This window comes from Cricetulus griseus, chromosome 6 (genome assembly GCF_003668045.3).
Source record: "Cricetulus griseus strain 17A/GY chromosome 6, alternate assembly CriGri-PICRH-1.0, whole genome shotgun sequence".
NCBI lineage: Eukaryota > Metazoa > Chordata > Mammalia > Rodentia > Cricetidae > Cricetulus > Cricetulus griseus.
The window spans coordinates 34,996,676-35,140,854 of NC_048599.1; the positions used below are offsets into that span (position 1 = coordinate 34,996,676).

Sequence of the window (144,179 nt, forward strand, 5' to 3'; positions counted from 1 at the left end):
ATTTGTGGGTGGGTCATTCTAGAAAATGCCAGCTCACTGCCACGTGTGCTGCTCACAGTGACAGCCACCAACTGTCTTAAGTGACTTGGGCAGAGCAGGAAGGTGCTTCCCCTCCTCCAGTGACCACCCAGTACATTTCCAGAACACTCTTTGTCTTTGCCTGTTCCCTCCTTTTCTGAATGTCTAGGTTCCTAGAGGCTCTGCCCTCAGGCTCCTGCTTTTCCAACTGCAAGACAGTTTGGGTCAATTCCCTAGGCCTTGACTGATGCAACCAGGTATGTTGCAGAACATTTACACAGTAGCTAGTTTTTAAAAACACTTTGTATTTAGACACTGAGTCTTCATAAAAAGAAAATAGTGTAGAAGGAAAAGATTAAAACACTGCACGAGACAGTTGGATCTCATGTGTTTTTCTTTGTGTACATGTGTATATATAGTCATGTGTGTATACCTGTTTACTTATGTACAAGTATACACCTCTCTCTCTCTCTCCCTCTCTCTCTCTCTCTCTCTCTCTCTCTCTCTCTCTCTCTCACACACACACACACACACACACACACACACACGTGTGAAGGTCAGAATCAGAGCCACCTTTTTTTTTTGCTGTTGTTGTCATTATTTTTTTCTTATTTTTTTTATTAGTTCAAATTAGGAACAAGCTTGCTTCAAATGTCAATCCCTTCTCCCTCTCCTTCCCTTCCCCACCCTCCCTGTCCTACCCCAGACCCCATTTACCCCCCACTCCCCAGACAGGGTAGGGCCCTCAGGGGGCTCTCCAAAGTCCACCACATCATCCTGGGCTGGGTCTAGGCCCTCCCCCATGTGTCCAGGCCTAGAGTGCATCCCTTCACCAGAGATGGGCTCTCAAAGTCCCTTCTTACACCAGGGAAAAATACTAATCCACAACCAGGGGCTCCCTAGATTGTGGAGGCCTCCTAATTGACATCCATGTTCAGGGGTCTGGATCAGTCCTGTGCTGGCCTCCCAGACAGCAGTCTGAGGTCCATGTGCTCCCCCTTGTTCAGGCCAGCTGTTTCTGTGGGTTTCACCAGCCTGGTACCGACCCCTTTGATCTTCATTCCTCCCTCTCTGCAATTAGGTTCCAGAGTTCAGTCCAGTGTATATCTGTGGGTGTCTGCCTCTGTTTCCATCAGCCACTGGATGAGGGCTTTAGGATGGGAGCCACCATTTTTTGAGGCAGGTTCTCTCTATAGGACCTGGGGCTTCAAGTTAGTCTGGGATAAATGGCCAGCAAGCTCCAGGACCCCTCCTGTCTCTCCCTGCCTTTGGGATTGTACGTATGTGCCTCCATGTCCAGCTTTTTCCTTTGGTGCTGAGGATCGAACTCATGTCCTTATGCTTGCCAGGGAAGAACTTTACTCCTTAAGCCACCTTTCCAGCTCCACTTTGTATTTTCTTTGGTAGGTTCTCCTGTACTGTACTGTCTGCATTCACCCATATGAATTCTATATTATACGAATTGCAACAAAACCAGGGCTAGCGAGACGGCTCAGTGCGTAAGAGAGCTTGCTGCATAAGCACGAGGACCTGAATTTCAACACCAGCCCTCATGTAAAAAGTCAGACATGGCTTTGCATTCTTGTAACCCTAGCACTATGCAGGGTGGAGACAGGAGGCTTACTGGCCATCAGTCTAGTGCTAGGCTTGGTGAGAGATGCTATCTCAAAGGAGTAAAGTGGAGAGTGATAATCAGGATGCCTGCCATCTTCCTCTAGCCCTCACACACTTGTCCAGGTACAGTATCACGTCCATACACTTGGGTTCAGGTACAGCGTCATACCCACACAAGTGTGTCCAGGTGCATCATCACAGCCATACTCACATATGCACAAAGATGAAATAAAAGCCCCAACTTACAGAAAAAAATTTCCATTTGGACAGCACTTTCCTACTTGAAAGGACTTCCCGGATGTGTTTTTAGAGAACCCAGATATCACAGGAGTGTTTGTGATGGTCAAAAGTCATTGCAGACTATATTCAGAGTCACCTTGGACTGAGGCACACTTCTGGGCATGTCTGTGAGGTTGTTTCAGAGATAATTGACTGAGAGGGAAAACCCATCTGGAATGTGGGTGGCACTATCCCAAGGCCTGGGGGCTCAGGTGGGAAAAATAAAAAGGAGAAAGTAAGTTGAATGGCCGCCAGCCTTCTCTCTTCCCTGTTTCCATCCACAGCTGAGATGTGAGCAGGCAGCCTCAAGCTCTACAACCACATCGTGGGTCGCTTGCTGCCACCATGCCTTCTGATCCTCCTTCCTCAGCTTCTTCAGTACTAGAATCACAGGCATGCACCACGACTGGCTTTAACATTGTCCTGAAAAGGGTAATTTAAAGACCCAAGTCTCCCAACCCCCGTGTCAACCTTCACTCACTGTAGGAGTCAATGGGCAAAAAAATTGTGAAAGGTATCGCATAAAAAGTCACTGACACTTTAGTATAAATGAGTCTGTCACCTTCTCCCCTTCACTTATCACATCCATACAAAATATACACATCCACAGATGCCACCACCAACCCCCTAGCTCCAGGGGAGTCAGTGGACACATAAGGAAACGACACAAGAAGGAGGAGTGGGATCTGCCTACGTGAAAGCCCCTTCACCAAGTTCTGTCCAGACCTGGAGTCCTCTGATGAGGGTGGCCATCATCAATATAAAAAAGAGGGCTGCTTGCACTGCAGGCTAAGCTCTCTTCCTTTGTAATCCGACTTCTCCAATTGCAATTGAAATGGGTTGTGGGGAGCGTTATGCTCGCTGGGATGGCACTGTTGTACCAGCTGGTAGTAGGGCCTTTCAGCCTGAGACACAGATGGAGCTCTGTTGCCCTGCTGGGCCCTTTTAGAATTTATTTTACTTTTTTTTCCTTTCTTTTTTTTTTTTTTTTTTTTTTTTTTTTTTTTTTTTTTTTTTTTGTTCCTTGCTCCTGGCTTAAGGATCATCTTCAAAACTCTCACCAATGATTAAAAAATAAAGAATGAGAAAGCTGATTAGCACAGTTTCAGGAGAGTCACGCAGTGATGAAGTGGGGGTGGGGTGGGGAGAGGGGTTGAGGAGCTACAGTTTTTAAGCCTGGAACGATGAACCTGGAAGACAAGATGGAATAATAAGGTTTAAGTGCCAGGCACTTATTAATCAACCACTACCCACATCATGATCCCCTAGCAGAGGCTCAGCATTGAGCAGGGGGCCTTGGCTCTGCCATAAAGCCACAAAGAACAAGACTGGAAAAAATAAGCACACACTGACAGAGTGGTCTAAGATAGACATAAGAAAGGACTTCCTGGATCTTAAAGTGGTTTATGAAATCATAGGGAATTTAGGAGGAAAAAGAACAAATCCAGCCCTTTAAGTATGAAGTATGACAATTGCTGAACTGTGGCTTCCTGGACACAGGGTCTCCTGGTATACTCTGTGTGACAGCCTTTGAGGTGATCTGGGCCAAGGGGGGAATGTTTAGCAGTGTTGTGGAAAAAAGGGTTTCATGGGCTTCTTAAGAATAGAGCACAACCCTTGGGGCTGGAGAGATGGCTCGGAGGTTAAGAGCACTGACTGGTCTTCCAGAGGTCCTGAGTTCAATTCCCAGCAACCACATGATGGCTCATAACCATTTGTAATGGGATCTGATGCCCTCTTCTGACATGCAATCCAACATGCAGACAGAACACTGTATACATAATAAATAAAATAATTTTTATAAAAGAATTAAAAAGAAGGTAGACACAGGTGGATTCAACTGCCTTTGCCTTAAAAAAAAAAAAAAAAAGAATAGAGCACAACCCAATTCAAATAAATATTTCACCCCATGACAAGAGGATGTTTGGAAAACTCAGACCCAGTAACACAATAAATGACCAAAGGCAGGGTTTGAAGGGTGAGATGGGGGGGGGTGGCCTTGGCGGGGGTGGGGTGAGGTGGCAGGGCTGTCCGAGATCCTAGGTGTGCACAGGTGGGAGAATGTGGAGCCTGATGGATGGAGGTAGGTCTACAAAAATCAGGCAAGAAACTGGCCATGTTGAGGACAATTTTAAGCTTCTGCAGGTAAGGCTAAACAGCTGGAAGTAGAGGCTTTATGGGTCAAGTTTGCAGAAAAATAGGCTGGAGAGAGGAAAGGGACTGGGAACCAGCTCTGGTCTTCATGGTTCCTGCACATCTTTTGCCTTCTGGAGGGTATCCCACAGTTGAAATTTAGTCTATTACATAAACCAATTGCCTGCCACCACCTGCCACTAAGACTGAGCATGCTGAGGACTGAGGGCCTATTTGTCTCACTCTCTGGTGAAGTCTTAGCAACTGGTAGAGACTAGTGTACTCAGGGCTCCCTACATGTTTTTTGAGTGAAGAAATAAGTAAATGAGCAATGAGGGATGGAAGTCTGAACTAAAGCTCTTAACCTCTGGCAATCCTTTTGTTTGTTTATTTGCTTATTTATTTATTGGTGCAGGGATTGACTCAGGATACTTGTGCATGCTAAGTTCTTTACCACTGAGCCAAATCCCTTCTTCTGGCAATATTAAAGGACAGGTAAGATTCTGCCTATCTAGGCTGCTTAAGGATGCTATCTGCCTGGGGATAGAATAATGATGACCCATTGTACCTTCCAAACCAATGGCCCTTGGGCTTTGTCTATGATGTCCAGTGTGTGGCATCTAGCCAAGCCAGGCTGACATCAGGACCATTGTTTCTCTGGATTGATACTTTCCCTTGTTTGAGAATGCTGGGTACGAGTCTGCGGATCCAAGAATGTCATGGCTAAACAGCACAACTAGACAGGGTCTTTGATTCAGTTAAAAAAAAATTGAGACATGATCTCATTATGTTATGTAGCCTAGACTGGTCTCAAACTTGGGGTCCTTTCACCTCATGTTCCTAGATTCTGGAATTATAGGCATGTGCCACCACACTCACTCAGCTTCAACCAAAACACCATTGACAGCTTACCTCCTTCTCATTAGTATCCAAAGAATAGTCTGGGGCCAGAAAGAGACGGCAGAAATGAGAAAGGTTTTATTAGCTAACAAAGGGTCTGTTGTACCTGCTCTTTTCTCCTTTGGTGAATCCATGGGGATGGGGTGGGGAGATGTACCTTGGAAACATGCTTGTTTGGGAGTCTTCAAAGCTTACTTTGTCATTTTGTAGGTGGGAAGGCCCAGACAAGCTATTGTACTTCCCTGAAACTGAGCTTCTAACTGAAGAGAACAGTTAGGACATTTTCCTGTCAGGACTAGTGAAGGATCACTTGCAAAGCATTTCAGAAACCACCAACTACATGATGTGGTTCTTCTTTTCTTGTTTTCTTCTTTTTTTCCTGTTTGCTTTGGGAACTTAGAGTCAGCCTTTGGACCAAGTATTGCCATTTTCAAAAGTCCTCTTAGCTCCCTTCCAATCCTACCCCCACAAGAAACCAAATATTCTGACCTAAGTTACCTTTCAATACCACTAACAACTACACATGTTGGTAAATTTGTTGGACCTATGGTTTACTTTATGTTGTCTTATCTTTAGACACTATTGATGGGGGAAGTACTTCTGTGTATGTTTATCTTATTGATTGTTTAATAAAGTTCTGCTTAGCCAATGAAATGGCAAGTTAGGCAGGACTAGGAGTCAAAGAGGATTCTTGGAAATGTAGTAGAGAAGTGCTGATCCAGGCAGGAAGTGACATAGCAAGGAGACTCATATTTAAAGAAGGAGAAACAGGAAGGGCCCTCTTTTCCCCTCTGCTCCTGCTCCAGCGGCATGATGTGATCCACAGCAAGGAGGGACGCCAATAAGGCTTCCGATAGGATAAGTCTTATAACATATTTAGATTTATGATAGTTAAGACTGAGCTAGCAGATGAGAATCCTAGTCATTGGCCAAGCAGCTTTGAACCTAATACAAGTTTCTGTGTATTCATTTGGGCCCTAACCCGGGCAAACGGCTGGCATAAAGCATACACATGGCGGTGGGGCTCAGCGGCTTTTGGCGGAAATATTTATCGTAACACACTATAGTCTAGAGATTTTTGCCTTCTGTGTATATTACTACTCTGGTTTTGAGGAGGACAGCTGCAGAATTTAAATGACCTAAGATCACACAAGATCTCTGCTCTAGATCTTGCAAGAATACAGGAGGCATGTGCTAACTGGGGAATAGAAGGATACTCTTTATGTTTTGAAGCTCTTAAATTCTAAATCGAGGCAAGAAAGACCCTGTATCCATTCGTTTATTTGTTAATTCATTCAAGAACTGTTTGTGAGTTATGAAGCAGACAGTGTTAGTGTCCTGCCCACAGCCCCTCTGTCATTCCTGGGCCCATGACTACAAACATACACTACCTTCTTCCATGACTTTAAGAAAGATGATAAACACAAGCATGCAATTGCAAAGGCTACAAAAGCTACTGTGAAAATGGCCCCTGTCCATTCCCTTTCCCCCACCCCCAGAAACTGAGTAAGTGCTTTCTGTGGTATGTGGGCTAGAAATACTAGTGAGTTAATGCTGACTGGTCTAGTTTTCAACCAGGGATGCACAGACATTGGAGACTAAGGGCTTCCCTTCTGGATTGGTGAGAGGGCTCAGCAAGTAAAGATGCTTGGTGCCAAGCCTGAGGAATTGAAATCAACCCCAGGACCCACATGGTGGAGGAAGTAACCAAATCTCAGAATGTCCTTTGACTTACACACATGTGCATCTCGGGTTCCTCAGTGGGACTTTGCCTTAGTGGTCCACAACAGTTTCTCCGGTGCACTCTGTACTGGTTCCCCCACCCCACCCTGTCTCATGTCCCTGATCCTCCCTGGACATTCCTGTTATATACTTCTTCTTGTATTATGTCTTTCTCTAGGGTTTCTTTCTGGGGAAGTCTGATCTGTGGTGGTTTCTCACCAGAATCAAGGCATTGCCTGGGTCTGTTGCAATGGTGTGTTGCAGAGAGACACACTGACCTCAGAGGTCCGAATCTGGGCAATGATGCATTGCAGAGATACACACTGACCTTAGAGGGTCTGGAAATGTTAACCCACACATGCATGATATTTCATTTTTTCTGTTTTCTATACAGATTTTTTTTGTGTGTGATAGGGTTTCATTCTACAGCCCCATGATATCACGGACTTCATCATATATTCCAGGCTGGCTTTAAATTTACAGCAATCACCCTGCCTCAGCCTCCTGACTACTGGAATTACAGGCATAAACAATATGACTTGCTTTATTATTTTTCTCTATATACTTTCTGGTGAGGATTGAGGTAGTCTCAATATGTCACCTAGATGATTACAAAGTCATGATCCTCATACCTAAGCCTCCTGATGCTGAGCTTGTAGGTGTATGCTACCACACATGATTTAGTATTTCATTGTTTCTAATATTTTAAAATCCTGCCCCATTCATCACACACACACACACACACACACACACACACACACACACACACACACACAGTTTCACAACACATTCACATACATTCATCCACACACATATACTCAAACACACACAAACACACACATACACACACTCACACACACACACTCACACACTCAGACACATGCACATTTACACTTACACCCTGCTCTTCCTCTGGTCTGGATGACTACTATACTTGTTCAGTGATGTAATGGAACTAGTTCACTTATAGAGCTAACTGCTACGTTTAGAAGTTTTGGGGTTTTTGTTTGGTTTGGTTTGGTTTGGTTTGGTTTGGTTTTTGGTGGTTTTTTGTTTGTTTGTTTGTTAGTTGGTTTTTTGTTTTTTGTTTTTGTTTTTTCGAAACAGGGTCTCTGTAGCTTTGGAGCCTGTTCTAGAACTTGCTCTGTAGACCAGGTTGGCCTAGAACTCACAGAGATCCACCTGTCTCTGCCTCCTGAGTGCTGGGATGAAAGGCATGCGTCACCACTGCCTGGCTGGAAGAATTTTTTGAGGCATTTATTAAACATAAACATCATTAAAAAATGAATCATCTAAAAATTGCCATGAGGTAGATTTTAAAAACAAAGATACTAAATATCGTTGTTTTGCTCATGTCTACACAGTAGAGTTGGTTTACAGAGGCATATGACTATAGAATTCTCCCTATCTTTGACTTGAACACAATCGGATCTGAAGCAAGTATTTACACCATAGGAATGGGCAAACTCAATAAGCAAGGGAGGCCTCACCTATACAAGGCAGTGGTTAAATATTTACCAACACACCATCAAAAGTACCTTGCCTGGAATCTTGCCCCAGCTCCCTGTGTTTCCTATTCTCTGTTACACCATACAATCTGTTCTGTATATTGCAGCATTTATAATGTGACCATTTATAATGCTGATCAGATTGCCTTCCCCTGTGTAAGGCTCCTTTGGATCTTTTATCCTGTCATATCTCTAGGCATCTCCTCCATACCTATCTGCCCTGCCTTTCCTTCTCCCCTAAGCCCTAGCCAAGTGGCTAGCCTTTCTTCTGTTCCCTGAACCACTGGTTGAGCTTCCCTCTGCCCCAGTATCTTTGTGCTCCCTCTTCATTCTGAGACAATTCTGTGTCTTATGGAATCTCAGCTACACCCCTTGCCCCTCCACAGAGTCTTTCTCTGATCACCTTTACATCCATAGCCCTCCTATTTCTAAATCTTCACCCTTCTCTGTCCCTTGAGCTTATTGTCTTTCCTTGTAGCTCATTGTTCCACTTGGATCCCTCTTGCTTGTTCATGGTTTGCCTTCTTCTCTGTGCTCCCTCTCCCAATGTACTGTGACTATGATCATGGAAGATAACCCTTTATCTTACTCAAGGCTGTGTCCCCAGAACCCAGAGAGGGATGGGTACACAGTGGTACTCATGAGATACATCTGTGAGATGAAGGGATGCTCATGGCTTCTCTGTTTACTCTTTAGCCCTTTTTGATCTGGAGTCTGCTTCATCAGCCAGTCTCTTCACTGGAACAGTTTCCCCAAGTCATCTGAGACTGCTGAGTTGCTACATTTACTGCCTATTTCTCTCCTGTTGGGCTTCCATGTTATATTGAACACTGATCATTCCTCTCCACCCCTTGAAACCGCCAGCTCCATAAGCCCACTCTCTCCAGATTTACAGTTTCCCCATACTGTTGTGGAATATTTGTTTACACCGTGAAGATGTGTCTTTGCCAAGGTGCCTTCTGATTGGTTTAATAAAGAACCGAATGGCCAACAGTTAAACAGGAAGAGGTTAGGTGGGACTTCCGAGGACAGAGAGGACTCTGAGAAGAGGAAAAGGCAGAGTCGCTAGACAGAGTTGAAGGAAGCAGGATGGGCAGTACGAGCCCCGTGGTAGAACATAGATTTAAAAATATGAGTTAATTTAAGTTTAAAGAACTAGTTAGGAACAAACCTAAGCTAAGGGTGACCTTTTATAATTAGTAATAAGTCTCTGTGTTGTTATTTGTGAGTTGGTGGTCTAAAGAAAAGTCTGACTACATCCTACTCCTTCTTGGACTCAGCTGTGCATCATGTCTGTGGTGCCAGTCATTCATCTCTGCCAATACCTGGATTCCACTTGGATCCAGAATTACTTATGTGACATGTTTTGGCCAAATGAGGCAACAGAGTTCTGAGCCTCACCTGTAGGACACCTAGTGTACTTCTGCTTGTCTTCTTTTGCTTCCATCATTAACACAATGACACTGTTTCCTTGGCCTCACTGATCCTTGGAAGAGGGAGTAAGCCAAGAGCTTCAGAGTAAGCCCCTAGTACACTCTAGTCAAGCTCAGGCTAGAGAGAGCATGTCCAGACCACTCTGAGACTTGTCAGCAAGCCAACCAACCTCAGCCAGGCCTTAGCTAACCCACAGAATCCTAAACTATATAATGTAAAATCAGACTTGTTTTAAGCCTTTGGCTTTCAGAGTGTTTCATTATGTGGCAAGAGCTGACTAATACACTCTTTTGTGGAATTTATATTCTTTGTTTGGGACTTCAACACTGGCTTTTTCCTGTCCCCAAGTACCCACAGCTCTGTACTCTGTTCATTGCCGTCCTTCTCATGGTCACTGACTCTCCACTTGCACATTTAGGCTTCCAAACTCTGTTATGGACCCTAAACTTCAGCTCCATAGAAACAATAGTTCAGTGACAGACATTGGTACTACAATATGGTCCTGTAAGATTGTATGTCCTAATGGATTAGCTGTGTAAGTTTGGGTAGTATATTTTAAGCTGTTTGTGGGATAACAGCACCTAATGTTATATGTCCCAGAATGTGTGTTGGAGAGTAAGTGAGATACTGCCTGCTGTATCTCCCTCAGGACTTCCTTCAGGTGCATTTCCCTCAGTTCCCTTCTCTAACTAAGTATTCTGTCCCAGAAATGCCATCACCATGTTCCTATCACTCAGGCTAGAAACCCCAGCTCACAGGTGACTCCTGTCCCTCCCCAATTCTAGTTCACGAAGCTCACTTGCATCACCTTCTAAACACACTCTCACCACCCCATCCTGCCCCTTTCAAACTCTCATGCTGCTTCTTAGTTGAATTATTGTGAGGGGCCATCTCCCAACCCAGTGGGTTCCCAACCTACCTGGGTCTCAGTCACTCTAAGAACATGTTGAGGGAATGATCATGGATGTCATGGTCAGAAACCCTGTGTTGAGTGGTTACCACCGGAAGGTTAGCTCCAACCACCTCCGTTCTTCCCAAAGACACCCTCCAATGTGTATGGGCTCTGTAGCCAGTCAGTCCTCCTCTGACTAGCCTTGGGACAGTGGGCAGGTTACCCACCCTGTCAGAGCCTTTGTTTCCTCAACTTCAAAATGGAGGTAGTTACAGAACCTCCCTTATGGGGCCATTATGAAAGTTAGATAACTTTACACCTTTGCAGGGTGTTTAAAACAATGCCTGGCTCATTAAAGCCCTAAAATACTGTATATTTTCCCCTGACTTTTCTTGAATTGAAAAAAAGGTTTATTTATTTTATTTTCTGTGTATGAGTGTTTTGTCCAGTGTGTATGCTTGTGCACAACGGGCATTCCTGGTCCCTGCAGAGGTCAGGAGAGTGTACTGGGTCTTTTGGGACTGGAATTACAGATGGTTGTGAGCTACCAGTGGGTGCTGAGAACCTAACTCAGGTTTTCTGCTCTGAACAAGTGCTCTTAACCTCTGAGCCATCTCTCCAGTACTCTGTGTGTGTGTGTGTGTGTGTGTGTGTGTGTGTGTGTGTGTGTGTAATTTCATTTCATTTGTCATCCTTCTATAGTTGTTGACAAAGCAAAACTACCTTTAAAACCATACTATGTCTTTATTTTTCTGCCTACTCTTGTAAAATAATACCTACAATTTAGTGATGGAAATCAAGGTTTTGTCATGAATTAATAGACCATGCTTGGTAATTAATCTTACATGTTTAATTTTTCCTAATAAGAATGCTTCATTTACTTTAAATATGCAACTAAAACCTAAAGTGTCCCTTTTTTTTTTTTTTTGGAGCCTGCTTGACTTAAGTATATTTGCTTACAAACCAAGTCTTAGCTTTTTGAAGACTGTACCATTTGATGTATTTTGCTATACCCATGTAACTATCACTCTCTCAAGGGATGGAACATGTATGTTACTCCCGTTCTCCAGTTTTGGAGACAGTCTCTCCCTCTCTTTACTCTCTGGTCACTCTTGCCAGATGTCTGCCCTGGGTATCCCAGTCTCTCACCACCTAGCCTTTGACCACGTTGTTCTTTGCCAGCTGCATATCTTTTGGCCTGGGTCCTTGCACACTTCCTTCAAGCTTCCGCTCACCTCTTCTCTCTGTCTGGGTTAACTTCCTGCCTGGAGTCTGTAGACAACCCCAGGCCTCTCTGATGATACTGCCCACTTTGCATGGAAATCTCCTATGGACACCCGGATGCTACATTGTAGACTGTCATCTGTGCATGGCAGGGACCTGTTCCATAGGCTTCAGCTTGGAGTCTGCCACTGAGCAGATGGCACCCAGAGACTGGACTGTGACATGGGATCATCCTCATCAGGCTGGGGAATGTGTGATTTAGCTGGCTTCGGCCCATGTTGGACGTCCTTAGCCTCGGAGTGCCTCTCACTCCCCTCAGAGGCACCTTCTATTCATTGATTCTGAAGGCAACTGTTTCTTCAGCTACTCCTTGGGAGATCTGAAGAGGCCAAGCCTGGTGAAGGGGAGCCAGGGACAGGAGTCTGCATAGCACAGCTAGAGGGTGACAGAGGATGAAGGTGCAGGGGAAGAAGGAAGGCAGAGTTCACGCCATGCTACATTATCCTACCCTGAATTGAATACTGTGAGAGACCGAATCAAATATTGAACTAGGGGAAGGAACAGAGAGGGAGAGCCCTTTTTGTAAACACTCCTCACTCCTGGGGACTCTGTGATCCTATTGCCCAATGGATAATATTTACAGAACCTATATTTGCCATTTCCTCCACCGTGCGTGCTCTGCGCCAGGTGTAGTTCCCATGTAAAAGGTACAATAGTGGCTCCTGCCACACCCTCTGCCACTCACAGGTTCTGCTAAGGGCTTCTTGCTTCTAGGCTTTTTCTATTGATGGATGTGTGGGATGAGTTAAATTCTCCCCCTGCCGAAGAACCTTCTAGACAACAAGTACTAAGAATAGGTAATGAATAACCATGTCTCTTTCCCTCTTGAGGAGGGCTTTTCTGCATCTCCAGTGGCACAGCCTTGGCTGTTCCCACACCACAGCATCTGCTTGCTTGATGCCACGCTTTCTCTGTTGGTTCCTTCCCTCCCCAGTTCTCCAGCACTGTTTCCCAGATCCTCTCCCAAATGAATTTCCATCAGCCCTTCAACCCACAGCTCTATATCCACAGATTTAACTAACAAACCAAAAATATTTGGAAAACACTTGTCTGTATTGAGCACGTGCAGATTTTTTTCTCCCTTGTCATGACTCTCTAAACATTACAGTATCACAAACTATTTACATAGCATCTCGTGGCAGTCAGCGTATGCTGCCCAGAGAGGATTTAAAGCATATGGGAAGATGTGCAGAGGCTCTATGCAAATCATTTTAGATGAGACTCGCCCATCTCCAGACGCTGCAACCTGGTAAAGGGGGTCCTGGAACTAATCTCCGTCAGATGTTGAAGGACAACTACATGTGAACCAATTCCTCCTGCTGGGATCTGCTTCTGGGAAAGTTTGAAGACAAACAGTGAAGAAGATAAAAGGCAACACTGCTATGGTCAAGTCTGTGGGCCCTTGGTGGATCTGTGTATCCTCTGGTCTGCACGCTCAGCCTTTGTTTTCCCCAAGCACTAACAAACACTAGTGAATGGATGCATGAATGAATGTGCTTACTTACCCCCAGAAGAGAGAGCAACTGTCCATTTATGCTCAGCGAGGTAAATGCTTTGCCTATCATCCGGCCAGACTAGTTGGTAGCAACTGCTGGCCAGAAGCTGGAATCCTTGAATTTTATTTCAAGTGAGTCTCTGTGCTGGAAAATGACTGAGTGTGGAAAGGTAATCCATGTTAATTCCTGCTGATTAATCATTAATTCGATAAGGAACTGCTGAGATTAAAACTAGAAATTAAGGGTTTAGTTTCAACCTAACCCCTGTGTATTTTCTCCCCGAAGCTTAACTTTCTCCTAACAGCTTGTGCAGTAGCAATGACTAATTGCAGTGCTCGTGGAGGAACTGAGGCAGGGATTCCTCGGCCCCAGAGGCTGGGACAGTCATAGTCCTTTTGGTTTCTTAGAAAACTACATTTTAGGTTGGGCGGTGGTGGCATACGTCTTTAACCCAGCACTTGGGAGACAGAGGCAAGCAGATCTCTGTGAATTTGAGGCTAAGACAAGCTCCAAAGCTACACAGAGAAACCCTGTCTGGAAAAACAAACAAACAAAAGAAAAATAAAAGAAACTACATTTTAGAGGCTGGGGAGATGGCTCAATGGGTAAAGTGCTTGCTATGAAAGCATGAAGGCCTTGAGTTCATTTCCCAGCATGAATGAGAAAAATCCAGGCACTACCTGTAATCCAAGCATTATAAAGATGGAGACATCGAGCTCAGGGGCAGACACAGACCCTATCTCAAAGAATGAGGCCCAGGGCAATAGAGGAAGAGACCTGAAATCAAACCATGAAACTCTGGCCTCTGCGCTTACACAAACAGACACACACACACACACACACACACACACACACACAGACACACACACACACACACGTGCACACACATGAAACACATGCACACACATATGAACATGTGCACACACAGAGATAGAGACAGAGAGACAGAGAAAGAACTTCATTTCAAAGAGGCTGGCCTTGACTCAAGCTCAAAGGGATAATTTTAAGAGATATGGTTAAAATGGTTATAACCCAACATTAAGCTGGTGGTTCATGCCTTAATCCCAGCACTTAGGAGGCAGAAGCAGGCAGCTCTCTGTGAGTTCAAGGACAGCCTGTTATACACAACAAGTTATAGGACAGCCACATAAGGAGACTCTGACAAACAAAAGCACCAAAACTTAAAACTATTTCAATTAAAGTTGGTTTTGAAGAGCAGGTATTGGGCTGGTGAGACAGCTCAGGGTAAGAGTGCTTGTTATGCAACCCTGACTACCTGAGTTTGATTCCTGGGATCCACCGAGAAAGGAGAGAACCAACTCTTCTGAGTTGGTACATGGTGGTATATGCATCCCTCCTTGAAATAAGGTTTTTTTTTTTTTGAGACAATGTGTTGGAGCTAATATTTGGAATACCACTGGACCAATTTCTTGGATTGCCAGCAGATTTTCTTGGGTCAGAACCTCATGGTCTCCATCACTTGGAATCAAATGTTACAGGATGGATGTAACAACTCTGCTATGTGATTGGTACAAAGACAGTATCTCATACTGTTTAGGGAGTGTGGCCTTCCCTAACAAGATGTCATGCAGTCCACCTCAATTTCCTTTGTTCTTCCTGGATCTTCCAACTCAGTTCTTTCATTTATTCAAGAAAATTCCATGTAAAGAAGAATGTTTGCAGATAAAGCCCTAGCCTCTTTGCTCTCAGCCTTGTAGAACTTGTCTTAAGACCCAGGGGCTGGTGCTTTGTGTGAAGTTACTTGGGTTTAAAATAAAGCATTTTCCCTGTTATTCACGGGCTGTGCAATCCTCCTTAGTGTTACACCCCTCGCCACCTCAGCACGGCAGTGTGAGCAGGCCGCGGCCACAGGGATTCGAACCACAATCCATCTGCCTAGGCGGAGCCAACTCAGGGGGTGGAAAAAAGCCATGGCGTGAAGAGCAGCGGCTCAGAGTAGGCGGGGCCGGCAGGCGACCTCCCTAGATGGGCGGGGCGTTGGAGACCCGCCCCCGCGCAGAGCTGTGAGCTGCGCTGCGCGGCTCCGCCCCTCTTCGGCCCCGCCCCCCGCGGCTCCCCGCAGCTCCTCCCCTCTCCCATTGGCTGAGACGTAGACCCTCCTTTTTACCCAATGGCCGCCGCCGCGGAGCGGCAGTCCGCGATCTGATTGGACAGCTGCCGGTAGAGTGGCGGCCAGCGGACCAATGGGAATAGGCGGCTCGATGAATGGCTGGTCCGGGTGGGGAAGGCAGGAGGCGGCGATCCCGGCGGAGGGGGCCGTTCGCCAGCTCCGAGGCAGAAAGTGCCACGACTCCACACGCGCGCACGCAGCCAGCGAGCGGCCGGAGCGGACGGCGGACGGGGCGGACGGCGCCGGGGTCGCGGTTTGTGCAGCTGCTCAGGGGCGGCTTCTTGACGGAGGCTCGGCCGGCTCCTCTCTCGCGGTTCCGGCGGCGGCGGCGGCGGCGGCGGCAGCGGCGGCGGCGACTGCTCTTGCCCTCTCGCTCCTCTCGCGTCTCCCGCTGCAGGTAAGAAACTGGCCGGGCCCTGCAGCGGCGGCGGCGGTGGAGGCGCGCGGCGGGCCGGGTCGTGCGCCGCGCCGCGAGTACACGTCTCCTCGCGCCCCCCCCGGCGGCGCCGGGCCTCCCGCCCTGGCGGTGGCCGCGGCCCCTCGGGTGGGACGGAGCTGCGTGTACCAGGCCGAGCCCGTGCAGGGGCGTCGGCGAGCGCGCCCCTCGGGGTGGACCCCCCGTCCGGTCGGCCGGCCGGCCAGGAGCTGCGGCGGCCCCGCGGCGCAACGTGGCGACCCCTCCCTCCTGGCCTGGCCGTCGGGCCGGCCCGCGCGCTCCGAAGTTGGGCTAAGAAAGTTGGGCGGCGGGGCGGGGCGGCGCACAGCTGGCGGAGGAAGGGGTTAAGTTTCGGGAAGCCACCGGATGACGTTGCCGGGCCGGAGTCCGGGCCGGAGGGGGTGGGGGGGGCGGAAGGCGGTGGGTCGGCCTGGGACGAGGGCTGAGACTGGATGGGCGACGTGGGACCCAGAGCCCGGGGCTGCGGGCCGCGGCCACTGGACACGTCGGCGGCCCCGACGGGGCGGGCGGAGGCCACGGGGTTCGCCGCGGGTGCAGTCCCGGACTGGCCTTAGCAACTTCCCGGAGTGCGGGATGAGGCTCCCTGCTCCCCCTGGCGGCGGGGCCGCAGCACCGTTTCCCGGCGGGGCCGCGCGCAGCCCGGCGCGAGGGTGCTGGACCTGGCCAGAGTTGGGGCCACCCGGGGTCCTGCCTGGCCTCTCCCTCCCGAGGCCACGATGAATGGACCCGTGGTGCCAGGCCCCAGCGGAAGCAGACACCTCCGGCCCGGCCGGCCAAGCGCGCTGGCACTGGGCCCGCCGTCTGTCCCGGCCCGCCAGGCTTCCCGGCTGTGCTCGGTGCAGGGAGGCCAGCCGGCCCGAGCTTCCTGCGGTACGGGACGCTTCACGGGCTCCTTCCCGTGCTGCAAACCACCAGCTATAGTTCTGTTGTTGTCACTCTAAGTGGACGGTAGTTAACCAAGTGGTTTAGCTCAAAGGATTCCCATTTCCCCATCCGAAAAAAGGGTTCCTGCTTGTCTCTGTTTGAGAGCGGTGGAGACCACATGTAAGGAGTAGCCAGCTAGTATTGATTGTACTTGTGGGATGTATGGTTAGGGACGTGGGAGACAAGGGAACGAGGTGGATCCTGGCTCATACCGTGAACCACGTAGGGCTGCAGAAGTCACACACCTGGATTCCACCCCCTTGACCACCTGACGCTCAACGTCTCCTAACCTCTGAACCAGGGTTTCCTTATCTCTAGCCTGAAGATAATACCACCCACTCACCACTGGGGTCGGGGAACTGGGCAGGAAGTATGGGGATCTTGTGCAAAACAGAGAGCAGTTTGGCAATAACTCCTGAGGTCAGAGGTCAGGACTGGGAAACACCAAGGAAATGAAACTTTGGAGGATCCTGGAGCCTCCCACATCTCTATTTGTCAAGCTAGTCGTTCATTTGCTTAAAGCCTTCTGGTGCAGGTGGGAGGTCCTGGGTGGAATTTTGAGTAGAGGCTCACATTGTAGGCTGGAGAACTATACACTGGACACAACCCTTTACTATCGAGTAGTCTCTCACCAGTCATACCACTTCCTTACATTTTCCCCAACTGTTCTTGCTGTCTTCACTTCCTGCTCCCAGAGAAATGGAGAAATCTCTGTGATCCAGACACTGTGCTGCCTGACTGAGAGCTGCCTTAATGTGTTAATGAACTTTGCAAGGTCAGCCCACTATGGTCTGCCAGCTTGTTTCTCTTGAGAAGCAGCTTCCTGTTCTGAGGGCCTGAGATGCCACTTCCCTTCTGTTTAAGTGCAGGAGAGGTCAGGCCAGACCTCTCAGTAAGTTTTCCATTTAGAGGTCAGGGCAAGCCTGGGTTGCCTGGCTCCTGGATTTGTTCAGGCCTAGAGAAGGCCAAGATTGGCGGATGAAGGATCTTGAGATTTGGAAGCAGCAGGTTTTCATGAAGTTGTGGCATGTTATAAAAGAACTTTTCTTTTTTGTTGTTTTTAGAGACAGGGTTTCTCTGTATTGCTTTGGAACCTGTCCCGGAACTCGCTTTGTAGACCAGGCTGGCCTCAACTCACAGAGATCCTCCTGCCTCTGCCTCCCGAGTGCTGGAATTAAAGGAGTGTGCCACCATCGGCCCGGCAAAAGAACTTTTCAATTTCATATTTAGGACTTGAACTCTATCTACCTGTTCTAAGGAGTTAGAATGGAATTATAATGTATGGATGTTTTTGTTGATGGGAAACATTTTTATTTCTTCCCCTTCCCTCCCCTCTCATTTTCTCCCCTTTCCTCTTCTCCTTCCTCCCATCCTTACCTCCTCCCTCCTCTCTTTCCTTCCTTTTTGCAGTTTTCAGGACAGTCTTAGTCCCGCCTGCCATCAATGTAGCCTGAACTGACCTTGAACTCCTGGTCCTCTTGCTTCTACCTCCCAAAAGCAGAGATTACAGGTGTGCACCCCAACACCCGGCTTGATGGGAGAGTTTTAAATAAATCTTGAATCGAGTCACATTTGAGCAATTATGCTCTTTGCTGAAATGAGCCTTAACTCTACATGCTACAATAATTATATAGCACCAAACTCAGTTTAGATGGTTGCATGCAAATGATTTAATTGGAATATTGGATTATTATGTAGCAGGGATACCTTTTAAAAGCACAGGAACCCAGCTTCTTACTTGGTCTTTTATCTCCAGGGCTTTAACTAATAGACATATGACAAAGGTTTCGAGCCAACAGTCCTTGTGATTTTCCTTGCCCAAATCTTGTTTTCAGAAAGGAAAATGTCCCTGTGTTACTCCTTTATACATCCTGGGCCTGCAGTGGTGAAGGCCGTGTAAGTCCCTTTCCAGTGGGCTGTCTGGCTCCTGGAGGAGGCCAAGTTTGGGGCTCTTAGATTTTGAAGCCCAGGGTATCTATAGTTCATACTGATTAGAGAGACTACCATCTCAGGGTATAAAAGTATCTGAATCCAACATAACTTTAAAAGGCTTGCAATTTAGAATCAGATATCACATGATGTGTTTTTAGACATGTTTAGGGTAGGTGTGGTTGTCACCCATTCAGTAGATGAGACCCTGGAAGCCCATTGGATAAGAAGACTTAGGGACCTGTTCCTGTTTGCTAACTGCTAGGTGACATCATTCCAGCTTTCTGAACAGGCCGTGGGGCCACATAATTCTATCCTGCTGGGACAGTAATTACCCAAGGGAGGACACAAAACTAGAAGATTAAAATGAGTTTCAGAGGCAAGGTGTAGAGTCTGTGTAAATTTGGCAGTTCAGGAAGGCACTTAATTCCTTTATGAAGAGTTTATGCTCTGGGCTTTCAAACTTCATACATACAAATGTGTGATGTGTGAATTTGTGTGAAGAAGCTGTTGTCCACAATAGCATTGCCCGTACCGTGTACAGCTGTAGCCATATACAGCTATGTAAGTTTAAAGGATGTAAGTTAAAGTGCAGTAACATTTTAACATTCCATTTCATAGCCAAGTTGCAAGTGCTGAGTAGTTGGATGCGGAGCTACATCATCTTGGCAAGTTCGACCAGACAGTACCAGGCCAGGGTAGCTGTTATCCAAAGGTTCAAGTCCCTGTACCTCCTGATCATATGAAAACATAATAATGTTGAACCGGGTGAAATGTCCATTTTGTCTGCCAAAACAGATGGCTGATAGCAGTTTGCTTACTTAGCTCAGTAAATTGTCACCTTTAGCCATAATGGCTGGAGAGTTGGCTCAGCAGTTAAGAGCTTTTGCTGTCCCTACTAAGGACTGGATTTGGTTCCCAGCACCAACATGGTGGGTCATAACTGCTTGTTTCTCCAGTTTTAGGAAATCTGACATCTACTTCTGATCTCGATGGACACCAGAGATGTATATAATAGACACACATACATGCAGGCACTCCTACATACAATAAAAATAAATCTTAAAACAAAAAGTACAGTCTCAACTCTGTGTATATGAGGAAAAGGGGGCAGGGAGACAGGCACTTTTATCTAAAACTAACAGCATGAAGACCACATGTACCAAACACAGAAATAATAAGTAGGCACTAGATGGAAAGTATGCAGCTTGTAAGGAAAGTAAATATTTAATTCTAAGTGAGAAAGCCTGGGCGATGGAGGCTGCTTAGCATTATAGAATATTAACTCAGGGACTTCCTAGAAGATTGTTTTCTTAGGCAAACAGATTCTGAATGAGTCTTCTGAAACAGGCAAGCACACACCCAAATTTAAAACCAGACTCACCTTCTGCTTTTCTTTCAAATGTTGGTAGTGTGTAGCTCTAAACTTTTCAAAATGAACAGCAACTTTATAAAGGATGCTATATAAATTACATGTTTCCTGGTTGTTTAGGCATGACTAGGATACGCTCCTGGTCCTCAGCACTTTCACATTCCAGTGTGCTGGAGTTATTTCCTGAGCACTGCAGACTGCTTGCAGGTCCTATGATCCTCCGTATGGCCTTGAAAGCTCATTGGGGCTTGGGAAGACCTTTTGAATTCTTGGTTGTACTCATGTCAGTGCTCAGTAGGATGTAAGAAGCCCAAGTTTAAAGGAAACCTCTAGTGATGGGCAACTGGTTATTCTCTTGCTGGTCAGAGAGAGGGTCCACTGAGGTGGTGCTGGAAGTCATCAGCTATTTATAGTGACGTTGAGCATCATCTGACTCAGAAGCTGGATTAAATCACCATCTTGAACCCAAACTTTTAATTCTGTACCTAAGCCTGGGCAGGCTGTGAGTAGACAAGGCCTGTGTTAGTGTCTTCAGACTCCAAGTCATGATCTAGAACTTGGAACAAAAACAACATCTGTTTGCCAACCCTTTGTTACTAAACAACAAAACAACCTTTTTAAAAAAGGGAGCTTTTTTTTTCAATTAAAATTGAGGTTTTTAAGGCTTTCACAAGAAAAGTGAGAATTTGGTTTGATTCTTGCATGGCGTTTGTGAGCCTGTGCTTGCCTTCAGCAGCAGTCCTACCCTGGCGTATGTGGTGAGCTTGGCAGTCCCTGAGGGTCTGTGGAGCTGCAGCAGGATGTGCTGCAGTTTAGGGTGCTATGAGCAGCCTTGGGTGGGGTCTAATCCCAGGGACAAGGAGCATGACCTCTTTTCCTTGGGCTTCAGTGTTCCTTTCCTGTAAAATAAAAGCTGACCAGGTGGCTCCATTTCTCAGGCCATGAGCCTTGGTTTATCTTTAATCCTTTCTGTCTCATACTTGCAAATGCCATCAGCCCTGCTTTCTAAGTGGGAACCCAAGTTTGGCCCATCTCACCATCTCTGCTGGTTCCACTTTAGTCTTTGAAGTGGTTTCCCAGCTCTGACTTCACCCCTGTCTTTTGGACTGTTGCTGCAGTTGGTGGTGTCACTGTTCTGGCTGGTCCTTGGTCTGTCTTGCCAGTCGTCTCCTGGGTCCCACTTTGCTGCCCCTTTGCTGCCCTCTTCTTCAGCCACACTGGTCACCTCCTTAGTCCTCAGACTTATATTTGCTGCAAGGCTTTGGCTTGTGTTCCTTCTGCTTGGGGAGCTTTTCCCAGATAGATACACAGTATCTCCTCAACCTGCATCAAAACTGTTGGTCATCTTGTTTAAAGTGGCAGATATCCTCCCATCCTGTCCAACTTGTAGAAAGCTTTCTCCTCATCCTACTACTTGCTCTGTCCTGTGTTTGACCATTGTCTCCACTGGAGGACAAAGTCTCTCAACACAGAGGTATTGTCTGATTTATTTTCCTAGGTGATCCCAGGGTCTAGAACAGTGATGGCACCTAGTAGATGTCCATGCTCATTGGGCTAGTGGAAAGGCTTTTCTACCGCAAGTCTATAATCATTTAACTTAAAGTAGTCTGGATTGCTGGAGCATCAAATAGAAACACAAAACACCCAGAGCCAATGGGAATCAGTTTTGGATTGCCTCCAGCCTGGCTCCAGTTGAGAAATTGACAAGAACATTGAGTGGTGCTGTCAAATGCCATCAGCCCTTTGCTGCCTTCAGAGGCCAGAGGTGTAGATGAGCCTTGGGGCAGGGTCATGGACTTGGCTGCTGGGCTCCTGGGTCTGTAGGACAGTTTCATTACTCTGAACTGAGCCTGTGTCTTCACTGCTGTTCTCGTCCCAAGAGGAGTGTTAGAGGGATCACCCACATTTCCCAGGGTACAGAAGGTCTGGGTCAGGCCTGCAGAGGAACTAGTCTGTCTAGGAAACAAAATGTTATTTTTGGTTTGAACAATGTGGTAGCTTTCTCTAAAAAGAGTTGAATTTTGTGCTTGGAGAATAAAAGTGTGCTATAGTGGTAGGAGGGAGAATTATTGTCTTGTAGTTGGCATGGCGTTTTCCTTTCTTTCTGTCAGACTTTTTGTCAGGCTACGGCGTGAGAGAAGGTTTTACCTTCCCTCATGGCAGTGTCTCCTTTGAGGAACTTTGCGTGGAGGCTAGCTGATGTGGAGAAAACTTGTCTGTCTGCTTGGTAAGATCAGATTCCAGACCGTTTCCTTTATTTCCCTTCCACTTTCCTACTTTAGGCAAAGAAATGGCAAGTGCACCCTAGAGTTCCAGTTCTTTGTGGTGAGTGAGAGCATGTGAGGGGATCATTTTATGTGTAAAGGTAAAGGACCCTTGTCCATACCCAGGTGGGATGTTTCTAAACATTCTTCTCATTGCTGCTTAAAATTACAGTTCAACTGTATTAAAACCAACTTTGTTTTCCATGAAGACTGTTTCTGAATAGGAATTAGATGTAGCTTTATTTCTGTTGGCTATATTATTTCCTGTAGTTAATGTTTGTGTGTAGTTAGAAAGTCACTTCATAGTAATCACAGTGGTTGAGAAAAGGAAGCAGATGAAGAGTAAATGAATTATTAGACCCTTAATGAAAAGTCTTATTAGTGACATATCAAGATTTCTCAATGGCCCATGCCTTTGAAGCCCCACTACTCCTCATCATTGTAAGTTCTTCCCAGGTAAGTTGGATGATCCAGGACTGCCTTGTACTGTTTTCATTTTAAAGACAGTGAAGAGAACAGAACAGTAGCAAGGCTAATGAAAAGCCCTAGCCACTCCAGGAAGGGGACACCCTCCTTGGCTGAGGTCCCATTAATTTCTCTCTGGAGAGAGCAGTGTCCTATATGCTTGTTAGAGCTGGAAGGTGGCAGTAGCAATAATACCCTATGACAGTCCTTAAAGCTGTCACCTCCTTCAGGATAAAGGTGTGTGTGTGTTTTTAACTCTTTACTGAAATTAATGTGTATGTTCTGGAGCCATGGTGAAATACACTATGTAAACTGCACCCCCTTGTTTAACTAGTTCTTTTTGTGTTCCTGTGTCTCTTTATAGCCTTTCTTCAAGGATACCTGCTTTCCTGTTTATAACATCACAGTCTCTTTGCTGGTGTGTGAACATAATGGAAGTGGATCACGTGACATGAGCTCATTTGTCTTTCCCTTGGTGTGTATGTAAGATTCATCCATGTGGTTGAGATAGCTGTGGTCCGCTCATTTGTTCTTGTTTCATCCAGTGTGTGAGTGTATCACAGTATCTGGCTAGCTTCCAGGGAGGAGCTGTTGTGGATAAATAACCCTGGCATAATTGGTCTTGCCCTGACTTTTGGTTAGCATGTGCACATATTTCTGTTGGGTCTGATATCTAAATCTGGAATCGTGGGCCATAAAGAGGCATATGCTCAGCTATAGAGAAAAGTGCCAGGCTTTTCTTTCAAAATGTTTGTCGTAATTTATGCTCTCACCGCAGTATTTGAGAGCTTGGGGTGTGTTATAAAATGGCTGACTTAAAAAAAAAAAAAAAAGAACTAAAGTAAAGTTTGAATCACCATTGTTAATAAAAAGAGTTAGTTCCTGCATGCTAGAAGTTTTGTGTTGTTGGGGGTGGGACCAGTAGGATTTGTTGATCAAGGTGGGCCTTTGCAGAGGGCTGTGGAGAGAGGGCCAGACTGCTGACATTCATTCTTCACAACAAAGCCAAGCAGGAAAGCAGTGGGAAGTGAAGTCAGAAGCTGAGCAGTCCCTCCTGAATAGCCTTCTACCTGTGGATTTTATAAAAATGAAGGAATGGACATTTCTAGTTAGAATACTGGTCTGTCTCCAGGAGTTTATCTCTACTGAGCTTCCTGCTCCCCCAACCCTAACCTGCTGTGGAGTACAATGTTTCCCCATCTGTGAGGGGGTACTTCCCTATATCCCCATTAGATACCTAAAACTGCAGGTAATGTGGAACCCTATATATACTTTGCTTTTGCCTTTAGATACTTATGATAATGTTGAATTTACAAATTAGGGAGGCACTGTGAAATTACGAAGAAAAAGTTTAAGAATTCAACAATATACAGTAATAGAAGTTATCTGACTGTCATGTAAATCACACTACACTGAACCACATTTCTGTTAAGGTAGTGAGATTGGCTATGCCTACATGGTGGTGAGTCAAATGGCTGTTCAGGGGTTATTGAACCCTCCAAAAAGTAAAATTGTGGACAAAGAGGGACTTGTGTGTTCAGCTCTCGATTGGGAGGTTGTTTCCCTGAGGTAGCTGGCTTTCTTGTCATGTAGCAGCACTCTTTCTGCTTTTAAATTTAAGGCACAGTGAGCTGCGGTTTGGCTTAGCTGTGAATGGCAGCAGTAACAGATATCATGGAAGGGACACTGGGTTTCTGGTGATAGAGGCTGTCTTGACCAGTCTTCTGACTTGGACAAATTCTCAGTAAAAGATTTAAAAATACCTCTTAAAGCATAGGGTGGCTCAGAAGAGTTCAAAGAAGCTGGTAAGTAGGGTATCCAGGAGGCCAGACACATCCCTGTAGAGCTTTTAGCCCTGTAGTATGTCCAGGATCAAAGGGCAGGGGTCAGTGAGGGCAACAAACTAGGAAGTAAGAGCTGGTAGCCTGTGGGTGATGGAACCTCCAGGAGGAAGACAGAGTGGCATTAAACACTTCTGTGGCGAGAGTGTAGTTGAATGGTTGGTTCCTGCTTAGCATTGGATTCCAGCCTCAGCCCAGCAGAAAAGAAACCAAAACAAAAAACAAAGAACCTTTTCCTACTGAAGAGCTGTTAGGGTAGGGGAACATGGCCTGAAAGTTGGCATCACAAGTTGTCCCTCATGAAGGTCATATGATATGCTAGGAAGTTCAAACTCATTTAAGACTCTGTGCTTGGGAGGTGGCTAGGCAGTGCTCCTGGGCCAGTCCTTGAGTATTTGAAGGACCCACACCTATTTCCTGGGCTTTGAGAATCCCCAAGGCATGATTACAACAGGAACATGGACAGTGGATGGTTATGAAACACAAGGAACTAAAGACAAAGGTTGCAAAGTGCTGTGGACAAAGACCATTAGGAACAGTTCTATGAACAGAGGTAGAGTTGTTAACACATGTTTGAATACCACCTCTTGCTGTGCTGAAAGTACAGGAAAGGTTTAAAATATCTACAAGTGATAGAAACTATAGAATAATCTAGCACATTTGAAAAGGGGCCAAGCACAACTTAGAGGGATGAAAAGTCCAATAATTATAATAGAAACACAACAGTAGCAGGTTAGACAGGACCGATCAGAAGAACTGAACTGTAAGGTAGAGTAGAAGAAAATATGTAGAATTCACTGTGGAGAAAACACGGACAGGTGGTTTATAGGAGCAATGGAGAACCAAGGGGGACACACAAGTGTGTCGAATTACAATTCCAAAGGAGGGGGAGAAACAACCAGTGTTTGAAGAGATAGTAGCTGATAATCTTACAGAATAGATGAGTTACCCATCTTTTCAAAGATCCCAAAACAACCCAAACAGAATGAAAATAAATATACATGGAGATAATTCATGATGTAACTAGAGAAGAATTCAGCAGTGGGGGAGATAAATTTTTAAATGTAGTTTTATTTTATTTTTATCTAATGTGCATTGGTGTTTTGTGTACATGTATGTCTGTATGAGGGTAGGGTGTTGGATCCCCTGGAACTGTAGTTACAGACAGTAATGAGCTGTCATGTGGATAATGGGAATTGAACTCTGGTCCTCTGGAAGAGCAGCCCGTGCCCTTAACCCCTGAACCATCTTTCCAGTCCCCATGGGGGGGGGGGCGTAGATCATTTTAAGGCAGAAGCAAGACTGTTACTAGTAGATCGTCAAGAAATACTCAGTGTTCCTTGGAGTGTAAGGCCAGGAGGAAAGAATGAAAAGTGAAGAAGGTGGTTAATATTTAGATAATCCTTATCAAATGACATACTGTTGGTGAGACTGAAAAACTGTAACATCAACACATAAAAACAATATTTAGATAAAGGAATTAGTGGGACAGAATAAAAGTTTTGCTTAGGACTGGAGAGGTGGCTCAGCGGTCAAGAGTGCTGCCTGCTCTTTCAAAGGTCCTGAGTTCAATTCCCAGCAACCACATGATGGCCCACAATCATCTGTAATAAGATCTGGTGCCCTCTTCTGGCATGCAGGCAGAACATTGTATACATAATAAATAAATTAAAAAAAAAAGTTTTGCTTAAGTGTTATGACCCCTGAATGTTGATTTTTTTTTTCCTGCCAAAGGTTACTACTAAAGAATTAGAGTGGGTTCCTTCTGTACTACTAGAAGGGGAAACAAAACTTTCAAAAGTAATCAAGAAGGTCAAAGACAAAAAGCAGCCCAGGACAGATGGGAGACTAATGCTAGAGAAAACAGATTTAAACCCAGTTTATTAAATGCCAATTACCTAAATACTCCAGTGTTTAGAGCAAAAAGATACTGTTTGTGCTGAATTCTAAAAAATACAGCTATTGCACTGCCATAGATTGAATGGAAGAATATAGCTATAGAATTACCACTAAAAGAAAGCCAATCACAGGTGCTGATGCTGTATGCTAGCCTAGGCCAGCCTGGGCTACATAGAAAGACCTGCGTCTCAAAAGAGCGGAAAGAAGACTTATGCTGGTCAGTATTGAGAATAGGCTTTAAGGCAGAAAAAAAATACATTGTGATCACTTAGCAGCTTTTTGGCTGAGATAAGTATAAAAGCATTAGAGGGAGGTGGATGCAACAATTTAAGCATTTTAGCTTTAAAAAACTGTGTATGTCATAGGGAAGGGCCTAGGCCTGGCCCGGGATGATGTGGTAGACTTTGGGGAGCCCCTTTTGAGGGCCTTACCCTGCCTGGGGAGTGGAGGGGGGATGGCTAGGGGCAGGTGGGATGTTGGGGGGGAGGGGAGGGAGAGGGAGAGGGAGAAGGGATTGACATCTGAAGCAAGCTTGTTTCTAATTTGAACTAATAAAATAACATTAAAAAAGAAATAAAAAAAAACTGTGTATGTGTACACACGGTCAGAGGAAAATTTGTGGGAGTCAGTTCTCTCCTCCTCCTGTGGGTTCCAGGGATCAAGGTTAGGTTGTTGGGCTTGTACAGCAAGCACTTTTACCTGCTGAGCCCTTCACTGGCCCCATTTTAACTTTGGAGTTAACATAATCTCAATATATAAAGTGAAAACAGTCAGATTTTTTAGGGAATTATCTAATTAATAATAACAGAAATTTTAGTGATCCTATAAATAACCAACAACTTTGGACAAAACAGTAAAGAATGTAGTCTCTCTCTATATATACCCTGCAGCCACCTAACACATACTTCATAGTATTTTCATGGCTGTGTCAAGGGCAAAAGCAGTCCAGGACAGGTGGGAGACTAATGTTAGGCAAAATGCAGATTTAAGTCCAAGTGTCACTCCAGGTAAATTAGAAATATGAATTAAAAAATAGAAAAATAACCATGTATTTGGAAATTTAAAAATGCTTCTAATGGCTGGGCGTGGGTGGCACATGCCTTTAATCCCAGCACTCGGGAGGCAGAGGCAGGCAGATCTCGGTGAGTTCGAGGCCAGCCTGGTCTCCAGAGCGAGTGCCAGGATAGGCTCCAAAGCCACACGGAGAAACCCTGTCTCGAAAAAACAAAACAAAACAAAAAATGCTTCTAATGTTTGTAGGCCATAAAGTAGGGAACTATAAAATGTTTTGACAGCAATAAAGAAAATGGTACATATTAAATTTGTAGTGTATAGCTGAGACATTTTCTGGAAGATTAATAACTTTAAACATTGAAAAAGGGAAGAAGAAAATTATTGAGCCCAGGCATCTATCTTGATGCGATTTATGCTAACTAGGATAAAAAAACAATGTATTTAACTTGATAAAAGTGAGAGTAAGCCCAGTTGGTCATGAGGTAGTGGACGGAAGAGCAGAGGAGACAGCCAGCCAGCAGCCCCAGAGCTATGGGGTCTCCTCAGAAGAGATTGTGGGCATTGGCAGCCCTCAAGCAAAGCATGAGCAAGGGACACGTCAGCAACATGAAGTCCATAGATTAGGACCTCACTACAGATGCAGACACTGACAAGTGAGATTTATGAAGAGTTCACTTTAAAACAATTAAAAAATTAATACCACTTGTGCTTATCTACAACAGCCAGGTACAATGGCACACAGCTGTGTCCTGAGCAGTCTGAAGGCTGAGGTAGGAAAGATCTTGGGGCTGGTCTAGGATATGTAGCTAGGCAGTCTTAAAAACATTTTTAATAGAACGTGGAGGAGAAAGATCCGCCATCACTTAATGATACATAACTTGTTTTTTACAGGATAATATGACAACTTCTGCAAGTTGTGACAACCCTGAAACATTCCTAGAAAATCAAACGTATCAGTACTAAACTTAGGGGAGAGAGAAAGCTGCATGTCCCTGTAATCGTAAGGAATTGGATTCTTACCAAGCTTGTAAAGAATTCGTATTCCAGTTCTCAAACGTAGAAGAGAGAGAAAAGGATGTTATGTATCTTCGAATTTTGATGTCAGCTAGCCTTGTTCCATAGGAATAGAAGGAGGGGAGAAATCACTAGTCATCTCATACCTAAGAATAAAAGCCAAACCCAACAGTATATACAAAGACAGAGTGATGTTTGTCCTGGGAATGCAGACTTTGGTGTTGAAAAATAATTATATGCTCATCTGCCGTACTGACAGGTTATAAGAGTAGAATGGTATGATTATTTTAACATACAAAGAAAATATGTGACAAAATTTGCCATGCATACTAAGGATAAAAATCAGCTTCTTTAAGCCGAGAAAGATGTCTATAGAAGTCAGCAAGCATTGCACTGCTAGGCCAACCTACATTGTCCCCTTAGGTATGAGGAAAGATGGCCTGCTGCCCTTCTCTTTAGCATTATACCAGAGTTCTGACTCCACAAAAACTCAAGAAAAACAAAACAGGTCAAGATTGGGAAAAAAAGGAACAGACTGATTATATGCTTACAGATGCAGGAAAGTTAAAAAAAATTTTTTTAAAGGCATATCACTAGAATTAGGCAGAGTTGCTCAGGAAAACAGGTAAACGGCATGAGAATCATTTACACTTCTGCATGCCAGCGACAGACAACAGAACCTTAGTGACGGTTTACAGGAGTATAATACTGAAGAACCAGGAAGCGCCTTTCCTCTCCTCCAACATGCAAAACGTTTTCTACATCTGGACACCTGTGTTTTTCTCTTTGGATTTATTCATGTGAGTGCTGGTTATCAAACACTCTGATAGATGGTGGTTCAATACCGCCTGAGAACTGGCGTTTGGTTGGATGTGGTACCGACTGACCTCTGCTTTCTGGGGATGGATGTCTATTACAGTAAGAAAGCTTTGTGGACCAGTTGTGTGTTTTGAGGATCCTTCACTGTGCCATGTGGGCCTGTCATCTTCTGTAATAAAGTGGAGGCTGGTGGCTTCTTATAAACCCCCAGAGGATTTAGGTCTATTCAAATACCTACTTTTTCAGAGACTTTTTTTTTCCTAAAGGAAACACAAAAGCTTGTTAATTATTTTATTTCTTCAGGCATAGAAATTGAATCCGAAATGGCTGATGATTAAGCAGGGCTTATAATAGAATATATTTCTAGTTTTAGTGTCTCAACTCTTTAAAATGAATGATGTTGTTTCTTTAAAGTAGGAGGTTACTGTTAATACATGAAATTATGTCAAAATCCTACTTTTAGTTGCTACATTTTCTTCAGTTACTTTGTTTTTTTAAAAAAAGTTAGTCTAAATTTTTAGATGAGAGACTCTGATGCTTCCTTGGAAATATTAAATATTAATAAGCATTGCATTTCATAGGTAGCAAAGAGATTGCCAGAGGAAAGTGACAAGAGGCCCAGTCTGAGCTGACTTTGGGATACTGTTAGGTGGGGTGTGAGCAGCTGGTGTCATGCTGGACCTTAATGTTCAGATGGAACAGGAATTTGAGATAGGAAGTGGGGACTAACACCTAGTGTGTCCTGAATGTTTGAAGGACTGCACCCTCCCATGAAAGGGCGGGAAGTTTTCTAGTTAGTAGCAAGAAGAGATGACAGGGAACAGCCAGACTGTCGGGGCAAAAGCTGAAATTTTTCCATCAGGTCCCTGCTGCATATAACAATCAGCCCATGGCTGGTGACTCCCTTCAAGTCCTGGGTGAAGCAAAGATAAAATGATGTTTAGGGGAAAGGCCCTAAAGAATTGCTACCAATAAAGCCCAACAGAAATGTAATTGAAAAATTACAATTGAAGGCAAGGAAAGAAAAAGAAACGGGATAAGAAGGTACCGTGGAAGAAGCCAGCGGACTTGAAAAGGATGGAACAACTCAAAGAATTCGTTAAGGCACTGTTTGGATTCAGCCTAAGAGAGAGTGTGAGTGGATCTTATGTCTGAAGTCTTCCCTAGTGGCTGCACAAGAGAATTATTAAGGTCTAATTAGAGGTGACACCTTGAAGGAACATGAGGAGTGAGACAGTTGTCAAGGGACTTAAGTGATGAAGAGTTTTCCAAAATTGATGTTGATATGATGACTCCTCAAACTCGGGGCTCAGTAAACCTAAATAGATTAAATACACATGTGTATTTTGTGGACTCCTTAGAACCCTGAAGATAGAACTTGAAAGTGATGAGAAGGACTGGGGAGAGCACGTGGTCCTGTGTACAGACCCCATATAAAGGTCCACTTGTAACCCGAGCACTCGGGAGCTAGAGACAGGGTCTCTGGGGCAAGCTGGCTAGATAGACAAGCCCATCAGTAAGCTCTAGGTTCAGTTGAGAGACTGCCTCAACAAAGTCCTCAAGAATAAGAGAGGAAGGCACTTAAGCCAACTGGGGCCTCTCTATACATGTAAACATATTTGTTCACACCTGACATTCCCCACACATGTGTACACACCACACACACGCATGTAAAAGATGGTAAGAGATAAAAAGATAACAGGGTTACAGTAGGTTGGCAGCATGTTTTTAGTAGTAAGCTTTCTACCAACAAAGAAAAGCCTGTAAATAAAAATCAAACCTTTAGAGTGGTGAAAGAAAGCTTTTGTATGGATTCTGTACAGTTAATTCATTCATGAAGGTGAAATCAAAGTCTTTTCAGGGACTCAGGACTGTAAAAGTGGAAGCTGTACTTGTTCAGAGAATTGACCAACGGAATTTTTGGCAAGACCCTTATGGGCTGAAATACAAGAAGCAATGATGAACAAATGACAAACTTGAGTAGTCCAACAAATAAGTATTAGCTGTCTGTCAGAGCAACAGTGATTAGGTGAGATGGGTGTTGTGTGATGTTTTACTCTTTTGGCTTTTGGGGGGCCTGCCACTCAGCTCCCAGATAGATCACACACGGAGGCTTATTGTTAGTTATGAATGCCCAGCATTAGCTTGGCTTGTTTCTAGCCAGCTTTTCTTAACTTCTAATTTAACCCGTCTACTTTTCCCTCTGGCCTTTTGTCTTTCTTTCTTCTGTGTATCTTACTCCATGGCTGGCTGGGTGGTTGGCCCCTGATGTTCTCCTCTTCTTGTTCTCCTGTACTTTCCTTGCTCCTCCTTGTTTCTCTTATTTGTCCTCTCTGCATGCCAGCCCTGCCTGTCCTTGCTCCTGCCTTGCTATTGGCCATTCAGCTCTTTATTAGAATCATCAGGTGTTTTAGATGGGAAAGAATCACAGCTTCACAGAGTTAAACAAATGCAGCATAAACAAAAGTCATGCAGCTTAAAATAATATTCTACCACAATGGGGCGGGGCTCCTGTGGAATGGAAGGCAACAGACTTAAAGTCTTTTAGGTTCTCCTATTGGAGCAGGGGATGGAGAAGTGAATCAGAGTCAAGTAAGTATGTTTGGAAAATGTGGGGTGAACATTACAGCTAAAAAATTTAAAGGAGCTGGGCATGCTGGTGCATCCCTCGCTTCTATCCCAGAATTTGAAAGGCAGATCTCTGTGAGTTTGAAGCCAGTCCAGTCTGCCTACAGTGTTCCAGGCCAGCCAGGGATACATAATGAGACCCCATCTCAACAAACAAATACTGAAGGGAACTCATTTGAAAAGAAGTACAATGTTTAACACCCAAGCTGTAAAGCAGGAAAGGATAGTGCCTGAATAATCAAACATTGCAAAAGGGATGTGGGTGTAAGTAAAGAAACACTGTTCTCAATAGGCACCACAAAATGAAGAGGATAAGTGTGCATTGTACAGAAAATCACAGTGCGTGTTGGTGGACTAAACCTAAGACAAATTGCCACTAGGATTAAAATAAAATCCAGTTATATGCTATTTTTAGGAGTAACATGAATTGAGAAAGGTTAAAAAAGAAAAATACCAGGCTAATACTAATCTCAAAAGAGTTGGAGAAGCTTTGAAAATAATCAAACTAGAATTTAATGAAAAAAATCATTATTAAAGAAGGCCATTCTCAAATGGGAAGAGAAATAGTAGGTACTTAACCAGAAAGACCTATTACTTGTGATTTTATATCCTCACAAAATGGTCTCAAATAAAACACAAATTGATAGATTCCAAGAAACAACTGAAAAGTATGTGAGTATAGTAGAAAGGTGAGAGCTCTCAGTATCTGCTGGATTAGACGAAAAAGAGAGAGAGAGAGAGAGAGAGAGAGAGAGAGAGAGAGAGAGAGAGAGAGAGAGACTGATTTTTAGATCATAGTTAAATAGGGAGGTTTATCGTGCAGTTAAAATTTGATTATTCTGTGATAATTCAATCCCTTCTGTATGTTAGGAAAGTTAAGTACATTGCCACACCACAAGTCAAAGAAGAAATATTTGGGGATTTGGAAATTGAACAATAATGGAAATGTTCATTATAGCTTTAGGATGAAGCTAGAGGAGTATTTAGAGGAAATTTACTGCCTTAAGTATTTGTTTCCAGGAGAGGGCCAAAAATTAATATACATTCATGCCAAGAAATTGGAAAAAACGGTGTAAACCAATAGAAGAGTGAGTAATGAGACTTAATTGGATCACAAACCCAAAAGTTGGGTGTACAGTCTTCATCACTGGTGCTCTTACTACCTTCCCTCTCAAAGAAGAGATCTCAGGCTTCTTCCTTGACAGTTGATCTCATTCTATAGTCTTCTAAACCTACAGAGAACAACAGTTTCCACACACTGTCCCAGTAAACCCAAGGGAAGCACTGATCCTAAGCCCATTTGATGAGAATCTAGTGGCCCTGCCACCAGGGTGAGAACAGCGAGAGTGACCTGATTTCTCTCACTTTGAAGACAAAGATCACACACACAAAAAGGACAAATCAAATCTAGAGATGTTATTTAAAAAGAATTTCTGTCAAATATTTCTGTTTCAGTTACCCATAGTTAACCATGGTTTAAAAATATTAAATGGAAAATTCCAGAAGTAATGAATCACTTTCACATTTTATATCATTCTCATGCTATTGAATGTCATCCCAGGACATGAATTGTCCCGTTACTCAGTGCATCCACATTGTATATACCTGCTCATTAGTCTGGATTATCAGATGGACTGTTGTAGAATTATATGACTAATGTTTATTTAATTATGACCCTTAAACACAAGAGTAGTGATGCTGTCAGTGGTATTTATAATTGTTTTGATTGTTTTGATTTGCCTTTTACTGTGCCTAGTTTACAAACTAAACTTTATCATAGGTATGTGTATATAGGAGAGTACATAGTGTACACATACAGGATTCAGTACTATGTGTCAACATTCCCTTGGAATGTTGAAGTTTAGCCCTAGCAGATAAAAGGGAGCCACTGTATTATAATTCAATATATTTCACATTAAAAGAGAAAATAGTTGCTCAAATTTCAGTGCTCATTTTTTTTTTAAAAACAGTAACTGAGAAGACAGCATATACTACTACTTAACCCAAGGAAAGGGATCCACCAAAAATGTGTATTGATTCTCCATATGATAGTGAAATCATGTGGGGAGGCAGGGACCTAGCAAGGAGGCTCCTGCTACAAGTTCTCAGAAACCACGGCAAAAAACAGGACTTTCTTTTTCCTGCACAGATAGTTTTTTTTGTTTGTTTTTTGTTTTTGTTTTTCAGGAAAATCAAAGCAAATCTGTAAACTCTACAGTTTAACAACAGTTTAGTATTACAAAAGCTGGATTAATGATACACATATAAACATCATGGCTTTACTGGTTGTATGCAGCTGAGAGAATAGAAAAAATAATTCATAAAATATGCTTTTTCTCTTGGACTTTAGAAAAAGCAATAATCTTGACAACATCACAAAAACATGGAAGGCTTTCATGAAGAAAAATCATGAGAATTTCTAAAAGCTTGAAATAAAACATTGACATCAAGTTGGTGCTATAGCGTGATTGTTCATTGATGGGAATCCTTGTAGGCACAATGTCAGTTCTTATGTTTATCCGCAAATGGAGCATGATTCAGATGAAAAGCTCAGTAGAAATTCTGAAGGGGATAGTAATAGGCTAAAAACCCAAAATTGATACAGGGCTTAAGTAAACACACCAATGGAGTACCACAATATAGAATCCATCAGAAAGAAGGGTGTGGTGCTGTCATAGGAGTTAAAAGGAATGAGCCAAAGCTATTTGTATCTGTATGAGTTCCAAAGTGAAGGTGAGTTAAAAATTGCCAGATGTCACCCAGAATAATGCCTTTTACACTTTTACATAGCAGTTACAGTGTTGGCCTTTCTGGGAGAGAGAGAGAGAGAGAGAGAGAGAGAGAGAGAGAGAGAGAGAGAGAGAGAGAGAGTGTGTGTGTGTGTGTGTGTGTATCTGAAGTTAGTGTGGAAAATGTTAGTATTTGACACACCTATATGTCAGTTACATATGGTTAGGAAATAATCATAATCTTTCTTCTCAAACTGTGTATCTGAACTCTCATAATACAAGTTTATTGTCCCTTTTCCAAAGTGCTAAGACTAGAAGTGTTTCAGATTTGGGGTTTTGTTTTTGACTTTGGTATGTATCTGTGAGATATAAGTTTATATACTTTAAGATACTTACAAAATAAACATTTGTTTATTAGTTTTATGTGTTATGTGTGTGTCACTGTATGAATTTACATGTACCATGTGCACATAGGAGCTCATGGAGTTGAGAAGAGAGTGTCATATACCCTAAAACTGGAGTTATAGTTTTGAGTCTCCATGTACAGACATGTGCTGGGAACCAAGCCTTGGTCCTCTGTAAGAGCAGTTAAGCATTGGTACTGAATCAGCTCTCCAGCTCTCAATTTTAACCCCCATACCATCTCTGTAGTCCCCCCATTTTACATATTTTTAATGTGCCTGATTTAAAAATTTTTTTTTCAATATACGGTCTCATTCTATAGCCCAGGCTGGCCCTAAACTCAGAATTCTCCCATATGGGAGTCCTGAGGGCCTGAGGGATTACAGGCATGTGTTTCCACACCTGGCCTAGGCCTGTGTTTTGACTGAGACCATCACCTAAGGCTTGATAGAGAATCTGTAGTAGCCATCTCTTGCTCCCCAATTTTAAGAATTAGGTGAATTTCAGATTTTTGGATTGAGGGTACTCAAGCTTACTTTAAAGTATTAGGAGAAATGCCTATCTTGATATAGTTAGAGCTATTGCTGCCTTTATTTTCTTGCTATTCAGTATTTTTCTGACAAGTCACCTTGGCTCAGGAATAGGTCTAGAGGCTTGTTGTCTTTGACCATCCTCTACAAGATGGCTTCTGTGAGCAGTGGGTGCTGTCCACTGTAGAACAGCTAGCTAGGGGTAAGACAAACATCAAATTGTTGTTGAAGGTCCTTTCCTAAAATTGACACAAATCTCAAGTGCTATATTGGACTGAACTGGCTTTATCATGCAAGTTGAGTTAATAGATAGGTCTACATTTGAAGAGTTGAGAGCCCCTATTTCCTGTTGAGAGCCCCCAAATCCTAAAACCAGAAGAAGCAGCATTCTCTTAGAATCTAAAGATGGTAGTGAATTCCATTCAGCCAAACCTGGGAGTGGTCATTGGCCTTGGTTTCCTCCCCTCTTAGGGCTTTCATCAGCTAGTCATCCACTGAGTATTTTAACAGTAGTAGGTGTGGAAAAATACCTGTTTCACAAAAGTTTCTGGAAATGACAGAATAGAGATCCTGTGGTGAGATAGTACAGAGTATGGGTGGGTACACATCTGGCCCAAATCTTAGCCATGCAGGCATGACCCAGGGGAAAGCCCTTGAAGAGATGCACTCTGTGGTCTCAGTACAGTGAGCAGACCACAAGCATAGAGGCTTCTGCAAGCATATATGAGAGAGACCCTCCTGCCTCTATTAGTCTGTGGGTCAAGAGTCTCCCAAGATGTGTTTGTGTCCCCACCTAAATTCTCTATGGGGTGGGGGGTATTTCAGCTTACAATTAGAGTCTATCATGAAGGTAAACTCACTTTGAAAGCATTAGGCAATCTTTTTTTTTTCATTTTCATTTCGTTGCTGTTTGCAGAGATACTGCCTTAGCATTAAATGTTTTAGTGTATTACTAAAGACTGGGCTTTTCATTTTCCCATGAAAGCTTTCTTTACAAAAATTCCACCTCAGGAATTAATGGTATGGATATAATTTCTTTTTAAAGCAGCTTGTTCTGCAAAAGTTGGGAAGACACATTTATGCTGTTATAAACATACTTTGTATGTGTGGCAGGGGAAAAATATTCAACAAGTTTGCTTACCTTGATTCTGAACTCCCCACTGAGAATGCATTTTGTGTGTCGTGTTTGCCATGTGGGGTCAGATTAAAGGCTCATTTCCAACCTTGGCTTTTCTGTCTGAGCTAAGCAGTTGGAAGGCACGAAGCTGCACAGAGCCCTACAGTCCTCAGCTGGGAACAGGCCCTGCTTTGTTGATGGCCCTTCACTGTTTTAGGGGCTGGTGACTGGTGCCAACTACAACTCTATGAGAGGCCACCCCTTGAGTGCGTAGTTGTCTGTAGGCCACGTGGTGTTTATGGAGCTGTGGCCAGGCTGAGCCAGGCCTAATGTGGGTCTACCCTGGAAAAGGTGAGCTCTGGAGAGCTTTTGTCATCTGACTAGACATCTGACTGCGCTGTCATTTGTGCCTGAGTATGCTCTTGGTAGGCCCTGTAGGAGTTTCAGTTGGGGGATTCTTGCTCCTGGTGGCGGGGGGTAGGGGGTTGGGGGAATGGGGGATGGAGGATATCAGCTGTATTACACACTTTGTTCCTGCCCTCCTGTACACAGAATAGAACCAGCAAGTGAGTGTGCTCCTGGAAAGGCTTATTTTAATAGCCTTCCTTGACTGTCACATGTGAGAGGGCTTGGCCTTAGCTTTGAATCAAGTGTCACTAGTGATCCATAGCTAGAAGTCAGAATCCATTTTGGAAATAAATGCTGCCTTGCCCAAGCTTCAAAGGCTTGTGAGGGTTGGTTTCAGACTTTTCTTTTTTTCCCTAGAAGTGATGACAGGGATGGGGTGTGGGGCCTTGGTCCTACAAGCCCCAGGTGACAGTCTATTGAAGAGTGAAAGTCACAACAGCCACAATGGGGAATAATCACCATGGAGAGTATGCTGGCAGACACTTGCCATGAGCATTTCAGTCCTCCTTCAAGGGGTTGCACTGTGAGGAGACTGAGTGTCCTAGAGTGTGATGCTGAGGTGTTTAAACAATGCTCCTTCTTTAAAATGTCCATAATTAACTCTTTAGAAATAGTAATTCATTCCTAATGGGTTTCCTTACTTTGCCCCTGTTAAAGAGGAGCATAAGTCTCATTGCCCAAGCAACCAGTGTCTACAGAGCCTGGATACAGTGTTCTTGTCTTTTTCACCTTTTCCTCTTGTTACCCTTCCCTCCTAGCCTTTCCCTTTTACACTGGAGTTCTGCTCATTTATTCTTTGCCTATCTTCTTCAGAGGGAGTAGACTATTTCTCCTTTCTAGCTCAGGGGATGATGACATTGACATGGGTTAAAAGCTTGGTGAAGCCAGGTAGTGGTAGCATACACCTTTAATCCCAGCATTCTGGAGGCATTGGTAGGTGGATCTCTGTGAGTTCGAGGCCAGCCTGGTCTATAGAGCCAGTTCCAGGACAGGCTCCAAAGCTACACAGAAAAACCTGTCTCAGAACCCCTCTCCTGCCTCCCAAAAAAGGCTTGGTGAAGTGGAACTGAGCCTGGGCTATCAGCCAGCAAGGGGTAAACCCAGTTGCCTCTGATCCTTTGGACTTTGGTCTGTAAGCAACAAGAATGGTATGCTTCATCCTCTTGGTTTGGGGTATGTTGTCTGACAAAGGGCCCAGTGACACTGCCCCTTTCTTCTGTGAAGTCTGCAGATGTGAAATTCCAAAACTAGAATTCATTCAGCTTCCCAAGACTTCCTTTCTGTTTCCCAGTATGGAAATTGTAGGCTCCGTGACTGAGATGGTATTGCTACAGAACGGGTGTTGTCCTGGATCAAGTTCTTGATTACTCTCCAGGACTGCAGTACCGAGGTGTTTGTCTGTGACCCTAGGGACTTTGTTTAGGGCACTGGCAACAAAGCAGAATATGGCGTGCCAGGGACCTGCTGGGAAAGCCTGCATATGTGTTAGGGTTGATGGTTTGTTTGATTGTTTAACTAAAACCAGCCAACTTTACATTGAAGAAAAATACATTAAAAAAAAAATTTCAACCCAACATGAAAAATGAAAGGTTATCAGATTATTCAGAATCACAGTGTGTGGCATACTTAGTATACTAAGTAACCATACTTAGCTTTGCCACATTGCCACTACTCCTGTTGGTTTCACTTCTAAATAGCACTTGTGCTCATGAATGGTTTGAATCCTCTAGTGGGTAGGTTTCAAGGGGGCACCTTGAACTTGGGCCATGGCCACAGGCTTTGGAGGCTATTGAACATTACAAACTCTAGCTATCCCCCTGTACTCTGCCATCTGCCTGTTTGTATCTCTGGGCACTAGAAGAACTGTTGAGACTATAGGTAGAAATTATATATTTCTGGAGAGGGGGTAAAGACACAGGTTTGCTTCTACTCTTAATTTAGTCTGAAGAAGTGGTCAGAAACCTTAAGGTTGTGATAGGGGGTAGGCATTGTCTAGTTCCTCGGTTTCTCCAGAAAGTAATCTGCTTGTTTATATTGGCAGGTGGAAAGCAATCCAGCCAAGATGGATATCTACGACACTCAGACCTTGGGGGTTGTCGTCTTTGGCGGGTTTATGGTTGTTTCTGCCATCGGCATCTTCCTGGTGTCAACCTTCTCCATGAAGGAGACGTCTTATGAAGAAGCTCTTGCCAACCAGCGCAAGGAGATGGCAAAAACTCACCACCAAAAAGGAGAGAAGAAGAAGAAGGAGAAAACTGTGGAGAAGAAAGGAAAGACCAAGAAAAAGGAAGAGAAACCTAATGGGAAGATACCTGACCATGACCTAGATTCCAACGTGACCATCATCCTCAAGGAACCAGTGCGCGTACCTGCTATGGCTGTGGCTCCAACTTCAGTCCATTCTTCTATGGTTCATACCCCTGTTGCCACAGTACCAGCCATGCCTCAAGAAAAGCTGGCTTCCTCCCCTAAGGACAAAAAGAAGAAGGAGAAAAAGGTGGCAAAGGTGGAGCCAGCAGTCAGTTCTATTGTGAATTCCATCCAGGTTCTTGCTTCAAAGTCTGCCATCTTGGAAGCCACACCCAAGGAGGTGCCTATGGTGGCTGTGCCCCCAGTGGGCTCTAAGGCCAGTGCTCCTGCCACCAGCAGTCAGGGCAAGAAGGGGGAGGGAGCACAGAATCAGGCTAAGAAGGGGGAGGGTGCCCAGAACCAAGCTAAGAAGGGAGAAGGGGCCCAGAACCAGGCCAAGAAGGGGGAGGGGGCCCAGAACCAAACTAAGAAGGGGGAGGGAGCCCAGAACCAGGGCAAGAAAGGGGAGGGGGCCCAGAACCAAACTAAAAAGGGGGAGGGAGCCCAGAACCAGGCCAAGAAGGGGGAGGGAGCTCAGAACCAGGCCAAGAAGGGGGAGGGGGCCCAGAACCAGGCCAAGAAGGGGGAGGGGGCCCAGAACCAGGCCAAGAAGGGGGGAGAGGGAGCTCAAAATCAGGGCAAAAAGGGGGAAACAAATCAAAACCAGGCTAAAAAAGGTGATGGAGTCCAGAACCAAGCAAAGAAGGGGGAAGGACCCCAGAACCAGGGCAAGAAGGGGGAAGCAACTCAAAACCAGGGCAAAAAAATGGAAGGAGCCCAGAACCAAGGCAAGAAGACAGAGGGAACCCCAAACCAAGGCAAGAAGGGAGAAGGGACCCAAAACCAGGCTAAAAAATTAGAAGACTCTCCTAACCAAGGAAAAAAAGCAGAGGGGGCCCAGAACCAGGGCAAGAAAGGAGAGGGGGCCCAGAACCAGACTAAGAAAGGAGAGGGGCCCCAGAACCAGGGCAAGAAAGGAGAGGGGGCCCAGAACCAGGGCAAGAAAGGAGAGGGGGCCCAGAACCAGGGCAAGAAAGGAGAGGGGGCGCAGAACCAGGGCAAGAAAGGAGAGGGGCCCCAGAACCAGGGCAAGAAAGGAGAGGGGGCCCAGAATCAGGGCAAGAAAGGAGAGGGGGCCCAGAACCAGGGCAAAAAATTAGAAGACTCTCCTAACCAAGGAAAAAAAGCAGAGGGGGCCCAGAACCAGGGCAAGAAAGGAGAGGGGGCCCAGAACCAGGGTAAGAAAGGAGAGGGGGCCCAGAACCAGGGTAAGAAAGGAGAGGGGGCCCAGAACCAGGGCAAGAAAGGAGATGGGGCCCAGAACCAGGGCAAGAAAGGAGAGGGGGTCCAGAACCAGGGCAAAAAATTAGAAGACTCTCCTAACCAAGGAAAAAAAGCAGAGGGGACCCAGAACCAGGGCAAGAAAGGAGAGGGGACCCAGAACCAGGGTAAGAAAGGAGATGGGGCCCAGAACCAGGGCAAGAAAGGAGAGGGGGCCCAGAACCAGGGTAAGAAAGGAGAGGGGGCCCAGAACCAGGGTAAGAAAGGAGAGGGGGCCCAGAACCAGGGCAAAAAGGGGGATGGAAATCCTAACCAAGGCAAGAAGGGGGAGGGGGCTCCCAACCAGAGTAGAAAGACAGATGCAGTTGCTAATCAGGGCACAAAGACAGAAGGTGTCTCAAACCAGGGAAAAAAGGCAGAGGGGTCCCCCAATCAGGGCAAAAAGGCAGAGGGGTCCCCCAATCAGGGCAAAAAGGCAGAGGGGTCCCCCAATCAGGGCAAAAAGGCAGAAGGAGCTCCAAACCAAGGCAAAAAGGTAGAAGGGTCCCCCAACCAGGGCAAAAAGGTGGACACAGCTTCCAATCAGGGTAACAAGTTAGAGTCAGCTCCTGCCCAGGGTAAAAATTCAGGAATGGTCCAGAGCCAGGAGGCACCAAAGCAAGAGGCTCCTGCAAAGAAGAAGTCTGGTTCAAAGAGAAAAGCTGAGCCTGGTGAGTGCCCTGACTCCCTGTGAACTTGAGGGAAAACTGTTTGTCTGTGACTGGTGGGTGTCCTTAGTGTTGTGTTGTTTCATTTTTCCTGTTCACCCCAGATTGGGTATTGATGACAGACTAGAGAAACAACTCCACCCAAGTTGCAGCCTGATGAACTGAGCTTTGGGCTTTTATACAGGAGCAGGGGTGAGGGTTTACTCACAATAGCATGGATGAGGCTAAGGCAGATGCATCACCACCAAAAAGACCACCCCAGCCTGGCTGTCGGTTCAGGAAAGCTGCCTTCTTGGAGCTCCCTGCCCCTGCTCCACTTGGAGGCAGCTCCACTAAAGAGTCCTTTCTCCCCCAGTAATTATATTGGTTATGTAACCTTGAGGAGGGAGGGGCATGTGAGTCTTGTGACTTTCTGAGCTTTCTGAGTTGTATGAGCCTCGATCCTCTGTAGGAGGGAATGTTTTAGTTTGTGAGGCTTAGCTACCAACCAGGCAGGTGCCATCTGCATCAAGTCAGCTGCTACTATAGTAAGGCTATGGAATAAGCACCCCAAGTTTTATTGCCTTATAACAGCAGGTCTTTGCTCCTGTGTCTATGGTTGGCTAAGGTTGACTGGTTTAGGTCCTGTCTGCTGGGAGGCTCTGCCTCATGCTGTGTCTTAACTGGGTTGGCTCAAGGCTACTCCTAATGCATGAGTTCTTTTGGGGGCCTGGACTGAAGTGTCTGTGTCTCTGCAGGGCAGAGGCCCTCTCAGGGTTGTAGCAGAGGCATAAATCATTTTGAGCAGGCACATTCAAGCTGCATCTCATTCTTCAGGGAAAGTCATGTGAAATGGGCCTGAGTCAAGGTGCGGGACACCCACTGTGTCTCCACTGAGGGACTGCACAATGAGGTGTGAGGAACAGTCTAGTCAGGGTAGCCTTGGCAGATTTTCTTACAGGTCTGGCTGTATCTTACCAGTCTGTTCTGTGTTCATACCTCACCTAATGTTAGCTTTATTCATTTAGTGTTTTTAAGAAGTAATTAGTTTGCCAGGCTGTGGTGGCATACACCTTTAATCCCAGTACTTGGGAGGCAGAGGTGGATCTCTGTGAGTTTGAGACTAGCCTGGTCTACAAGAGCTAGTTCCAGGACAGCTTCCAAAGCCACAGAGAAACCCTGTCTCCAAAAAAAAAAAAAAGTAATTGGTTTCTTTCATATTGCCCCACCCCTTCTTCCCTAGTGATTTACTGAAGCAGTATAGAACATTAATGTAGATTCCGTATCATATAGTCAGAAAGTAGATAATACAGAACACTAATTTGCCTTGGTGTTTTTAGTGGGTTGTGACTATACAGATTCAGTCATAGTTTAAAAAGTGGTTGAATTTCTGTGACTTGTGAAAATCACTCTAGCAAATTCTAACAGGGTTTTGAGGTAGTCATTCTCCTAGGTCTCTTCTGAGGAATCTGAACTGTGGCACACAAGTGCTTAGTAGACCTGATGGCCTCAGACTTCCTGGGGGCCTGGCATCTGCTTATGCAGGCACAGCACAACTACCAACTTGAACAGTGACGGGTGTTATGACTCCAAAGAGACATACTGAGATGGCATAATGGAATAGGCTGTATAAAAATCTAAACAAAAATGACTTTAAAAAGTAATCTTTCTTCATATTTCAGTAAATTGATTCCAAGACACCCCCCCCCACCCCGTGAGTTCCAAAATCTACAAATGTTGAAGTCTCATAAGTGGCATTAGTGTTTGCATATCAGTAACTCCCTAAGTCCTGCATATTTAATTAATAAGAATCTGTTTATTATCTACCCCCTGTAGTGTTGGGGATCAAACCCACGGCCCTTAATTTGTGTTAGGCAAGTTTTGTATCAATGAGCTACGTTTGTAGCCTGTCCCATATACTTTAAATCACCTATAGACCGCTTATGATACCTAATACAATGCAGATGCTATGTAGATAGTTATGTTATATTGTTTAAGGAATAATTACAAAGAAGAGAACTGCATATGTTCAGTAGAGACATGGATTTGGGTTTTTTTATTGTTGTTAATAGGTTGTGTTTTTTCTTTTTCTTTTTTTGCTTGTTTTTTGTTTTTGGTTTTGTTTTTTGCTCCTTTTGTTTTTTAATGGTTTTTTGATCCGAGGTGGTTGGATCTGGATGGGGAACCTGTGGAGGCAGAGTGCTGGCTGTCCCACAGTGAAAGTCCAGTTGTTCTTTGACTTCTTTTTTTTATGCAGTGTGCTGATATTTTATTCTTCAAAAATTGGAAGCAACCCTGAAGAAGGCATTGGCTCTTGTGGCTGTGACAACACCCCCTGAAGTTGGAAACACCTGTGTGGAAGGCCTTCGATATCATTCATTCTCCTTGGTGCAAGGCCACATGGGACATGAATCCTAATGAGATGTTGCAGTAGATAATTTTCCACTAAAATTTGATGGCCTTTTAAAATTACTTTAGGGGCTTAAAATTGGGTCTTGATATATTATCTTAAGTGCTGTATTCCTCATCCCCAAAAGAATAAAGCAATAATGATAATTTCCAAATGCCAAAACAATCTAGAAAGAATCCTGAGAGTGTGTGCGTGTGAAATGGAGGCTGGACTTCCTTTTCTTGTGATTGTCAAGTTCTCTGGATGTAGATGAGCATATGAGGCCCCATGCAGCAGAGTGATTCCTGTCTGTAACTGTTGAAATATAGAGCAAAACCCACTAACAGGAGCCCCTGAGCTGAGGTGGTAAGGGAAGCCCAGAGCTGTCAGTGAGGGAGCATGGTCCCACAGACAGGCTAGCACTCCAGCCATGGGGAAGAGACCATGTTTTCCAGCTGTGTGAGTTCAGGACAGGTGATGGGAAGCATTTGTAAATATGTGGAGGGAGTTCTTGACTAGCACTTGGCTATGTGTGGATCCTAAGATGCCAGGTACTGCTCAGTTGACAAGTCTATGGGTTTAGCTCTTCCCCTACGATCTCTCACTGTAGCACAGGCTGGCTTCAAAATGATGGCTTCCTTGCCTCAGCCTCTCAAATCCTGGGATATACATCTGAACCATCATGCCTGGTGTTAGACAACTTTTTTTCCTAAATACTTAGGAGAGTGTATTGGTGAGGCTCTCTGGTTACCTGTAGAAAACCCTTATGTCCTTGAGGGTGTGTGAAGGTCCGTGAGAGTTCTTGTTTTTGCTGTGTGTAACTCTGTTCCCACTTAGTACCCATAGGTAAGTGAGTCCCCACCTCATCTCTACGATGTCAAGACTCCCCTCAGCTTCCTGTTACACTCAGGATGTAGGGGACTTTGAGTACCTCCTGCTTACTGTGATGTGGACAGGGTGAGCATGCTTTATGTGGAGGTTGTCCATTCCACTCCATGGCCAGTTTTTGTGGAAGGTGATGGAGATAAAAGAATCATGTCTTCTCATTGTGTCTTTTAGTGCAGTGGCCAGACCCTGTGTGGCATTATCAGACCAAAACAGGCAAGAACGTGTTCGTGAGTTACTGTTTTTATAGTTGCATTGTATACTTGGCTCTGCTCTGTGCTAGGGTTATCTGAGAATGGCCCAAACTGTATAGCTCCTGATGGTTGTGGGTTGTGAGGACAGCTTGGTGTTTGCATTTACATATAGTGCTCTATCTGGTTCCTTGGGGCCTGGCTGCCCTTGGCGAGACCACCCTTGGGTTTGCCTAATGGATTCTGTCACAGTCTGTTTATTCTCCAGCAAAATATATTTCCACTCTTTCTAGTTCATGGGCTCTAAAGATATTTCTTATTTACTGTGGCCACAATTCTCCTGATTGATGATAGCATGGGAGGGTGACCCAGACTCAGCTATGGCTAAGCAGTGATGGGAAGAGTAAGGCAGGTATCTACATAGTACCTGCAGTGTCTCAGTGCTTGTGTGGGTGGGGGTCAAAATGAGGCAGAGGCTAGGGTAGGCTCAGTAAGACACACCCACACCCTTTTTCTCCATTGTATTGGTGTTTCCAAGTACAACATATGAATGAATATATATAAAAATTTTGTGAGAAACGTTCAGGCCTGCTTCTCATTCATGCCTGCTTACCTGGCAACATTGTCACAATTGCTAGACAAAGAAAACTCCAGGGAAACTTGGCAAAGTAGGGCTCTCACTTCAGACACTGGAGAATTCTGATTTGGGGTCTCATGCGTAAAGACCCAGTACAAAAACAAACAAACAAACAAAAACAAAAAACCAGTATGAAGCCAGTGAAGTGCTTGGGATTCCTGGCCATCTTGCTTCAGAAAGCAACTCCAGTGGGAACTCAGATTCACCTTGTCTAACAATTTTTTGAACTTCCTGCATGATTTTTGTCACTGAACTGAAGCATGAACTGTAGTAACTGAAAGTTTGGGGCATGAAGTCTAACAGTCTGCATATTTAGCAGAGAGTCATCGAATTGTCTTACTGGTGTGATACATGATGTGTACTAGAATTCACCTGATTTAATATCAAACATTGCAGCTGGGACAGTGTTGCCAGGTGAGTAGGCACTATTGAGAAGCAGGCCTGATTATTTTCGCAGAGTTAGATCTTATGTTCTAATTCTCTTTGGTTGGGCTGTACATGACCCCAGCTGGCCTGCCTCTAGCCACTTTGCAACCTAGTCACAAATAAGAGTCTGTCTGTCCAAAGAAAGCTGCCTGCACTCTGGGGACCACATGTGCCCAACACAAAAGTATTATGTTAGAACTGCAAGTGGGTGCTAGGTGTATCTGCAGGTAGGGCTAGGCAGATGAAGCAGCGTGAGATGATGCTATGAGGATCCAGGAAATGCTTGAGGGGTGGGTCCCCTCACTGGTGTAGAGCTGGCTGGTAAGGGAACTTTCCCCACAAATGCAGGAGACTAGACTTGGGCAGGGGATGAGGAGGGCCCTTGCGCCATGAGGTTTTAACAACTGGCTGCAGCAGTGAGGGTTGAGAGTTGTGGCTGTCTGATAAGAACTACTGGTCACCCTGGCTATTTAAATTAGTTCAAGATAAGACTCAGTTCTTTGACCATACTTTCTGTTGCTCAACGCTCTATATGTAGTCACAGGTTGCTAGAGGCTGCCCTTTAGAACAGTGCAGAGATAAAACGTCACCACCAGAAAGTCCTGTTGGACACCCCTGTTCTAAGTAGCAGCCATTTGGGGGGTGGACTCCTGGATCACCTTGCAGGTATTCACGTGAAGAAGATACGGCTTTGCAGCCATGTGTTGGCATCATTCACAGCTACTCCCCTACTTGGTTCTAGCTGTCCACTGTTCCTCATTTCATAGAGAGGTACTAAGAGTGGAATCACAGTACAGAAGCAGTCCATGAACTGGGGTTGCATCGCCAGTCTCATTCTGTCCCTGGTTGGTGCAAGGCTTTGATGACAGGTACCATAGAGGAGACATGGCAGGGGTAGAGACAGGCTTGGGCATATTTCCACAGGCCAGCCAGAGCTCTTTCAGAACTTCTGCTTTGACATTGCTTTAAGGGACCGATCACATACCACAGGTTTTTAACCACTGTTTGACAATGAATACCTGGTCCCTGCTTTTAAAAATGTATTTTTATACAAAAGTATGTTTCCAGCAAACGAAATTTAAATAGTTGAGAAGTATGGATAGGGTAAAACTCTGAAGTCTTTCTTCCTATTCTGTCCCTGTCACCATTCACTTCTGGGGGACCCTGGGGACCCTGGAGACACTGCTGTCACATGCAAGCTATGGTATATACCCAGTTAGAAACTGTTGTTTGCTTTATAGTGTAATGGTGACATTTTCCCATATCGTGCTTGCAAAACTGCCACACTCAGCTGTATAACATTCCGTAGCGTGAATGTACCGTGATTTATTTAAATGACACTTAAGTAGTGTGCAGAGTTTTTTGGGTGCTAAAATTGATGCTGCAGTGATGTACATATATTGCTGTGTGAATGTCTCTTAAAGTAAATTTTCCTAGGTCTGTAATTGCAAGTCAAGAGGTGGGTACATTTTTCATTTAGGAACACTGCTCCCTCACTCTCCAAAACCAGTTGGTGATTTACAGAGGCCTGCTTGTGTCAGAGCTAACCCCTGTGTGGTTCTTCTGTTGATCTGAGGAGGGTTTGTGTTGCAAAGGGGTGTTCTAAGCTCTTGTATGAAAAGAGGAAAGAGGAGAAAACACTGGCCTGTGAAAAAGCAGGAATTTTTTCTGAATGTTTAGGGACTGGGAATTGGTAGAATCCTAGAGAAATGAGAACTCCCATGAACTAAAGTGCCACGGTTTGGAGTACCACCACTGGCCCGGTAGGTAGTCCCGCAACTGTGCCCAGCATCCTTTACGATGCACAGGAAGCATGTGTATGTGTATGGTGGTGGTGGTGGTTGTTAAAATCTATTTTTATCCTTGGATTTAGTCTGTGCCTTCTTAATTATGCCTGCCTGCCTCCCATCCTGAGCCGAGGGTCGCACTGATTACTTCGAATGGCCTCGTGGTGTTGTGCTATCAGGAGAGCTGCACTAGAAGTGAGTTTGCTAGATCCCTTGTGGGTCTGGGATATGGGAAGTACACTATGTGTTCCATGACCCTGCAGATAGCATGAGTTCTAGAACGGGGCAGCTGTTAACTGGAGTTAGGCCTGTTTCCTGCTGCTGGTAGGAGGGGCTGAGACCAGGGTCCAGGTGAGGAGTCTACCACAGGGCCCATGGCCCTCTTGCTCACTGGGACAGGGGTGCACCCAGGGGCTCTGGTATTTTTGTCATACTCTGTGGATTGGCATTTTGAAGGATTCCCTCTCCTTTCCTAGCTGGCAGGCTGGTATTATTCTGGGGCTAGGTGACCATAATGTCATGGCCAGGAGAATCCCACCAGCTTCCATAATACAGAAAAGAGAATAGGCTTTTATGAGTCTATCATGGCTTACATGGGAGAAAGGATACCACTGGGAGATAGGATTGTGGGTAATTTTTTGCATCTTTCATTCATTCATTTTACTTTTTTCTAGTTTTTCTATTTTTTTTTTTTTAACTGGAAAAGAAACAAAACTCCACTATGGAACTCTTGTCTGTGTGTTCCTGGAGCGTCTCTGGACGATGGAAAGGGAGGCCTGTTAGTCCTTCGGGAGAGTTAGGGTGGAGGGAGGCGGCAGCCAGTTCTCAGGCCTCCCACAAGATGCCAATGCCCACCCAGCCCCTGGTACCTGTTGCCTGGTAAGTGCTCGTAAGCTGAGGTAAGATGAATGTCAAAGGCGCTTCTTTTCCCTGAAGCTAGCAGTGTCCTGTGGGTGCTGGTGGCGGTATCTGAGCTCTCTATGTGCAGCCCTGCAGGATCACCATTCCATCTGCAGACCAGGCAGAAATGCAGTGTAAGAAAGTCTAACTTGACGGACATGAGACAGAAGAGATGAGGGAGGGTTATCAGACCTTCCAGGGAATCATATTCAGGGTGTCCAGAGCAGGTCAGAGCTATCCTGAAACTATTTAATTGACCATGGTTGCGCCCTTCTCTTCCTCTACCAACCTTTGCCTGTGCACACATGCTTCAGGTGCCCATACTGCCTTGTCTTTGTCCTGCCATGCCCTGGTGGTGTTACAAAGTGTGGTAACCATCCTGTGTAGCCAGGGTTTGTAGAGGTGCTTGATGTTGCTTTCCCTGCAGTTACACGCCTTCCAGCCCAGCTTACCTGTTTTACACAGCCACAGCTCAGACTTGGCAGAAGTCCTGTGGCCAGCAGATGGCAGTGCAGGGTCTCCATGGCACCCCCCCTGGGGCCCCTTCGCATCCATACTGCTAACCACTCACCCCGTTTATAGGTTGAAGCCACCAGGTGTGCACTCAGAACCAGCCTTGGTGACCTTTTTTTTTTTCTTTGGATTTTAACTCTGTGCCAGGGTTTGAGTCTGTGAACAAAAACCTTGGGGCATTTGAGCCATTCATTTTCTATGTGAGTTCTTCAAAACCCAGGTTTCCATTTTCTCCCCCCTCCTCCTTCCTCTCTATCCCTCTGTTCCTCTCCCTCCAAAAAGAATATAAAGAGATTCCCCCAGGGAGTCAAGTTAAGTGAGAAGCTGCTAAATGGCATTCTTCCGGACATCTCCATTTGGTGACTGTTGGATGTGGCAATGCTGAGACTTCAGGTACTATCCAGGCCTCTGTGGTCAAGTCCTCGATAAAGCCATGGTCTTTCTCCATAGGCACTAAGGAAAATCGTGACTGCCAACTGAAACTCTCTATTGTCTTTGGCACTCTGCCTGAAAGCTCAAGCAGGGAGCTTGCCCAAGACCATCCCGTGGTTGTCTTTAAAACTGTTGTGATATGTGGATTTGTTTTCCAGGTATAAAATTGTTTCTGTTGAAGTCTGGAGAGAAAAACCCTGATGTGTAAAGAGGAAAATAGTTATTCAGTCTATAGGATACCAATTAATGCACACATCTTTCTAGCTTGGTAATAGATTACTTTCTCCTCTAGCCTTAAGCTCTTCTCCCCAACTTCTATGTTTGGTGCCAGGGTGGAAACTTCAGATGTGAGTGTTTGTGGCCTTTTAGGGGTCAAGTGTAGCTGTTTATCATTGGCCTGTATGCTCTAGGAAGGGCTAACCAGAGATAGGCCACCTGGTCTGAGAAAGTAGTCTGTCTGCTAACATGCTGCCCAGGACCTGTACTGGCTGTGGATAGAAGAGCACTAAGTAGAGGTGGGAGCAGTCATGTTGCATTTAAATTTCTTTGAGGGTCTTTACCTTCCCCATAGACTCTTGGCTACAAGTTATAAATGTGCAGTTGAGGGCAGCTGCAGTGATTTTGGTCTACTCTCTTTGTTATTAAGAGAAAGTGTCACCTGCCAGCTTGGCTGGGTGCCAAGGAGAACTGGCATAATAGGAGAAGGGATGCCTCTAGATTTGAGATGTCAGGATAGAGAACTTGCCTTTGGTCCCTGGACCTTTGGTTGTAAATGTAGATGACTTGGGCTTCCAAGAGGCTTAGAGGTGAGGGGCCTGGCCATTCTACAGAACAGCTCACTTTGCCTGGGGTGGTTGGGGTGTACTGGACATGAATCTGCTTAAGGTTGAGATGTGACTTACTTCCTGGGGAGATGCTGTGCTGGGGACTTGTACCATCCATGTCATTCCTCGTGAGGGTTCAGAGACAGCACTGACAAGTATGGTTTTTGTTATTGAGGGAAAGACCTTCAGAATGGGTTTGGACAGTCCCTAAGACAATGAATGTGCTTACCGTTGAATCCTCATTAGTCCCAGGCCATGGTCCTGTCAGGCCCCACTATGAGGGATCCCTGGTTATCACTTGGGCAGTTATCACTTGGGCTTTTCACACTTAGTCTCCTGAACATTCTTGGGCTTGAACTCTGTGGCTTGGGTTCTTCCCTGAGTTGCCTGCCTTCAGCCATTTGGAAAACAAATCCCTCTTGGCGTCCTATCCAGTGGTCCCTTTTAGTCACCGCACCTTGTCTCCAGGATAAAACCCAGATCTCTGGGGCCCATGGAATGTTGCACCTGTTCCAGGCTTACCTCCCTCTGCTCTGGGAGTCTAAAGCCCTGGATCCTGCAGACACCTGCTTTTTAGCCTCTGCTTGCTTTGCTGCCAGGGTGCTTCCCTAGGCCCCAGCGTATTGCTCTGTTGCACAACCTCCTTGTGCCTGCTATGTTGTATAGCTGTGGTCTTCCTTTCTACTTACCCCTCCAAGCTTAGCACTGCAGAGTTCTCAGGGACACAGTAAGTGCATACACTGTGTTTGGAAATAAGCTGGGTCTGTCCTTCCTGGGCAGGGGTGTTGGGAACCTACAGTGATATTCAGTTCCCTTTAGCCTCTAGCTGTCTTCAGGTACTCACAGGGCAAGTCCTGGAGTGGGCTGATGCCCTCCCTGCTGGTGGAGAAAGTGGGGCACAGGCAGGGCAGGCATATTCTACAGCTGGACACAGAGGAGGCGGGGCTGCTGCTGCTGCTGCTGGAGCAATGAGCCGCTGAGTCTCAGGAGTCCCCTCATGCTAACATCTCCCTCTTAATGCTGAGGCTGTTTATTGGGGAGTTGGTGGTTATGCAGGCAAAGAGCAAATTTTCTTAAAGGACCCCACAGATGACAGAGAAGAGACTCCTAAAAGCCTCTTTACAAGTTTCATTTTCTAGGTGGTTAAGTATTTCTGTAGCAAGCCGCATCATCGTTTTTGGACTCAGGAGTGTTAAACACACTGACTGGCTCTCTTTGGGCTTCTTGGCAGTGGAGACATAGTCTTCCCTCAAGCCCTTGCTGCTTAGCGACGTGAGTGAGATATCTGCCCTTTTTATGAGTGTCTGTGTCAGCTTTGGCCTCAGAGAGGCTGTCATGAGCCTCACCCTTGCCTGACTTCTTCACTGTTAAGCTGGGGAGGGACAGGTATTTGGCTGTCCAAGGAGGGGTCTTGATGGTTGGGCTTCCAAAGTTGGCTCTAGGGGTTAGTTTCCAGTGCTTCCTCCTGTGCCTCATTCCAAGCACATTGTAAATTAATCTTTGCAGCCAGGCCATGGGGGAGGAACAGTTATTACTGACTACAGACAAGGAAACAAAGTCAGGAGGTAGTTAAGCCAGTTATCCAAGGACACAAAAGTTGTCAAAGGAGCTGAGTTGGAAATTGACATTTTAGCCTAGGCCATTAGACCCCCCCTCCCCCCATAGATGCTGCACTGTATATAACCAAGGCCAGAGGTGACCTCTAGGCTGGCCCTGGCCCACATGTATTTGTATAGCCCCTTGGTGGCTTTATCCATTTATTTTCCATATGGAGTTAGCTGTCAGCACTGTCAGCCCATCCTCGTAGTCCGCAGCTGTAAGGGTTCTAGACTGACTCCTCATATAGGCTGTTATGTAGAAGTGAAGTACTGGGCCTCAGGCCTGTCAGTGCAGGACAGGTTTATCCTGGGTCTGTGTAGTTTGCTACTTTCCTGAAGGGCCTGGCCCATGGTGGCTGTTGCTGTGCCCCCTAAAGATTCGGTCTGGTTGATGCCATCTTGTAGCTGTTCTTTGCAGTCCATCTGCCTCATTCCTCTCCAGACCATACCTACCAACTTGAGCCAGACACAGGCTGCAGAGCAACCATGCTGGGAGCTGACCTCTTCTGGATTTCCCTAACCCCTTGCTCTTTTTAAAGACTGTGGTTAATGGATTAGATATGGAGTCTTTGGCAGGTTTATTCTAATACTGTAAGATTTAATAATACCAAGGATTAGGAGAATCTTCAAACATTTTCTAGAGGCGTGAGTAGGGTGCTGGGTGTGTGCTGGGCTCCTGTGGGCATGTTGTGTGGATGTGACTTGTCCAGGGCCCACATTTTCTTTTTCTGTCTGTTTTCCTGCCTCTGACCAGAGACAATGGAGATGCTGCTCCCCCTTCCTCCCTTTTTCTTTTAAATAAATCTAAAAGTAAAAAATGTTTTGTGAGGTTATCAAAAAATAATGTAAAGGAGAGAATATGTGTGGAAGTTTCTGTGGCTGGAGAAAGGGGATAGGCACAGAAGGCTCAATTTTACTTTACATTGCTTTGGATTGTTTGCCTTGTTACAACCGTTTACTTTTAATTGAAATGTTTAACAAAAATGCATAGTTACTCTAGGAAGTTTTAATAAAGATTCATTAGAATGCGATTTAAGCTTGCCAGAAAAATGTCTTCAAGATGATTTTATTTTGGTAATTATTGTATTTTAAATGCTTTTAAAAAATATAATCTTTGCGATTATAATATAATTACAACATTTCTCCCTCCTCCAAACTCTCTCATATACCCCTCCCTGTACTCCTTCAAATTCATGGCCTCTTTTTATTGTTATTGTATGCATATATGTATTTGTGTATACATATGTATTTCTAAATGTAACCTACTCAGTCTATATATTATTACTTGTATGTATATGTTTTCAGGGACAACTGTTTAGTACTAGACAACCAATTGGTGTCTTCTTTCCCCAGGAAAGGACACCTCTCCTGCTCCCAGCTTTTCTCAGTTGTTTATACCTTCTTTGTGTAGGGTTGAGGCCTTGTGGGCTTTTCCTCCATCTGGTTTGGCAGGCCCATTGGTGTAGGCCTTGTTCAGCTCACATCTGGGCAGTCATGTAGTGAGACTTTATGAGTATAGCTTCTGACATTACTTGTAGACAAAATCTCACAGTGAACTCGTCTGGCTTTTACAGTCTTTCTGCCCCTTCTACCATGTTCCCTGAGCCTTAGGTGCTTTGTAGTTGTATCCGTTGGGACTGGGCTCCGTAGCTCTCCATTTTGATTGGTGGTGGTTTTCTGTAATGGTCTCTGTCTGTCGAAAAGAGAAGTTTCCTTGATGAGGGGTGAGGACCCTGAAGGGAGCTATGGGAAGTCTGGATATCAAGTCCAGGGTGCCACTTTCAAAAGATACCCTTGGAAACCCTCTGAATCTAGGAGGGAGCTTTTAGACAGTGCTGGAAACATCTTGAAGCAACCCATAGCTGATGCTTGTACCCAAGATGATGGGCATAGAACATCCAGTCCAAGAGGAATATGGTGTGAACCACATCTGTAACTTAACAGTCCTGGCTCACCACATTAGAATAGGCCAAGAAGAAACAGTAGGAGTTAATTTTAACAGCATATTTCACCCAATTTATCCAAAGTTTTTATCCTTACAATTCGAATCTAATATATCAGGTTACTATTTTATGTTCTTGTCTACACTGAGTTTTTGAAACCCTGTATAAGCCTTTGCTTGAAGCAAGTCACAGGTTGCAGGAGTCATATACAAGTTCTCAGGGAGCACTGTGTCTGAACCATCCTGAATCGGGAAAGGAAATGTCTCTTCAGCCTCCAGCTCACAGAGACTTACGAGGCTGTCATCCCTCGCCTGTGTCTTTTAAACCCTGGGCAGTGACTATCCACCCAGGGTTGGGGGTACGTGGAAAAACACACAACCAAAATTGTGTCAGTGGGAGGTGTTTTGTTTTATTTTGGCTTTGTAGCATTCGGGATTATATCTCACATGTATAAATACTCCATTAGTTGTGTGTGCATACATATTTCAATGAAATTAAGGAGGTACCCACACACAAACTTCCATTTTCTTAGCAATACAAACTCTTAGGTCTTTAATGCTTGTGTGGTTATTTTTAAATCTACTGAGCTTTCCCAAGGTAAGAAGTTATAAAATAAGGTGCTCATAGCAACTGGCTCGCCCACATCCCACCTTCTCCTTATTACGGTATCATGCTAAGTGCTTCCACTTGTAATGAAAATATTGTGACTACGAAGTAAAAATATTGTGATAAGTCAGAGAATTCAAGGTTGCTGTAGAAACCCTCCCCATTCCTTGTCCTCGAAAGGTAGGCTTAGCTGAATTTGCCATTGCAGGCCTGTCAGTCTCTTTTAGTGCATTTGGCCCTCTGTTTCAACTATGCGGCAAATTTAGACATGAGTAGAAGGAATTCCCCAGGATTTTAGGTAAGCTATCTCAGTTCACTCTTGTCTTGTCTGCAAGGCAACATTAGTATCAACAAAGAGACTGGGAGTGGGCATGTTGAGGAGAATTTTGTTTGTTTTTGGCAGTGATAGTTGTAAGCCAAGTGGTCTGTACCTAGGGAGTAGACAGTCTCGTTCTGCCCCAGTCATTCCTCTCCTAAAGCCAGTCACTACTTAAGCTCCACCCAGGGAGAATAGAGATAAGGTGGGGAGCCTTTTCAAAGATTTTGCATGTATGGTTGTGATTGCTGGAATAAGTGAAGAGTGTCCTCATGAGTCACGGGCAGTTGGTGCCCATGAAGATGCTGAGGTAGATAAGGGAATTTCACTGAGTCATGGGAGGTGAGATGAACCAAAATGTTTTACTAGAAAAGAAGAAAGGGGGCCAGTCGGTGGTGGCGCACGCCTTTAATCCCAGCACTTGGGAGACAGAGGCAGGCAGATCTCCGTGAGTTCAAGACCAGCCTGGTCTACAAGAGCTAGTTCCAGAACAGCCTCCAAAGCCACAGAGAAACCCTGTCTCAAAAACCAAAACAAACAAAAAAACACAAATAAATAAAGAAGAAAGGCAAGGAACCTCCGAGGAAAATGTGTTGGGCATAATTTTGCACATCATGTTATTTATTTATTTATTTGTTTATTTATTTTGAGGCATGGTCTAATGTAACTCAGGCTGGCCTGAAATTCACTATGAAGTGGAGTATGACCTTAATCTTCCTGCCTTCTTTTCTGGAGTGCTTCGAACCAGGGCTTTATATGTGCTATTGGCTTTGTCAGCGACAATGCCTCCCATTCCTGCACAGCTTCTGTCTTGATCATTTTTTAAAAAAGGAAGAAAGGAGGAAGGCTCTTGTAGCCCAGTGCCAGAGTGCCTGTCTAGCGTGCACTAAGCCCTGAATTTGATCCCTATTACCAATATAAAATAAGGATATTTCTCCTAGCCTTGGCTGGGACCCTTCAGTGTTGTGGACCCTTCGTTTATAAAGAAGCCCACAGTGCCAGCCTGCTATTCTGAAGTTGTGGCACAGTTTCCCTTGCTTCTGACCAGAGCCACCTTTTGATGGACATTGTTGTGCATCACTTGTTTTGATGTAGAGAGTAAGCCCCTGCTCCTTCCTCCTTCAGGATCCCCAGATTGCGACAGCCCTCTTTTCCTGCCCTACAAGACACTGGTCTCCACAGTTGGAAGCATGATGTTCAATGAGGGTGAGGCCCAGCGGCTTATTGAGATCCTCTCTGAGAAGATTGGAGTTACTCAGGACACCTGGCATAAGGTAGGCCACTGCAGGGCTGGCACGACGCACTGCTTTTCCTAGAGACAGCATCTTGCTCAGACCTGCCCCTGCCCAGGAGCTGTCTGTCAAGCCATACCCAGCTTGTCAAACTACAAAGAGAATGTCCCTAGAGGAGAGTCCACTTCTTCCTAGAGAATCCTGCCAATGCTGCCTGTGCTCAGGCTGCATGGATCAGCGGTCAATGATCTACCTACCATTGCTTGTCTGCCTAGAAGGCAGAACAGGGCCTCTGTGCTGCATATACCTCTGGGGTTAGAGCATGGGCTCTGGCCCAGCTGAAATCTGGATATAGAGTGTGACAGAGCCCTGTGACATGTCCCTTGTTTACCAGGGCAAACTCAAAGGCTGATTCCTACTCTAGTGCCCCTGGCCAGTGAACTGTTCTAGGAAGTGAGGTATGGATGTGTTTGTTCCTTAGCTAGTTGGGTAGTAACTTTGTTGGTCAGTTCAGTGGCTGGAGGTGTTTGGGATAGTCCTTTCCTGGCTGTCACTAAGGGATGACATGCTGTGTATATTCCTGCTGATGTACTGGGGGTGTTTCCTGGGCATGAGTGTTGGAGGTCAAGGTGACTATAGTTCAGGCACATCTCAGACCATGTCCTTAGAGTAGTTTCCTGTTCTAGTTCCCACACTGCAACCAGTGGCTTCCAGTCTGTATGTACTGGCTTTAATGCTGGAAATACCATGGTTGTGAAAACTGCCCCAAGCGTCAAGCGTCCATGAGCACAAGGTCTGGGAGTTTCTGAAGGCTGGGTGGCTTAGCAGGACCATCAGTTCCCATGGAGGTGTTTAGGGTCAGATGGAACCACTTATCTCATTGCCATTGTGGGGGAAACTATGCCTCTTCCTGTTCCCCTTTAACATGGCTTTGTCAACATTTTTAGGCCACTCAGAAGGGTGACCCTGTAGCAATTCTGAAACGCCAGCTAGAAGAGAAAGAAAAGCTACTAGCCACAGAGCAAGAGGATGCGGCTGTCGCCAAGAGCAAACTAAGAGAACTCAATAAGGTACTGTGTAATCTCAGAAGTGAGGCAGCCCCTCCTCCGTCTTCTCTGAGGATCCCCCTGCCCCAGGGCCACAGCTGTCCTTTGGTCATCAGGAAAGGGGCTTGTCTGCCTAGCATATGGCTCTTATCAAGCCAAGAATGTTTTGACTGAAGATTCTGTGCTGTCTAAAGAGCTGCGGTGTAGTATTGAGGTCCCTTCCCTGTGGCCTAAGAATACATGCAGCTCAGCAGAGACCAGGACCTCAGATTGTGGTGGTTCCCAGAGTGATAAGTCATCTTTTGAGTTAGTGCACCTAAGAAGGAGGAGGTGCACACTTAATCCAGGGTGGTTTTCCTCCCTATTTCTGACTTCAGTAGGGTGATGTACAGGGGAGTTCTTGGCTACCTCTGGCTGGTCGGCAGATTTTTACTCTGAATTGGCAGGTGGTAGTGAACCTGGGTTGCTATAGGGCAGGGTTGGGGCATTGTTCAAGATATGCCAGGCCTTCAGGCATGGATAGTCACTCACTGCTGAACTCATTGGCACGTCTCCCTTGCCTCTGCTTCTGAGAGGTGGGTCCTGGTGTCCGAGCACCCCAAAGGACATGGAGAGCCAGGTGAGGGGAGTCTCCATAGGCCTGGTATCCTTTAAGTTGTCTCTTCTGCCAGGTGCCATGGGTTTTCTCATGCCCTTTCCTTGCATTCTGCCTTCTGTGTCCCAGGCAGCAGACTCAGGAGATGGGCTGGATCAATAAATATCCGACACCATCTTAGACATAACCCTTCCCTTAGGTACTTCCCATCTGCTTTACTTGAGACAAACTAGAAATGAGGCAAAGTGACTTTGCCCTAAATTCAGTGTGGCTGCACTCTGAGCCAGACAAAAAACTTGATTGAGGGACAAGATGGTCCCCCCACCTCCACCCCCACCACTACCCCTGGGGACCTCTCCTAGGGTTCAGTGGTCTTCTGTCCTGCCTCCCATTACCTGAGCTGTCCGGGGTTACTAGAAATGCAGGTCTTATAGTTATGTGTCTTGGCTTAAAGCAGCCACAGGGTGTTTTGTTGCCCGTGGCCCTTTTTCACAACCCATAGGATGCGTGCTTTTTCCTCCTTCACTCTGCAGTTGTTCAGTATGCTGTATGATGCTGTATGGTACTGAAACAATAACTACTACAAACTGATTGTCCCCCTGCTACTGCTGCTTTATACCATTCTCTCCTGCAGAGTTTCTTACCTGGTTTACTTCTGTCAGTAGCAATTTGTGAGCCTCTGATGCTTGGCTGTTTAATATTAAACTGTGAGTTTGTGTCAAAGAAGCTGTGAATTCATTACCAGAAGGCTGTGATTCCTCCCTAAAACTCAGGCTTAGCTACTTGCTTTTCTCTTCATCATTAGTTGCTTATTTTTTGTTTCAGTTTGAATTAGAGTAACTGTTTTATGTGCTATTTTCCTATGTGCCTTTTAAGAGCAAAAGAGAATATATGCTTTCACAAAATATGTGTAGATATAATTATTTATCTTCCCATTAAAATGTTTCCTAAAATGTGTTTTACAAAAACAAAACAAACAAACAAAAACAGCTGGCTGCACTGTTCCCTCCTAACTCTGTGCCCACTTCACGTTAGGAGTGAGGCCTAGGCTGCAGGAAGGGTGTTTATGCCATGGGATATGGCCAGAGCTCTCCCACTTCTCTGATCAGATGACTCGAATACTGTCCTGGGTCAGAGTCCGATGTTTTGGGGAGCTATTCTTCCATACCTTCTGCCTTAATTAGTTTCTATTGCTGTAATAAAACACCATGACCAACTCTGGGAGGAAAGGATTTATTTCATGTTAGAACTTTCAGTTCACACTCCACCACTGAACGAAGTCAGGGCAGGAACCCAAAACAGGAACTGAAATGGAAGCCGTGGAGGACAGTTGCTTACTGGCTTGCCTAGCTAAAGCCTGCTTTCTCATACAACCCAGGACTACCTGCCCAGGGGCAGCATGGTGACAGTCTTTTCAAATGACTCTAGATTATGTCAAATGGACCAAACAAAATTTAAAAACAAAACAACAGCAACAACTAGAATACTTTATTTCTAAATAGAGAAGTTCTGATGGAAATTCACTGACTCCGAAAGTCACGTGCGAATGAGAGGGTGCAGAAGTGTTTGCCCCTCTGGCAGGCTGAATGGTGCTTGACTAGTAAGTGGTGTCTGTGCCCTTTAATTTAGAAAGGGCTTAAGGCATGATAGATGCGGAGGTTGTAACCTCTGATGGAGTGAACTCTTTCCAATTCTGAAACCACATTCACCAAGGACAGGGTGGCAGCTATGAAGGAAGTAAGGCCTCATAGACATTACCTCTGTGCTAGCCATGTAGTGTCCATGCTTTCCCTCAGAGGTGGCTGTGTGACATGGTTTCAAAAACCACAATGGCATCTAATTCCCAGACACATTCACCAGGTCTAGATTCATGTTCCACACTCCTTTGGCTGAGGCAGTAGAATCTGTTCCTGATGTGGGCTGCAAGTCCAGAAGCCTTGATTTTGTTACCCACCTCATCTTTCAGAGTGTGGGCCTTTGCTCTGATCCAAATTTAATGCCAATGTCCAGCTATGATCCTCGGTCCCCAACCACATCCGGTTTCCTATAAGCTCAGGAGGTTCAGTGCTGATCTCTCCTTAAACCTCTTTCATGCTTTGTCAAGGGCTCCCAGTTCCAACCCCAGATCTGCACCCTGAATAGCCCTCTGCATCTACCCTTCCCCTCTTCTCTGAATGGCTGACTTTCTTGCTTTCTCTGAGGTTTTCCTGTACTTCCTTGTGGTCTGGACATTTCCTTACTATCCTGTATGACTTAGTTTGGTTACCAGCCCTTAGGACTATTATGGAACACCCAGGTGGAGGTGATGAATATAATCGCCACACACCTGTGTTTGGTTGCTGACAGACTGTGAGCCTTGTAGAGCAAAAACTGTGATCTTGCTTGGTCCAGTGTAGCAGGCTGTTTGTGAACAAGTGGCCCCTGAGGCCCTAGGCTGACCTGCATCTGAGGAGGGCACTTTTGTTGGTATTTGTATCTTTTCTTTGTAAATAGTTAAATATTTATCAGTTTGTATGCTTTTATCTCCCTTGTGCCCTTGAAATTGTGGACCATCCTATCCCAGCAGAGTCAGCATGTTTATGTCATTCTTGTGTTATATCTCCTAGCCCCAAATCATTGAGAAATTATATGAGAAAATGGTACTGAGCATTTGGAAATTCTCCTTACCATAATTCTCATAGGAGCCAATGAGAGTGATAGGCTTTGTGGTTCATGTTCAGTCCCTCTGCCATTTCACGTAGGGACATTTTCATAGTTAGGAAAGGGGTCTTGCTTAGCGATCATTCTTGGAGTCATGCCAAAAGACCTGGCCTGGATGCACTGAGAATACAGTCATCTGCAGATACTCATGTGGAAGGGTCCTGGCGAGTTGGGCCTGTGACCAGTGTGAGCTCCATCCTAGTCCTTTTAAGTGTTCAGGGTCCAGGTATTGCTTTGAAGACTCTAGGCCAAAGAAGGCAAAACCTTCTGGAAAACTGTTCCAGCTGTTGTCTTGCCAGGCATCATACTCTGGACTAGACCATTGTGTGTCCACTCTAGTGCCTGAGCATGAGGCCTTGTAAGATAGGGCTCTGCTCAGCTGAGGAACCTGAGGCCTTCAGACACCAGTCAGACACTGCTGGAATGGGAGATGGTACAGGCCCAGGCTCTTTCTGATGGCAAGTCTGTGGACACCTTCTGGGCCCTGCAAGTCCAGGGAATGGTGCTAGATCCCCAAAGAATGTACCAACAGAGCACCAGTGAGTACTGGTGACAATACTCATTTTTCAGACTAGACAGAAGAACCAGACTCCACTTAGAACATTACCTTTCCAATGCGTTTCAAAAAAATAACCTGTCCCTGTCCCTGCCTGCCTGGTCAGTCCCCTCACCCCCACCTGCCATTTCTTAGGAGATGGCTTCAGAGAAGGCCAAAGCTGCAGCTGGAGAGGCCAAGGTGAAGAAGCAGCTGGTAGCCCGGGAGCAGGAAATCGCAGCTGTGCAGGCACGAATGCAGGCCAGCTACCAGGACCATGTGAAGGAGGTGCAACAGCTGCAGGGCAAGGTAGGTAAAGGGGAAAGGAGTAAGCCTGGTGAGTCTTGGGGGCACAGAGGGTGAGGCTTGATCTGGGACCGAGGAAGTCTGCTGGGGATTGAATTTGACTGGATGTTTGTATACATATCTGGTGTTAATAACCAGGAAGGTTTAAAATATATTTTAAAGAACACCTTTATAAAAGGTGGTATCTGAGGGGCAGGGTATCAGGCTCCAGGTAAGGTTGGAGTGATTTTGGTTACACTTTCTCCATGTGGTTGGGAGGATCCCACAGAGTAGGAGACCTGAACATCCCTTTACCTGGGTCTGGAGACCAGCACTGGTGACTCCGTCTGGACTGACCTTCTGACCTTCACTGTCAGAGCTTGACATTTATCTTCTGAAACCTATGCTTGGCTCATTCTGGGCATGACTACCTCCCGTCACATGTCTCACATGTGGGCTCAGAAGGTAAGAAATGAGCCCTCCTTGAGGTAGTTGTGCTTTGTGGCCATGTGCTTTTTTCTCTCAGAATAGTACACCTGTGTGACCTCAGGTACATGTGCATTGGGAGGTAGAGAGCAGTATGGGTAATGAGGAAGGAGAGCCACTTGTCCCTGAGACCCTGACACTGGAGACAGTGCTTAGGCCCCTTGCTTTATGCGCACTCCTGACTTGCCTTGGTGCATATGTAGCCTCCACACCATCCACTTTGAGCTGTGTGACCTTGCTAATGGTGGTCTGGCATCAGTCCTCTGTATGTGGCTGGCCAGCCCTGATGTTCTTGTTGGTAACTTTTCAGATCCGGACTCTTCAGGAGCAGCTGGAGAATGGCCCCAACACCCAGCTGGCCCGCCTGCAGCAGGAGAACTCCATCTTGAGGGATGCATTGAACCAGGCCACCAGTCAGGTGGAGAGCAAGTAAGCTGAGTGTCCATGCAGAGACCGTGGTACCATGTTCCCTAGGGCTTAGAGCCTGGGTGGACTTAGTGGGTCTTTGTGGGCTTATGGGGCTGGTGTGGCAGCTATTCACAGGGCTTCCTGTGATTTTCTACTCTCCCCACATCGAGCATCTATGTGATTTCTGAGCAGTTGACTCTTGGCAGCTGGTCCAGAGCTCCTCATGTCATTGATGGCCTCAGAAAGAGCCAGTGTGTGCCAACCTGCTGCCCATCCTTGCTAGTATACAGGGTATGGGGAGGGGCCTGTCATAGATTGCCAAAGCCAGGTTTGTTCTGGATGAGAGTATAGCTGTTACAAGGACCTGCTGTGATCTGTACTCCACTGGGAGGACATGGGGACCGAGGAACTCCATTACTCTGTCATGTGGAATCTGCTGTCACTTTCTGGAGAAAGTTCTGAAGTTTGGGGAATTGTCACCAAGAGGCAGCTGCTGCCTCCCCTCAGTCTGGAAACCGTGCCTGGGTGTTCCATAAGGTAGAGGGTACACAGCAGCAAAGTGGTTTTTACCAGCCCTGTCTCCATCTACAGGTCCTAAGCAGTCCTTCCCAGGGCACTTGGGTCTGTGCACTATATGGTGCTTGAGCTCTGTGGTGTAGTTTCTGATAGAGTTAGGAACCCTGAGACAGAGAACAGGGACCCAATCTGTCACAGGAGCACAGCTGCTCATAGCAAGGTTTTATACTTCTGTCTGTCCCCTTGTCTTGTCTTAGGCTTTTTCTGTGCTAGTGACAGAGGTAGACATTTGGTGAGTCTCAAACTTCCTTTCAATAAGTTTCCTGAAATTCCAAAATGTTCTCATGGCCTGAGACCCTCACTGAAGGCACTTTCTTCTAAGTTTCTTGATCTCTAGCTTTGAGTGACCTCCCTAGTCATGAGCTGGAACAATGAGCCAGGACAAGTGCCATCAGTGCCTTCAAGAAGCACTCCCTTAGCCTGGTCATCACAGGAATTTGTGAGCTGCTGTCCAGCCCCTGCAGGGGGTGAGGGGGAGGTGCCTTGCACCTATCTTGCCTTTGTTCTGAGTTTTTAATAGTGTCTAATAGGGAGAGGCCTTCGGCACCAAAAGCCATGTGGTTGACGTGCGAAAGACTCTTAGATAATGGGCCTAAGACTTGGGCACTAAAAAAGAAAAGGGCAGATATGCCTGATGGAGGAATCAGTTGCCAGTCTCTATCACCCTCCTTAATTGGGGCTGGGGACTGTCTTGCAGGCAGAACACAGAACTGGCAAAGCTCCGACAGGAGCTTAGCAAGGTCAACAAGGAACTAGTAGAGAAGTCGGAGGCCTCCCGGCAGGAGGAGCAACAACGGAAAGCTCTGGAAGCCAAGGCAGCCACCTTTGAGAAGCAGGTCCTACAGCTGCAGGTGAGTAGCATGGTAGCCACCTCAGTGTCCATTTGCTGCCCACCAAACCTGATTGTACAGCAGGAATGGTGGCTGGTCATACTGAGATATCCCTTTCCATCAACACTAACAGCTAAAGATGTAGTCAGTGTTGGGGCTTGAACCCTTTGTCTTGTTAAGAGCAATAGTAAATGCTGTGTGCTAAATATCAGTATAAGTGTTTAGTATCAGTAAGTATTAGCTCAGCTGTTATTGTACCCTACCCTATAAGGTAGCAACTGCTGGCATCTGCCACTTACTCACAAGGACGCTAGTGGCCCAGAGAAGTGAAACAGGTCCCCAAAGTTTGCATGACAGAGTCAGAACCTGGGTCTCAGAATCCAGCTACTGCAGCTCTGGAGTGGCCAGTGAGCTAACTGGCTGTTTCCCAAGGGGAGTCCAAGAGCTTGTGTGAGGTTGATTGGCCTAGGCTGAGGCAGTCAGAACTGAGCCTTGCTTCCTGTCTGTTCCTGGACTTGATAGCAGCACCTGTTTTGCAGTGTGACGTTGAGAATGAGCCAAGGAAGATAGTAGCTTAACTTGTGGAGAGAAAGGGCTCTTTCCATTCTGTCCTTCCTTCACCTGCAGCCCCTTGACTGTGAGTCAGCTCACTTCAGGATCAGGGCAGGCGAGGCCTACTGGGTTGGTTCTCAGAGCATAGGCATAGCTGGCCCTAACCTGACTAGAACCATCTCCCAGGCGTGGCAGAAAGGAAGTGTAAAATGTTTTTTGAGGTACTGATGACCCCTGCCCTTGCCCCTTTTCCCTGGATGGACTGAAGTTTAGAGTCTCAGCCGTGTTTATGGAAGTCCCAAGTCAGTTGGCCTAGCATAAAACTAGCCTTTGGAATCCTTTGATGAGACTGGCTGTGTTGACCACCTTGTTCCAGGCTAAAAGACTTGCTGTTTCCTAAGATGTATGTATGTACTTTCTGTAAAAGTTTTGAACTTTTTGATTTCTGTAGATCAATGAATTTCCTGTGATTGCTTGTTGATGAAATCAGTATCTAGTTAATGTTGGCCATGAGTAGAAAAACGTGCAGTCTCCCTGGAGTCTGGGTTAGCTCTTCTCCTTAATGAATAGAGACACAGATGGGCCGGTGGCATTCTTGCACAGGTGACATTTCTGTCCTGTCCCTGTCAGTACCAACAGAGTGGTGAGGATATTCGAGTCCAAGTAGGGAAGCAGGTTCCTGCTGTGATGGGTGGGCAGAGAAGAAGCAGGCCTGCCCACTATGGGGCACTGGACCACTTTTTTGTGTCTTTAACTTGGAGCTGAGCCAACCTTTTGCCACATTTGAATATAGAGAAAGCATTATCTACCCTAAAGCCACCCCATCTTTTCCCTGTATAGTGCATGCTTTTCTATAGCCGAGGGGACATATCCTTTAGTAAGGGCTGCCCTATCACTGGATTTAGCTTGGTCTCTGTGGCTCTCATTAAAGTGATTGGCCTAGCACCACCCTAGAAGAGAAGGAAAATGGTGTTTTCATTCTGTTAGCCCCTTAAATTGTTTGAGGCATGACCTGAAATATCACTTTCACTGACTAGAGTTATTTGTTAACTGTCCCCTCTCACTCACCCATTCCCCAGACAGACTGGGATTTTGTAGAGATATGGTCCTTCGTAGAATTCGGCCTGTTAAGTACTCCATCCCCAGGAGCCCAGTGTATGGGAAATGATTGACAAATGGTCTGAAAAGGATTGATGGAGCTCACCAGAGATGAGAAAGGCCTTTCTGCCACTGAGTGGGCAACAGAGAGCATCAGGCACCTCAAAACTGTGTTGCTCTGAACAAGGATGAGGTGGGCCTGTCTGTATTGACATGGAAGTCTTCCAGGTGCAGACTAAAAATAAGAGAAATGGCCATTTTACAGATCAAATATGGTTGAACACTCATGGTTTTGTATGGCTGAACTTATAGGTGAAGAGGCTAGAAGTGTTTTGCTTGTGTGCGGCTGCTTCAAAGGAGAGAATTGACACCAATGGGCAAACTGTTGTAATTTAAGAAAAGCAGCTTGAGAGAGAAAGGCACCATGCAACAGAGTTCAAGCAGAGGGTTTTTATTTTATTATTAAGGGGAAAGGATTGTAAAAAGGGGAGAGGGAAGACTGGCTTCCAGAGGCAGGAGCAGCAGGAGAGAGGAGAGAGAGAGAGAGAGAGAGAGAGAGAGAGAGAGAGAGAGAGAGAGAGAGAGAGAGAGAGAGAGAGAGAGAGAAAGAGAGAGAAACTCTAGCAGTTGTCCTCTGATTGAAGGGGTGCTAGCTGGGGGAATATTTATCCAGAAATAGTTTCTTCCTTTGTTGAAATTACCTTGTAAGAGTTAGTTCTCACCTATCGAGTGGGTCCCAAGGATTAAATTCAGATTCCCATGCTTGGAGGCAAGCACTTTCACCTGCCAAACCATGTTACTGGCCCTGAACTTTGTTCTTTGCCCACTATCCAGAGACCGCAGTGAATAGGATAGCCATGTAAAAAGCCCCTCTCTTCAGCCCCTGAGCTTACAGGAGCTAGGCCTCTTCCTTAGCTCCTCACAACCCTCGAACCTTTGTTCCTCCTCAGGCATCCCATAAAGAGAGTGAAGAGGCTCTGCAGAAGCGCCTTGAGGAGGTCACCCGGGAGCTATGTCGGGCCCAGAGCAGCCATGCCAGCCTCCGGGCAGATGCCGAGAAGGCCCAGGAGCAGCAGCAGCGAATGGCAGGTGAGTGCATTCTCCGTGGCTCTTTCCAATGAGTCTACCCAGTGCCCTTGTCTCACTGAGGGAACCAGAGCATAGTGTTCCAGGACTGTCTGTCGAGTACAGAGTAGGACCTGGAACGGTTAAAGATGAGGTGAGGACAGTGGGACGAGGGCAGGGCCTGGATGAGTCTTAGATAGTGCTGGTGATGAGAATGTAGCCATCAGTCACTTACCCACCATTCCTCCTGAACTCCTGACATGGGCACCAGGCTAGCAGCAGTGCTAGCCACAAGGACTAGTCACAGCAGTGCCTTCTGGACAGATAGTACGTGGAGGGGCAGAAGGTAAATACTTGACTTACTGAGATAGATGATTTTTGTTACAACTCTGCTGTTGGGGGCAAAGCAGCCATTGATATCCTGTAATCTGCAGTCCTGGCATTGAAACAAAACTTTATTTACTGGGGGTGAGCAGCCTCAGGCCAGCTTGCTGGCCTCTGCTCTAGAAGGCCAGATATGCCTTTAGCCAGTGTATGCTTTCCAGGGTAGGTGGGATCTTAAAGCTAAGTCAGAGTGCTGGAAGGGGAGGCCAGCTGGCACAAAGCCTCAAGGAAGGAGTGAGCTTGACCTGTGCATGACCTGTGCATGCTAGAGTGAAAAAGCTGCCTGGGTGAACAGGACCTTTGTTTCCCTCTGAGTGGTAAAGTGACAGGAGGATTTGGGGCAGAGAAATGACTCAGCTTCCCTGGCATTTCTCAGAATCATGGTGCAGGGTCAAAATGGGCAGTGGGAGCAAGAGTGACTCCAAGGAAGAAGGGGGTGAGATGAGGCAACTGCCATTGTCCAGACTCTGGTGGCCACAAGGGGCTGAAGAGGAGGCAGACTGTCAGTTGGTGGGTACAGAGCCCCATGCTTCAGTGATGGGGGGAGAGGTGAGCTAAGGCAATACAGCACCCAAGATCCCACACCTGGGAAGCTGGGATTCAGGGTCTCTGTTGCCTTGTTCAAGCTCCATTTGGAAGCAACAGGAAGCAACACCTTGGACTAAGCCTGAGGATCAGCTTCAGGGAGAGGGAATGTCAAGAGGCCCTGGGCCTACTTAGCTGTGGGACTTCGGAAATGACCCTAGGAGGAGGATGTCTCCTGCAGAGAAAGGCCAGGCAGGTCCTTGGGAAGGAAGGCCCAGTCACTAGATGTCTCACTTATGCACTTAGTCTAGCTCATACGAGACAGTGTTTTGTAGAGAATGAATCTTGTGCCATTTCCCCTGAATGTACTTTGCCTGCTGTTAGTTTTCCATCAGTGGTTCATTTCACCTTGTGGTGCTCAAAGGTGTCGCTGCCACAGCATGCCTTTCTTTACCAGTCCACAAGAAACTTCGTGCGGATGTGTACTTGAAGGTCTCTGGGCTCAGAGCACAGCCCAAAAGGGAGCCCCTGGTATTCTGTGTGTGTTGGAGGAGGAGGCAGTAGCTGAGGTGCCCAGGCAAGCATTTCCAGACCCTGACCTCTCTCCTTGCCCTTCTACAACAGAACTGCACAGCAAATTACAGTCTTCTGAGGTAGAGGTAAAAAGCAAGTGTGAGGAGCTGAGTAATCTTCACGGGCAGCTCAAGGAGGCCAGGGCGGAGAACGAACAGCTCACAGAGAGGATCCATTCCATCGAGACCCTTCTGGAAGCAGGCCAGGCCCAAAATACCCAGGTCAGTCACTTCTCAGGCTAATCCGAGGAGAGGGTGGACTCCACTGAGCAAAGGGCCTCCCACCTTGCCCAGTTCCTGTACATTGAGCCTCATGGAACCAAGGAGCTTTCTGTGTTTCTTTCAGGCCAGTCAAGCTGAGGCCGACCAGCAGCAGATTCGGTAAGCTTCAAGGAGGGCTCTGCGGAGCTGCAGGGCTGTAGCTGAAGCTATCACCCAGGTTGGCCATGGGCCCCTGGAACCTGGAGCTTTCACTGGAATGCTTGGGTCTCCTGTGGGGGAGGGGGGCCCTTCTAGAGTCCCCTTTCTTAAACTGGCCCTTCAGTGACATAGAGGACAGGAGACAGACTTAGGTAGGAAACAAAGCCACCTTGAAAGAGTTTTCCATCATTACAGCAGAATACATGAAGCTGGGTACTCTTAAAAAGAAAAGATACTTATTTAGCTTGCAGATTTGGTATCTGGCTTCCTGTGAGTGGCCCCCTTGGCAGGACTCCATATAAGGAGGAAATTGCTTGTGGTGAGACAGGAAGAGAAATTATTCCTTTTTAGGGCAACATTCCCATGACCTAACTACCTCCCCCTAGGCCCTGCCCCTTAAAGATTCCACTCCTTCTTAACACTTGAGGCTTCTATAGCACAAATCCCTGATGAACACAACAGCAGAACTCAGAGCAAGCTGTACTGTCACTCTCCAGGAGCAAACTGAGCTGTGCAAGGGAAAGGCTTCCCGCAGCTCCAGTGGTTCAGAGGTGCTCTCATTTTCTGCAAGGTGAGGGGTTTTTAGGGGTTAAGGCCCAGAAGTCAAATGAGGTGGACGCCCCCCCCTCCCTTTCTGTTGGAGTAGTCCAGAGCACATAACAGAGCTCATTTCCTTTGTGAGGTGACTTCCCTGCCAGCCAGACTATTTCCCCCCAGTGTCAGGAGCCATACAGACCCACACTAGGCCATTCTCAGGGCTGTGTGTTGTTGTTGCTAAGGCCAAAGTATCTAGATGGGCCAGCTTGAATCTGGCTCACGTCCTTGTGACCAGTACCTCTGGGGTAGAGATGCCCACAGGCTTGGGATGTGAGTCCTGGCTGCCATGGTCTAGGACCGCAGAGCAGCCATGTGAAGGAGAGGCTTGAAGGATGGTCTTCATCTCCTTCATACTGGAAGTGTCTTAGAATTATCAGCCAACAAGATTCCTCATTCTTGCTGGCAACTGGAAGTGTCTTAGAATTATCAGCCAACAAGATTCCTCATTCTTGCTGTCTCTGCCAAAGAGTTGTTTCCCCATGTGCTTTGCAGCAAATGAAGCTCATGCAACTCCCTAGCCACAGCCGGTCTGTTGCCTGGTGTCCACCGGGCTCTGTAACTGGGAAGGGGGGCAGTGCTAAGAAGGAAAGTGGGAACCTACTTGAAGACCCAGAAACCAACTCCACTTTCTTGCTCAGAATGCACAGGTGAACCTCGTTTGTCCTGATGATCTGTATGAGGTGGAGAGGTTGTGTTCATTCAGGGCTGTCTCCTGTGCTTTAAGATCAGATCTTTGAAGTCTGGCATGATAAGACATACCTGTAATTTTGACATTTGGAAGATTGAGGCAGGAGGATTACAAGTTGAAGGACAGACTAGCCTACAAACCTCCTCAGATTTTTGTATCACACAGTAAATTACTAAGATAATTAAGTCACACTCCAAAGACCTGTTAATGTCTTGCCTGGTGTTGGTCTGTCCAGCAGGAACTAGTTGATTTCCTTCTGAATCAGTGTATCTGTAGTTGACTGGGCAGGGCCTCCTTTTCTGAGCTGGAGTACCAACCCAAGTTGTTCTGAACTTTACAGCCACTGCCAAGGAAGTTATGGTCAGTGTGTCCTTGCCACTGATCTGCACTCCCCGCTTCTTCAGGGTCTTGCCTTAGGCATGCGTGGGTGTTGTGCTGGAAGAGACTCTTGTATAATGCTGGCACTAGAGTGAGTAGCTGAAAGATCCCAGTGGAGCCTTGAGTGGAGGCAAGGTTCCGTGGGCCTGAAACCCATAGCCACGAGGCCCACTAGAGTCTTCAAGTCCAGGCCTGTTGTATTCATATTGAAAACAGGAAGCTGTGCCAGGCTGAGTCCATTATTCGTCAGGGAGGTCAAGATGGTCATGTGTTCAGCCCATGCTGACCTTATAGTTGATGTTAGTGTGGATCAAAATGGTGGTTTTCAAAAAGCTTTGGTGATGCCTCCCAGAAGAAACATGGGTGTGTGTTCCCCTCTAGCCGACATTGGCAGTCAGATCCCTGCATCTCTAGACTGGTGGCAGCTCCCCTCTGCCAGGCTTCTCCTGGCATCTCAAGACTTGCTCAAGCTGCTGGTTCAAAATATCATTGATGTCTTGGGATTTTATTGCTCTGAAGAGACACCATAACCATGGTGGCAAGTCTTATAAAGGAAAGCATTTAATCAGGGCTGGCTTACAGTTCAAAGGTTTAGTCCATTATCATCATGGTGGGAAGCATGGCAGCACACTAGCAGACACAGTGCTGGAGAAGGAGCTGAGAGTTCTACATATGGATCTGCAGGCAGCAGGAAGTAGCAGTGACAAACTGGCTAAGCTTGAGATTCTGAGACTTCAGAGCCCACCCTCTCTTCCAACAGAGCCACACCTACTTCAACAAAGCCACACCTCCTAATAGTGCTACTCCCTATGGGCCTATGGGTACCATTTTTATTTAAACCACCACAGTTGACTACTTCTGAACTTGGGGTTTCACATATCTTGGTCGTGCCATCCGTTCTACATTCTAGTGCAGAAGTTATCACATTAAGGTGTCCATTTGAGGCTCATCCCTAAGAGCCTTGAGGATAGTTTTTATTTCTGCATGGTTAAGGTCGATGAAGCTTACTGGAGAGCACTGGAAAGTTGGGGACTTAAACCATTCTGTAGTGTGATAGGTTGTCTTCTGCTAATTCCTCAAACCTCAGTCCCAAGGAGAAGGAGCTTGTAAATCTCAGGAGAGTTAGAAGTCAGTGGGCCCTTGAGAGCTGCTAAGAACAGTGGTGCCAGAGTTCCAGTGGGAAAGGCAATAGCACAGCCCTTAGTCCTTTGCACAGTTCCGAGGGCCAGGTATGCACCACAGACCTGGGCTAGAAAGAAAGAAGGTCTTAAAAACCTTACTTCTGACTCTCACCCAGGGCTGTGCCCTGACTTTTGGCACTTAAGGTGAGTGGAAAAAGAGGCTAGGCACACAGGCTTTTCTGAAAGGGGGCGGGGAGTGAGACACATGATGGATGGGACTTCAAGCTGGGCCAGGTGCCTAGGCAGAGAAGAAATGAGTTCTTAGAGCCAAGACTAAAACCTCATCATAGCCCCCCCTCCTCCCTCCAAGTCTCAAGGAGCTGGAATCACAGGTGTTGAGTCTGGAGAAGGAGACCAGTGAGCTCAAGGAGGCTATGGAGCAGCAAAAGGGGAAGAACAATGTGAGTAGAGGGGGCCTGCACTGGGGTGGGATGAAGGGAGGCGGGCAGAGTCCTCCAGAAGTCACTGGAGACACTCTATGTAGACCACCTAGGCCCTATGGGACCTGGCTTTGTCCCCAGCTCCTTTCCCATTGTTTGTGCTGAGAGTCTGTGGTGTGTGCTGAGCCTCTCCTGCTTCTCCACTCCACATAGTCCACAGCTGTCCCACAGCAGACTGCCCAGGCATGAAGCCACCTCTGTGCTGGGGTTGCAGTGTGCTAGTTGACCTGGCTCAGGGCTTGTGGTCCCTTTGAACAATTGAGGGTAGGGAGGGTGATGCTAGAAGACATGAAGAAGCCATGCTGAGCAGGTGACATGCCTCCCCACTGAGGCTGTGCTTGTACTGCCTTGTCACAGTGCCCCCATAGAGAATAAAGCCTCCCAGGGAAGTCTCCAGGCCAGAACTGTGCCAGGGGCCATGCTTTCTGTTTTGGGGGCAGGAAAGTCTTCCCTCTGAAGAGATAAGCTAGCTCCCCACTTCCTCTTTCCTGAAAATGGCAGGCCGGTTTACCTTGTGCTTTGACCATTCCTACTTCTGGCCTGCTTTGTATTGAGCACCTGCTCTGAGAGGCCATGTATACATAGACCAAAGAAAGGAGAGTTAGTCCCTAGCAGGTTCTGTGAGATGCCCTGGTCTGGGCCAAGGGAGGTTCTATGGGCCCTGCTTTTGCTGAGACCAGCTTGAGGTGGCCAGTGGGGACCATGCTATAATTGACCCACACGAGCTGCTGACTTTCTCTGGTTCCCTCAGGACCTCCGAGAAAAGAACTGGAAGGCCATGGAGGCACTGGCCTTAGCTGAGCGGACCTGTGAGGAGAAGCTACACTCTCTAACCCAAGCCAAGGTAGGGGCAGCTGCCCATCTTGAGTGCTTTGGTCAAGCTAAGGCTGGAGCAGCAGTACCTGTCTACTTTGGCAAATACCATGAGACACAAGCCATGGATGGGCTAGCCGTGGCCTCAGTGTCTCCTGCATCCAACTCAGGGTCCCCAAGTCTCATGTCCTCCTCTTTCCTATCTCCTTCCTTCCTTCCTTTCATTTTTCCTTACGATGGAGAGAAGAAATTTGTGCCCTTGATGCCTTTCCCATGTCAAGAGGAGTGCAGACTCTGAGCAAGCCCAGGGTTATGCAGCTTATGGATTTTGTGCAGTTTTCATTCTGTGTTAAGTTGAATATTCTTGAGTGTTTCTCAGGCCCTCTGAAATTATATTGCATTTCAGGGAAATAGTAATGAGCATTTGGGCAGGAAAGTCCTCCAGGGCCCTTGGTTGGCCAGGAGCCAGAACGAGTTGTCATCCCTGCAGTGGTGACACCTAAAGCTCCTTGTACACCTGTGCTCATCACACGTTTCAGTCCCGTGTGAAAGGATGTCTCCTGCCAGCATCACTTACACAGGAGTGTCCGTCTCCATAGGACAAGCTTTGCAGTGACTCTCATGGTTCTCCTGGGAAGCCTGAGGGCTTTCCAAAGACTGACGAGGGAGGCTAGCCTTGGCCACACTACATTCTTAGAGCTGAAATCAGACTTCTAGAATCTTAGACTTTTAGTCCTAGAAATGACCTGTGACCATCTGGACCCATGTTGTGGCAAATGTGGAAGTTCTGGCCTAAGCTGTTACCTAACTGATAGAAGAAGTTCCCTCACATGTCATGCTATTTGCCTGCATGCATCGGCTGTATAGAGTCAAAGTACTGCTCACTAGGTTGGGGTCCTTGCCATCCCAAACCTCAAGCCATGTCCAATGGGGTGGAACTACCAGTGAGTTCTGTATGTCTCAGATTTAGACAGAACTTTACTTTTAGGACAAAGTTCCCTGGAGCCACACTTGTGGGCTTTGTCTCCTGGCTCCTTTATCCATCTCTCCCCCACCCACCCCCAGCTTTGAATAGGGGCTCTGGCTCCCTCTGGAGGGCTAGTGAGGAGTGTCAGGCTTGGCACAACTTGGTCACTAAGTCAAGCTTAGGTCACCTTCACTGTGTTCTTAAAGTTGGTTTAGCTTTGCCTCGTGGGAATTTGGTCCCCTTCTCCAGGGTAGCTGGAGGTGAGCCTCTTCAACCTCTGTCCCTGTCTCCCACTGGACCTAAGCCTGGTGGCTGCTGGGGATGTCCTACTTCCGCCTTCACTGTTTCACCTGCACCTTCTAGCCTCTTCCTGCCCCCACCTTGCCCTAGCTGTACACTTTAGCTTGGTCCTTATACATGTGTATATATCCTTGCACACACAAGCTGGAAAGGGAAAGTTTATGGGAGCCTAGTTGCTCTGACCTGTCCCTCCCTTGAAGTGCCGAGGATGTGCCCTTCTGGAGGCATAGGCTGAGTGCTACCCTTCTCTCTCCCATCCTCCAGGAGGAATCAGAAAAGCAGCTCCATTTGGCTGAGGCCCAGACCAAGGAAGTCCTGCTGGCCTTGCTCCCAGACCTCTCCATCTCAGCACATCAGGTAGGAAGAAGGATGGCTCCCCGGGTCCCCACTGTTGTCAGGGAGCAACTTGGCCCCACCATACCTGTTTCCTTGCAGAACTATGCTGAGTGGCTGCGGGAAGTCAAAGAGAAGGGCTCTGAGCTGCTGAAGAAACCACCTGCTTCCCTAGAGCCCTCCTTGGTAAGTGATGCTCCTAGGAACCAGGAGCCCAGCTTTTTCAGTGAGTCATGAAGAGAAAAGAACTAACAAGACTCCCGATCATCCCTCTGCCCTCAGGACGTAGTCTCCAAGTTGAGGGAAGCCGAAGAGACCCAGAACTCCTTGCAGGCTGAGTGTGACCAGTACCGCAGCATCCTGGCGGAAACGGTGAGCAGCCAGGGCCAACTTTGGTGGTGACTTGGTGGTGACTATGACTCAGTGTTCCTAGGGCACTGCCAGGAAGAAGAGCTTGGCATCTTTAGGGCAGGAGATAGCATGGTTCTGTGTGACCTCAAATAGCCCCCTTCCCCTCTCTGGGTCTCATTTCTTTAGCTGGATGGTAAAGGGGATAGACAAAGCTCTTAGGTCTTCATTTTTTACATCAAACAAGGGTGGGTTTAAGGTTTGGGGCTAGGAGAGATGGTTACAATTGGGATGCCTGGGCAGACAGGGAGGAAGGAAGGACAAGATAGACCTAGGGTTAAGCCCTTTGATTCCAAAAACAGCAGGAGTTCTGGCAGCTTTACTGGGGCTGTAGACCTCATTTCCTGATAAAGCCCTGCCCTGGCCACCTTCTTTCCTCCGTGACACTGAGTCCAACAATCAGTGAGACAGAATAGTGCTGCTGAGGGTCAAGAAGATCCAGTATGTATTTGTGGAATCAAACTCATGAGGGAGAGGGCCTGCCTCATTCTTGCCTCCGTCCTCTCCAGGAGGGTATGCTCAAAGACCTGCAGAAGAGTGTTGAGGAGGAAGAACGTGTGTGGAAGGCCAAGGTGGGAGCTGCTGAAGAGGAGCTCCAGAAGGTATGGCTGGCCTACATGCTTCTTGAGCTTGCTGCCACAGCATGGGTGGGCCCCCGAGCTGGCTGGACCCAGGAGTCTTCCCCCAGATTCTCACGCGTGATGGGTCTTCTCCTTTTGTAGTCACGGGTCACAGTGAAACATCTGGAAGACATTGTAGAGAAGCTAAAAGGAGAACTTGAAAGCTCAGATCAGGTATGTCTGCTTCTGTTCTGAGGGTTGCTTTCTGTTGTCCTATAAATTTGCTGGTCAATCCTAGCACTTAGGAAGTGGATCTCAGTGAGGTCGAGGCCAACCTGGTCTACAAAGAGCATTCCAGGAAAGCTCGGACTGTTACACAGAGAAACCCTGTCTGGAAAAACAAAAACAAAAAACAAAAATTGCTAGTAATGTTCTGATAGTCAGCAAAGATTGCATGTGTCCTTGTTATTTTTTTCCTCATGGAACCCATGTTCAAGGAGGCTGTCACTCTTCTGAGAAAGGGCTTTGTCCTGTTGAGCCTAAGTGATAAGCTTTTACAGCCTCAGTGGCCTAGGAGCCATGGGTTGTGTAGCTCTGCCCAGTAGTGCTATGGTTGTAGACCTTAGAATTCAGACGTGTGCTTACAGGGGCCTGCTGCTCTTGAGGATACTGCAGCAACCTTGGCTTTGAAAAGGTACCCTCTGTCCTAAGCTTTGCCAGTACACCTAAGAGCTGTCTACCCACTCCTGAAGCCTGAGGATTTTTCAGGACCCAGCAGGACTAGAATGGGGCTTTCTTGCTAGGGATTGTTTCTCAGTTTACCCAGTAGTATTTTTACACTTGCTTATTTCAGGGCCAACCAAACTTGGGACCTATCATCCCACTCATATAATTAAGGCCCCTGCTGGCTACTGAGGAGGCTCTGACCAGTGTTCATGTCTGTCCCTGCCCAGGTGAGGGAGCACACTTCATTTCTGGAAGCAGAGCTGGAGAAGCATATGGCAGCTGCCAGTGCAGAGTGCCAGAATTATGCCAAGGAGGTAGCAGGGGTAAGTGAATCCACTATTCCAAAGCCTAGGAGTACCTAGTGGCTCCTTCTTTACTGTTTGAGAGCTTGTCAATGGGAGCCTTAAAAGCTAGGTTTTCAGACTTTCATCCAAAGCCTTGCTCATGTCCCTGTAGACCGACAGCCCTGAGGCGTCTTGGGGCAGATTTCAGAAAGGCAGTTCCAAGGAGGGGCAGGGGCAGAGCCTTTATTTTGAGAGTGGCACCTCATGCTCTAGCTGGCCCTTCAGCATGTGGCCTTTGTGCCAGGCTTGCTGCTGTCATTGTTAGCTGGGACTGGATTTCAGTCTGCTACTGTCCTGTGATTTCAGGAGCAGAACCCCAAGCCTGGCACCTTCAGTCTAGTTTTGGTGCAAACTTTTGCTCTTTAACAAGAGAGACAGTGGGCAGGTGTTTCAGAAGCCTAGGTGTGCAGTCATTCCTAAATCAAAATGACAGGAAGTGATAGCTGGAGGAACCTGCCCCTTCTATGTCAGTCTCCCGGGCTTGGGTTCCATCTTGGGGTTAGGTTTGGACTCACTGGAAACTGTTTTCTTCTTTTTTCTCCTCTACCCCTCACCTGGTGTTTCCCCTGAAGTTGAGGCAGCTTCTGTTAGACTCTCAGTCTCAGCTGGATGAAGCCAAGAGTGAAGCTCAGAAACAAAGCACTGAGCTTGCCCTGGTAGGTTGTCTTATGTCCTGGGCAGGGGAGTATGACATTGGCATGTATGTATGTGTGTGATTAACTTGGAGGTGTTGTTTTGACATCCATGCAGAGACATGCCATGCGTTCGTCATGTAGTGCAGGTTTGGTGGGGCTTGGCAGTATGCCTGAAACTCCCGAGCTGGGCTAGTAGCTGCCAGGGGCCAGCATGTTCACATTCGGTTTCCCATCTTTGGGGAGACTTGGTCCCTGCTCAAGACCGAGAGCTGTGGGACATACAGGCCTTGTTAGCCTGCTTTGTCACCTGGCCATTTCAGGATATAGGACCCCTGACATCACAAGGGGGGTCCCTCATTGCCTTTGGTGGCATACCTGTTGCTTTCTACAGGTTTTCCTGCTTTGATCATGGTTCAGGCCCTGCCAGTCTTATAGTTACACAGGGTGGCGTGCAACCTCTGGCCCTCTGCTGGCACTGGAAGCAGATAAATCTGTAGAGATGTGAGGGACTGCACTATGCAGTTAGCCTTGGAGGCCATTCTGTCTTCCTAGTTTGCAGCTACTGGGTCTCATCCCATGTCCCAGTGCTTGGCCAGCCTGTTCAGCCATAGCTGTGTTCTGTTTGAGTTGCACTGTCATTTTGAAAACCTTGAAGTAGCTGTCAGCATTTGAAATTCGGGGATTGAACATGGGGAGCTCTGGCCAGACCAGGTCTGGTGTGTTAGGCTAGCATCCTCCACACTATCTCCTAAGGCCACAATGGTCTCTCAACTCACTGGATCCAACTCTTAGGCCTTGCCCAGACTACCACACAAGAAGTGGTGTTGCCCAGGCCAAGATACTCAAATCTAAGGCCATTATTCTCAGTGATTTGCTAGGTTGGGTCTGGGTAAGAGCCCCCCAACCCCAACTGCCCCAAGGGGTACAGCCCAGGCAAGGAATGCCCATAGAACATGACTTCCAGGGGTTCTTGTCACCTTTCAGCTGTGCCCATTGGGAAGGCAGACTTGGGGTGGCCTGCCAAGTGACGCTTAAGTGGAGTCTGAGGCTGCCCAGATTTCCTGAAGAATGTGTATTGAGTTCTATCACCAGGCCTTCCTTTCTCAAGCAACCTGTGTGACCCTGCTGCCCTTCAAATGGGAGGCCTGAGGTCTAGTGGCCTCAGGGCCACTATATTGTGCAACTTGTCCCCAGCAATAGAACCCAGAGGAATGGAACATTATAAGGCAATAATTGCATCTTGTCTGGGCCCCCCAATAGGCCATGAGTGGACTACATCCTTGAACTGGAGTGTGGCATGTTGTCAGCTACCTCTGTTCCATATGGACTCCTTGGCTTTGTGTGGTGTACATCCACTGAAGTCACTTTGCTCCGGGGGGTGGGGTGGGGGGGCACCCGTTCACCTCAAAAAACACACATGGCACTCAATGGCCCAGAGGTTTGTTGGTCTCAAGGCCTCTGTTAGGCTCAGGGTTGAGTGTGGTCTATCCCTCCTGCACAAGGGTGCTCTCCACGTATGTACTTTGTGTGTATGTGTGTGTGTGTGTGTACGTATGTGTACGTACGTGTACTTTCATGCCACCAGCTATGTATTTGCACAAACTCACCCCTCCTGTTTCAGGTCAGGCAGCAGTTGAGTGACATGAAGAGCCACGTAGAGGATGGTGACGTGGCTGGGTCTCCAGCTGTCCCTCCAGCCGAGCAGGACCCTATAAAGGTTAGGGTGATGAGCTGTTCCTCAGATGTGTCCCTAACTCCTCAGGGGGTACTCAGGGTGGGCAGCCCCTGTGCTGACTAAACTGAGTGTAAACCCCGCTGCTAGCACCCCTCCCCACCCTGCTTGGTCAAGGGCAGGTATCCAGGGCATTTAGCCCTCACAACACCAGGGTGTCCTGGTCAGGCCTGCAGCTTGGGTTTGGGTCGATAGCCACAAAGGGGATTTGTCTCTAGCTGTGGCCCTTTTTTGGATTATTGCTAACAGGATATCTGCCTTCTAGAGTTTTGACCAAAGGAACAGCTACCAAGAACAATTGGCAGGATCTGCTTAATGGCTTTGGCTCTTTCCTACCCTGTGAGTCCTGTAAAAGGCTCTTGAGATTGCAGTGTCTCCCCAGCATCTCTTTGCAACTTCTCTGCTTCTCTCTTGAGTCTGAGGCACTGTCAGTGACTTGCCAGGGCAGGAAAAGGCCAAAGAGTCCTAGAAGCAGCTAGAAGGTGGAGCCTGCAGTCTCACACTGTCCCCAGAGGGTCCTGTACCAGACTCTCCAGTCTCATTTGTTGTGTCTCCATACAGCTGAAAACACAGCTGGAGCGGACAGAGGCCATCCTGGAGGATGAGCAGACACGGCGGCAGAAGCTCACAGCTGAGTTTGAAGAGGTTAGCCCCTGTCAAGTGGCCCTCAACCCCATAAGCTTTCCGGCTTTCTTGAGAGATTGGGCATCATCTCTGCCCTTTCCAGCTTTCCCACCAAGCACCTGGGCTAAGAAGCTGTGGAGTGTTATTGGGTGGTCATTAGTGCTGAGTCTGCCCCAGGAGCCTTGTGGGTTCTGCACCTTTGAGGGATCCTGAAGGGTGCTTGTAGACTAATGTCCAAGCTTCTTGCCCATGTGAATCCAGCCATGTGGATTAACATGAGCTATTATTGCCTTGTTTGGCTGGGGATTCCCCCCACCCCCAACACACACACACACACACACACACACACACACACACACACACACACACCCACACACACACACACCCACACACCCACACCCACCCACACACACACACACACACACACACCCCAGGTGAACTTAGCCAGGTTTGACTGCTAGGCCTCTCACTCAGACCTGTTCCCTCTCTAACAAGGCTCAGAGCACAGCCTGTCGTTTACAAGAAGAGCTGGAGAAGCTCCGTGCTGCTGGTGGCCCCCTGGAGTCTTCAGGAATAGAAGAGGTTACACAGCTGAAGGTAGAGAATGGAGCTGGGGTACGGGGTGGACTTGTGGGTCTTCAAGGCTTTGGTCACTGTTGTCACTGTTCTGTTGTTGTGAAGAGATACTATGACCAAAGCAATGCTTATAAAAGAAAGTAATGGAGGACTTGTTTATAGTTTCATAAGTTTATTCCATTGTCATGGCAGCATACATGGTTTCGGAGCAGTAGCTGAGAGTGTCATCCTGATCCACAGACCAAGAAAGAGGTGGACTCTGCATGGGCTTTTGAAACCTTAGATCTCATCCCCAGAAGCATATTTCCTCCAAAGACACACCTGCTCCAATACGCCACACCCCTTAATCCTTCTCAAACAGTACCACTCCCTTATGACTCAAACATAGGAGCCCATGGAGGCCATTTTTACAACACCACAGTCATTCTTGGCCATGGACAGGGGCCAGTCCAGAGAACCGCCCAGGCATTGGCTTCCCTTGCCACACTTTAGTAGGGGGCACTTGACCAGCACTAAGCCACATCTCAGTTACAAGTTAGTGTCATCATTTAAATGTAAGCTCTCTGTGGCTTGAAGTCATGTTTCAGATACCCCTGTAGTGTCCTTCACACTGGGCAGTGCATAGTAAGCCATCAGGCTGGAAAGCTGTCCTGGCAGCAGCTGAATTTAACACGGCATAGAACCGTCAGCAAAGGCTGTCCTTCCATCTAGCACTGTGCTTGAATAACCAGATAGATCTGCCTTGTGTTCATGGAGGTCCTCTGAGCTAGCTCTTCTCCTGGTATATCACATGACTTCCTTTAACCCTCTGGCCCACAGGAGAGACTAGAAAAAGAAAAGAGGTTAACGAGTGACCTGGGGCGTGCCGCCACCAAACTTCAAGAGCTTTTGAAGACGACCCAGGAGCAGCTGACAAAAGAGAAGGACACAGTGAAGAAGTTGCAAGAACAGCTGGAAAAAGCAGTAAGTACTTGGTGCAGGTTGGACTGCAGGGCTAGCCTCCAGGCCTCCATGGTTTAGTCCATGCTGTTTAGGGGCCCCTGGGAAGCAAGACACTGGGGACAGAGAACTATAAGGGGGAGCTGACACCTGCACTGCTAGCTTGTCCTCGCTCTGCAGCCTGTGCAGACGCCTTAGCCTGGGTGGAGCCCCTTGTATGCAGGATGACAGATTCTCAGCCACACTCAGACCATACCTTCCTCTCATCTTAGGGTCCCACCAATCCCTGTGCATGTATCTCCCCAGCCCCTGGAGTCGGCTCTGGGTCTCCAGACTGACAGGCTTGCTTTCTCAGAAGTGCCTGGAGGTGTCTGTGGAGCTCCCCCAGGAAAGGCTTTGTGGATCATGGGCCTGGGGCAAGTGGGGGTGCCCTGACTCCTGGCCTGGCCTTCCCATAAATCCACTTTGTTCGCAGGAGGATGGTAGCAGCTCGAAGGAGGGAACCTCTGTCTGAGTCTCCTCGGCAAACTGTTCAACTTACCAAAATGCCTTACACATTCCTTACAAATAAACCAACCAACACCGCGTTATCCAGGCCCAACCTCCAGTGAAGCCATTGGAGACAAGTCTCAGAACCACAGAAATAAATCTTCCAGACCCCCAGTCTGTAAAAGAACCTTTGTCACATTTGATAAACACTATTCCCGGGAGCAGCCCTGGACCACCTCGAGCAGACGCCAAAGCCCTCATCAACGCTGACAGACCAGAGTGTGCTGGGAGTCCAGGCCGCTCGGGATTATGTCAATCAGTGCAATTGTCTGTATTTCTCAGTGGGGCCGGGTCGGGAAGCAACAGGCCAGGTGGTGAGTTCTCTGAGGCTGCTGAGCAGACTGGAGGGCCCAGCCCAGCCCAGCCCAGCAAGGCTGCAGCCCTCACCCCTGGAAGTTGCCAAGCAGAACTGACATGTGACTACCTGGATGTCAATGCCATTAAAACCAACGTGTTGCCCGGCACTGGAGTCTTGTGTGATCTTCTGCTGGGCCGCCTCCATCTAGGTGCTGAGCCCAGGAGGAGGAGTCAAGAGTGGTTGTCCCCTGAGAAAGATGCATTTCTCTGAAGGCTGGGACCCTGATCGGATAGCATGGGAATGGAGCCTACTGCTTCCTGTCTGTCCCACCTCTACCCACTTCCTAAGTTCCAGTGCTCCTGGAGCTGGGCAGTGAGGGTCCCACCAGTGACCTGGATAAATAGCTATGTCTTGGGGCTGTTGTCAGGTGCTGCCACCAACCAACTGCCCTCAGGCAGTAGCCACTCTTGACTTGTGACCTCAGAGCTGGCAGCTCTTGGTGGCCCAATAACCTGATCTAGGGGAACCTTGCCCAAGTGTGGTATAGGGGCTTGCATTGCATAGAGGGAACCTGGAGTTTATGTGGCAAGTATTCACAATAGGCTGTGAACCACCAGGAAGGGAAGTGGCTCTGAGCAGCTCCTAGTTCCTGTGCCACGCTTCATCCAGTCTCGTCAAGCTCTTAACCAACCGTCTTAAATCCTGAGAGATTTGACTGGCTGAATGTGGCTGGGGGACAGCTGACCCTTGGAATGCCAAGTCTTATGGGGTAAGGGTGACTGAAGGGTATACAATTCCCACTCTGCTCTGTGGTTTGTATCACATGGTTCTCTGAGGTGGTGGTGGCACTCATGCTAGCTGTCACATGAATCTTGGGAGACATCAGTATGCTTGTGTCCTTCAGCCTCCTCCTCACATCACAGAACATCTGCAAGGTTTTGACACTATACCTGAGACCATGTGGCCAAGTCCTCTGGTCCCAGCTTAGGAAGCACTTGTGAGCCACCAAGGCTTGTGGTGCTTCCTTCCCTGTTAATGACCAGGATGCTGGAGGGGTGCCCTGGGAGACATTTAGTTGTAGGTGATGGAAGGTGGGGAAGAGAAAGTAAGGCTGAGACGGTATTAAGCTCATGTGGTTGGGCAGTATAGGAATGCAGATACCTATTAGACCTGTTACAAAACCTTCAAAGAGGCCATGGCAGGGGGTGAGGGGGTGCTGGAGGGTGGTGGCCTCTGAAACTACAGACTTTGGCCTTGTGGTTTCCCACTGGGAGACTGAGTAGGAAGAAGAAAAGAAGAAAAGACCCTTTCACAGCAGTCTTAGGCAACTCCTATGAAAAGGTCCTTTTTCCCCTATAGGGGTCACAAGCCACAGGTTGAGAATTGCTGCTTTAAGTAGTTTATGAGATGAACTGAGCCTTATGGGAATAAACTTCATGAAGCCCAGATGGGTTAGTAATGGGGGGAAGACCTGGAACTAACAGTCCCCATGCTTAGGGAGATGCCCTCTGATGGTACAGGAGTAGGGGAAGGGTGCTAACAGCCCACAAACTTATGGAGATGCTCTCTGATGGCACAGGAGTGGGAGACGACATTACATTTTTTGTTATTTTTTTAAGACAGGATTTCTCAGTATAACAGTTCTAGAAGTAGCTTTGTAGACCCGGCTGTTCTCGAACTCAACAGAGATCCACCTGCCTCTGCCTCCTGAGTGCTGGGATTAAAGGCGTGCGCCTGGCTACACTCATTTTTGAGAGGAAAGAGGAACTGAGGAAAGGTGGCAGATATTGGAGTTAGCAAGCTTAACACACTACTCTCCTTAGGCCATCAGTGGGAGCCATGTCTTCCCTTTGGGGAAGGAGGTTAAATAAGACAGCAACAATGTAGGGTGAGGCCTGTAGGTACCTTGTGGACACTACAGCATCTCTGGCTCACACCAGCAGAGGGAGCCTGAGTTTGCCAGGCGGTAAACAGCAGCAGTGCTGGATCTTCCCTCAGCTAGCTCTGATCTGACCACCCAGCTGTTCTAAACAAGGTTCTATCCATGAGACTCCAGAGCCAAGAAAAGCAGCTCAGGCACTGAACAGTGGCCTTTTGCAGTGTGTGAAAGAGGTTAACAGGTACTGCCACCTACCATCTTGTTCAACATGGTGAATACCATAGGGGCCTGGCCAGTCAACTCCCTGTCCATCAAGACTAAATGCTCATGCAGTCCAGGCTTCCAGTCCCTTGGCCAAGGGAATAACAGGTGTCCTCTCTCTGCAGACAGTGCTCTCCTGGGGTGCCACGAGCTGCCTAAATGCTTCCTTTTAGAAAGAAGATCCCACCTGCCACCAGAGATGTCCTTGATGGCACATAACACTAGCAGAGCTGGAAGCTCTACTGCACAGGCCATTGCTGTGACAAGCATGTTGCTCTGGTCATCTTTCATGACCCCCAGTGAAAGTGTGGCCCACAAGCAGGATGCACGCCTATAGACAGCTGCATAGAGCCCGGACAAGAAAGGAGTATGGTAGGGAAAGGAAGAACAGGCCACCTTAGCAAGGCCTCAGTGGGCAGGAGGCAAAAACACCCTCTACAAATGGCTTCTCACTGAACTCTATTCAGGTTGGGGTCTAATGAGTTCCATCCCATCTATTGAACAGAATGCACCCTTTAAATTCCAAGGGTTAAAACAACTGAATTTGCCACAGTAGCTGGGATAGCAGGGCTAGGATCACGGCATCTGGGCTTGATAGAAATCAAACTGCCCAGTTAGGTGCACTGCTTTGCCTCTGGCTGCTGAAGGGCTGACCAGAGGCTTTCCAGTTGCCCTGGCCAGCTGAACAGATGCCCCACTATGTGGCTCAAGCCTCCCCAGGAACTGTGGTTCCCTGACTATTCTGTCATGCACTGAGTGTCCCTTCTTTCAGTGGCAGCCTGAAACTTACTACTTCAAAATGGCTCCAAATCCTTGGGCAGGTTCATTCTCCAGTAGACTACAGGAATGAAGCTGCCAATGACCTAGGCAGCTCTGTAGTAAGACTATGACTTAATTGTCCAAGTCACAGCTGCTTTCCTCAGAAGTTAACAAACTTCATGGCTAACTCCCGATGAAATTTTGTCAGCACTGGCTTCTTTCTTTCTCAGGGACCAAGGGGACCCACTAGATGAACCCTAAGCTGGCTTTCTACAGACATTTTAATATGTTAACCCTTGAGTGTAAATGCCTTCTAGAAATAGCATTTCCAAGTTTTGTCTGACCAGTGTCTGTAATATGTAACACTTAACTGCAGTAGAAGTGAAATGAGCACAAGGTGTCCCCTGAAACTTCCCAAATACCACCTATAGGAGACAAACAGGGTCCAGGAATCATTAACACCTACCCCATTTCTGGAGATGTTGATTTGCAGACCCCTAAACCCTTCCTGCGGCTCCCCTGACCTACACACACTTGTGTACCTGAACTTCTGAAGCACAGAGCTGTGGTGATGACAGCAGCAGAGCCACACTTCACAACAGAAACAGTTCTACAAAGCACTGGACAATACCTGGGCCACCCACGGGGCTGTTCTTGACCTCATAGGCTATGGGGTATGCTACAATGGCTACTAAAAGCTTTTTGCATAGTGATTCAGGATGAGGGTGACAAGCAACCAACTTTTAAAGGAAGTCTGATGAAAGTTCAATTTGGCTTGCAAAATCCTTCACATAGACATTTGGATTAGGAAAAGGATATCTAACTCTTACAGTAACATTCTCATTTAAGCAGGAGTGACCTGTGACCCTAGTCATCCTTGTCAGAGGACTCACAGTATAGGGAGAGTATATTGGCTTGTTTTGTGTCAACGTGACACAACCTAGGGGTTATCTTGAGAAGAGGGAACCTCAACTGAGAAAATGCCTCCATTAGAATGCTCTGTAGGCAAGACTTCGGGGTATCTTCTTAGTTGATGATTGATACAGAAGGGCCCACCCACTGTGGGCATCGCCAACCCTGAGCAACCCAGTAAGTAGCATTCCTCCATTTCCGAGGTTGTGCTCTGACTTCCCTCAATGATGGACTCTGGTAGTGTAAGATGAAATAAATCCTTTCCTCCTCAAGTTGCCTTTGGACATAATCTTTATCACAGCAAAAACAGACAATCACACCAAAGGTAAGTTACAAATGCTTCCTTTATTACATAAAGCCAGCATTGCTACTCCTAAGTTCAGCTGTTTGTGCATCTCTACATTGGTCAGTGTCATGCCTGTGATGTTAACAATCACATCCAAGTGTTGTTCAGCAGTCCCCTGTGAGTGTCACCTGCTGGTACCTGCTTCCCATTTCACACACAGCTGGTAAACTGCTGTAGGGGTTTGCATCCTACCAGGCCCCAGAGGAAACGTACTCCACATTCTTCTACATCCTACTGGACCAGATGCAGCAGGGTTCTGAAGGAGAAATTAAAGATTGACAGCACCCTGGCTTATTAATATACTGCTTTATCATTTTTCATTAATAAAGTAGATTACAATGAAGCCCTAATTTGCAATATAATTAGTTGTTACAAGACTTTGAACATTCTCCTGAGGATATACCATGATTTCTAAGACAAAGTCACCGTAAGCAGTTTCCCAGCCGAGGGAGCCTCTCACTGCAGGGACAGTGCTGCTTGCTGCATCCAGCACTGGGCTCTGCATGGTGCTCTGCAACATCAGTGTGAATTCTAAGCAGACACGCTTCTGAAGCAGCCTCATGACATCCAGCAGAGTGAAGACTGCCTGGCTTAGTCTTACTGCTGTTAGTGTAAATTAGTGTTGTACACATTATAAAGAAAATTATATCTCATTATTCTGTTTAAGTCAAGGAAAAATAGAAAATTTGGATGAAAATTATACATAGATTACAATCAGTTTTCTAAGCAAAAGAAACAAAAGTAACTGCTGAGGTTAGCGAAGATTAGAGTTTGCTTCACATTGCCTTGTACTATTTTGTGAACTGTGTTATTAAAAATCCTGGGCTTAACAAAATCTTTACATGTCACCTCATGAAAATAGGCATTTGGCCAATAAGAATTTAATTCCACATCAATGAAACTTTAGAGGCTACATTTATGTAGAGTGGTGGTGTTTGCACACATCTATAGAATTTTTAGTTTAGTTTACTCTAAAAGATGACAAGACAAATTCCCCTCAGTGAGATCTGGCCTAATATTTTTTGCTTTATGGATATAGTGAAAGATAGTGTTAAACATGGAAGCTTCAATTCGTGGCACTGGCTGATGATCTACACAGGGGATCCTTCAAAGGCTACAATTAAGGAGCCACCTAGTTTTTCAGCAATACTAGTCCGGTTGAGATCTTCTGGCCCATTTGCTTGATATTCATGCTTTATACCTAGAGAGAAAAACAAATTCTATTTAGAATTATGCAGCAGCTTACTTATTTCTCCAAGGTAGCAAACTGAAGACCCTTGTATATTACGGACCACAGAATGCTATATCCAATTATGGGAAGAAATAATGCATAAGCATATGAATCAAAATGATGACCTCATAGACATAATGCTAACTGAAAACAGCCAGAAAAAGAAGCGGACACCCTGTTAGGATTCCATTTATTTAACTCTAAACCAGCCCCAGCTAATGTATACAGTTAGAGGCTAGGGTACCAATTACCACTGGGGTTCAGGAAAAGGTAGGGGAATGGTACAAATGAAAGTGAGCATCGAGAAAGGTTTTTGTGGGGTTGGTAATTAGATTAAAAAAACAATCATTATGTTCAGTCTGTGAAATTTAGAGTTCCATAATAATACATACATACTTTACTAAAGATGCTGTACTTCAATAAAAAGGCAGGCCTAGTAATTTTTCTCCTGGCATTTAAAACAGATGGAAATATGGGAGCTAGAGACATGGCTCAATGGTAAGAGTGCTTCTTGCTCTTGCAGAAGACTAGAGACCAGTGCACAACACAGCACTAGTGTGTTTTACAACCAATGGTTTGTGACTCCAGACCCATGGGATCTGGTCCCCTCTTCTGGACTCTGAGAGCACCTGCACTTACATGTGCATGAACCCATACACTGATGCTCACATATGCACGTAATTAAAAATAAAGTAGAAGCTGAGCGTGGTGACACATGCCTATAATCCCAGCACTTAAGAGGCAGAGACAGGTGAATCCCCAAGTTTGAGGTCAGCCTGGTCTACAGACCGATTTCCAGGACAACTAAGAATATAAAGAGAAACCTGGTCTCGAAAAACCAAAAATAAGTAAATAAATAAATGCATAGAATGAATCTCTCTTAAAAAAAAAAAAAAAAAAGCATGAACTAAAACACTGCTACAGAAAACAGCTCTGTGGTGGCATTACACGCCACACTTGAGGCAGTGAACACTTAAGAAGTGGTGTGGATGGGGCCTTAGGACAATTCCATCAGCACACTGTAGAACTAGCTCACCCGTGGGCTTGCACACAGCAGTTTCTCTGCACAGAGCTGCTATGTTTTAAACAGCTGCACAGTTAGCCTATGGTTTGAAGATCATTTCTCAAACTCAAAGCACAATAGGTCAGTTTTTAGACAACTGGGGACTAATTTGAGAAAGCAATTGATGATTCCACTAAAAAGAGTTTCAAGGTGTCTATCATCTAACATCCCTAAATCAAGTCTTACATAGAAATTCTCCTTAACTCTTGGGTTTCATCAAAGTATTGAAACTGAGAAGTCATTTGAAGCATCAGTTGACATATCAGAGAGCACACTATGGTGCCCCAACATCAATGCAAATGCACGCAGAACCCACTGACTTGAGCAGCCGTGGGGCTTGGGAAAGGAAGCAGGAATTCCTTAACTCATTAATACAAGTGAGGGCAAATCAGTTCTACTCCAAGAATACAAAAGCCAGTCACAGAAAACAAACGACCCCAGCACTGGGCAAACCCTGTAACTTGGGCTCCCTCAACTGCTCGGACACCGCAGTGGAAGGGAGGTGGCAGAAGAACATTCAGATCAAGCCTGCTGCCCCAGAGCTGAGAGAATTAAGGCCCATGAGGTTATTGGTTCTAGCCAAGGTCACACAGCAGATAGACAGCAAACTCAGCCCTGTGCAAGCCTCTGGCTTATGCCTCATGCTCTTTCCACCATACCAATGACTTCTGGCTGGAGTCTGGCCAAGGCCACTTCATCCGGACACCAGCTACCCAGTGGCAAGTCAAATACAACTGGCCAGCTCAAGTTGGGTGTATTTTCCTTTGGACCCAGATGAATCATTTACCTAAAATCATACCATTGAACAGTAAAGCTTGAGATAAAAGGATGCTGTAGGGGAAGCTGTAGCCACGCCTTCTTAGGGGCTGGCTACAAGAGTACCTGAGGGCTTGTGAGGGCGTGGTCAGAGTGAGTAGGGGGACTGCGTTTTCGGTTTCGGTTTCTCTTTGCTTCTTGCTGTACAGACTACCACCGGCTGGCTGGTCCGCTCTGTAAGTAAGGCTTTTCCCTATTAAATACCCTTATATTTCTACCTGACTCCGTATTGGTAATTTCTTACTATAGGATGCTTCCCCATTTATTAAAAAACAGCAGACAGTTAAATACAAGTAACATAAACCATCAGATCCCCACCTGCTATGTAAGAACTTAGTTTAAAACCAGCTACACAGTGATGTGCAGCCAATGGGAAAGGAACAGGGTCCTGAACGTGGGCCCGCAGATGTAATGTGACCGAAATTACTCAGAGGGCATTTCTCCCTTCTGTGTTGCCAAAGCTCTCCAAAGAAAATAAGGGGTTTTAGAGACATTCATAGGTAAGTGTAGCCCATACCTTGAAATTTCTTTTTGATGGCATCCTTCGAGCTTGCGTAGATCATTTTGCTTTTCAGAGGCGCCTGTTCTGGTGCCCTAGAGAGGAAGATGCCAGAATGAAAAGACTGCTTTAGAGAAAGTGCAGTCCCCATTGTATAAAAAATCTCCAGTGGAGATGAGACAGGTCTCAGAATCTATCAGTTTTCCATTTCCCATCTCTGAAGGTAAATGTTATATGTACAGTAACCACAGTAAAGAAAAGGGTACAAAACAACAACAAAAAAGCAAGTAAAGAAATCATTGCCTAACTGAAAAGCCTATTTAGCCAGCATACCTGCCACACAGCTATAAATTCCCCCAAAGCAGGGACTTTACTGATTTTATTCATAGGGCTGTTTCCCCAGGTCCTAACACTGTAAAACTCGTGTATGGGAGAAATAAAGCTTAATGAGTGTACCTCACTGAAATCCAAACTCTACTAACTTTAAGAATAATTACCTTTTTAAGTTTTATTTTTATTTATGTCTAAGAGTGTGGCTACTTGTCTGTATGTGTACTACATGCATGCAGGTGTCCACAAAGGCCAGAGAGGCCATACCTGATGTTGGTGCTGGGGAAACAAACCGTGGTCCTTTGCAAGAGCACAAGTACTTTTATCATTGGGCCATCTCTCCAGGCCCCCAATAATAATCTTTATATACTATTCTGCACAGATGGTAAACTGTTAATTCCTACATGTGTACCTTGACCTCATGCTCACAGTGCTCACATAACGGTTTAACAGAGTACAGGAGAGCCTTAGTGGAACAGAAATGATGTGTAATCTACCATTACCTTCCATGAAATCTCAATGCTTTTGACCTAAGTCCTAGACCCCTTATACCCAGGCTGGCCTGGAACTCACAGAGATCCTCCTGCCTCTCCCTTCAAAGAGCTGGGATTAAAGGTGTGTGTCACCATACCCAGCAACAAGACTTCTGTCTAAGGCTTAATGTCAAATAGTTGAAAAGACTAAAATAACTAGAAAAAGGCCAATAAATCACTTAAAAATGCTAGAGAACAATGGAAATGTTCTATATCTGTCAGTTACAAGTGGCTACACATGGGAAATACAGATATTTATTCAGCTAAACAATGAATTTTAGTTAGGCATGGTAGACCATGCCTGTACTTACAGCACTAGGAAGGGCTACTGTTTAGTTCCAGGCCAGCTTGGACTATACACTGAGACCCTGTCTCAAAATATAGTGGTATCTTTTTAACCAACTAAAATTTAAATATCTCTATGTAGGTAGTGGGGTCCTAACTAGAACATAGCAAACCACAATGAGGAAGGAATGGCATCAGTCTCCTCAAAGGAAACAAACTACAAACAGCTAAGTAAAGAATGTGCCCAGTCCAGCAAGCTGATGCTCAGCATGACATGCTAAAGGGGGGCTTTGGGTTACCAGTAGGAACATTTGGTGCAAGTAGGGAATTTTGATTTAGAAATGAGTTCTAAGAACCCACAAAATAGGCTGGGCATTGGTGGAGCACGCCTTTAATCCCAGAACTCGGGAGGCAGAGGCAGGCGGATCTCTGTGAGTTCGAGGCTAGCCTGGTCTCCAGAGCGAGTGCCAGAATAGGCTCCAAAGCCACACAGAGAAACCCTGTCTCGAAACCCCCCCCCACCCACAAAAAAAAAAGAATCCACAAAATAAACTACCTACAATGGTCTTCTTTCAGGTAGACAATGTAGCTAATCTATCGATACAACTAAGACTTAATATTAAGATGATGAACACGTAACTTCCATACAAATTATTTTGAGGGTCTGGGAATGCCTAGCACATGCATGGTCCTGGCTCAACCCCCAGGACCATGTGGTCTCCCAGAACTGACAGTGAGAGGGGAGTTCAGAGCCACAGAGCTCTGCTCTAAGTGCTCACCACAGGAAGAACATCAGCTCCTCTTTCCTGGACTCCTTGGTCTCAAAGCTCGCATCGTACAAAGCGTAGCGACAATCTTTCTCAGGAAGCATTCCCACAAAATGCTTGAAAGGATCGGTTATGGTATCACCAACATCTCCAACCAAGATCTCTTTGCCTTCTTCAACAACTATGCACTTTTTGTCTGCACTGAGACAAAAAATGACAGCCTTCTTTCTTTTCTTGATTTCTTCCGGTGAGGAGCATTTCCGAACTTTCATATCATAGAAAATGCGACATACTTCATCTGCAACCTGAACTCCTGAGGCCTAGAATGAGAATAGAAATGTGCAAAAAGCTTACAACAATGTTAAGTTCAAATATAAAACACTACATTTTGGCTATAGATTGGCATATACTTAAAATCTTAGAAGTATGACCATTATTGACTTTAGACTTGCACATACTGCATAAGCCATTTTCACCACTACATGGGATAAGGGGACACTGAGTGTAGCGGCCTCTGCTGTCTCAAATGTCAGATGGGCTTCTTCAACAGCTGAATGTAGTTATCACCGCCAACCCCCAAACTTGTCTCTTGGAGACAGGGTCTCATGGATCCCAGGCTGGTGTTAAGGTCTCTGTGCAGCCAAGTATGACTATAAACTTCTCACCTTTCAATTTCTGTGATTATGGTTGTCTGACACTGTCTGGTTAACACTATGCTGGGGACTTCATGCATGCATGCATACTGACTGAGCTATACACCGACCCTGAATTGCTTTTCTTACAGGTTTCTTAGAGCCTTTCCTAGCTTGCATATTAATAATACCTGAAAATCTTTTATATGAAGCCAAACAGACATTTGGTTTCAGTTTCTTGGCTGAAAAAAGTCCAGTCCCGTAACATCTCTTTCTCTCTCACACATACACAAAAACAATATGTAAAGATTTCAAAACTCTAGTCAATATTCAATAATATTAATGGTTTGCTTTTAATTTCAATTTACCATGTGGAGGGGAAAGTGTAGTGCTTTCTGTGCAAGCCAAAAAGGACCTGGGTTTCATCCCCAACATCCACAGCAAAGCTGGGCATCATAGTTGCTTGTGATCCCAATATTGGGAGGGCAGCAACTGCAAGCTCTTGGGCTTAGTGGCCGCCAGCCAAGGCTAATCCATAAACCCTAAATGAGAGTCCTTGTCTTAAACACAAGATGAACAGTTTCTGAGAAACAACACCTGAGGGTGACCTCTGGCCTCCACTACCACCACCCCCATCACACAAGAAGGCACACACATATGCACACATACATATATTTTATTGATAAAATATTTCAATTATAAATTGGAATTAGAATAAAATTTTTACTGTTAATGATAAATATCAGTTTAATCTGGGATTATGCTAACCAGAAAAATAACCCTTTGTCATATTATTACTTGTTATTCTCAATCAGGAAATTAAACAAGCTCTTGAAGCAGTTTTTAACCTTTCTGTCTTCTGTTCATCTTCACGTGCTACGGACACTAACTCCAGCACCACCATTCTGTACACTTCTTTAATTGCTTCAGTTCACATTAGCTTTTCCAAAGCAAGAATTACAAGCTTAAAGAGTTAATAATGTAAAAATACTGATACTCAAAATTAATAACAAGTTATGTAACAGGCAAAAAGTCCATGAAAAGTGAAGAAAACCCTACAGAATGGACAAGCTGAATCTCATATTGTAGCAGCAAAAATACAAGCAGGTCACCTGCCTTGCAATTCTCAAAGAGCTAAACATGGAGTTAACAGATCACCTAAGAATTCCAGTTCTTGGTATAGAACCATTATTCACACAGACAAAAAATGGAAACCTCCCCAAAGTACATTAAGTGAAGGGATTTTTAAATGCAGTACATCCACACAATAAGGGAAAAATGAAGAACTGACATGCTACAACATAAATGAACCTCAGAAAAAAGAAGCCAAAGAGAAAGGGCCATGTGCAGCACGATTCTATTTATATAAAATATCCCCAAAGGAGAATCTCTAACACTAGTAGTTTCCAGGGCCAGGGGAAGAGAAAGGGACTTACTGCTAACTGGCAATTTTCTTTTGGGGGTGATGGTGCATGCCTATATCCAAGCAAGCAGTTTTGACAGCTGTGGTGAAAAGACTGCCATTCAAGGCCAGCCTGGGCTACATTAGTGAGACTTAGTCACAAAAATATAAGAGAAAAAGTTATGCCTGCAAGAATGTGGGGGAATGGGATATACTGGGAACCTAGCATTTATTATTAAAGTAATTTGGTATTTCATCATCCAGTTGTTAAGAAGCCCTACATACACTCCATGCAGTCCTATCTAATCCACGTCTGCTCACAATCTCCTCCAATCTAGCTAATCAAATCCATACATTTTTCTTATAAATGCAAATACTGTAAATGAACAGCAGCACTTTAATACAGTGGCAGTCAGAAAATTAATACTGGACAGAAAACAAAAACTATACAACCTTAGTATACTCATATTCTTATTACACATGTGTACTTGTATTTTTAAAATCACTTTGAAGCCTTTTACAGTTTTAGTAGTATTTTCTGATCTTTTCAAGAAATGGAAAATAATGTTCAAATAATATTATCAAGGAAGAACTAGAAACAGACTCCAATTCCTCTCTAGTCCACAGTAAGACTGATATCTTAAGTTTCTTTTAACCAACAATCAGGTCTTTCTTTTTAAAATACTTTTAAAGAAATTTCTAGTTCATATCATGTGTCTGGATCAGTGCATCCCACTTCCTTCCTCCAGCCCTCCCCACCTCCCCCTCCCCTCCTCTAGCTTTCCCTTCCAGCCTCGTGTGCTCTCATTTACTATTCTTTTTTAATACCCACTGAGTCCATTTAATGCTTGCCTAATTCTCAGAGGGCAACACGGGAAGCTTTGTATTTATTCAACCAATATCTGAAACAAAACTTGAAAGTGACTTAGAAATCAATCGTGTACTGTAACTGAAAACAAAGCAAACACGATTCTGCAGCCGCAGTGTTGCTGGCTCCAATCCAGGCAGTCTGAGCCTTTTCTATCAGAAACATCACCTGTGCTGGTTTTAAGTCACAATGTGTGGGTATCACAATATATTTGGTAGAGCCTAAGAATCTACATTCATAAGATCCTGGTGACTACTGCTAAAATTTAGCCCTAAATCTTGATGAAATATGATTAATGTTTAGTTCACTGCTGTATTTACTTTTCCCATCTTTATCCCTTCCCCTGTAAGCTGTGATGAAACAGAGTCCTTTCATGTTCCGGTGGCCTGAGTCCAAGATCTGTGCCACAGACACCTGAACAGCTATGGGCCCCTTCATAGCTTCTTAAGCCAAACCACACAGGGTCACAGAAGAAGCTGACTGCATTAAAACAGAGCTCACCCTGGCAGTCTGGACCGCCAGCTGTGAGGACTCACTTCAGTGGTTCTGTTATCCTAAGACATCAAGGTGACTCACGGCTTTATGGAGCAGAGGCACTATGCTTCCCCAACACAAAGACTGTCTGTCCAGGCCTACCCACCCCAGCCCAGGACTCTCATCTCAGAAGTATCACCAGGCAGGGCCTGTCAGGTTCCTTCAAGAAAAGGTGAGAAGAAAAGGCCTCTCCTATCAGTTTCACTTTTCAGTACTCATTTAACTACTCAGGGGTCAAGAGCCTATAAATTTATTTTAAATAAAATTACATCAAATTCCACTTTAGATTTAAAGTTTGCACAGTTGAAACAACACAGACCACTGAAAAGCCTCTGAACCAGGGAACACTACGTTGCTGCAGAGATGGAAGGAATCTGAGAGCAAAAATAGATTGCTTCCCCAAGCGCTCTGACTACCTTAAAAAGCTATGGTGCTCACAGCAGAAATTTCTCTGTGTTCTGTACCAGGAACCACTGGAGAACAGGAACCCACACGCCACTGTGCATCAAAACAGCTGCTGCTGATCTGGCTTCAAGCAGAGTGGGTTTTATGCTTGTCCGATTCTCTTCTGGTAGAGATTTATAAAACTCACCAACATTGGGGCTGGAGATAGCTCAGCAGTTAAGAACACTGGCTGCTCTTCCAAAGGTCCTGAGTTCAATTCCCAGCAACCACATGGTGACTCACAACCATCTATAGTGGGATCTGATGTTCTCTTCTAGTATAAAAGTCGTTCAGGCAGATAGAGGACTCATATACATAAATGAAATAAATCTTTAAAAATGATATTAAATCAATATTAAAGATTCATGAAGTACATGGTCCTTGAATAGTCACTAGTCAAACACAAATTATGCTACAGATAACACAGACACTGGGTATAATCTTGGAAATGGCAGAATAAGCTGGAAGAGCAAGTCTCTCAATTCTACCATAAGAGGAAGTGGCAATCTTTGAAACTTAAGATATCAAATTTTGAGCCTTTAATTTCTATCAACCACTGAATCAGTCCAAACCTAAATGTGATGATCACTAACAGCAGGCCATCCTAAATCAGAACATCAGAGAGGGGTTCATTTCTCACTGTTATACTCAAGTAGGACACCTCACCTTGGCTACATTATGAAAACCCACCACACTTTAATCCTAATGAAAAAAAAAATTAAGGAAGGAAGGAAAGAATTCAATGGGAAGAGTGAGGGAAATTAGTGATTCCCTCCTGAACAATATATATCCCTCTGTTCCTTAGCTCTGGAATCCCAGAGTTCATTCTTCAGAGTATGCTGACATTTCCAGCTTAGTCATCCTACTGAAAAGAGAATAAATGATCACACAAAAATAAAGGCTGACTTCCAGTCACACTGAGGTCTGACCCTAAATTACAAAATCCCCACTCCAGCTGTTCTAGGGAAACATGTGGGCCCAAAACAGCTTATGCCAGCATTTCTTTCCTGCCTTTTATTGTGGTAGCCATCACCATGAGTCAGAACACTGGAAATATATGAGACAATAAGTAAACTATTAATTCGATTTTAAGAAATTCTAAAAGTGCACACAAAACTAACACAATACTAAAATAGTATGTTTTGGGCAAAAAAATTTATAAAATGTATTACACAACTTTCTGTCTTGGGAAGCAGTACACCGTTTTGCTAAAGACTCATGTCACTTGGAAGTTCAGTTATTATACTATGAAAAAACAGATTAATGTCTCTAAAGGCAAAGAAGCAATTTTGAGGGAAGCAAACTGCTAACACACACACACACACACACACACACACACACACACACACACACACACAGACAGGCAGGGTTTCATTATATAGCCCAGGCTAGCATCAAATTAATAATTTATCTTGCCTCAACATTTATGTGCTAGGATTACAGGTGTGCACCACAAACTTGTCATTGCTTATTAAAAGTATATGTTATATTTGTTTGGAAGACTCAAAGCAGTAAAAATGAAAAGCCAAAGTTTCATGCAAAACAACACAACTTAAGCAAATTAAGCAAAGGCTTAATTCTTCCAGGTGGCTTAAAGGAAGACATTTTATTTCATCCCTTATGAAGAAGCACTGGCTATTGGGAAAGAAATGAAGAACTGGAAAAGCTTATGGAGACCAGAAAAAGCAATGTTGGCCCTGATCATTCTGAAAAATTTGCAACTAACTGAGAATATGTTCTTTAAATAAGTAGAGAAAAATGCCTTAAACACACAAACAAAAAACTGGTTATACTGGTCTCCTAAACAGAACTGGGAATGCTTCACTTTAGATCTTTCTCTGCAGAGAAGCGACATCCCCTAGCATCCTCTAGCACCCCACCCTTCCCCTGGGCAGTCAGAGCTGCTCCTTCTGTACTGCTAACTCAAGAGGACAGGTGGAACCACAAATGCCACACACTAGAATGCAGTGCTTGGCAAAGCCATTCCGTAAGTGCATGCTAATTATTATTATTATTAACCAGAAGATCCAGTTAGAGCATCTTCAACTTTTCAGTGAGCCACATTGCCAGGTCTTAGTAAAGCCTTTGGTTATCGGTCAAGTTAAAACTTGTATTTGGGGGCTGGAGAGATGGCTCAGCAGTTAAGAGCACTGGCTGCTCTTCCATAGGACATAGGTTCAATTCCCAGCACCCACACGGCAGCTTAATCCTGTCTGTTACTCCAGTTCCAGGGTAACTGACACCCTCACACAGTCACACAGACATACATGCAGGCAAAACACCAATGAACATAAAATAAAAGTAAATTTAAAGAAACTTGTATCTGAAACAGGAATTTATTTATTTATAGTAAAAAAGAGGCAAGTTACACTACAAGGGGCATAGGGCAGGGTAGTAACAAGTCAGACTATCTCCTCAATCAGAGATTCCCTCTGTTTCTTGTTCACCAGAACTGTGGCATCTGGCTGAGTATCCATCTCTCTCTTTTCATGAATATTTAGTGGTGTGCTGAAGAAGGGACAGGGCATCAGAACACATGTGCAATGACAGTAGAAAGTACATTACTGGTAGTGGGAGTTACAAAAACTGGAGAAACAATGGAAGGGAGCAACTAAGAAAAATAAAATTTGTTTGAAACTACATAATAAAGCCTAATACTTTGCATGCTAACTAAAATAAATAAATATTAATATATTAGGTGGTTAAATAGCAAAGAAAGGGGCAAGCAGGATTGTTCAGCAGGTAAAGGTGCTGGCTACCAAGTCTGACTGACCATCTGAGTTCAATCCATGGAATTCATATGGTGGGAGGAAGAACTAATGCCTACAAGTTGTCCTCTTTCCTCAATGTGTGTACTGTGGCAGGTATGCATGCACGCATATAAACAAAATAACTATAATACCATGGGGATGGACAAACGCCTTAATAGTTAAGAATATTCACTGCTCTTGCAGAGGCTCACAACCACCTGGAACTTCAGGGAATCTCACCCTCTTTTAACCTTATGAGCACCTGCATCCCCGCCCCCCTCTGTCTCTCGTCACACACAGCTAGCAAAGAAATGCCCAATAGAGATAGATAAGAGAAACATTTTAAATATACTCAATATAAATATACACACAGTTTTAATGAACTTTTGACATCAGAGCTAACGATGCTCCCTCTATCAGTCAAAGATCACCTAACAAAAGCCTCAATACCAGATATAAGAAGCCCTCTTTTGAGTTGTTGGCCAGACCGTACAAAAGACTCCATAACATACAGTCTATTGCTGCTGCCCTTGGTTGTTCCCATAGATGGAAGGTTAGTCCCTGTTGCTGAAGACAACATGCATTTCAGAAACAGGGTTCAAAGGCCCCTGAACTGGAAGTGAGCAGAAGTCAACCAACAGTCCTGCCCAGCTATGACACCTATGAACCATATCAACAGCCAGAATGAGAGGGTAACCTAAGAGTGCAGAAACGACGCACATACCCTGGCAGCAACCGACACCTCTCTAATTGGATTTAAGAACTACTCAACAAGAGGGAAACCATGTCTGGTACTGGGAACTCAGCTAACTACTCAGTGCTAATGAAGTCATGGATCTTGGAGAATCTACAACCACCACTTTATTAAACCAGCACAATCTCTAAGTACACTCTAAATATTTGTCTTTATACCTACAGATAAGTATAGTCCTCACCCTTCATCAAGGAAACCTCTCTTTGCAACAGAGACCAAGACAGAAAACCACAACCAATCAGAAGACAGAGCTGTGGAGTCCAGTCCCATTGGACACATCTGTAAAACACTCTTGCACCTAAGGCTCAGGGAACTTTGCTGAAGAGGGGAAGAAAAGATTGTAAGAGCCAGAGCATCAGGGCATTTGCTATGAGATTTTTGTCTTCTAGTCATGTAAGAGCTACAGAAAGCCTCACCAACATGACTGAACAAGGATGACACCACATCCAACGGACATGCCAAGCTGGATGGGGAAAAGACCCTGAGAGGCCTCAACCCTACACAAAAAAAACTATAGCAAATTGAGGAGAGCTGAGAGAGAGAAAAGTGGTCTTCTCCAGGGAGGAGCACACCAACTGGCTTCTCCAGACTGCCCTGAAAACACATGCAAGTAACATCACACAGTAACATCACACAGACTGTGCAAGCTACATTTAGGAGTGTGTGTGTGTGTGTGTGTGTGTGTGTGTGTGTGTGTGTGTGTGTACATGCAACAACAATGAAGAGGTCATGAATTTGAAGGAGAGCAGGGAGGGTATATGGGATGGTTTGGAGGGAGGAATAAATGTTGTAATTATATTATAATCTCAAAAATAAAAGGTTCAACTATACTACTTTAGGAAGCTATCATTCACAATGAAGAAAGATGTGACCAGACTAGCAAATGAATCCTAAAACCTTCTCAGTATGCATTAATCAAGAAACACACAGGGATTCTCTAATATCCTGATAAACTGAAAATGTTGGGAGGTATGAAGCACATTTTTACAGATTATACCTTTACTTAAAGATGCCTGGCAAAGGAGATAAGATGGCTAAACTCATGTTTCTGCTCCATTTGTCAAGCTACATGCCTGCAGGACTGCCATTAATGGCAAGAGTATGCTGGCAGTACCACTGCCTGCCCTACTCCCCCACCCCCCTTCCTCTCTTCCAGGGCCACCACACCATACGCTAACTGCAGTTACCGCATCAGTTACCAGTGATCCAGAAAATGTTTCATGCTAACTCTGTTTTAATACCGCTTCATTCGAAAAAGCCAAGTGAAGCCAGAAATGGTGGAACATGCCTTTAATTCCAGCACTCAAGGAAGAGACAGCTGGATCGCTGAGTTTGGGAGCAGCCCAAGTTCCAGGGCTACCCAAAGAAACTATTTTGAAAACCCAAAACTAAGTTAATTAACTAAAATATATCCTCAGTCACTACTGAGGCTTATGCAGCAGACCAAATGGAAGTTCTACTTGCTACTTACGAGCTGTTTAATGATCTGAGCTCATTATTAAGCATCCCTGAACATCTCCCATTCTCTTGTGGTGCTACACAGTTTCTCCACTCATCTGCTTGCCCTCACGCAGGGTCAGCTGAGATCCTCTTCTGGGAAGGCAGAAGTCTCTCATCATGGGCTCTACCCAAAATCTGCATAATGTGCTGATAAAGAGTATAGTTATTTCTATTATTGTAATATTATCTATCCCATGTTGTCCTAACTATCTGTTGAAGAACAAGAGTTGTTAGTGGGTGTTTTTAAATTGTTACTTTGTTTTTGTTTATGCAGCTTTAGGACCAAGCAAGGCCTTGTACATGCTAAGCAGGCATTCTATCACTACCCCTCCATTCCCATCCCGCCAGTGTCTTTATCACTCTACTCTGCCCTATGTATCTTAATCCCCCACCCACCAGTTAGAACACTGATGCTGCCAAGAAGATGTTGACTTAACCAGTAAAAGTTTAGTAATATTTTTGTCTTGAAACTTATAAATATGTATATTTTTACTTTTAACTGTTTAATATGTGAACATCATCGTTCATATAGATTTCAGGATAAACGCTATGTAAGAGATGTAAATGTATACACTAATCAATATTCAAGAGCATGTCTAAGAAATCAATATGCCATAAAACAACACATTTATAAGTTTGTGTGATCTAAGTTATTGCCATAGGCCCATTTAATTCTGCAGCCGAAAACATTTAAAGGCATTACTTAAAACAAGGTGTGTACTAGTCTTACCAAGTAGAGAGAATGTCTCATGGATTTGCTAATATTTGAAAAAATAAAATGTCTTTACATCATCTTGAACAGGGAAAGCAAAAATTAGTCCCTGTAAAATCAGAGATAAGAACACCCATTTTACCATTCATTCCTGCCCAGAATGTAGTCTTACCCAGAGCAGCAAGGTCAGGGAAAGAGCTACAGGATAGCTAGACAGGAGAGGAACAACATGATTCTCTCTCTGAAAGTCTGACGTGAATTCCGTAAGTTCCAAGATATAAAAATCAGTAGCATCTTCATGTACCAATAGTAAACTTGCAGAGCAAAGGGCTAGAGAGACGGCTCAGAGGTTAAGAGTGCCGACTGCTCTTCCAGAGGTCCTGAGTTCAATTCCCAGCAACCACATGGTGGCTCACAACCATCCATTATGAGATCTGGTGCCCTCTTCTGGTGTGCAGATATACATGGAAGCAGAATGTTGTATACATAATAAATAAATAAATAAATAAATAAATAAATAAATAAATAAAATCTTTAAAAAAAATGCAGAGAAAAAAAAAAGTACTGCCAAAACAGCAGCAGCAACAAAAAACCCTTCCCAGGGACGAAGGATTGCAGTCCAGCGACAGAACCCTTACCTAACAGGTACAAGGCATAGCCCCCATCTCTAGCACTACATCATAAAAAGCAAAACCAAAACCAAACCCCTTAGGCCTCCATCTAGCCAAGGGAATGGATTATTATACACAATGCTAATTACAAAACATAGCAGAGAGAACAATGGAAACTACACACCAACATAGAAAAGACATCCCAGAAGGGTTTACAGCTTGAAAGTGTTGTTAAAATATCCATACTATCAAAGCAAATCTACAGTCAATGTGATCTCTACCCAAATAGCAATGGTTTTCTTCACAAAACAGAAAGAGGAAGATGGAATGGTGTTACACGCCTGCTATTCCAACACTTGGGAACTGGAAGCAGGAGGATCAGCAGTTCAAATACAGTCTTGGCTACACACTGAGTATGAAGCCAGTCTAGGCTACAACAAGAGAGGGAAGGGAAAGAAAAGGCAATCCTAAAATCCATATAGAACCAAAGAAACCTGGGTAGTCAAAAGTATTTTAGCAAGAAGAAAAGACCAGAAACATCCTAATACCTCATATCTCAAAACATACAAGGGGGAAAAAAACTCCAGCATGGTCCTAGCATAGAAGTATACACATGCAGACAATGGAGAAGACAGAGAACCCAGAAATAATTCCAAAATCTATAGTTAACAAATCACTGACAAAAGCACCAAAAACTTACATTAGAGCAAGAATAGGGTCTTTAATGAATGATGCCGGGAAATTAGGAAATTCAACACAAACAATAAACTAGACCCCTATCTCTTACACATAAAAAAAAATCAAGTCAAAGTACACAAAGACCTAAACATGACACCCCAAACCATGAAACTATTACAAGACACAGGGGTGACCTTCAAGACACTGAGTAGACAATGGCTTTTGGATATGCTTCCCCAGAACACAGGCAACAAAAGTAAAAACAGGTAGGTGGACTTTTTAATCAAACCAATTGGTTTCTGTACAACAAAGGATACAGGAGTGAAGAGACATCCAGCAAAGAATGAAAAAACATTAGCAAGCCATTCATCCAAAGAGGGATGAGGATCCAAAAGAGACAAGAAACCCAACAGAAAAATAGCAGAAATCTGACGAGGGGGGGGAGGGGGGACCGGGGGATGCTGAACAGATCTTTTTTCAAAGATAAATGACCAATTGTGGATTAGTCAGAAGGGCAATCTAACAATCTAAAACAAAGCACAGTCTACCACACTCCCGTGAGGAAGGCCACCATTAAGAACCTAAATATATCTATGCTGGCAAAGATGCAGAAAAGGGTGATCTGCCACATATCACTAGTGGGAATGTAAATGTATACAGCATTATGGAAAAATAATATGGAGGTTCCTCACAACACTAAAAATAGTGCTCCCACAATCTAGCTATCTCACTGGTTATATACATACAAAAGAAATCAAATCAGCCTGTCAAAAAGATGTCTGATAAATGCCATTTTACTGCAACACTAGTCACAAAAACATGACACAAAATCAACTAATATATAATCACTATATTTGTTATCACTATGCCACTATGTTTTTAAAGAACTGCCCGGAACTCACAATCTTCCCTCTTGGCCTCCCAAATGGGGGAATTATAGATGCGTGCCACCACACCAGACACCATTTGCTCCTTGTAATCAAATCATTTGGGACTTTGCTCCTGAGTTAATATTTTTTGGACACTACTTCCTTGTTGGCTAAATAGTTGGCAAGTAAACCCTCCTGGTTTTCAGGTTATCAATTCACCCTGTTGTTTCTGCTATATAGAATACCCTAATTTCACTAATCAGACTATTTTGAAGAAACGGTGCAAATGCATAAAAGTTTAAGCAAAGATAACATATCTTTTAAAAATGAATTTAAATTTAACATGAATCAATGTTATCAGGTAGACCATTAACATCTAAAATAGAAGTGAAACAGCTGAAGCATGAGTAGCTAGCTAGCTCCCAAATTTAATTTTTTAAAGAACTGAGAAACTGAAGGTATTGTCCATTTATATATACTTCAATGGCTCTTAGGAGGCAGGGATCAGGAGGAGGAAGTAGGTTAGACACAGACCACTCTTTAACCTCTGCTCCCTGGTAGCCATGAGGCAGGCAGCTCTCCCCCAATGTTCATTTCTATCATGCTCCTTTTGTCCTACCACAAGCCTAAAAGCTATGGGGTCAGACAATCGTGGGCAGACACCATTAGCCAAAATAAAGCTTTCTCCCTTAAACTACTAACTCTGCTATTCAGTGACACCAACAGTAGCTGACATACTACTTTTTCTCCCTTGTTTGTAGAATTTTAGCCTGACAAGCCCTTCTGCAAGGCACAGACCAAGCTCATTCTTCTCTCAAGGCCCTTGAAGAGGTCCCCTGCCTGCCTGAAACACTCTTCACACAGCTCTTTCTTACTGTGAAGGATTAGCTTCCCTGGGACCAGCTAGGCAGAAATCCGTTGTTTTGTTTTAACAAATAAGTGGTTTTGGCTTTTTCCATTCATCTAGCAAGAAATGAAAAGTGATAAAACTGAGGAACAAAACAGCAACTAATCAAAGGCCATAGAGAAAGAGGCAAAACCAGACTCCAAAAACACTCCTCTAACAGCTTGGCAGTATGGCTCAATAGAACAGGTAACACCTGAATTGCTGCTACAAGAATGACACGAGACAAAGGAACTCAATGTCTGACACACAGTTAACACTTCCAAGTTCCCTTGTTCTTTCATGTGTTAGGCCTGTAAGCTATTTTCTATGATTCAAGATATCCAATAAGCAAATCCATCCAGTTTCATTTCACAAAAGAGGAGTTTCTGTATGCCAGAATCATCTAAACAACCACAGCAATACTCCCCTCATCTCTAAGGATTTACATGAAAAGACTCAAACTGAATTGCAATGTGTATAAAGGTGGGGTCCTATTCAATTGTTTCAACGCTTAAGCCTCAATTTCCAATGCATTAGAACAGAGGTATACAAATTAAAACAATCCATCTCTATACTAACTTGTCTGTCAAAACAAAGAAAATCCTCATAATCTCATATTCATTATAATTCAGTAACATCTATGTAAGCTACTATGAGAAAAAGGGACTGCATTATTCATCTGTACAGACCCATCTTAAAAGAGTGATACAATCTGGCTTTTAAAAACATCTTAGTAAGTATCATAAAAGAAGCTGTCTGAAGAGATAGGTCATCAGCTAAGAGTGCTTTTGGACTGAATCCATATGGTGGCTTATAACTGTAATTCCAATTCCAGGGGATCAACACTCTTTTCTGTGGGCTCCTGCATACATGTGCTAACACATAAACTCAATCAGGCATAGGCACACATACATAAACAATAAGAAACTGACATTCTTAGCACTGCTTCTCAGATTATGTGCAGAAGTACAAATAAAGTGTCAGTACTATTCAAGCTAACTTCACACCACAAATTGAATAAAGCAATTCATAACAAATATGGCTGGTCCAAAAAGGCCACCACTAACCATAAACCATATGATTTAATGACTACTTTAAATATGTGGCTAAGAAATTAGACTTTAAATTTTATTTCACTCTAATTAGCAACTTTAAAGTTCTAAATTCCATTGCTAATTAATCTGTTAAATATATTAGGGGAAACTTGGGTATATGAAGCTACTTTTTAAGCTACAGTCATAGTATCTAAATACAAGTCAAATATGGCCAATGGATATTTAAGCACTTGCGCTGAGACAGTCTTATTTAGCATCCAGGCAAGCCTAGAACTCAAGACCCTTCTGCCTCTGCCTCTGCCTCCTTCTCCAGAGTTCTAGGATGATATGTGCACAACACCAATCCTGACTGAGTTGTGCTTTAGATAGAAAATATATACAGAATTTCCAACAATGGAAATATGTAAAACTTACTAATGTTTCTATCAGTCAAGTGTTGATATAATATTTGAGATAAGGCTAAGGATGGCTTAGGAGAGTGATTTCACAAGGTCCTGAGCTGGTACCTAGTGCCACAAATAAGTGATGATTATACTGGTTTAAATAAAGTTCACCTTTGCTGCTACTTTATTTTTAAGGAGCAATGAGAAAGAATTAAATATACATATATTCTGTAACAAAATTTCATGAGAATTCCTCAAAGCTCAATGACTTAAACATGGCCCCAAAGTAAGATGCTCAATCTTAACCTGTATCAACTTCAGCTCTATAAGCCATTTGAGAATGCACCAAATGTATGTTGAAAATATTCAAAACTAAATGAAATCACATTGATAAGCCAGTAGACAGAAAATCCATTTTTCTTTTTCCGTGATCAGGTTAAGAGGTTTAACCTATAGCATCATACACAAATGTGAAAGTAATAGTCTTCCTTCGATGGGGTATCTGCTATAAGAGGGATTTGAGGTCTCCATCCCTCAAGTGCTTATTTATATCTTACTGTGGCAGAGACTTCATGATTTTTACGAGCCTGCAACTAGACACTAAATTCTTTTTTACTTGTTTTTAATATTACTAAAACTAAATTCTTAAATTGTAACACAACACAGAAAACTATGGAACTGAGTAAGCAACATGTATCATGTTTAGTGGCGAGGTTGGCCACTAAAAAATTAGTTCAGAATTGGAGTAAGAGTCACTCCAGATTAAAAGCTGAATTCAATGGCACCCTTGTCCAGCAGATCCTGATGCATGTAACTAGATTTGTTGGAAGTATTATTGGGCTGAATAAACCTGATGTAGCTTTCTAACTCTACACCTTTCATGGCAAAATGTTAAGAGAAAAAGGGCTAGGGGGTGACTCAGAAGCATAATTCCAAGTGAAAACTTGTCACTTAGAACAGCACTACAAGGAAGCAAGAGCAGAAGGAAACTTAAAAATATTCCTAATGTTAGACATAAGACTTTGTTTTTGGATATGATTTCAGGAACAATCTAAAAGGGATGAGGCTCATAGTGTTTCAATCATCTCACGTTTTATGTTCTGTGGTATGTACATACAATCAGCAAATTGTACACTGACATCAGACTGAATCACTCCGAACTGGGTCTAGAGGATGTTTTGCAAACAAAAACAATGCATTTATATACACAAGTCAGTTTCCCAAGGCTCAGAGCCTTTCGGATGTCAAGAATGATATGCTCCATCTCAAAACACTTGGTTATTACTGAAAGGAGGAAGTTTCAATAATATGAAAGTAAGAACGTTGCCGATCCTTTATATGCTGTTAAGTGCTACTTCACTGAAACCAATTCTATTTATGGAAAACTGTTGTGATATGCCTGGTGAAGCAGCATATGCAAGCAATCCCCATACTCAGGAGGACAGAGTGCTAAAGACCAACCTGGGCTAGCTACACAGAGCGGAGATCCTGTCAGACAGAGAATGAGAATCAATGAGTTTGTTTTGCATCATTCCTTTTAAGTGGGCGTTATTTATTTTCTGTTTAGTTCACAACAAATTTAAGTAGGAAGTAGAATTCCCACACATTCTCTGGGTATTTGGTTTATTTTATAATTATGTGTATAGATGTGTGCTTGCTTGTCTGTATGTGCATCATGTGTGTGCAGTACCTTCAGGAGCCAGAAGAGGGCGTGGGGTCCTTCAGAATTGGAGTTATATAGGTGGCTGTGTGCCACCTAATGTGGGTGCTGGGACTGAACCTGGGTCCTCTACAAACATAGTAGGTACTCTTCATTACTGTACTATCTCTCCATTTTTAGTATTCTGGCTAAATGAGCTGTCCCAGGAAAAAGAGACAAGTGTAGAATGGAGGGGATAAGTTTCTGTAACCCCCAACTAAGAGGAACTATCTACTCTATAGTCCACCACTCCAGAAGCTGGAAACAGCAGGTGAAATAAAGGGAAATTATTTGTGCTCTGTGATTTAGCAGCTTAAGACACCTGGAAAGACACATGTGGAGGAGTACCAGTCATGGTACGAGGATCCAGCACTGACAACCATGTTCTTGGGTTTGTTTGTTTGTTTGTTTTGGTCAGTGCTTGACTGTGTAGCTCTAAGTCAGCTCAGATGAAGTCAGGTTCACAGGTATACCAGATGTATAAAAATATAAGATGCAAACTTATATTTGCATGGATCCATGGTGGTACCTTGCTTATGTAAGGCTTTGGGGAATCCATGCCCAACATCAACTGAAAAAAAAAAAATACAGACAAAAACAGCACTAATAATACAGAAACCATTTTCTACACATCAGATAAGCAAGGGATTTAAGGCTCAAATTAGGTAAAAAGAAATAGAAAGGAGGCTTGTATCAATTATTTCCATCAACTGGGGATCAAGTATACAAACACATAAGCTTATGAGAGACATTTCTTAGCCACCAAAAGGCTAATGAGATGCAAAGTAAAACATACCAGGAGGAGAAAATACATATGCATGCTCTCCACCCAGGGGTCTCTGTTTATACAAAGAGACACACACAGAGATGGAAACCAACTATGGTAAAAAAAGGTTTAGAGAAATCAACTGGAAAAATGTTCAAATGTCCACTAATAGAGGGATAAACTTGTATAGTTTTTAGAGTTTCTCTGTGTAGCATTGATGGTCCTAGAACTCACTCTGTAGACCAGGCTGGCCTCAAACTCACAGAGATCCACATTCTTCTCCCGAGTACTGGGATTAAAGGTGTGCCCCACCACCGCTCAGCTAAACTTGTACAGTTTTATAGTGGAATAATAATATACAGCAGTTCAATCCAACACCCTGGGTAGGTGAGATGTCTCAGAGAAAAGGCATTTGCCCAAAAGCATGATGACCCACAAGGTAGAAGTAGAGAATCAACTCCAGCAAGTTGTTCTCTAACTTCTACATATAGACCTATGTAAGCATGTGTAAACACAATAAATTAAATAAATGTGATAAAAACTCTCTCCCAACAGAACACAATTTTTTTAAAAAACTGAAAGGGGATAGGCAAGGTATAATATATAATATATATATATTATATATATATGTGTGTATGTATATATATATACATATGTATATATAATTTAACACATTAGTGAAGCATGAATTAAGAATGCATATATGTATAATCAAGTGCATGAAAAGGGAAGGGGCTGGAGAGATGACTTAACAGTTAAGAGAACTTATTGCTCTTGAGAAAACTTGGGGTCAATTTCCACATAGCAACTCACAACCATTTGTTAACTCCCATTCCAAAGGATCGGACACCCTCTTCTGACCTCCTTGGGTACTGTACCCACACAGTACACAGACATAAAACATCCACACACATAAATTAGTAATAATAATTATAATAAAGGCATAAAAGTGTCAAAGAGTGAAATCTGTCAACTTCAGGTGACTGTTGAAATGGACCTCTGAAAAGCAGTGGTGTTTGAGAAATCTGCCATCATTCTGTGTTCTGGGAAATAGATGATTGAAAAGAATAGGCCTTTTCATCCCAGCACTTGGGAGGCAGAAGAAGGTCTATCCCTAAGTTTGAGGCCAGCCTGGGCTACATAGTGAGACCATTTCAATTATATAAAAAAAAAAAGAAAGAAAAGAGGAAAGGAAAAGCCTGTTGTATATTCTCTAACAAGATCTGTTCATATCCTTCCTCAAGATGTACATTTAGCTGCAGTGATAACAAATTCCCAAAATATGACCCCCCCAGGACAGCCAGCGCCCCCCCCACAAACCCTGTCTTGCAAAACCAAAAGGGGCACACAAATGTATATCCAACCTATTTAGCTGAATCATTAAAAGTATTTTTGCTAAGCACCAAGTGTAGAATAAAGTGGTAATTCAGTCTAAGTCAATTAACTCAGTTCAGAGAAGAATTCTGTATAAAGTTAAGGGTTACATTATCACATATTCTTTAACTCTTATTTCAAGGCCAGACTACACCCTACTTTCCAGAGAACTACAAAACTATGTTGCAAATGCATTCCTTGGTTAAAGAAAAGTCTAGCCAATCTACATGTGATGTGTCAAGCTGTACCCAACAGAACTGAGCAAATAAAGCTAGGAATTTAATGGTGAGCTGGCAAATAATCTTTGCACATATGAGGAAGCTGACACACCCAGTACACTCACAGAAATTTTATTTGGCATGTGCAAACAGAGGGTACATGTTTCCCCTGTGGGGAAGGGATTTTATAGAGACATTTATGATGATATTTCATAGTGAGACATTTGAAAACATGACACCTCATTTTTCTGATTTCAACTTGATTTATTCCAACTGCTTCTAGAAGACCTAATGAGCACCAGGAAGTAATTCTTCTAATTTAAAACAAACCCATATGCAATTAAACTTTAATCTCTCCACTACCATCCCCCCCAAAAAAAAGTAAGGGGGGAGCTGGTCTATGGTGCTGATATCTCTGATTTTGAGGCCAGTCTAGTCTACATAGTGAATTCCAGGGCAGACAGGATTGTTACACACAGAAAAACCCTGTCTCGAAAAATGAAAGGAAAGGGGGAGAAGCTAAGCATATTAGCTGACACCTATAATCTCAGAACTCAGGAGGATAAGAAAGCAGAAAGCTAGGCCACCTGGGCTATAACAAGACCCCCAACACCTGTGAGCCTAACACCTGGAGGCTCAGGCAGGCTTGCCTCAAGTTCAAGTCCAGCCTGGGCTTCACAGTGAGTTTCGTGTCATTCTGGATTACAGAGTTGAGATTCTGCCTCAAAAAAGGACACAAAGCAGCTCTCCAATAAATCTAAAAGGTTTCAAGAATAGTGTTTGCTAGAATCTGGGATAAAAAAGGAGAAACTATCTTTCTCTAATACCCTCTAATGACTGGACTGAAAGGAGATGCTCCATGCTTCCAAAGCCAAACATAGTAAGAGCCTGTGTTCTGAAATCTTACTGAAAACACACCCAGAACTGGTGAAATGGCTCATCAGGTGAAGGCACTTGCCAGGCGAGTCTGACAACCTGAGTTCCATACCAAGAGTCGACGGTGAAAGGAGAACTGACTCCACAAAACCATGGCACTTCCAGCACCCACATCCTCAAACCATAATAAATATATTAGCACTTGGATGTAAAAATGGGAGGCAGAGGCAGGCGGATCTCTGTGAGTTCGAGACCAGCCTGGTCTACAAGAGCTAGTTCCAGGACAGCCTCCAAAGCCACAGAGAAACCCTGTCTCGAAAAAAAAAAAAAAAAAAAAAAAAAAAAAAAGATCCCACCTTTAGTTTTTCTCTCTCCCCCAAGTACCAGGAAATACAACAGGCTCTTTTATTTAGTTGGAATGTACACAGGAAAGTTAAGCTTTAAACTAAGCATTTACACATTTAAAATGCTTGGCCCAATTTAAATATGAAGTTTGCATTCGCCACTAAGGGAAAAGATCATCAGCAGACTAGAAAGCAGCCACCAGTCCACTTCACTGCACTCCATTACAATGAGTGCTCAAACTTATCAGAACTCAAATCCTTTAGATTAAGTCTTTACTATAAACCAGTATATACATTTACATTTAAAATCTTAAAGAGGTTCAAAAGACTTCAGGGCCTGATCTATTTGTAACTGATACAGCATTAAACCCAAAGAAGAACAGGACTTACTATCAAGACACTATTAAGCATGATCAAGAAAACTACCCACTTAAACTAAATGAACCAGCCTGCACCTGCAAGCCAGTTTCTATATCCTAAGGAAAATCAAAGTTGTTATTCAATGAAAACATTCTGTAGACAGATAAGTTGGTACCAACTGCTTCCAAGCGCACAGATGCAGCAACAGGATAATATTTCTAGCAGTGTGGCAAGGCCTTGCCAGAAAATCATTGACCAAAAATGGTAACACTGTATGCAGACTACAGTGACAAAATGTTCTACCTGATCGTCCAGTTGGGATACTGTTTTCCAGCAGATTTGAGGAACAGTTTGGAGGTAGAGAAGTTTGTAAATTACTCAAAATCTCCACCATCTCTCAGCACAACGAAGGTTTCTCTTGTTAAAGGCCTGGAGTAATTAAATGAACCTTCAGAAAGTTTTAAAATTTGCTTCGGGGAAGCAACATCATGTTCACCCCAAAGTTGTGGCAAAGCCATGTTCTCAGGCGACGGCAAATTTCTAGCTATGGATGGACGGACTCGGCAGGGAAGAGTTAAAAGAGACACTGCCAAGTTTGACAAGCCCAACGCGAGTGCCACTGAAGCTGATTGCCAGATACGACAAACAAAGCCACGGCAAGGCCACCCTGTTCTTAATCACGCTCGCTAGCAATCACCCCACCCTCTAGGATGTTCAATAAAATCCTCCTTTTCCTTCTCGGTGGAAAGGGCTGGAAAGGCTCATGGGTCACTGAGCTGGCCTTGGGGAAAACCGCGCCCACACGGACAGTCCCCGGGTTCCGCGGCCCACCCCGGGGACCTGCAGACCTCGGGATCGAAGGCTCCGAGGCCGGGCCGAAGACGATCCCGGGCGGCGGCCCGGCAGCTTCCTTGTAGCCGCGGGACGCGGTCCCTCCCTCGGCGGACGCCCGAGCTGCGGATCACTCACCATGTTCGCCGCGGCGGACTTGGAGAGGAGAGCTAGGAGACTGGCGGCAAAGTCTGTGCAGCGTCCTCCGCGAGGTAGCAAGACCCGGAGAGCGAACGCAAGGCGGATGCGACAGCTCGAGCCTATTAAGGGGCGGGCGGCACGGGTTCCAGCAAGAGTGCGGCTGCGCGCGCTGCGCTCCGCCCGCCGTTGCTATGCAACAGGCCCGCCCCCCCCCACTCCTCCTCCCCCCGGCCAGGCCCCACCCAGGAGGCCCGGCGGTCTGCAGACTGCTGGAAACCTCTCTCTGGAGTTTGAGGCAGGGGAATGCGTGGATCCCCCGCCCCGAGGAGCGCCGGCCTTCCCTCGGTGAAGGGCGGGCAAAGGACGCTCCGGGGAGGAGGGTGGCCCTGCCCTGGAGGCGGGACCAGGAGACGCCCCGCCCACCGCGCGGCTGTTGCCCATACATGGAAGTCGCCACCTGGCCAGGTGTGCGCGCCGCCGGGGGCGGGACCGTAGCGCGGGATGGGCGGGGCAGCGCCGGCGGGAGGGAGCTCGGCTTGCCGGGCGGGGCGTGGGAGAGGCGGGATGAAGGGGGGGTGGGAGGACTCACTGAACAGCGCTCAGGGCCAGCATCTTGAATTTTTTTACCTACTTTGGTGCTGTTCCCACCATCCTGTGCTGATTGGTCAGCCCGGCACGTCGGCCGTCGCGTGAGAGGAAAAATCTGCACAATTTTCCTCCTTCCTGAGGCGACAGTGGCTGGTCAGAGTGCTGCGTGAGTCAGCGCTAATTTCAGGGCTGGAAAACAGGAGTGATTTGTTTATCTTCGGAGCTGGCTGGAAGGAGGCCGGATGACCCGCGGGGGTGCGTGGGGGACGCCGCGTGGCCTGGGGCTGTGGGCCCGGCCCCTCCGCTGCGATCGGGGGATTCTCATTGGGGAATTGTTTTCCTAAAGGGTGGTTGCACGGAAAACACAGCTTCCACAAGGCCACCAGGAATCCTAGCGTTGTTTGGTTTTTGTGGCGAATAAAAGGAACGTTGGATGATTACCTACCTTTTGGACTTAATTTAGGCAATGATCACGATCTCTACCAAAACTTTTCATTCTCTCTAGATAGGAGGCTTTTGGACAGGATGTTCGCTGTGTTTCTTTGTTTCTGTTTTCTGGGCGCTATATAAATTCTACCCTGAGTAGCTTTTGTTCTGCCCACGTAGCAGAAACGCAGTTCCCAAGGTTTTTGGATTTTTTTTTTTCCCCTCAAGACAAAAGGCAAGTTGTGGCAATTGTATGGCTTTGCCACAGGCTGTTCAGCAGGCTCCAGCCGTGGCTTCAGAACCACCTGGAGAGCCTGTTCAAAAGATTTCTTAGTTCTCAATCAACGCATCTAGAATGTAAGCGAAAAATTTACATTTTAAACAATTCTCTGGTGTTACTAGTTGGGGGCCACACTGATGAGAAAGAACCTACATCCAGCTGCAAATGGAACCCTTCTGTTTTGTTTTGTTTTGTTTTGTTTTGTTTTGTGCCCAGAACTCTGGCCCCTACTAAATGAGATGTCCTCTAGTGCAGAATTGAATCCGTTTAGGACTGGTGTCTGCAGATCCCGACATCTCATTTGTGTGTTTCATCCTCCACAGTGCTACCAGTTATGTTCAAACACAAGAATTGCAATCCTGATACTTACTTAATATTTTCTATGTCTTCTTCCAGATTTTTTTTTTTGTTTTTGAGACAGGGTTTCTCTGTGTAGCTTTGGATTCTTCCAGAATCTTGCAAGTCTCTCCAGCCCCTCTGCCTCTAGCCTCACTCCCTCTTCTTGTGGGTTTGCCCAATAATAGAGCCCTCAGTGTTCCTATCACCTGCCAGCCTGAAAATTTCTCTGACAGCTCTCCAGGGAATGAGTTTGGTGTCATCCCATAATCCTACACTTCACTGTAAAACACACCCCCCCCCAAAGAAGCTCAGGCCTCCAGGATCTTTTCCCAGGACTTCGGCCACCCCAATCACCATGTGGAGGCAGAAACTTGATGCTAACAGCAAGAGGCTTTAATGAAAGGTGAATGTTTGTACAAACGGGCCTGCTCAGCACTCAGGCTAGAGGGCAGCCCGGTCCCCCAGGCACAGGAGCTTTTAAAGGCAAAAACCATAAGCTTAGGGAGGGGCCAAGACACTCTGTCCTTTGAGTATGTGACCAGAGTCATGGGTTCCTAGGAGGCCCTTTGTCTTGAGGGGAGGGCTGGGAATCAGATGGCCTCCTGACCCACCAGTTGTAACCCCTCCCCCAAGACCTCAGGATGTGCTAACTAATCTTGCCTGAGCAAATGGTAGCTATCTCTTTGTTTCATAGGGACCCTTAATTGTTCATTGTTGACACATTGGCTGGTGGGGCAATCTGATTCCTTCATGAGCCCCTCGGGAGGGTGGCCATCTGGGAATTCTTGGTACCCAGTTATCTTATGGCCTTGTAAGAGAGTAATTGCTGGCGGCTAGTAAATTCCAGGCACTAAGTCATAATAATGGCCTTGATCAGTTTCTTTGCTAATTTTTAAATCTTTCATTCACCCTTGCTCTAGCCTTTATAAGCATCTAAGTCACCAGGGGAACTATTTTAAATTCACATTTTAGAATTTAGGGTCTCTGATGCCATCATGAGATGAAGTAACAAAACAGGTGGTGATGCAGCTAGTCCTTGGGGTACACCTTTCCTGGGCTTTCATTGACCTGTGGCTATGAAATATATATATATATATATATATTATATATATATATATATATATATATATATATCACTACTTCCAGACTAGACTGGGAACCCCAAAAGGGAAACAGAAAATTGGGGTGAATTCTACATGAAATGACCCAACCCCTTAACATGCCACATGCTTAATAAAGGTTTTCCTAAGTGAGCAAGAATCTGAAGATGGTTTAGAATCTATCAAATTAATGTATCTGTTCACTGTGACCTTGAATGAATTCTCACTGAACTTTAACCCCCCACATCTACAGCCTGTTGTTCCAGATATTTTTATTCCTCCTCACCCTCAGAAGGACCAAGTTTTAATAGAATGGTATATTGACCAAACGTTAAAAGCTAATTCCCAAAGTGACGTAATGATATTTGGAGGTGTGAAGTCAGAGCTTGCACAAATGGGAGAAGATAGCAATCTGAGTAAAGAAATTTCCTCATCGAACACTAAATCTGCTGGTCCCTTGATCTTGGACTTCCCAAGCTGGTAGAATCATGGGAAGTTTATTTTGTTAAACCATCCAGTTTATGGTACATTAAAGGGTCCAGTCCCTCACCCAGCCCCCTGCTTTGGCAACCATGACAGGCTGCAGAAAAGATCCAGCAAGACATAGGTCCCTGACTCAGCAGCAACAGGTGCTGAGCCCCCCAATCTTGCCTTAATCACTAGAAAGCCAGATACCCCATGTGGCAAGAAACCAATCAGAAGTTAGCTTGCAGGCTCTGGATGTGCTTTACTGATAGTAGAGGAATGCAGAGGGATGACCTCTAGGCATAGCAACCTTTCTGCAGCTGCAGCTGACCAATCAACTCAGGAAACGTTGCCCAAGCCTGGAGGTGCACCAATCCTGAGACTGTTGCTATGTAACTATTGGACACCCAGACACTCCCGTTGTTCTTACCCCAAAATATTCCCTTCCCCACTGCTGCTCAGGGTCCCTCTTGCTCTGTCCACTGTGTCGGATGGACAGGGAACCCGAGGTAACACAGTTAACTCGTAAATTAAAAAGACTCATTGCTTTTTCATTGGAACCAGTCTCTTGGTGGTTCTGGGTGTTCAGAGTCTGGGCACAACAGGCACAACAAACATCAGTCCATCATAGCTATCAGAAAGACTGCAACATATAAGGGCTCCCTGAATAGGAGACAGGTGTATTCCATTTGTCTCATTCAGAAAGTGTTTTTGGTACTGAATCTGTGAATATATAAATGATGCCATTTTACACCACTAACATGAGGAACAGGGAAGAATAAGGTATACATGAGAGAGCTGTGGGTTAATGGTCTGGAGAAAATGCCTTTGCCAGGGGTCATAACCCTATCAGAACCTAAGACAGAAAACTATTTTGATCTCTCCATTTCTTTTCCACCACAAATTCATCTCTCTATTTCCTGCTTATTTCTATCTGAAGTCTTTAATAAATAATATTAGTGATGGGCGCATGCCTTTAGTCTCAGCACTCGGGAGGCAGAGGCAGGCAGATCTCTGTAAGTTCAAGGCCAGCCTGGTCTTCAAAGAGAGTTCCAGGACAGTCTCCAAAACCTACAGAGAAACCCTGTCTTGAAAAACAAAAACAAAACAAAAAAATAAATAAAATAAAATAAAAATAATATTAGTCACTGGGGGGCAGGGGGAGGGAAGGGAGAGGGAACTGGGATTGATATGTAAAATAAGCTTGTTTCTAAATTAAATTAAAAAAAATATTAGTCACATAGATAAGATGTATGTCCTCACTAGGGAAGATTCAAACTACAACAAAAGGCACCATGGACACCTGCTGTCCTTTACTCTCAGTGTCTTCAGAGTAACCACTAGTGTGAATATAGCATCTGCCTTATATGGAAACATACTCTGGGTAGATTTGATTTGCATTGGTGTTCTGAGTAATGGTTTTATTCTGGATATCCTATAGTTTGCTTTATGCAACCAATGATTGCCTTGGTGACCTTGCCTTATCACTACCTACAACTGCTATAAACATGACTGACCATTACTGAATCTTTCCCCACTGCTGGTCATCCAGATGGTTCCTGGTGTATACTTATCACCAACAGTGTTCAGAGAGCAGTGACCAGCCTATGACTGTCCCTTGCATGCATAAGTTAGTACACATCTCAGAAAGGGCCAAATAAGGGAATCTAATATTTGGTTTATGGCTAGACTAAGTCCAAACTCTACAAAGTGCATATGGAAGTAATTGTACCATTAGTGGTTCTCTTTTTCAATATAAGATAACAACTTGGACAGATCCTCAATATACAGTATTGAATAAATGAATGAATGAGTGTATATTGCTTGTATCCTTTTTAAATTTTTCTGTATTGCAAAGACGTCAAAGGCTAATGATGTGGCTTAGTGGTAGGGCACATAATTAACATTCATGAGACCCTGGATTCAATTCCTAGCATGTGAAAAAATAGTGATTTAGCCATTATTGAATTTTGATATGTGAAACTTGAGCGTGGTCACAGGTATGTAGAAGGTGGGATAAAAGAGCTGGGAAGGAGGCGCTCAGCCTCTTGGGGTTCTGGTCTGTGCGTTTGAGAATGGACTTCCGGAGTGCCAGTCTGGTTATTGGCTTCTCGTGTAAGTTGTTCTCATTTATAAATATAACATCAATAACCATATGCTGTGTATGGTTGTGTTCCTTTACAGACAACCAATTCCAATGTGGTATATTGATTTGTGTTGCTGAGTTTGTAGATACCTTTCCCAGATCTTAAAATGGCTAGAGCACTGGCTATCACTTCCATTTTCTTGGTGGAAAGAAGGAAGAAAAGGTCACTTATTCCTTTTAAAGGAAACTTCCCAGAATTTTTGCTTGTATCACATTCACCAGATTTTCATCAGTGAGATGTCATCCATTCCCTAGCCAGCAGTATGCTCAGCTTAGAAACAGGCACAAAGGAAAAATGGGTATTGGGAGACAAGTAGAAGTGATTGCCACAGACAGATACAATGTGGGTCTACAGAGATGGTAAGGTGACAAGGTAGTCCTTAAAAGCCCCAAACCCCAACAATCAGGCAACATGATTGATCACAAGTTGACTAAAGTCTCCTGGAATTTTCTTAACATGACAAAATTTTGCTGGGAAAACAGATAGAAGGAGTTTGTAGAAAATACATTGTGGCTGTTGTTCATTGAGCATGAATAGATGGTAGACAGACAGAGAGATGTATACATAGATGATAGATAGGAAGAATGAATTGCCTATTCTGATGATTGGCAGTCCTAAGGCTCTGGCATCTGTTGGTTTTTATGGGACAGTAAAAGTCACTCTTCATATGTTAAGCACTCAGCAGATCCATGTGTTTTTAGGTAACAGTTTGCTACTCAAGGTAAACCAGGAGAAAATGGAGTGGAAAATAGTGCAACAGTTGTGACCGCTGATTCTTAACCCCTCTTTGTCCAGGTATTCCTCTGTGGGTTTTTGTTTGTCTGTCTGTTTTTGCAGTTTTCTAAATTTATTTATCACTCAGCTGTAATTTTTCTATAAAAAATTGACTGTCTATAAATTCTGAATGTAGTGGCAGGGACACAAGTTACTGACGCACAAGGCTTGTTTGATGACTTCTCAGCTACATTACATTTTCTGGACAAATGCACATGGATATGGACCATTTCTTATTTCTTTGGCCCAGACAGCTTTGCTGAACCTGATATTAGTGCACACATCTGGAATCCCCATCTTGGACTTCATGGAAAATTTGTGCATTTTATTGAGTGCCCAAGGTAAATGCTTCCTGAAGCCCACTCTGGTAAATGTGTGTGAGTGTTAATGGTGTATTTTCAAGTCTCCCCCTCTTTGATGATTAAACTACCCTCTCCCCCCTTGTCCCCCTAATCCCCTTCTTTGTGGGGCCATCAAAATGCAAGCAACAGGGAGGCTTCTGCCTGGCCCATGTTGGAAAGGAAGGACACAAGGGATTGTCAATACTATGATTTTAATAAAAGCTATTAAACTCCCTCCCATTCTAGAAAGATTAATTTTTGTGCCAACTCTCAAAGCTTGCTCACAATCACCAGGAGCCCATGTGCTCACTGCCCTGAAGCCCAAGTGCTTAAACTAGGCACCCCAGGAAAAGTTATGGGAGGCTCTGAAAAGGAAGCCCTGTAAAGGTATATATGAACAATCCCACAATTCTTTGATCCACTAAAACGAAGAGTGTCACATTGCCCTGCTTATCAATTTAAAAAACTTCCCAGAGTTGGGGACATAACTCAGTTGGGGACATAACCTACCTAGGATACAGAAGGCCCTGGGTTTGATCCCCAGCAGCTCATAAACAGGACATGATAGGGCACACCTGTAATCTTAGTACTAGGGACGTAGAGTCAGGAGAATCAGAAGTTCAAGGCCAATCTAGGCTACATGAATAAAAATAGAATGAATGGGAAAAAAAAAAACCAGAAAACAAGATAAAACTTCCAGACCTCAATGGAGTATTTAAAAAGTACAGTTAGTCTCCACAACACCCAAGAACTAGTTTGCATTCATTTATGTGGCAGTATATCTTGGGTTGTGGGGAAGTATCCATCCTTGTTATCTCCCTGTTTCTTCTGAAGCATGCTGTGTTCATTCTATAGTTCTGATCCCGTGGTTGTCTTTCTGAAGAAAGATGAACCAGGAAAGGTTCATAAAGGGACAAATAAAGAAATTGAGTATTTGGTTTCAAGGATAAACTCTCCAAAATGCAGAAGAGGTCAAGGGTTGGGTACCATCACAAATTATAAAGTCAGGGATAGAAATGAAGGAATCCAATTTTTGTAGGCAATTTTTAAAACCTAAAAGCAGCTGCCATGAAGTAGTGGTACACACCTTTAATCCCAGCACTTGGGAGGCAGAGACAGGAGAATCTCTATGAGTTGCAAGCCAGTGTGGTCTACAGAGCTAGTTCCAGGACAGCCAGGGCTACACAGAGAAACCCTTTCTTGAAAAACAACAACAACAAAAAGGCATAAATGCTTTCCTGAAAGTGCAGGAGTAATTTTAGGGAAAGTAGGACTATTTTATATGGCAGTTAAGTGATGGACAAGCTAGAAGAAAATGAAATGACAAGAGGAGAGAAGAGAGGATTATAACAGCAGCAGGCTAGGCAAGCTGAACTCTCTGGTGGAAAACCAATTCTCCCAGTCCCACTGTTCTTTGTTCATCTAGCTTTTCCCACTGGGACTTCAAGGCATGAATTCCTCAGAAACTGCAAAAACATCCATCCTCCTGGCTGCCATGAGGGATCTCTGCTGGCCTGTGGAGAGTTGATGTCAACACCTGCAGGTGAGCTGCATTGGTCCAGAGCTTTCTCTACTCTGAGAACTCATTGGTTAGACCCTGAGGCAGAGGATAGCAGGAGGACAGGAAGTCATCTGGAAGGGACAGGCCTCCTAGTTGAAGTGAGTGGTTGAGGCTAGACTCTAACATCAGTGTCTCCCCAGCTTGTAACATCCCCACTAGTCTTCCCAAGGAGTAGCCCCAGTTCTCACATGCCTGGGTAGGTGACAGTCCTAAGACACACATGGCTCCCCTGGGCAAGAGAAAAATGGAAAAGAAGCTCAGGCACTATGATAAAAGCAAGCTAACTAAACTCAAGCAGAAGCAAGATGTGAGCATAGCAGACATTCCCAGAGAGGCCGGAAGAGCTGTAAGAAGTCGAAGACATTAGAGACACTGTAAGACCAACTGAGTTGGTCAGTCAATGGGCTGACATGACTATCCCCTGAAACAGAAATGGGTAAAAAGATGATGTCAAGGAGTTAACTTGGAAGATAACCAAAAGGATAAAGACATGCAAAGAGTAAAAGTTCATGATATAAAGGATAGAGAGAAACCAGCTAAAGGGATCCAACATGGTGACATTAGAGAGGGGGAAGCAAATGTTGGAAGAAATACTGACTGCGATGATGACCACCTGGTTCTAAGTACAAACTACAGCTTTCATTAGTTCAACATTTATTTTGTACCTGCAATGTGCCTGGTCTGTTTAGAGGCTGGAATGAGACAAGATTCCTCCCACCTGGACTTTTAGTGTCTCAAAGTCCAACAAATAACTACACAAGAAAGTGCAGGGTTGTGAGTGGAAAATGCACCATTGGTAAAACAGGGTCCACGAGACATGGGTGACAAAAAGTGAAACTTAAATGCCATGAAGGACCCAGGCATGGAAAGATCTTGGGGGAGGGGGCATCCAAGATGGAGGAAGAAGCTAGCTTGACCTGCTAAGAGAAGGAAGAGAGTGGCTGGGGCCTGGTGAGTCAGGGTGTGTGGACCCCAGTGATATAGGGCTGGGTAGATGTGATGAGAGAATAGGAAGATTAATGAAAAATGTTGAGTGATAGCCTCAGTGATAAACAGTGTATTTATAGCTATATTATTTTCTTCTCATATAGCTCTTTTGAAACTCATGTTTTAGTTAGCATCTAGTTAGCATATTTAGTTATACAATTGGTAAGTTATGGCATTTCCACACATAGATTTCATGTGCCTTGTTCCTATTTTCCCATCACCCTCCCTTGTCACCCCTTTATTAAGTCTTGTTTGACTCCTTTTTCCCTTAAATTGTCTCTTTTCTGCTTTTATGTCCACTTATATGTGTATATATGCACACACACACACACACACACACACACACACACACACACACACACTGAGAGTTAAGTATACGTTCTGCATTATTTTCTACTGCATTAGGTTGAATAGCTTTCTCTTATCGTATTCAGTTGTCTTTGGGATGGGGTGTGGTAGTGCATTCGTGTTAGCCCAGCACTCAGAAGACTAAGACAGGAGCCTGGTAGCAACATCCTGTCTCAAAAAAAAAAAAAAGCAAAATTAAAAACAAAACTATTTTTGACCTACATAAACAAGGATTTCTTAAGGATTTCTTGTGTTCAGTCTCACACTAGCCACGTAGGTGTCTGAGTAGCCTGAACTAATTTTTTTTTTTTAAGATCCTTTCATCTTCCCCGTGTCTGTTATTACTAAATGTTTCCCCCACAAAAGAGAGAAACCAAATGCTTTGTATTTGGAGGCAAAAAACAAGAATTTTGTTTCCATTCAAAATGACATATTCTTTTCAATCTTTCTGACTTTGACCTGGAAGGTGTTTCCTGCGCTCCCACCATGTGCCAGCTGTGACTATGTTAGCTAGAAACACAAAGATGAATTTCAAGTCCTGAGCTCTGCCCCAAGGAGATGGCAGGCAGCAGCAGAGCAAAGGCAGGAGAGGCTGGGCTCCCTTGGGAGTTTTCCAGATTTTAACCAGTGGGGCAGATCACATCTGAGAAATGTTACCAGGTCTTAAGACAGCAAGCCATCCACAAAGGAGAACCATAAAGGTGGCCCATGTGGCTTCTCCCTTATATTGTCCAATGTGACTATAAGAGAAATAGCTACAGGGTTCACAGAAAGGAGGAAGTTTGGAGAAAGAGAGCACAGATGAACTCCTATGAAGAAATTAGACCTCATGGGCTAAGATACATGAATGTAGAAATGACTGGGGCTTGTATGTATGTGCGTATGTTGTGTAAGTGTGTGTGTGTGTGTGTGTGTGTGTGTGTGTGTGTGTGTGTGTGTGTGTGTTGTGTTGTGTCCCTGTGTGAGTGTGTATGTATTGTGTGACTGTGTGTGAGTATGCGTGTGTGTTGGTTGGTTTTCTTTGATAAGGGTCACTCTAGTTTACTTCCTTGATTTCCCATCTAGGCATGGAAGAAGCGATACCAAATAATGACTCATCAAGGAAACTCAGGTCTTTCCCAGTGAGGAAACATGGTTGTGGTCAAATAACCCTCTACCAGAAACAGAGGGCAGGGGCTACATAGGCGATTTGAATGTCTTTTACTGCCAGGGACTTACTTTAATCACAAAGACTCCAGGATTTTATCCCCAGCTCCCCGTCCTGTGAGTCTGGATGTCACCGGTTTTGGTCTCAGTGCTACTCTGCTAGCCTGGCCATGGTGATGTCTGTGGGAGCAGCTCTCTAAGCCTCCTTGTCCTCTGCTGGAAAAACTGAAGGTGTTAATGATGCTAAACTAGCTCTTTGGCTATAAGGTGGACTGCTGGCCCTCCATAGACAACCTTCCTAACGCTGCTACCCTTTTTTCCAGTTCCTCATGTTGTAGTGACTCCTCCCACCACAAAATGATTTTGTGGCTACTTCATAACTGTAATTTTGCTACTGTTATGAATCACAATGTAAATATCTGTGTTTCTTGGTGGTCTTAAGTGACCCTTGTAAAACGGTTATTCAGCCCCCAAGGTTGCCACCCACAGGCTGAGAACTGCTGCTACAGAAGGTTTATTGAGAAAGGGATGGAACTCAGTAGAAGAGTTCATGTTTAGCTTATGTGAGATAGACCCTGGGTTTAGTCTGAAGCATCAAAATAGTTAATTAAAATGTTTTTTAAAAATGATTGAGAGTCTAACCTGGTCTTGGTAATTTGTATTTTATGCTAGCCACATGAAGACAGGCCCCGGGATTTTTGTTATAAACACCAAGACTTGGGCACTAGACATAGTGACTGTTGTTTGATTGTTTTTGTTTTGTTTTGTTTTAGACAAGGTCTTCTGTAGCCTAACTTGCCCTGAACTCACTATGTAGCTGAGGGTGACCCTGATCTTGAATTTTGGATCCCTTTGCCTCCACCTGCCGAATACTGGACTTGCAGGCAAGAAAGGGCAGTGCTAGGAGCTGAACTCCTGGTGTTACATATGCTATGCAAGCATTCTACCAAGTGAGCCGTATCTCCAGTCCTTCCTTTACAAAATAAAAAGAAAACCACCCACTTACCGTACTGTATACTCATGGGGTTCCCTCAACATGTACTACAGCTCAAATAACATTAACCTGACACATCTTCATGATATGCAGACTAGCTACGGCCACATCCCGCCATCAGGATGACCCCATTTATCACAATTTTTTAAATCACTGGGGAGGGAGGTGCTGGTCATCAATGCAGGCTCAGTCTCTCAGAGATGAGCCCCTCCTGATAGTTTCTGTGCTGCAGTTGGGAGGAATCACTTGTTCATTTTTGTTCTGCATCCTGTGGGAAACGGTCTCGCCTGCCCCTTGAGCTGGTGAGTCACTTCCTCCTCCCTGCCAACATTTAAAGTTTCCTTCCCTGCCCAGGCCAGCTCAGAGGCTTCAGACAGCAGGGCAGGGAGGTACTCCTGGCAATGAGCACCCAGTCTTTGACCCTTCAGAGGTGAGTCCTTCAGGCAGGAGAGCACGCACATGTGCTCCAACAGAGGCCAAGTGTTGGATTCTAGGCTCGCCGTTTCTTCCTTTCCGTTTTTTTAAACAACTCGAGGAAAGAAACGCCCGTAAAAGGTGCTGTGGGCGCAGGTTTCATTTATGACTCATGGAAATTTCTAAAATGATAAATATTGGCTCAGCAACAGCCTGACCTAAGAAACACTCCACTAAACCAGATGTCATGGTTACAAGGCTCTTCTTTGAGCATATTCAACAAATAAACTGTGGTCCACTTCCTGGCTGTCAGAGCAGAAAGAGCCAGAATCTGTTGGATTTTCCTCAGACCAGAAAATGTTCCTCTAGGTTGGTTGCAGTGTCTTTCTAGCCAGGAAGATATTTCAAATAGTTTGAATTCTATACTAAGTTCAGATTCTTTTTGCCTAACATAATGAAAATATTTTGCCAATCATAAAAATTATTGAGGGTGATGGTAAAAAATATGCTCCCTTCACACAAGTATTTCCTTGTGTGAAAACATCTGTGTGGAGGAAACTTTGCTACAGAGAAGTTAAGTATCTGGAATAGCAACTGGATCCAGAGAGACACCAGACCGGCTCCTCCTGGTAGGTAATAAAGGAAGCCTGGATTTACCATCCCATCAGCTGCTTGTGTTTTCTAGAGAAAATAGCATGTGGAAGTATTATGCCCAGCGAAAGGCTGATGAAACACCCAGGAAAATTGCAACAAATGGCTTGAAAACTGTTTTTCAGCTGACATGTCCTGCGTGATAGGCTTATTAACAGGATAGCCTTGCTTGTCATCGGCATTCATTAAAATTGGATGCTAAGTGCATATGTGTGCACATGCATACACACATAAATAGCCACTCACATTCACATGCACACATAAACACACACACACATACCACACACATAAAAACACATTCACACACATACCACTCACATGCACACATAAACACACACACACATACCACATACATAAAAACACATTCACACACATACCACTCACATGCACATATAAACACACACACACACACACACACACACAAGCGCATACCACACGAATGTACACATAAACATACATAAACTCATATACCACACCCATGCACATATAAATACACATATATACAAACCACACACATGCACACATACACACCCACATGTCACATGCATGCACATATAAACACACACCCATATACCCTATACATACATTCACACATATATATGCTCCCATCTCACAACAGCTTCCTCCTTTTCTTCCTCTTTCTTCTATAATTTACTGACTGCAGCTCACATGAACATCAGTGTGAAACAGTCCTTTGGAGCAGGAGCAACCTCCCAGAAGAAAAACGACACCTCCTCCTATCCCAGCAGCCACCAATTACTAATAGCGCCACAGAGATGGAGCCTAATGAGCCCCTCATCTATCCCTACTGGAGTGCTCACTGGCTTGATCTCCTGTAGGAAACCACAGTTGTGAGTTCATGAGGAGGCATCGTGTACAGACGACAGCAGGTCATACTGGAGGGTCATTCTGGTTGCTGACTATATCAATAGTTTGTTCTGTTTTATTGCCAAGTCATAATTCTATGGGGTGAATGCGCCATAGTTTATCCATCCATTGAAGAATATTTGGCCTGTACTGAACCTACACAAGACTACATAGCAACATTCAGTCAGGGATTGGAGAGTGGCTCATGGGCCCCTATCCCCATTATTCTAAAATATTGACTACTGATGAATTCTGAAAGGAATACAGTCTTTCTTCAGTTGAACTATCAAACTCCAAGTCTGTAGTCTCATGGATAGCCTTTGTTAAAATCAGTGGGTCACAAAACAAAACAACATGAATGTAGAGGAGGGGTGTGGGACGGGGGAGATAAGAAGAGTGGGTGGGAGTTAATCAGAATACATTTTTTTACACACCAGTGAAACTGTCCAAGAATGGATTTAATTACTAAAAAAGAATATCTGGCTGGGGTTGGTGGCGCATGCCTTTAATACCAGCACTCGGGAGGCAGAGGCAGGTGGATCTCTGTGAGTTCGAGACCAGCCTGGTCCAGGACAGCCTCCAAAGCCACAGAGAAATCCTGTCTCGAAAAACCAAAAAAAAAAAAAAAAAAAAAAAAAAAAAAAAAAAAAAAAAAAAAGAAAGAAAGAAAGAAAAGAAAAAAAAGAAAAAAAAAGAATATCTGACTTATTTCCGCTTATCACCCATTACAAATAAAACTAGAATTTAAAATTAGGGCAAACATACAAGACTGCCTACAATCTTAGCACTAGGAAGCTGAACCTTTTGATTATGAGTTTGAGGCCATCGCAGGCTGTGGAGGGAGGCCCTTTCTTGAAAAAACAAAAGCAAAACTCCCAAACCAAAGGAAAACAAACACATAAAAACTGTTTCTACAGGAGAATTTAAAAGATGAATGATAGGGCTGGAGAGATGGCTCAGAGCTTAAGAGCACCGGCTGCTCTTCCAGAGGTCCTGAGTTCAATTCCCAGCAACCATCTGTTATGAGACCTGGTGCCCTCTTCTGATGTGCACATATACATGGAAGCAGAATGTTGTATACATAATAAATAAATAAAATCTTTTTTAAAAGATGAATGATAAAGAATGTCTCCTTATCATCTTAACACCTTTTTAATCTAATAATCTGAAAAATGATTTTTTCAAAACATTTATAATTACATGCATTATTGGAGGATATCTTTTTTTTAAATGTTATTTACTTATTTTATGTATATGCTTCTGTGCATGTGGATACAAACTGCTTTACCGTAAATGTCTAAAAACTTTTAGGTATATGCAAATTTAGCTTATAAAACTTTCATTTTAGCAGGGTGGTGGTGGTGCATGCCTTTAGTCCCAGCACTCAGAAGGCAGAGGCAGACGGATCTCTGTGAGTTCGAGACCAGCCTGGACTACACGAGCTAGTTCCAGGACAGATTCCAAAGCCACAGAGAAACCCTGTCTTGAAAAACAAAACAAAACAAAAAAACCTTTCATTTTATTTTTTGTGTGTATTTGTTGCACGGGTTCACATGTGCCACATCACATATGTGGAGGTCAGAGGCCGTCAGGAAGGAGTCAATCCTGTCAGTCCACCCTGTGGGTCAGGCCATGAGGCTTAGCAGCACGTACTTTTACCCACTGAGTCATCTTACGGGCCTGAAATTTAATTTTGAAACCTGAGATAAACCACCAGTATGAAAACTTACCTGTATGTCCTCTCTGAGGCAGCCTATCTGAGCAACCTGGCCACAACCTCGCTGCCACCAGACATCTGCTTTACACATTTGGTCTGTCTGATGTGTGAAGAATGCTGCTTTCTGGTGATGAGTGATGCTGAGCATCTTTGGAGACATTTGCTTTGTGCTTCCTCTTCTGTGAAATGCATGCTCCCACCTCACAACAGCTTCCTCCTTTTCTTTACATGTTGTTGGGGTTGCAGTCTGAGGTTTGGTGGAGCCGGGATCACCTTCTAGTCTGAGGTAGAGTGAGAGCTAGTGACCAGCTGCTTTGCTTTTCTGATCTTCAGCTTGAAGTTCAACCCCAATATTTACATGTTGTTAACTTCTTAGTTTGTCTTTCTTGCCCTCACCTACGTCATGTACATGTTACCCACCCTCTGCTTTGTATATATGAAGATTAATTTCTTACTTATTGTCATTTAAATTTAGTTTATGCTAAATTTAATAATATATAATAAATTGAATAGTCTTTTATAATGTCTTAATAATGCTAAATCATAGTATTTTAATAAGATAAGCTTATCCATCCTTTTTGGTAACTTGCATCTTTTAACCTGATATTCTTTAAAAATGATTATATATATTAGTTGTACAAAGCTGTGGATTTCATAATGGCCTCTTTCTTCAAGTAGATTCACATTCAGTCTCCACTATGATCCTGTCTCACCCGACACCCCCCCTGCTGCTAATACTTGTCCCAAACAGCCCCCCTTCTATTTTTGTGGAGGGTGTGTGTGTGTGTGTGGTGATGTGCTATTTATGATTTATTAAAGCTCGCCTGAGGATTCAGAAAGCAAAGTCAGCCTCAAGCTATAGAGATCAGGCAGTGGTGGTACACACCTTTAATCAAGACTCAGGATCTCTGTTAGTTTAAGGCCACCATGGTCTACACAAGAGTGAAAAGTAACAGAGTTCATGCCTTTGATCCCGGCACCTGGGACCACACGCCTTTAATCCCAGAATTAGGGAGGTATAGAAGACAGACAGGAGCAAGGTCTCAGAGCTGGCATTCATTCTCCAGCCACATTGAGGATAAAGACATTGAAGTCTCAGGATTCTCCAGCCACGCTGAGGAGAGGTTACAGTCTGAGGTTTGGTGGAGCCGGGATCACCTTCTAGTCTGAGGTAGAGTGAGAGCTAGTGACCAGCTGCTTTGCTTTTCTGATCTTCAGCTTGAGGTTGAACCCCAATATCTATCTCTATGTCTTTTATTTATCATGTTACATATATGCATGTATATTTGTGGTTATGTGCATGCTTGTGTATGTATGTGTATATGTGTGTGTTATCTAGGTTCCACATATAAAACAATGTGGTATTTACCATTTTGAGCCTAGTTTATTTCACTTGTTATTATCATCTTTAATTCCATTTTCCTGAAAATGACATAATTTGTTTCTTAAAGAAAAACTCATTTTGTATATGTATCACATTTTCTTTATTCATTCACCTGTGGCTAGGAATCTAGGTTGATTCCATAACTCTTCTATTGTGAACAGAGCCACACTAAGCATGAATGTGCAGGTGTGCTGGATAACATGGTAATTCTGTTTTCATTTTTAATACAACTTACATTCTTAGTTTCACAGTTACTGTGCTAATTTATATTCTCGGCGTCAGTATCCTTGCCAGCATTATTGTTGTTTGTTTTTTTTAATGATGGCTATTTTCACAATGGTGAGATGGAATTTGCACCTTCTGGTGGCTGAACAGTTTCATGTATCCTTTGGCCACCTGTACTACATCTTTTGAATATGTTTATGTCACTTTGCAATTTATTTTTTTGGCTGTTAGTTTTGGGTGTTTAAAGTTGTCGTGCTTTATTTTAGGTAATACTTTCCCATAAGATATATAGTCGGAAATAATTTTCTCCCATCCTGTAGACTGCCTCTTTACCCTGTTGTTCCCTCTGCTATACCGAGGCTTTTTAACTCCATGCAGTCCCATTTTCCAGTTCTTGGAATGATTTCCTGAGCTACGGAGTCCTTTTCAGAAAGTCCTTGCCTAGGCCTATATGTTGACATTTCCCCCAGCAGAGTCACACTGTGATCCATTTTGAACTAGTTGTTGTTTTGTTTTGTTTTGTTGTTTGTTTGTTTTCAGAGATAGGGTTTCTCTGTGTTATAACCGTGGCTGTCTTGGAACTCACTTTGTAGACCACGCTGGCCTCAAACTCACAGCGAGCCGCCTGCCTGTGCCTCCCAAGTGTTGGGATTAAAGGCACGTGCCAACACCTCCTGGCTCTTATTGTTTTCATTGCTGTCTGAGCGTGATCTTTCTCAGCCGCCTACTCCATCCCCAACAGCATTTCTTCTGCCTAGTGATGTCTGTGGATGGGACGTCCCACTGCTTTTTGTTTGATTGGTTGGATCTTTCATTCCCCTAATTTCAATTTGATTCATTTCCAGAATCTCACTTTTCCTGCTTAAGTTTTCCTCCATGTTATGACTTTCTCACCTGTGTTGCTGACTTTTAAAATCTAGGTCTTAGGCTGGAAAGATGGCTTAGTGGTTAAGAACACATGCTCTTACACTGGACCCAGGGTCAATTCCCAGCACCCACATGGTTGCTCAACCAATCTGTAACTCCAGTTCCAGGAGATTCTCTCTTATGACCTTCAAGGGCACCAGACATGCACCTGGTTCATATATACACACAGTCGTGCAAAAACATTAATACATGCTGCTGCCAGGGCCATACAGATCAGGGTGGCCCGCACTGGCACCCAGGGGCACAGTGACTGGGCCCTGTGTCTGGGTCTGTGGCCCTACCACAGCCAGGGTCTGTGTTGATGTCCATGGCTCCAGTTACCATTGAAGGCCGTGAATCTGCCCCAGGTCTGGGCCACCATTTAGGGCCATGTTGGAATCAGGGAACCACAGTACTGCTGGGTCCATTCTGATCTGAAAGGCCTGCACGGCCACCTGGGGCCCTGCCCTTCACTGGTCCCGCCCCTCATAGGGGAGAGAGGGCGAGGGCACGAGACACACACACACACACACACACACACACACACACACCCCTCACTTGGGAAAGCTGGCCCCACCCCTCACCACGGATGTGGGGGAGCTGACTCTGGCCCTCGCCTGAGGAGGGTGGTCCCAACAGCTGGATTGACCAAATCAGTTTTGATCCAGGACTTTGAGTTGGCACTCCCCAACATATACCCCACCTATGACATGCTGGCGTGCATGAAGGGACTGATTCTGTAGGATCTCCATGACTCCAGGCAACAGAAGGTTATCCAAGAGAAGATTCGATGAGGGTCCAGTAATGATGGTGTTGAACCTGACCAACAACACATTAAACTATGAACATTTGTAAGTAAAGCTGTTTGGATAAAAGAGTATAACTTGGATACACCACAACCCCCAATGCCATTAATACAAACAAAGAGTGGATAGAGAGGCAGGAAAGATGGAGGAGTGAAGTGGTTATTTTGTTTGTTTTTATTTATTTGTTTTTAATTAATATTCTTATTAGTATTCTTATTTTATTTTATATTTTTCTTTTTAAGTTTTCCATGGGGGGATGCTGCAAGGGTTTAAGATGGATATGGAAGGACTGGGAAATGATATGAAACTCCAAAAGAATCAATAAAAATTATGTTTAAAAAATAAAATATAGGTCTTGATTTCTTTCGTTCACCTGCTTGTTCGAATCGTCTTTGATGTTGCTGAACCTTTTTGGGGGGGCGGGGTTGAGTTGTTTTTTTTGGGGGGGCGGGGTTGAGTTGTTTTTCTTATATTTCAGTTATTTCATTGTCTCTGGCTGTGGTTATGCAGGAGTTTTGGGCTGCTGGAAGCTGACTTTTTCATGTTTTGTGCTTCTGTGTTGTAATTTGCCCATTAACTGGGATAGATGTGTCTCTTTTTCCCCACTCTTTTTGCTAGTTTTATCTTCTCTTCGGGTCTTCTTTTAGCAAGCAGCTGCCACTTAGACCGCACTGGTTAGAGGGAGCTTGCAGATAGCAGTAACAGGTACAATGGTCTAAGAACAAACACTCTTAAAATGCATCAAGGAAGGGCGGAGAGGGGACTTTAGTTCTGTGCCCGACAGGTTAATCTGATGGCTAATTCTTGATTACCAATTTACCAGGGTTTAAAATGACCATGGATACAGACTTCCGGGCATGTCTATGAAAGATTTTCTAAACTAGGATTTTCTAAACATGGGCTCCTTGATGGTATAAAGAGGAGAAAGCAAGTTGACCACCAGCATTTATCAATCTTAACTTTCTGACTGTGGGTGAAATGTGACCAGCTGCCTCACCCACTTGACAATCCAATGTCCCTGCCACAATGGACTGTACCCTCAAACTGTGGGCCAAAGAAACTCCTCCCGTCCTGACGTTGTTTGGACAGGTATTTTGTTGCAGCAACAAGGAAAGTAACTGATAAAGTTAGGAAACAAAAAATCAGAATGGCTTATTATGAATGGAGTCTAAAAGTTAGTAATGCTAAGGAAATGAGAGTTAATGAAAAGAAGGAGCGGGGAAAGGAAAAAAGAAACAAGAACAAGGAAGGGAAAAGCGTATGTGTCAAAGGGAAAGGAGCACAACAGAGTAAGTGCAGTAAAAGAATAATCATAAAACGTAAGCTAGCAAGATAAAAACTAGACCAAGACAATTATGAAGCCATAATACAAATGTGAAGCTAAAACAAGGTAAAGTGAAATAAAAATGAGGCGTTGTAAAAATCAGTCAATATCTTTTCCTTGTTGGGTGTGAGTTTTCTAGTCCTCTGAGTTCACTTTCCAAAGCTTTCTTTGCTGAGAACAGCTGATTGTGTCTCTGGAGTTCAAACAGGGAAGACTGGAATGGTCTGTGTGTGATACCCTGCTGGAGTTCAGACTGGTTAGACAGGAATGGGCTGTATGTATGCGACCTTTTCTGCTTGTCTCTTTAGCTGTTGAATTCTTGTGCAGGAGTCAGCATGTTTTTATTTTGGGTGTCTGTTTTAGATTTAATTTTCAGTTTAACCGCGCTGGTAGCTGCTTGTGCATGCAGTACCTGTGGAGTCCAGCAGAGGTCACGAGATCCTCTGGAGCGGGAGTAACAGGCAGTTAGGAGCCTGGGACATGGGTGCTGAGAACCAAACTCAGGTCCTCTGGGAGAGCAGTGCACACTCGTAATTGCTGAGCCATCCTTCCAGACTCCAGGAGTCTGCATTTCTTTAAGAGTGTCCTAGCCCTAAGCAAGGGTTGCCCTTGGAAGGTAATTCTTTCTTGTGGGCCACTGCCTTCTCTTTGTGCTGTATGGTCACATTTTCTTTGCCTAGATTTCAATTTTCTTGTCTCTCAAGGGTGGTGATTATGTTGTATTTATCTTTACAGTTGGATTTTCTACCCATACCAGAGTCCAGACTGCTTTCTTAAGTGTCCCTCAGAATTTCTGTAAGTTTATCTGTGGACACTGGTTTTATGCTCAGATCAGCTTCCATCAGAAATCCTCTCATAGTTCTCGAAGTCGTTACATACTTAAGTCAGTGGAGCGGGTAGCTTTGGGGTTTGGGATGTAATTGCATCATGCTTTCTCTTCTCCCCAATTGAGTAGGATATCTCTCCCCTTTATGGCAGCCTACAGCAATACTGAAATAACCTTCTCCAGGGTCTGCCCCCAGTAGCTTGTGGAGCTGCTGCCCGAAGTTTAATTTTGTTGTAGTTGCTTCTGGAGATTTTCCTTCTCCCTTTGTTTGCAGACCCTGCACTGAGGAGGGAAGATTCTCTTCCTTCCTCGCCACTTCATTCAGCATTCCAAGTTGGGGTCTGCTGTTTCCTTTGCTCTAATGTTACCCAAATTTGGGGGAGCCCCTCATTGGATGACATGTTACCAGCAAAGTTGGAATCTCTTGTTTGGGTTCTTAGTCTTGTTAATAAGATAATTTATAAACAAAATTTGAAAGGAAGCATGAGGAAAATTTTGTTAGAATTTGAGAGGAAAAAACCCATAGGGTAGGCAAGCTGTAAATTTGGGCAGCTGCCCAAAGGAGGCAGACAGAAAAAGGAAAAGAGGAATCCATGTTGGTTGTAAGCAGCCACATGGCAGAAAGTGTGTATGGAGCGTAGCATCAGAGAAAGTACGAGAAGCTCAGTGTATCCAGGAAAGTGTGCCCAAGCTTTGGACAAAGAAATAGAAAGAAGAAAAAGAAAAATTATGGCTTTCTGAGTCAGTTATGCTTAATAATGTTACATGAAGGAGGCTCTGCAAATGTCTGCACAGAATATCTCATTAAGAGCATAATTATTCCTCCCCTCTCCTTAGTATGGCGTTAAGCTGCATATCAGTAATCCCTTGGGCAGATGACTGAGAAGACCAGCTGAATTAACTTTCAAGGAAGAAGAAAATAGTCTGTAATGTTCTAATCTTGGGAGTAGATCAGAATGTCATGTCCACTCTCTGGGCCAGCGTCAGATTTCATTCTTTAGACCCAAAGAGACAGAATTCCCTTCATGGTACTCAACAAAGAAGCCATGATATCCATCCTTAACAGCCTCCAACACTTCTGTAACACCAAACTTTAGTATTTCTAGATTTTATCTAGTCTCTTGCTGTCTACTATTTGTTTGTGGCATTTCTTGGCCTTGCCATGCTTCTCACTTCTTTCATAGTTCAGGTGTTTTCTTTTAGATTTGAGGATATATAGGAGAGTTCTTGTCTTTGCTGTACCATCTTTCTCCTTTCCTTATATTCTTAGCATTTTTATTTTAAAATTTGGTTAAGAAAGTCTTCTTGGAAGCTGTAGGTGGCTTAGTGGTTAAGATATCTTGCTATGCAATCGTGAGGGCCAGAGTTCAGATCTCAGAACCTACTGAGTGATCCCATGAACACCTGTAACCCTAGCACCAAAGAGGACAGAGGAAAGAGGATCCTTGAGATTGGTTGGCTACCAACTTAGCTGAAAAAAAATGTATGCTCCAGTTTCAGCTACAGACCTTGCCTCAATCAAAGGAGTAAGGAAGATAATTGATAAGTATTTTTGGATTCCCAATAGTAGGTTTCTCTGCTGACACAATAAGCCAGATCAAGCAGAATTTTAAAAGACCAGGTTTAATGAGCAAAGTGCCACCTCCCATGACACTCAAGCACCCCAGAGGTGAGGTGGGGGAGGGAGGAGGAGAAATCACATGGCAGGTCTAGGGACCAGAGCTTATTAAATACCATGTATTCATAGTCTCGAACAACTCTGGGGGAGGAGCCACCACTTGGCAGGCTTTCTGAGAAGGGAAGAGTTTGGAATGGGGGTTTGAAGCTTCCAGTTGAACAAGAATGACTAAGGAAGCGGGGAGGAAGGGAGGTTACTCTATTTTTCTACTGACTTGTTCATTTTTTTAAAAGATTTTATTTATTTATTATGTATACAACATTCTGCTTCCATGTATATCTGCACACCAGAAGAGGGCACCAGATCTCATAACAGATGGTTGTGAGCCACTATGTGGTTGCTAGGAATTGAACTCAGGACCTCTGGAAGAGCAGTCAGTGCTCTTAACCTCTGAGCCATCTCTCTAGCTCTTGTTCATTTTTTTAAAGGTTTATTATGTATACAGTGTTATGCCTGCAGGCCAGGAGAGGGCACCAGATCTCATTATAGATAGTTGTGAGCCACCATGTGGTTGCTGGGAATTGAACCCAGGACCTTTGGAAGAGCAGGCAGTGAGTGCCCTTAACCACTGAGCCATCTCTGACTTGTTCATTCTTAAAAAGATACCACCTTTAAAACTATTCTTGCTGGGTGACGGTGGCACATGCCTTTAATCCCAGCACCCAGGAAGCAAAAGCAGGTGGATTTCTGTGAGTTGGAGGACATCCTTAGGAGTTGGAGGGTCTACAAAGTCAGTTCCAGGATTTCCAGGGTTACACAGAAAAACCCTGTCTTGAAAAGAACCAAACCAAAACAAACAACAACAACAAAAAAACTATTCTAGCATATCCATATTGTCTTTGTCAATGTTCTATTGCTGTGAAGAGACACTATGACAACCACAACTATTATAAAGGAAAGCATTTTTATTATTTATTTATTTATTTTTCAAAACAGAGTTTCTCTGTATCAACAGCCCTAGCTATCCTGGAACAACTTCTGTAGACCAATCTGTCTTTGAACTCATAGAGATCCACCTGTCTCTGTCTTCCGAGTGCTGTGACTAAAGGCACGCACCACCATCACTCAGCAAGGAAAACATTTAATTGGGGCTCACTTATTGTTTTGGAGGTTTAGTTCTTTATCACCATGGCAGGAAGCATGGTGGCAGGCGAGGAAGAAGTGCACGAGAAGGAGCTGAGAATTCTACATCTGGATTAGGGAACAGGGAGAGTTAATGAGCTTGGGTTGGGTTTCTGAAATCCCAGAGCCCACTCCCAGTGACACACTTCCTCCAAGAAGGCCACACCTCCTAATCTCTCTAAATGGTTTCATGCCCTAATGAATAAGCATTCAAATGTATGAGCCTGGTTGGTGGGGGCATTCTTATTCACACCACCACACATACATACTTACATACATATATCTCCTGGGTAAGCATTGTACCACTCAGCTATATCTGCCTAGTAGTACATTTTTAAATATTTGAAAGGCTTTATGCATTTTCTCTTCCATATGAATTTCAGAACCACTTATCAAGTTCTATTTCAAAAATCCTGATGATATTTTGACTTAGACAGGAGAAGATGGGTCTGGACCTGAAAGTGAACTGTTCTAATCATTGTCCAGAAATGGGAATAGCCCTGGCCATTGGCTAGGAATTCCAGAGGGAGCTCTGGTTTCTTCTAGATGAGGACCCGGACTTGGAGAGTGTAAACAAAATGCTAGTCCAGACACCAATCCATTTGGTGAACAGCTTTGGAGATTGATTTCTGTACCATATATATATATGTGTGTGTGTGTGTGTGTGTGTGTGTGTGTGTGTGTATCATATGTATCTGTATCATATGATATATATATATATATATATATATTATATATATATTCAATTTCAGCCCATTTCCTAAACAATTGCATAGTCTCAATTCTTGAAGAGGGATGCTACAGAAATCTTAAAGGCTACTGAGGATGAATATCAGAGTCTTGTCGAGGCCCATAAAGGGAAAGCTATTTTCTTGTGGTCTAAGGAATGAAATCTGCCTCTGGCCCTGAATGGAGTCATTCTGACCTGCTCTAAAGATTAGAACATTACATAATTCATCGTCTCCCTTAAAAGTTAACCCAGCTGTGCTTCTCAATCACCTGACCAAGAGATTACCCACTCAGTAAAGCTAGATACACCTAAAGCCATGCTAAGGAGAGGGAGGACTAATTATCCCCTTCCCCTAAGGGGATAATGCCCTTATCCTCCCCCAAAACCCCGCCCCCACTCAATTACTCACAGAGTCACTGCCACACAGCTCTGCTAAGCATGCCTGCTCTTCTAAATTATCCAGACAAGCATAACGTTTCTTTCTCTTTTTTCCATATCATTGTCCAAACCCCAGACATGCTTTCCCAGATGTTCTGGGCTTTCCCACTCTTCCTCTGAATTTATCCCCTGAAACACACACACACACACACACACACACACACACACACACACACACACACACACACACACACACACACACGCACGCACACGCACACACACGCGCACGCACATGCACACGCGACACATTTTGCTATGTGACTGCTTACAAACAACATGGTTTTCTCTCTTTCTTCTCTCCATATTCCTCCTTTGGAAAACTGCTAAAATTTATAGCTTTCTTGACCTGTTGTTTTCTCTCAAACTCTAATAGAATTGTTGCCAAGCTTCCTTTTGAAATTCTTTTATTAATGAGACTAAGAATTCATGAAAGGAGATCCCAGTTTCCCTAGTAGCACATGGCACTCCGTGTGGGGAATCCCCAAAGTTTTTCAGTAAGAATTTGATTAGTATTTCATATTTTTAAAATCTTTATTTTAAATTACGGGTGTGTGTGTGGTGGTTGGGTGTGTGGGAATGTGGTATGTGTATGTTAGTACAGATGCCCAAAGATGCCAGAGGCATCTGATCCCCTAAAGCTGGAATTACAGTAGTTGTGAGCTGCCCGATGTGGGTGCTGGGAACAGAACTTGGTCCTCTGCAGGGCTGGTCCATATTCTCTACCACTGGGCCATCCCTCTAGCCCCAGTATTTCCTATTTTTAAGTAGTCAGCCCATAGAGGATGTGTGACTTTCTGACTCTAGCTAAGCATCGCATGCTTATGATCTGTTCAGGTCTTGCTTTTAGCCTCCTAGTAAAACTTTATACTTTTCTCCTTGTACAACCTATGTATGACCTAACTGAAATATTAGGGAGCTATTTTATGATTTACTGATTATATTGTGTAATTAATTATTGTCTGAGTAAACGCAAGCGATGGTCAACCTTGATAATTTTAGAACCTTTTTCTCTGAATTTTCTTAGATGCTTGAGAATAATGTTGTGTAAGCCTTAAACAATGACAATTCTGTTTCTTGGCTTCTAGTTCTTCCTTCCTTCTTTCCTTCCTTCCTTCCTTCCTTCCTTCCTTCCTTCCTTCCTTCCTTCTTCTGTCCTTCCTTCCTTCCTCCCCCTTCCCTCCCTCCCTCCCTCCCTCCTTCTTTCTTTCTTTCTTTCTTTCTTTCTTTCTTTCTTTCTTTCTTTCTTTCTTTCTTTCTTCCTTTCCGAGATAGGATTTCTCTGTAGCTTTGGAGGCTATCCTGGAACTCGTTCAGTAGACCGGGCTGACCTTGAACTCACAGAGATCTTCCTGCCTCTGCCTCCGAGTGCTGGGATTAAAGGTATGTTACCACCACCTGTCTGGCTTCCAGTTCTTATAACTAAACATTGAATCTTGTAACTTCATGGGCTAAGTTGAAGGTCTAATATTGACTGGTGTAGAGGCAAGCCTCTCTACCGTGTCCTTCTTTTTGGTGGAAAAGCTCCTAAATACTCCTCCAGCCCTTATGTCTTTTGTGCCATGTTTCTGGCTGACATATGTTGACAAGTCAAGCAAAATTTTCTTTCTTTTTTTTATTTAAAGCTTGTTCCACTAGCTCTTTTTTTTAAATTTAAATTAGAAACAATTTTATTTTACATATCAATTCCAGTTTCCTCTCCCTACCATCCTCCCATGCCCATCAGAGGCATTCCCCCCCCCATCCCCCTTCTGCTCCCCAGGGAGGGTGAGGCCTTCCATGGGGGAATCATCAAAGTCTGTCACATCATTTGGGGCAGGATCTAGGCCCTCCCCCATGTGTCTGGGCTGAGAGAGTATCCCTCTCTGGGTATTGGGCTCCCAAAGTTCATAGGGATAAATACTGATTGATCCACAACCAGAGGCCTCATAGATTGCCCAGGCCTAACTGACACCCACGTTCAGGAGGTCTGGTACAGTCCTAGTCTGGTTTTCCAGCTATCAGTCTGGGGTCCATGAGCTCCCCCTTGTTCAGGTCAGCCCGGTCTTGACCCCTTTGCTCATCACTCCTCCCTCTCTACAACTGGATTCCAGGAGTTCAGCTCAGTGCTTAGCTGGTCTCTGCTTCTGGTCAAGCAAATTTCTACTCCTATTTTTCTAGGTTTTATTTTTCATCAGTACTGTATGCCTGTCTAGTCTTACTAAATGTTTTGGAGAGACTATAGTAGTTTTACCCACTAATATAACAGAATAAATGATTCTGATGGGGTTTCTAATGTTCAACAAGTCTTGCCCTTTATGATGAATTCTTCCTGGCTGTGAATTTGTGTTTGTGGAGTAGGGGGGAAGAGCTGGTGTGTGTGTGTGTGTGTGTGTGTGTGTGTGTGTGTGTGTGTGTGTGTGTGTGTGTGTGTACACCAATATACATGCAGAGGCCAGAGGAGGATGTCATATGTCTTACTCTGTCATTCTCTGCCCTATTCTCTTGAGGCAGGGTCCATTACTGAACCCGGAGTTATGCTGGTGGCAGAAAGCCCCAGGGAACCCTCCTATCTCTGTCTCCCACAGTGCTGGGTTATAGGAGCATACAGCCATGAACAGCTCCTTCCATGGATTCTGGGGATTTGAACTCAGGTCCTCACACTTGGGCAGCAAGCACTCTTACCTTCTGAGCCATCTTTCTACCCCTGAGGCTTGTCCTCAATTCATTGTTGTGTTGGTTTAGTAGTCATTTATTTAGAATATGTTTTCATAAATGGGATAAGCTTATGCCTTTTTGGCCTTATGTTTGCAGTATCCTGGGCCAGTTTAGGCCCCAGACAGAGAGTAAGTTAGAAGGGTACCCATTCTGACTTTACTCTGAACACATTCTCTTAGGTGGAGTAAACTAGACCATAAGCTTTGATGGCATCATCCTGAGAAACTGCTGGAGCCTTAGATATGCTCTTAAACATACATTTAACTTAAATTTTAAGCCAATTTTCTCTAGTTATTTTACTTTTTTGAGCCCATTTTGGTAGTTTGTCCCCTTTTTCTTAAAAAAAAAATTCTGTCTTGTATGAACTTTAGACTTAAAGGATGTAATACTGAATATATTATACTGTGTCCCCTTATGTTAGAAGTCTGCCACCTATAACCATAGCTTTTGTCACTTTTTTCATATGAAAACTAAATTATAGCTTTTCTTGTTTTGTTTGGTCTTGCCACCATAAATATTATTTACTTGATTTTATTTATTTATTTTCGAACCAGTCTTTTCAAAGACCCCTGTGCCAGCATGGTAGGTCTCTGCTCCAGTCTGAGAGACATTGCTGGTTATCCTATCTGAAAGCTCCCCTCTTGTCCTCACTGCATTCTCTATTATGCATGTTTTGAAGTGCTTGCCAGAAACTGACACGATGCATATTTAATTGTTTCGTCGTTCATTGATTCTTTCTCCTGGATAGAACAAATACATGCCGCCTGAGTGGAGGAGTGCCATTAGAGGAGTCAATGTCATTTATTCTATTAAATTAGTGGATACATGAGAAGAGGAACTATTGAATTGCCAAATGCTTTCTAGAACTCAGCTTAGGACATGAAAGACAAACATCTACACATCTGTGAAAGCCGTTGACTGAAGTGAATGCTCCTTTGTCTTCCCTGTCAATTTTATGCTCAAGGTGTTATTTTGGCTTGTGGTGTTCAGCACTCCATCCTCTCTGTTCCTTCCTCAAAGTATCCTTGCTCTCACCAAAGAGTCTAGGGAGCTCCCTTGGGGTTGGATCTAAATGTCTCTCAGAGGCCCATTTGCCAAAGCTCAGGGTCAACAGCCTATGCTGCTATTAGGAGATGGTCAAACCGTAGGGGATGGAGCCTAATGGGCAGGCTCAGGTTAATGGTGTGTGCCCTTGCCTTAGACTTCTTTCCTTTACTTGCTTGACTTTGTTCCCTTGGTACTGAGATGCAGTTTTAGGACTTGGAATATCTTCTCCACTGGTGGTTTTCTGAATTCCAAATCTCTATCTTCGACTTTTTATTTCTAGAGCTTCAAACAGGGAGACACAGCTGTTTGTTTGCTGTTTGTCAGTGCATGCTTGATGATTAGAACAGGGCTCCTGAGATCTGGTGGCACATTTGTGTTACTTCCAGTTACCCACAACTTGTGAATGGCAGTTTTGTGCTTCTAATGATGCCAACATCTTCAGCTCTCTCCTGACTCCTCTCTTTCTCTCCTATCTCCCACCAGCAAATTCTATTGGTTCAACTGTCAAAGCTCATCACTTCTCACCCCTTTCTTACTGTCACCCCGGACTGACTCATCATCACCTCTGTATGTTCCCACAATGACCTCTTGCCTAGTCTCTTTGTCCCTGGCATCCTCAGCGCAGCTCTCAAGGTGGTCCTGCTAAAGCAAATGCCAGTTTATACCACTTCTTTGCTAAAACTGTCGATGGTTTTCTTTTACTCTCATGGCAAAACTAAACCCTTATGAAGGATTTTTATAGAAGCGCTGTAGTCCCTGGCCCTAGCTCTGACACAATTCATCTGGCCTGTGGTCTTCCTTGTCTGTTCTACTTTCTCCAGGCTGGTCATACTGATCTTATCATGTGTCCTTGAAGAAACCTGGCATATCCTGCCACACTAGATCTTCCCTGAGTCTAGACACGCCTTCTTCAGGCATCCATATGGCTTGCCCATTACATATTTCAATTCTCTGCCCAGATACTACTCCCTTAGGAAAGCCCTTTCTTACGATACTGTCTGAAATGCCTCCATCTCTTCAGTTCTCTTCAGCGCTTACTTTTTCTCTGTATCACTTGTCACCATTCACCTAATGTAGCTTTTACTTGTTTGCTTATTGACTTAAAGTGGTTTTGTTTGTTTTTAGATAAAGGCTTGCTATGTCAGAAAGGCTGGTCTTGAACTCATGGGTTCAAGAGAACCTCAAGTCTTAGTTGCTTGACTGATAAACCAATCTGGGCATAAACTTTTTACTGATATGTTATTTAGGTTTTTGTTTTTGTTTTTGTTTTAGAGACAGGATTTCTCTGTATTGCTTTGGAACCTGTCCCGGAACTCGCTCTGTAGACCAGGCTGGCCTTGAACTCTCAGAGATCTGCCTGTCTCTGCCTCCTGAGTGCTGGAATTAAAGGTGTGTGCCACCAATGCCCAGCCCTGATATGTTATTTGTGTATATTGATAGGTTACAGTGTGATAATTCAATATATGTATATGCAATGTATACTGATCAAAGTAGGGTGGTTAACACTTGGTGTTTCCTTAAATGTCTATTTCTTCTCTACATTGAGAGCCTCAAATTCCTTGCCTCTGGTTCTTTATAAAATAAATAGAAAATTGTTGCATAGTCTCCCTTCTGTGGTAGAACATTAGAATTTATCTCCCTCTACAGCTGTATTTGGGCCCCTTGTCCAGTCTTCTCTGTCCCAGCTTTCTCTCTCCCCCTTAACCTCTAGTGACCACTGCTCTTTCTTCCTGCTCCTGTTCATTCCTGTTCTCCTTTTTTGAGTAAAAGCTCCAACAGAACAGGGATTTTTATCTTTGCTTTTTTCTACCTTTCTACTATCAAGGCCCAAGAGACTGTTGATACATAGTAGGTTGTTAGCAGAGAGCTGCTGGATAAATAACTGAATTAGATTCCAAAGTGGTATTAGGAAGACATTGAAGTGTTGAAGAGAACTTTGGGCAGCAGTTCTCTGTGACTACGCGACCCAGTTCACAGACTGAAGATGGCAGAGTGAAGCCTGAGATTGAATCTGGTTCCCGTGGCTGGGCCACATCAACTCTGAGCTGCCCTCTTCTGGGCTCCATATCACCACAGAGAAGGTCAGCCTTATCTGAATAAGCCATTGTTGGTAGTATCTGTTGTATGCATCAGAGGGAAGGGCCCTGGGTTAGTGACAGCAGAAGGTCAAGCATAGTGTGACCTCTGAATAGAAAAGAGAAGAGCGCTTTCTATAGGTCTGTGAGGAATCTCAGGAATTCCAAGACAGTGAGTGGGAGCTGATCCCTAACAGAGGCTGATGAGTGAGAGATGGGGGGAAGTATAGAAGCAAGTGGAATCAAGGAGCTGAAAGTGCCACAAAAAGAGAACAGCAGCTGATAGACTTGGATGTTAATGAGACACTCCCAGGAAAGGAGAAAGGCCATTAACACAGGGGGCGGGAATGTGACAGTCTTTTTGATAACTCGTTTCTCTGAGGTAACACCATGACCATGTTTGGTAATTCTGGGTGTCACCTTGCTGGGTAGGTGCTGCTAGGAAGGTATACTGTGGATATGATAACCATCTGCTTCAAGTAAAGCAGATGGGCTTCAAATGGCTGGCCTCATCCAATTGGTTGAAAGCCTTTATGGCAGATACTATTTTCTGGAAAGAAACTTACCTATAGACTAAAACACAGAATACAACCCGAGTTTCCATCCTACTAGCCTGCCTGATGCTGCCAGGCTGCTCTATAAATTTCAAACATGCCAGCCCTACAGTCACATGAGCCACCCTCTTAAAGTAAAAGCCCCATCCCCACTTAATTCACAATCCAGTGATAGAATCATTGACAGTTTAGAAGTTTCCCCAATTATATCTTTTAGCTAAATTCCTGGAAGTAGAACCACTAGGTCAACATTCATTTAAAGAACTACGATGCTAGTGTTGGCTTGCTTTCTAGAAATGCTGCTATATGAAGGCATACTAGTGGCCGTAATGCCTGGGTGTCACAGCATGACTTGGATATTACGGGCTCTTTCATCTTCACTGTTAGGAGGTACTACCTGTTCACTTTGTATTTGTGGAGTTTTTAATGAACAGCGAGTTTGGATGCTTTTTGTTTGGGGACGAGATGCCTTCTTTAAGACCTGTTGCTTTATGTAGATCTCTAAGAAATAACTTGCATTTGAAACATCAGCCTCTTAGTATGACTAATTTTCTTTCCATTTGAAAAGATTGCAGATGCTTAGGCTCATACAAACTTCCCAACTGCTTGGATTTTGCCCACTTTTTCTACTGAATGTTTCTCTCTTTCTTTCCTATCTGTAATTCTTTTAAAAATTGTGTATCAATTTAGAGTGTGTGTGTGTGTGTGTGTGTGTGTGTGTGTGTGTGTGTTTCCATGCATGTGTAGAGGTATGTCAGAGAACAATTTGTAGCAGTTGTTTCTTGCCTTTCACCATGTGAATTCCAAGGATGGTCATCAGGCTTGGCAGCCAACATCTTTACCCACTGAGCCTTCTCCTTGGCCCCTAATCTTTCTTTATGTAGCACCATGTCTTTCATCTAATATGTGAACTTCCCCTCACAGTTTGATTAGTCCTTAACATTGCTTATGGGTTGGGTTTGTTTTTGTTTTTTTTTTTTTTTTCAGGCAACATATACAAAAAAAAGACTGTAACAATGAAGGTAGGTCTATCAGTCTTTTCCTTGTCAAGCTCTGAGGGCAGTCATTTATTAGAGATGGTGACCACACATAATGAAAGTCCCCGGTTGCTCAGGCCCCCAGGAACTCGGCCCAGGTCCTCAGAGACCCCAATCACCAGGAGTGGGCGAAAGCTTGATGCAAACAGCAAGAGGTTTTATTGCAGTTTAATGAGCTAATCCCATGTTAGCTCTGGCCTTTCATCCACCCACCATGGTGGATGGCTGGAGAAAGGCCCTGAGAAGCCACAGGACAGAAATCTTATAGGGCAGCGAAAGGGGAGTGTCTAGGGGTACACACAGGCTGAGGATTGGTGTGCCTCCAGGCTTGGAGGACTTGCCCTGTGTTGGTCAAGTGGTTGTTACGGCCCATAGGCCCTCCAAGGGCGGTTGCTATGCTCTGCACGTCATTGCTGTGTACTTGTCCGTAAAGCACA

General features: G+C 44.7%; 2 protein-coding genes across 6 annotated transcripts; one reads left to right on the forward strand and one right to left on the reverse strand.

The window, feature by feature from the left end:
* Nucleotides 1-15,524: 15,524 nt before the first annotated feature.
* Rrbp1 (ribosome binding protein 1) lies at nucleotides 15,525-81,549 on the forward strand. Of its 5 annotated transcripts, XM_027421632.2 has the most exons (24): nucleotides 15,536-15,808; nucleotides 39,265-41,563; nucleotides 56,112-56,260; nucleotides 57,166-57,288; nucleotides 61,251-61,403; nucleotides 62,176-62,294; nucleotides 63,547-63,700; nucleotides 66,280-66,418; nucleotides 67,928-68,097; nucleotides 68,222-68,256; nucleotides 71,450-71,540; nucleotides 72,331-72,423; nucleotides 73,924-74,016; nucleotides 74,095-74,178; nucleotides 74,275-74,364; nucleotides 74,910-75,002; nucleotides 75,123-75,194; nucleotides 75,914-76,009; nucleotides 76,603-76,686; nucleotides 78,287-78,382; nucleotides 78,959-79,042; nucleotides 79,517-79,618; nucleotides 80,417-80,560; nucleotides 81,012-81,549. In XM_027421632.2, the coding sequence occupies exons 2-24, from the start codon at nucleotides 39,286-39,288 to the stop codon at nucleotides 81,048-81,050; spliced, it is 4,581 nt and encodes a 1,526-aa protein (XP_027277433.1). In that variant the 5' UTR covers nucleotides 15,536-15,808; nucleotides 39,265-39,285; the 3' UTR covers nucleotides 81,051-81,549. The 5 variants fall into 5 exon arrangements, 3 of the variants coding, with proteins under 3 accessions (XP_027277437.1, XP_027277433.1, XP_027277436.1); XM_027421635.2 differs by lacking the exon at nucleotides 78,287-78,382; XR_003486505.2 differs by lacking the exons at nucleotides 56,112-56,260; nucleotides 57,166-57,288; nucleotides 61,251-61,403; ... (17 more) ...; nucleotides 80,417-80,560; nucleotides 81,012-81,549 and adding exons at nucleotides 43,797-47,830; nucleotides 47,941-53,152 and having other exon boundaries at nucleotides 15,525-15,808.
* A 3,971-nt stretch (nucleotides 81,550-85,520) lies between these two features.
* Nucleotides 85,521-111,889, reverse strand: Dstn (destrin, actin depolymerizing factor). The gene is made up of 4 exons (XM_027421637.2): nucleotides 111,749-111,889; nucleotides 91,077-91,384; nucleotides 89,168-89,244; nucleotides 85,521-86,741 (listed from the first exon to the last, which is right to left on the reverse strand). The coding sequence occupies exons 1-4, from the start codon at nucleotides 111,749-111,751 to the stop codon at nucleotides 86,632-86,634; spliced, it is 498 nt and encodes a 165-aa protein (XP_027277438.1). The 5' UTR covers nucleotides 111,752-111,889; the 3' UTR covers nucleotides 85,521-86,631.
* Nucleotides 111,890-144,179: the final 32,290 nt, after the last annotated feature.

Coding starts and splice junctions, on each gene's coding strand:
- Rrbp1 (XM_027421632.2), top strand. CDS start 39,286: ATGGATATCTACGACACTCAGACCTTGGGGGTTGTCGTCTTTGGCGGG. Junction 72,424..73,923: donor ACTCTCTAACCCAAGCCAAG/GTAGGGGCAGCT, acceptor CCCATCCTCCAG/GAGGAATCAGAAAAGCAGCT. Junction 74,365..74,909: donor GCAGCATCCTGGCGGAAACG/GTGAGCAGCCAG, acceptor CGTCCTCTCCAG/GAGGGTATGCTCAAAGACCT.
- Dstn (XM_027421637.2), bottom strand. Junction 89,245..91,076: donor GAGCTGATGTTCTTCCTGTG/GTGAGCACTTAG, acceptor CTTCCTCTCTAG/GGCACCAGAACAGGCGCCTC. Junction 86,742..89,167: donor CATCAAAAAGAAATTTCAAG/GTATGGGCTACA, acceptor TTTTCTCTCTAG/GTATAAAGCATGAATATCAA.